Source organism: Ursus arctos, unplaced genomic scaffold, assembly GCF_023065955.2.
Source record: "Ursus arctos isolate Adak ecotype North America unplaced genomic scaffold, UrsArc2.0 scaffold_8, whole genome shotgun sequence".
NCBI lineage: Eukaryota > Metazoa > Chordata > Mammalia > Carnivora > Ursidae > Ursus > Ursus arctos.
The window spans coordinates 16,790,659-16,912,554 of record NW_026623100.1 but is presented as its reverse complement, the minus strand read 5'-3'; the positions used below and the strand labels follow the sequence as shown (position 1 = coordinate 16,912,554).

At 37.4% G+C, this 121,896-nt stretch overlaps 1 protein-coding gene across 6 annotated transcripts; it reads right to left on the bottom strand.

Annotated features, from left to right (window-relative positions):
* Window positions 1-6,549: 6,549 nt before the first annotated feature.
* FOXN2 (forkhead box N2) lies at window positions 6,550-69,142 on the bottom strand. Of its 6 annotated transcripts, XM_026486268.4 has the most exons (7): window positions 67,980-68,386; window positions 37,931-38,023; window positions 35,312-35,862; window positions 24,219-24,343; window positions 21,768-21,832; window positions 13,771-13,839; window positions 6,550-10,997 (listed from the first exon to the last, which is right to left on the bottom strand). In XM_026486268.4, the coding sequence occupies exons 3-7, from the start codon at window positions 35,846-35,848 to the stop codon at window positions 10,474-10,476; spliced, it is 1,320 nt and encodes a 439-aa protein (XP_026342053.1). In that variant the 5' UTR covers window positions 35,849-35,862; window positions 37,931-38,023; window positions 67,980-68,386; the 3' UTR covers window positions 6,550-10,473. The 6 variants fall into 6 exon arrangements, with proteins under 6 accessions (XP_026342053.1, XP_026342061.1, XP_026342044.1 ...); XM_026486276.4 differs by lacking the exons at window positions 37,931-38,023; window positions 67,980-68,386 and adding an exon at window positions 69,011-69,142; XM_026486259.4 differs by lacking the exons at window positions 37,931-38,023; window positions 67,980-68,386 and adding an exon at window positions 68,686-68,905.
* Between the last annotated feature and the right edge of the window lie 52,754 nt (window positions 69,143-121,896).

The following is a 121,896-nucleotide window of genomic DNA, read 5'->3' as shown; positions in this document are numbered from 1 at the left end:
CATGAGACTCCTGGGTCAGAGACAAAGGAATTGATGCTTACAGCACAGCAAGCAACATGAGCTTCACGGTCCCATTGGTTCTCCTTAAGCACGTGGGCTATACAGGCAGCCCAGGGGGATGCTACCTAAGAAACCCAAATATTTCATAAAGGGCGTAAGCAAATATGTCTGACCTTTGCCCCAAAGTGAGCCTTTTTCTTTATTATGCTGGACAGCAACCAAACCAGTTCTTTGCTCTGGAGGGAGACACTATCTGTTCATCCGTGGCTGTTCACCATGCAAACATCCTTAAAAATACAGTCTAGAAGAAAAGACTGTCAGTGTCCCTGTTTGTAAGACATGAAAAAATGTGAGACACCCTACTTCACCTCCATTAGGATTACTATCATCAAAAAGGAAAAAAGGAAAGAAAAGAACAAGTGTTAGAGAGGATATAGAAAAATTGGAACATTTGTGCATTGCTGGTGGGAATGCAAAATGTTCAGCCACCGTAGAAACAGTGTGATGGTTCCTCAAAATTAATTAAATAATTAATTAAAATTAAAAAATAAAAATTAAAGCTATAATTACCATCTGATCTAACAATTTTACTTCTAAGTATATACCCAAAAGAAGTGACGGCAGGGATTTAAACAGATAGTTGTACACCAATGTTCATAACAGTATCATTCCCGAGAGCCAAAAGGGCGAAAAAACCCAAATGTTCATCAACAGATGAATGAGTAAACAAAATACGGTGTGTAAACCACTGTATGTATATATACATATAAAAAATACATGTTATTCAAACTTAAAAAGAAATGGAATTCTGATACATGCTACCACATGGGAGAACCTTGAAAACATTATTCTAAGTTAAAATAAGCCAGATACAAGAAGCCAAGTATTGTATGATTCCGCTTTTAGGAGGCACCTAGAGTAGGCAAATTCATGGAGACCGATTTATGACTGTTGACGTTGACCAAGGTCACTGGGCTAAAGCAGTGTTTGTCAGGCTCCTCCACTGAAGAGTTACTCACCTCCTCCCCCACCCCCAGTCCATACCCGGACTCTTTGGAAAGAAGTCATTGTGTGTGGCCCCCACTTAGGAAGAGGAAAGTTAAGCTCCCCCTCCTTGAGGGTGGAGTATCTGCACCATTTATTGGGAATCCTTCTGTATGGGAGATTTGTCTCTTTTCCCTCATTTATTGATTTATTCAATCATTATTTGTAACAATGTGTACTCATGGATATTTAGTTTATATTTCGGGTTATAAGCCAATACTATTTTGTTTACTTTGTTGCTTAAATGATTCCAGCTTTGGCCATTGGGAGCTCTTGCAGTTGGCAGTCGGCTGGGGGTTTTTTGTTTTGTTTTTCTTTCACTTTGTTTTTAACTCATAGACTTTACTTTTTAGAGCGGTTTTAAGTTACAGAGAAATGGAGCAGAAAGTACAGAGTTCCGCTTTACCTGCTTCCAGCCCTGTTTTCCCTCCCCCAAGCTTCTCCTATTATGACCCTCTTAACATTAGTGTGGTACATTTATGACAATTGTCAATACTAATACGTTTTTATTAACTAAAATCTATAATTCACATTAGGGGGTCACTACTGATCTTGTACATTCATGGGGTTCAGCACGTGTAGAATGACACAGATCCACCATCACGGCAACATACAGAGTAGTTCCACTGCCCTAAACATCGTCTGTGCTCCGCCTATTCGTCTCTGCCTCCCTCCGAAATTGCGGCAACCACTGATCTTTTTACTGTCTCCATAATTTTGCTTTTTACAGGATGTCATAGAGTCGGAATCACGGTATGGAGCTTTTTCAGATCCATGCTACATGCATTTAATATTCTTCCATGCCTTTTTGTGGCTCGATAGCTCATTTCTTTTTCTTTTTTGTTTCTGGTTGTGTTAAGTACAACCAATTTTGCAACTAATCTCTAAAACTCTTCATCTTGCAAAACTCAAACTCCATGGTCATTAAAAAACAACTCCCCATTTCCCTCTTCCCACAGCCCCTGGCAACCACCCTTTTACTTTGTATCAATTAAACGACTCCAGGTACCTCACTGGAATCAGACAGTGTGTATCTTTTTGTGACTTGTTTATTTCACTTCACATAATACCCTCAAGGTTCTTCTGTGTTATAACATGTGTCAAAATTTCCTTCCTTTTTAAGGCTGAATAATATTTCATTTTATGTATAATACCACATTTTGGTTAGCCATTCATCTGTCAGTGGACACCTGAGTTGCTTCCCTGTTTGCTCTTGGGAATAATGCTATGATGAAGACGGGTGTACAAATACTTGTTTGAGACCTTGCTTTTACTTCTTTTGGGCATATGCCTAGAAGTATAATTGCTGGAGCATATACATTTTTAATTTCTTTAGGAACTCCCATATACTTTCCATAGGAGCTGCACTATTTCACATTTCCACCAACAGTGTACAAAGGTGCCAATTTTTCCACATCTTTGCCAACACTCATTACTTTGTCTTTAGTTTTTTAAATACTAACCATCCTAGTGAGTGTGATGTGGTATCTCATTCTGGATTTGATTTGCATTTTACCTAATAATTAGTGATGTTTAGTATCTTTTCATATTCTTGTTGTGCATTTGTATATCTTCCTTGGAGAAATGTTAATAGGTCATTTCTTTTTATGCCTGAATAATACTTCATCGTATGGGTATTACTATAGTTTATATAGATACATACTACAATTTGTTTATCCATTCACATATTGAAGGACATCTTGGTTGCTTCTAAGTTTTGATAATTATGAATAAAACTTTTTAAAAAAAGACTTATTTACTTATTTTAGAGAGAGAGAACACACGTGAGTTGGGGGAGGGGCAGAGGGAGAGACAGAGGGAGAGAAGCAGATTCCCTGACAAGAATGGATCCTGATGCGGGACTTGATCTCACAACCCTGAGATCATGACCTAAGCTGAAATCAAGAGTCAGATGCTTAATCAACTAAGCTACCCAGGCGCCCTGTGAATAAAGCTTCTATAAGAATTGTGTGCAAGGATCGCCCGCGTGGCTCACTTGGTTAAGCATCTGCCTTCAGCTCAGGTCATGGTCCCAGGGGCCTGGGATCGAGCCCATGTTGGGGTCCCAGCTCATCGGGGAGCCTGCTTCTCCCTCCTCCCCACTGCTTGTGTTCTCTCTCTCTCAAATAAAAATAAAATCTTAAAAAAAAAAAAAAAGAATTGTATGCAGGTTTTTGTGTGGACATATTTTCAACTCATTTGGGAAATGCCACGGAGTGTAATTGCCAGATGATACAGTAAGAATATGTTTAGTTTGTAGGAAACCACCGAGCTTTCTTCCAAAGTGGCAGTACCTTGCATTCCCAGAAGAAATGAATGAGTTCCTGTTGCTCCACATTCTTGTCAGCATTTGGTGTTGTCAGTGTTTTGCATTTTAGCCATTTGAATAGGTGTGTGGTGATATCTCAATGTCGTTTTAATTTCCCTAATGACATGATGTTGAACTATCGTTGCATATGTTTATTTGCCATCTGTGTATCTTCTTTGATGAAGTGTCTACATAGTTTGCTCATTTTAAAATTGTGTTGTTTTCTTATTGCTGATTTTTAAGAGCTTTTAATGCATTTTTGATACCAGTTCTTTATTATATATGTTTTGCAAATATTTTCTCCCAGGCTGTGGCTTGTCTTTCCATTTCCTTAACAGTAACTTTCACAGAATATAAATTTTTAATTTTAGTGAAGCCCAACTTACCAATTTTTTCTTTCATTGATTGTGCTTTTGCTATTGCATCTTGTTGTAAGGTTTTAATTACTAATAATTGTTAATTCAATTACAAATAGTTACAAGATTATTCAGATTTCTATTTCCTCTTGATTTAAGTTTGGTAATTTACATCTTTTAAAAAATTTGTTAATTTCATCCAGAGTGTTGAATTTATTGGCCTAAAGTTCTTAATAATGTTCTTTTGTTGTTCTTTTAATATCTATAGCATCTGTCCTTGTCTCATTTCATTTCTGATTTTGCTAATTTGGGTCCTCATTTTTTTCCCATTAATTAATCCGGCTAGAGGTATATCACTTTTACTGATCTTGTCAAAAAATGTTTCATATGGTTTTTTTTTCATATACTGTCCAGTTTTCTGGTTGTTACAGAGCAGCTTAAGTCTAGTCCTGTCCCTCAATTATGGCTACAGGTCAAAGTATCAGGGTGATTCTTAAACTGCCTACACCCTCAATGGTTTCCCTAAGGTTCTTAGAACAGAAGCCCAAATCTTTGACTCACATGGCTTTGCAAGAACTGGCACCAGCTCTTTTGCTTTGTGGCCACACTATTAGCCTTTTCCTTCACCCAAAATCTGCTGTTTGCTCCTATCCCAGAATCTCAGTGATTGCTGTTGCCCAGAAAAAAAAAGCTATGCTTTCAGTTCCAATACCTGTTTCTTTCAGATCTCAGTTTAAATCACATTCTTTATGGTAGCCCCCCTAAAGCCCTAGATTAAATGTTACGTTTTCATAGCTCCCTATCCTTTTTTTTCATGGCAATCAGCGCAATTTATAATTGCATTTACATTTTTTTGGAGAGGCATTGTCTATTTTTACTTCTTAGTGCATATTGTACATCCAACAGTTAAAGCTCAATGCTTGGGATTAGGCACTGAAATACCTGATTGAAAAAATGCTCGGTTCACCAACAGTGTGGAATTTTTCTCAATTCCTTTCCTGACATATAAGATTATCATAAAAATTTAGTTATACTGCAGAGTATTTTACACTGGCTGCAGTCTCCACTTAAGAATTCTCAACCATTGGGGTGCCTGTGTGGCTCAGTTGGTTAAGCGTTGGACTCTTGGTTTTGGCTCAGTTTTGGCTCAGGTCATAATCTCAGGGTTGTGGGATGGAGCCTCACATTGGGCTCTCTTCTCAGCGTGGTCTGCTTGAGATTCTCTCCCTCTGTCCCCCACTTCCCGCCCCCCCCCGCCCCACCGCTTGCTCTCTCTCAAATAAATAAATATAATCTAAAAAAACCCTTAAAACTTGAAAACAGAAAAAAAAAGAATTCTCAACCATTAGGGGCACCTGGGTGGCTCAGTTGGTTGAGACGACCAACTCTTGTTTTAGGCTCAGGTCCATGTTCTTGGGGGGACCAAGCCCTGCCTGGAGCCCTGCATGGAGCCCTGCATGGAGCCCCGTGCTCCTCCCCTCTTTAAAAGAAATACATAAAATCTTAACAACAACCACAACAAAAAACTCTTAAGCATTAGACAGCAATTTTGCTTCAGGTTCTAAAATCGCCCCTAAGTTAATATTCTTTATAATGTCTCCTTTTGTCCTATTGCTAGTCTCTGCTTTTATTAAGTTTTCCCCTCAAGATTGATTTATACATATTTACTTGAACCAAAATCTCAAAGTTGAGGAAAATCTATAACGTAAGTAAATCCACTTATACAAAAATTTTGTGTAAGAATCACGTTTAGTTAAAAAGGGATTGCTGTTTATCCACTAGATTATGAGGTAAATAAGGCTTCATAACTTGCCTTAAGTTCACTGAAAAATGACTCCTCCAAGAACATATTTGTAAACAAACTTTTGGAACACAAACTACCAAACACATGTGTAGCACATGGCTATTTCAATTTTCAGTTGACAGCTTCTAATAGTTCCTTATTTAAAATTTCATGAAACAGAATAATGCTGTTACTAAGGTTAATAATTGTTTTCATTCTTAAAGATTTTCAACAGTTTCACATCTAAGTTTTTGCACATTTTTGCGAGCTTTATTTCCAGTTAAAAAACATGTCCCAAAATTCTTGAGGGAAAGACTAAATGTGTTTTAACCCATATTTTAGTAAGGTATTTTTCTAAAAATAGTATGTATTTCTTCCCCCTTCAGAACTAGTATGAGCTAGATGAATGCGATTATGAGAATAAAACTCTTAAGGAATAAATACATGACTCCCAAATGGCTATTTTGATGATTTTGTGTATCAAAAAGATGCTTTGGAAGGGATAAGGCCTAGAGAGCATGGTCGTTTAAAATCAATACGGCTGTCTCATTTGACTCAGTTTAAATCAACAACTCTACATAGCTAATACCAATTAAATTACCAGCACAGAATTTCAAAGGGAAGTGGGGGGTTTACAATTAAGATGTTGGTTGTAGATTATTATTCATTTTATAGTGGATGCCCCAATTTTTAAACACATGGTATTACTGGGTATTGTTGAAGTAACACTACTATATTTAGATATAATCTTAATTTCATAATCTCCTCAGTTTTTCTTATATTTCAACATATCTCATATATACATATGCATAGGAAAAGAAGTTCAACTTCAGGAATAGAATAATTTAATTAACACTACTATTTTAGCTTTCAAAATGAATGGCCTGTAAAAACCAGGAAAAGCAATACTTAAAAAAAGACTTTCTGAAATTTCAACTTTCTCATTTGTAGAACTTCCAACTTTGTAACACCAAAATGGAAAGGGCGTGTGTATGTATAAGTATGAGACACTTACATCTACGCTATCCACCCAAAAGAACAGAGAAAGTACAACAATGTTATAAAACAAGGTTTATTCTGCAATATTTTATCATAATGAATTGCATCTCTTTGGTAAAAATAAACTTTATAAACATTTTAATAATCAGAGATTAGATACAAAAACTAAATATCTGTTAGGTTGCTTTTAATATGAGCAAAGACTGGCAACAGAGAAGTGGTTCACTTGTGACTGGTCATCTACTGGCAGTTGTAACTCAAACTCAGGGCAATTTTTATGCTACATTAGAAAAGAGGATAAGGAAACCAGTTTAATAACTCAAATTTCTTGAATCGGAAAGTATTCTTGCACTTTCATTTAAAAATAAATAATAGTTACAGTGAATTGGCAATTATACATTTTTATACACTATATGATGGCAACATAATACTTTAAAATTAAGCACTTAGTTTAATAAGAAATGTACAACAATTTTAAAAACAAGTTTTGACAATGGCACTGGCAGTTAGATGCAAACAAAATGTGCTTTAAGAAAAAATGGCAGGTATAACATTAAAATACTCTATTGTGTCTTTCAATAAATATTGAGTACATCATTAACATAGTGAATTAAACTTTGTTTAAATCAAAGCTTACACATTTCAAACTAACCAAAAAAACCCCACAAAACTGTAAAGTATATGTAAACCAGAAAGCCTCAAAGTTTAATTAAATGCTATGGTCTTCACGAATGGTTGTTAAGTTACTGTAATATTTAAGACAAAAGTCTTTACAGCTTTGTGAAGTATTCACATCTGTTGATTAAATTGCTAGGAAAGGCCTCCTGGTCTACGAAGACACACACATTCCCTCAAACTTTCTCTACCTTTGAATTCGTGCTTATATATATTTAACTGACCACCTAGTATGAACCCTTTACATAATGCCTCAGAAAGAAGCAAAAGAAAAAATATATATATTCTAAACCTTACTATATACAGGGGAATCTAAGTTAAGAGAAGTCATGCTGGCTATAGGGAGGAAAGGAAAGGCTCAAAGGTGGAAAAACGGAGGCAATCCACCAATAATTGGCTTTTCCATGAATACATGTTTTCTTTCTCTGAATTTGAAAGGTAAAATAAAATATTAATGAATTTAGTAACATATTGCACAAATAAATTTCAAAAATCTATACTCAAGAAACACTGATTCTATTTGGGATGTGAAAGATGAAGATTAATTGTGCTGACTCAAAACTTTCACTAGAAATCTATTATAAAACAGAATCGGCTGTAACAATTTATATTGATATAAGGCAAATTATGTTAGCTTAAATCACAGTTTTAAAATATGCTGGAACATATATAACCTCTCTGGGATTGCCAAACTGTTTCTATTACAGTATAATTTCTTATTAATATATTATTAGAAATACAATTTCCAGTCCATAGGACTTGAAATGACTTTCCTTAATTGGGTGGTTATTAGTCATGTTTTTATCTGAACACACCTGAGGAATGGGATCATATCTACAAAAGTAATAACGGGGGAATCATAATTAAAAAGGTACTTCCCCTTGAAAATAACTGCCTTGGTAAATCAGCAAATGGAAAGTGATGCACTGAATTCTGAATAAGAATTAAGTGTAAAATACCATGTGACTTCTTCCCATTAGCTTTTAGTATGACAGTGTTCATTGTCCTTGCTAGTGATGCATATAAACTTTTACATTTGTGGGAAGAGTACATGAAGAGGGAGAGAATAGTAAGTTTAAAGAATTATTGTTATTTATATTAAGCCAAAATAATTTTGAAGATCCCTCTTAAAGGGGGACAACTCTCCCCCTCCTTATCTTAGATCCTTGTCCTCTGCTTACGAAGAGTAATTATCTAAATGGACAGGAACCAGAGAGAACATCTGTGGTACAGAATTTCAGTAGAACAGAATAAATTGGAACCAGATCACTGAAACACACCATTACTAAGGTCTATCCAGAGGGCCACCACAAACAGCTTAAAGATATTGTTATTAAAATGAGTTTTATAATCTGTGTACTAGTTATACTGTGGTATAAGCATTTTTGTGTGTGTGTTATAGTCACCATCTACAGTAAAAGGTGTTAACTTGGATTAGCCATTCTCTATAGATGTGACATACGTGAAGGAAAAAAAAACCCCAAATACCTCATTCTGCATACTTAAGAACTATTTTTCATTATCAACAAATTTAAAAATTACTGTATTTCAAGAGCACCAATTCTATTAATGTGGCTATTCAAGTTCAATTACAATTACCATGGAAACAGGACAGATAATATTAATGTTATCCCTGGCTTAAAGTTTTGCCAACTGAAAAAGATGTTTTCATTATGCTTCTCATTCGACAGTTTTGCCCAAATAAAATTTACAACTTAAAATAAAAATATTTGTCTCTTAAAAAAAAAAAAATCCAAGAAAACGCTTTAGTCATAGAAATAGCTGAAAGTAACCAACCAAAATCACGAGCCTATGTATCTATGTGTGTGTGTATGTATGTATGAAATTATCAGAAAAATGAAAACAAGGTCATTGTTATAAAACAGAATGTACCATGAGATAAGATCAAACTTTTGGAAAGTTGCCTCCACCAATGTAAAAAAATATATATACTGAGTAATTTTAGTTTTATTAGTATCCTATGTTCTTTCTAAATAATAGTCGAACTATAAAAATGATATGGAAAAATGTCTCATAGAAGCAGATTTGTTCAAATACTTAAAATGCCTTAGTCAATGCACCTTTGGAACAGCGCTGTAGAATCCGAGCATAGAATGAATGGCACACACATATTATACTGTCTTTCCCAAAGGGTGTACTGTATAAGATTTAATTTTTTATGAATATTGAAACTCATGAAGGTACTTTGTCTCTACAGTTTTGTTAAATCCTTTTAAATTTAATTAGGACTACATACAAACTTAATTCATACAAACCTTGGACAGAAGTTTTTTCCTAAATGATCTATCTTTAAGAGGACATTAAGTAGTAACTATTTAAAATGTTTATATTAGGTTACACTCCATTCCTACCACAAAATTCCCAGAATGCAGTCCATTTAACAACAAATGAAAGATTCTCATATTGCAAAAAGTGTGTCAAAATGGGTGTTAACCAACCCCAAAACACACTTTATGGCTATATCCTCTCATTGGATTGTTTCTACTCAACAAAGCCAGCTAATGGCTAAAATTCAAACAATGGTTGCAAAGCACTCTGGGAACAAACGGAAGGCCCCAATAAAAGTTATGCAACATCTGGGAAGTAAAAAAAAAAAAAAAAAATTCAAAGATAATATTGTAATAGGACTTGGAGTGTTCTTAGATGAAATTTTACCACAAAACCGCCTTTTCTAAATTTCAGAACTCCTTGCTTGCTACTTTCTGCCTGTGTAAAGGAGCTTTCTAGACATCTAGGACCTTTTCCAATTTATATTCAACTTTGTCCATGCTTCAACAAAAATAATTAAAAATTAAGACAAAATAAAAAATCCAAATCTCGTTCTACTGGATTGCATGTGTCCCGAGGGAAGTATGTGAGAGAGACATCAGCAACATTTTTAGCTGGATCAGCAACTATAGTTAATCACAGACTGGAAAAAAAAATGAAAAAAGTTATAGAGTTGCCAATTCTTACACTTTAACATATTAACAGAATAAACGATTTTTCCCACAAGTTTTAAGACAGAGGCTGTAGATTTTCTTATATAAAAACTTTCAAATCTTAGAGACACCTGACACAAAAATTATGCTTTTAGGACTTGGCATCGTATCTATGGTTGGGCATGATCCTAACAGCAATTATTTAATAAAATTAAAACAAACAAATGTTTTGAAATAAACACGTAATTAGCACCCCTCCCCCACCCTAAAACAAAAGAAGTCCATTATGGCTTTGATATCCCTTGTAAAGAATTAAGTAGAAGAGTATTGCCACACTTTAAAGTAATTTCACACTAATAAGTATTTCTATTTTTTCCGCTGCTTTTGATTTTGTGTCTTTGCAGTACTTATTAGGGAACCCAGGCATGTACGGATTCCAGCAAGGTGGAGCAGAGATCCAGCTGCCTCTTTGAGCTCCTCATCAATTTCTTGACATAACTGTTTGCGCATCTTTTTGCCTGGCTGCCCCTTCTCAGAGGTATCCGCACAAGCCTGTGATGCATAGCCACTGTCTCCAAGAGGATCATCTTCATAATCAACATCTGTATCTTCTTCACTGTGAAATCCTTCACTGCCATCACTTCCCACGTGGCTACTCTTTGGGATAAATTCATATGCCTCATCCACAGAGGACAGAGAAGACACACTAGACCTGGACGCACAGCGCTGTGCTGCCATGCTACTCGCACTGTAATTGTGGTCTTCTTTTGGATCAATGCTCGTGGCCAAAGAATCACTCTCTTGCAATCGCACAGTACCGGGATGATTAAATGCATTGCTGTAACTCCTCTTTTTTTGCATTGCTGTTTTAAGAGGAAGAGGCTTCTCACCTGTGGAAAAGAAAACGTCCATCAATAGGTCAAATGCATTTGATTGCAAGACAGGCCATTTAAACAACTATATCACTACTGAGTAGCAAGTGCTTTAGGGTTAGTAATGTTCTGCAGGTTTTTGTTCACTTGTTTCTTCTTTCACTAAGACCGTATCATCCTGTAGGTATTAACTAGTAACATTTTCAAAATCACTTAATGATATGTCTTGACCTTTCCATGAAAAATATAATTATTTTGAGCTGTTTGTACAGAATGCATCAGTAAGAATGTGCCACTTTTGAGCTAACCATTTTCTTGCTGATACTTAGATTTTCCCAATTTTTCACTACTATGAATAATAGTGCAATGAAAATCCTTCTAGATGCCTCTTCTTACACATATGCAAATATTTTTTCTAGAATACCAAGCAACAGAATTTTTTTTTTTTTTAAAGAGTTTATTTATTTGACAGAGATAGAGACAGCCAGCGAGAGAGGGAACACAAGCAGGGGGAGTGTGAGAGGAAGAAGCAGGCTCCCAGCAGAGGAGCCCGATGTGGGACTCGAACCCGGAACGCCGGGATCACGCCCTGAGCCGAAGGCAGACGCTTTAACGACTGCGCTACCCAGGTGTCCCAAGCAACAGAATTATTAAGTAAAAGAATATATACATTTCAGATTATAACTGGTATTTTTTTTTAACTGAAGTATAGTTGACATACAATCTTATATTAGTTTTAGGAGTATATCATAGAGATTTGACAATTCTATACATTATGTAATGCTCACCTTAAGTGTAGTCACCATTTAAAGTTATTACAATAATATTGACTATATTCCCTATGCTGTACTTTTCATGCCCCTGTGATTTATTTATTTTATAACTGGAAATTTGTAACCTCTTAATTGCCTTCACTTATTTCACTCATCCCCCGACCCTCCTTCCCCCTAGCAACCACCAGTTTCTTCTCTGTATTTATAAGTCTGTTTCTGTTTTCTTTTCTTTTCTTTCTTTTTTTTTAAATGATTTTACTTATTTATTTGACAGAGAGACAGTGCACGCACAAACGGGGGAGGGGGGGTGTGCAGCAGCAGGCAGAGGGAGAAGCAGGTTCTCCGCTGAGCAAGGAGCCCAATATGGGGCTCAATCCTAGGACTCTAAGATCATGACCTGAGCCAAAGGCAGATGCTTAACCGACTGAGCAACTAGGCGCCTGTTTTTTGTTTTTAAGATTTTTATTTATTTATTTGAGAGAGAGAGAGAGAGAACAAGTGAGGGGAGGGGCAGAGGAAAAGGAAGAGGGACAAGCACATTCCGCACTGAGCATGGAGCGTCACACACAGGGCTCAATCTCAGGACCCTGAGATCATGACCTGAGCTGAAACCAAGAGTCAGGCACTTAAGGGACTGAGCCACCCAGGTGTCCATTTCTGTTGTTTGTTCATTTGTTTTTTTTCTTAGATTCCATATATGAGTGAAATCATATGGAATTGGTTTTTCTCTGGCTTATTTCACTTAGCATAAAACTCTCTAGGTCCACTTATGTTGTCAAGAATGGCAAGATTTCATCCCTTTTTTATGGTGGAGTAATATTCCATTGTGTATATATATCACATCTTTATCCACTCATCTACTGATGGACAAAGGTTGTTTGCTTCCATATTTTGGCTATGCAAATAATGCTGCAATAAACAGAGAGGTGCATGTATCTTTTCGAATTAAGTGTTTTTGTTTTCTTCAGGTAAATACCCACAGATGGAATTATAGGATGGTATGGTACTTCTATTTTTAGTTTCTTGAGGAACCTCCATACAGTTTTTCATAGTGGCCGCACCAATTTGCATTCCCACCAATAGTAGGTTCCCTTTTCTCTACATTCTCATCAACACTTGTTATTTCTTGTCTTTTTGATACTAGACATTCTGACTGGTATGAGATTTCACTGCGGTTTTGATTTGCATTTGTAGCTGGTATTTTCAAACTGTTCTCCAAAATGGTTCTCCAAAATTTACACCCTACAGTGTATGACAATAACCAGTTCCCACAATTAACACCTAATATTATTAATCATTTTAATTTTTCATAATCTCATAGACAAAAAAAGGTAGTACCTCAATATTGTTTCATTTTGCATTTCCCTGTCTTCTAGAGAAGTTGCATATCTTTTCAAATGTGTATTGTCCACTTTATTTCCTTCTCTGAGACCCACGTAATTCATATATTTTCTTGGTTTTTCTGAACATTTTTCTTATTTCTTACTTGTAGAGTCCTTTTATATACATATGATTAATATTAACCCTTTGTTTGTTATATACATAGCAAAAAGAATGTTCTCTCAATGTTTTCCTTGTGTGACTTTTCTTACAGATATCTTTTATTGTCAGAACTACAAAATTTTGATTAGATTTACCTATTTTTTTTAGTGGATTTTGTACTTTGTATATGAAGGGTTTTTCAATTCCAAGGTTATAAATATACTTTCCTATATTTTCTTATTTATGGCTTTCATTTTTACATTTAAATTTTCAACCTTAATTTCTACACATGCTATTTATTTCTTTGTTTCTTGGTCCATGTAAAAATATCTATCACAGTATTAACTTTAATCTCATAACTGCTCACATATACTAATGGAAATATAATAAAATAGAAACTAAGTAATTCAAATGCAAACACAATTTAGTTGGAAAAAACAATTTTGCCTATAAAATTTAAATATTTTGTATTCTAAATTACATTTGAAAAAGCACTCACAAAAATGTATTTTAGGAAGAATGGCATGATTGCTTACATTCTAAAATTCCTTGTTCTATAGAAGTATTTAAAAGCATCATTGCAGTGGCAGCATCAATATCAGATTCTGAAAAAGGAAAAGAATAACAATATTAATGTTCTTTATAAAAGAGAGGCATTATAAATATTTGCAAAGGTAACCAACATTAAGATTTGGTGTATATTCTTTTACTTAAATACATACACGCACACACACATTAAACAAAATGAGACACATATTATTCTGCAATCTGTTTTTGTTCACTTAAAATTATGAACAGTTTTGTGGATAGTATCAAATAAAGGAAAACTGAGAAGTACTGGAGATAATAAATTTCTTATGATTTTCTTAATAACATTTTCTTTTCTCTAGCTTACCTTACCATAAGAAGATAGTATGTTATTCATAATACATACAAAATATGTTTTCATCATCTGTATATGTCATCACTAAGGCTTCCAGTCAACAGACTACTAGTAGGTAAGCTTTTGGGGAATCAAGTTATACATGGATTTTCAACTGCATAGGGGAAGGAGGCAGGGGTCAGCATCCCTTACCTCCCCATTATTCAGGGGTCAACTGTAATTAACTAAAAATGTACACTAAGGCATTATTACTTTTTAGCATATTTACCTTTTTTTAAAAAAGATTTATTTATTTAAGAGAGAATGAGAGAAAGACAGAAAGAGAGAGGGAGGGAGGAAGGGAGAGAGCACAAGCAAGGGGAGGGCAGGAGGGAGAGAATATCTAAGCAGACTCCTACTGGTAAGGCTCGATCTCCACCACCCACGAGACCAGGACCTGAGCCAAAACTAAGAGTCGGACACCCAACTGATTGAGCCACGCAGGTGCTCCTACCCTTTTTAGCATTTAAAAAATATCTTTACCTGTGCATTATCTGCAGTTATAAAGTACATACTAGTTACAGGAGTTAAAAATATGCATTATTTGGTCAGTCTAGATTATGTGAATTTACAAATGTTAAATGAATAATTATTGCTGGCACGAAAGTATTAGTAATGTTTCTAATCATAATTGTATGTGAGCCCACAAGTACTACAGACTTCATAAGAGGTCAAACATAATTATGGATATTCCATAAGGAAAATGAGCTTTAAAAGGCTGGTAAAATCAGCAGGTTCTACTCCAGATAAAGTCATTATACTCTCATATCTACTTTTCTGCTGGCAGTTCCTCTCCATCTTGGTGATCTATTATTCTGAATAACTATAATTAAATAAAAGTAATACGGTATAATCTAATATGAAGGAAAAGTTAGAAAATATTTAGAAATTTTAGATTATATAGGATGTTTAAAATAAGATTCAGATATGAAACCTCCCATTTCTTTCTGAAAGCTAGAAAATTTTTATTGCCCCAATGTTTTCCATTTTATTTGTAATCCTAATCATAGTTATTTTAGATAATAAAGCCATAAAGATATTGACTTGTTTTCTCCCCAACTTGACTACAAACTCTGTGAAGACAGAAAAAGTTATTGTTGGGGTGCCTGGGTGGCACAGCGGTTAAGCGTCTGCTTTCGGCTCAGGGCATGATCCCGGCGTTGTGGGATCGAGCCCCACATCAGGCTCCTCTGCTGTGAGCCTGCTTCTTCCTCTCCCACTCCCCCTGCTTGTGTTCCCTCTCTCGCTGGCTGTCTCTATCTCTGTCAAATAAATAAATAAAATCTTTGAAAAAAAAAAGAAAGAAAAAGTTATTGTTATTAACTTTACCAAAAAGACTTAAGTAAATCAGAAGATGGCTGTTCCTAAGGAGCACATTAATACTACAACTCTTTCCCCTTTAATAAAGTGTGACCTCATGAAACAAGAGACTATTTGAATGCCTTCCCAATTAAGTCTTATCCCCTATGTTCTATAATGCCTGGAATAGTAGGTCCTCGATAAATGTGTATATAATGAAGTATATGACCTCCTTTCCTTAGATTAAGCTAATTATCACCAAATTACTAACTTTGGGTATCATTGGGCTTGGCATGTTCTGAGTGTTATTAACTCATCTAATCCTTGCAACTTTATGATGTGGGTACTATTAGTGTTTCCTCTTAAAAATGAAAAACACCAGACACAGACAGGTCTCTAGGAATGATGGAGGTGGGACTTGAACCTCTCAGTAGTCTACTTCCAGAACCTAGGCCTTCAATTTGTACTCTATCAATCAACAATCATTCATACTTACTAAGATGACTAGAGTAGGAAATTCTGCAGGATTTACAGAATATACTGGAAATTCTCTATTTTGTCATTCACTCAATAAAATGAGTAACCTGTCATGAGCCAGACATCATTCCAGGCTGTGGGAATATAGCAAAAAACAAAACAGGAAAACCCCTGACCTCTCAGAACACAAAGGAATAATTAAAACAGTATGTCACAAGGTGATAAACACAAGAGAGAGAAACTAAGTTGAAAGGGGGATAGAGAGTGTTGGGAAGGGTGACTGAACTTTAAATACAGAGGTTAGAGAAGGCTTCAAGAAAAGGCAAGGGTTGAGCAAAGATTCAGGGAGATGAGAAAAAGAAGCCATGTAGATATCTGAAGGAAAAGTATTTCAAGGCAGAAGGAACAATAAGTAACAAGAATATGAATCAGTGTTTCTCACATCATAGCCAAGAAAAGATCTCTCCAATTCTGGTCTTTTAGAATGAAACCTGACAATAGTTTGATAGAGTTCAGTATTCTAACATGTCTTTGAAGAAGAAAAGGTGCAGACTCTAGCCCATATTGTATCTCTGTGTGAACTGGAAAAAAGCAAGTCTGCCTCCAGGTGAATGCTTCCCTGTATGAAGGCACACAGCTTGAAGACTGGAGCGTGGGCTGAATTTCAGACCCCACTCATTGCCTCAGCCAAGTGGCCTTGTGCAGGGCACATCTTGCATGGCACTGTGCAAAAGCCCTGACAGAGAGTTTCCTGTTCCATGAAATAAATTTTCTTTTAATAAAAAAGGTCCACCTTGTTTCCAATTTCATTAAAAAAAGAAAAGGAGGTGATGGTGAGGGAGAATCTAACACCAAAAAGCATAATAATGAAACAATTTCAGAAAATTTACAATCTTATAAATGAAGTACCTATAAAATCTTATCCAAAAAATTAGTGTATCTCTAGCTTAACTTCCTATAGTAAACTTCCATTAGAAGGAGTCATATTTCTGAAAAACAATACCTAAAACTAAAGAAAATTGGTGAGGCTTATGCTGACAACCTAAGAGAGCTGCATGAACACCACTTCTTTTCTTAGTTTCCAAATATTTAAAATAACAAAATCAGATACTACTTCTGTAACAGTAGAACAGGAAAAGTGTACCTTAAACACATTTATTTCTTGTATAGATTTATTATAACCAAATTAATTTAAACTCTCCCACATGAACTTAACTTTATGAAACCGAAAACTTCCCTGCAAAAAGATTTTATCTGTATGCAATTTGTTTGGTTTAGAACATTCTAAGTATGCTTCCCATAATGCCTTGCCAATTAACTCTAGAAAAATGATTACCTGTAAGAAAAATGACCCCACACACTCAGTAATCAAGAATACCTGATTATCAATGATTTGTCCAAGGTACAGTCTTGAACTTCTTAGAACAAATACAACAAAAACTCTCTGTGTAGACTTTACAAACAATTTTTATTTAAAGTACCCAATCTGTTTTGGTATTAAAATTAAACTGAAGACTTACTTGTTTATTGTCACAACTGAAAACACTTCATGTTATTTTTTCACTGATAATACTTTAGCTATTTAAAATGTAGCTCTGTGTTTTTAAAAACATACTATTAGCTCAGTAACCTAGCATATCCAGTTCATAAAGAATAAAAATTTGGTTCTTTTAAAGTCTTTTGTATATATTTTCTCTAACACTATTTAAATTAAGCAAATAATTCACTTCTAGTTGAAAGTCATGTGTCATTAACAGTCATGAGAGCCTTCCAAATAGTGATTAAAAAAACCAACTTAGTTCAAAGTCATATTCTCTTTCTTCCTTCATAGTTCTGACTGGAGTTCAAGACATGCTACTAATTTAATAATTGATTCAAATAAATTTCTGCCATAAGTCTTAATTTGTATGTCCTGGTTTATATTTCCTTAACATCTTGATGCTGGGAAATTACTAACAATAATTGAGAAAAAATTCTAAGACACTAGGTTTCGCCATGTGAAACTAAGGGTTATGACACAAACTGACATGTTTCTATTATCTGATTCTCAATCCATTTGCTTAAAGAATGATATGAGACCCACAGAAGCAGAATTTAAATGGTTATAAGCTTAGTAATAACTACAAGGACTTACTACCTCTGTCAAACCTAACATACACATTTACAAAGCATGCAAACAGAGAAGCTGTCTCTTGTGATTCTTTAATATAGAGGAGAGCAATTTTGATAAACTGCCAATACTTTAAGCTGCTTGGACCACTGGTTTAGTTTCATTTCTATTAAGATACAAATTATACTAATTTAGAATCTTAAATTTGAACTTAGATTTGCACTTAGCCCCTAACATCATCATTAACCATCCATAGTTTGTACTTGCTTGTAGTATACTAGTGCTTCAGTATAAATACTATAACTTAGTAGCTAGAATGTGAGTTCCATTTTTGTCATCTTTCTTCACTGATGTATCCTTCTGCCTAGCACACAAGTGTAATCAATAAATATTTCTTAAGCAGATGAATTTATTCTAAATATACAGCAAACTAAAATACTGACAAGAAAGATTTTGTTTTGCTATCTCAGTATGAGATTCCTGTGCCTCCTGCCCTGTTATACAATACTGTAATATATATTGGCACATAAAATTAGTCATCATAAGGTGAGCAAGAGAGACAACTACACTTTAAACAAACTGCTGCACCTACTTTGGGTGATAGTGAATATTTCTGGAGTTTCTATGCCTAAATAAGTTCTCCTATTGATCTTATGTGTTTAAAGGTAGCTCTATTATAATGATTAGTAAAGATGATTCTGTGAAGTAACAGATGAATCTAATACTGGAGCTCAACGACACCTAAGTGACCTTTATAAAACACAAAACTGACAATGTTGCCTCATTCTTTAACGCCCTTCAGCAACTCCCCCAGTGCCTCACACCTAGTAGGACTATAGGTTCTGAAATCAGAGTTTCTGAGTTCCTTGTATGCCTTTTACTAGTGGTGTGGCCTTGAGAAAATTACTTAATCTCTCCAAACTTCAGTTTCCTTATTTGTAAAAGGAGGTAACAATACCTCAAAGAATTGTAAGGATTAAATGAGATAATGCACTCATAGCACCACAGTAAGGACTCAATGCTAACTAATGTTACAGTTACAGGAGGAGTTCAAACTCAGTACGCTAAGTAAGTTCTCCTTGATTTGGCTAATGCTCACTTAAACTTCTTCATTTGCCTTGTGCATGTTAAATGATCACATCTACAGCTACTGGACCAAGGCTGCCGAATCCTCTTCTATAATCCTAGGCTTCAGGCATACTCACTGGCCTGCAGGTCCTAGCAGATAACCTCCAGCAAGGTCAAGTATTTCCCCAACTTTTGAGGTCCAACTCAAGCACCACTTTCTTTTCTAAGGGGCCTTTCCTGATCTACCTCTAAGCTTACTTTGCCAGCTACTTCCTTTCCCCCCTATGTACTCTGCATAATCTTGTCAACTTTCTTCAATTAAACTGTATGGTTTTGAGAGCAGGTCTCTTTCATCTCTGCATATCCCAAAGCACCCATACATTGCTTGGTACTACGTAGGAATTCAACAATTACTTGTAGAATAAACAGTTGAAGGTTTAGTCCATTTAGTGTTGTGTTTTTTCAAACTTTTCCCTAGAAATAGTATCGAGAGAAGAAAAAGCAAATTTCCTCATGAGTCTATCAAGAGGCCATAAAGCAACCTGATTTAAATATAAATTTTCTTAATTTTTGTGTGGTTTTATGTTTTCCTCTTAAAACTCATGAGAACTGCATATTCTATTCCAGCACAGGCCTGCATTTGTTTTAACCGGGAACTCCAAGCCCCCTCACCACCAAGTTAATTACTACTAGGCCTAAGATTCACCAGTAGAGAGATGGAGGGAAGTAAGCTATTAGCAGCACTGGAGAGATAATGTACCATATGTCTAAGTCATTAGATGAAGGAGAAATGCTATGCTCTAGCTATGAAAAACTGCAGCTAAAACTAGCAAAAGAGGAGCACCTGGGTGGCTCAGTCGGTTTGCCTTCGGCTCAGATCATGACCCTGGAGCCCCAGCATTGAGCCCCGTGCTGGGCAGGAAGCCTGCTTCTCCCTCTCCCTCTGTCTCACCCCCCGCTCACTCGCTCACTCTCTCTCAAATAAATAAATAAAATCTTAAAAAAATATATATATATATATATAACAAGCAGGAGAAAATTGTGAGAATGTCTGCTCCCCAAAAGAAGCAGCAGAATTAGGATAGAATGGAATAAGAGCAAGAAGAGATTCTAAATAAACCCAGAATTCACAAAGAACATGTTCTCAAAATCTGTAAATGAACTGAGCTTGAAAGACTAAAGGTCAGAACTTATTGAGATAATAAAAATACGCAGTTTCCACAATTCCTAAATGTAAAGAGAAACCACATCTACCCATGCAGGAAGGAGAAAATGGATACTTGCATTATGTTAAGCCAGAACATTATCTGAACATACCCTCAATCCATTTAACTTCTTTGCAGAATTCTCTTCAGCTTTTTCACACCCTTTCCCTCCCTCATTTTTACAGACCATCATCACACTGCTTCCTAGGCTTGGCTTAGTGTAGTTCCAAAGAGCCAAAATGTTATCTGATACACAGAAAGACTTCTGGCCTAAGGATTTCTGCTTTTAAAGGTCATAGAAATGTCTCTAGGCCCGAAAGCAGCAATGCTAGAGAATCTTATGTTAATACATCACTAATTTATAATATTAACTATAAGTAGGGGGCAAAAACTACTAATTCAGAATTTTTATATACTTTGGAAAGTCATCTACAAAATTCTGGAAGTTAACTTGCTGCGTTCTTAAAGTTCTTTACACTTAACCTATAAAAGACATATTCTAAACTATATTCTAATCCAAACTTCTTCTGTAAAGGATCAATAAGTAAGTATTTTAGGTTTTGCCAGCGAGGAGGCAAAACCAAGGAAACAATAGAGAGATCTCTGTTGCAACTACTTAACTCTGCTCTTGTAGTGAATTTTCACATGCCTTGAAATATTATTTTTATCATTTTTCAACTATTTATAAACTCACAGGCCATATAAAAACAGGTGGCAGGCCAGATATGGCCCAAGGCCTAGTTGGCAACCTCTATTCTAGTCTAAGACAGACTTGAAAAGAAAGCTCTATACTGACAGTATTACTAAGAAATATTTTCCTATTTTCATGGAAAAATACACATAAAAGGAAATGAAAAAAAAGGGATATACAACAGTATACACAGTATAAGCCTAGCATTTGGAGAAAAAGTGTATGTGTGCGTGCACGTAGGCACATCTATTCATGTATAAGGTGTAAGAAGAACCAAAGTAATTAAAACAAAATGTTGACGATAATAGTAAGAGTAAATTTTAGTTTCTTTTTTTTCAATTTATTTAAATTCAAGTTGGTTAACATGGTGTATCATTAATTTTGGGTAGAACTTAGTGATTCATCACTTACATTTAACACCCAGTACTCATCACATCGGGTGTCTTCCTTAATACCCATCACTCCATTACCCCAACCCCCCATCTTGCCTCCCCTCTAGCAACCCTCAGTTTGTTCTCTATAGCTAAGAGTCTCTTAGGGTTTGTCTCTCTCTCTGTTTTTATCCTATTTTATTTTTCCTTCCCTTTCCCTATGTTCATCAGTTTTGTTTCTTAAAATTTAGTTTCTTTTTTATGTTTTTATTTTCCAAATCTTCTACAATGAACATATAATACTTTTATAATTAGACAAAAATTAAATAAACAAAAAACCTGATTTTTGACCTGAGCTGTTACGATTTAAAATAATGTTCTTATACATACCTTTGAGGGTTCGCACCTGGTTCTGCTTGAGTACAGAGCTTAAGAAGTGAGGTGATAAAGAGCCACTGAAAGATAGATAAGATAAATATGCTTATAAAAATCTTTTATTTTACTGTCTATAGAACTTAGTCACAAATACAACTATATTATACAATAAAAAACACAAACTATTTTTACCTTGTTTTCTTTGCTAATACTATTCAGTTTAGGAAGAGTCTGCCAAAGCAGAAAGAGCATTAGATCCAAGATAAAATCACAACTATTTGGACGTTCTTAGGCAAAATAATTAATTTCTTAGTTTCTTCATCTGTAAAATAGGAATAATTAAACCTCCCACATAGGGATGCTGTGATGAATAATAATAATGCATTTAAAATGCCTGTAACAATAGACAATACATAATAGTTACTATTTGGTTTTGTATTGGATGCTTAAGTTTGATATGATATTCATATAGGTGTTACCACAGAAATGAAAGCGTTTATCAAAACAAATGTGTGAAGAGAACTGTATGTAATGATGCAAAACAGATAAGTTCTTGATTTTATTAATAAAAATCAGTATCAAATTAAACTTGCTATAGTCATAAAGAGATTAGGAGTTTGGACTTTCCTTTTTTTTAAGATTTTATTTTTAAGCAATCTCTACACCTAGCACGGGGCTTGAATTCACAACCCCGAGATTAAGAGTCACATGCTCTTTTGACTGAACCAGCCAAATGCCCCAGTTCTGGCTTTTTTTTTTTAATTCTAAAAATTAAAACATTTTTAGGACACACTATTTCTCTTCTTGGAATTTGTGATAGCATAAAAAATCTGTTTTGCTAACTAAATTATAAATCTATTTCCCATTCATAGTTTTACATATACTGTATCATTCTCTTTCTGAACTTACCAATTATGACATGAAAGGGCTACAAAAAGGCCTATTAGATGGAACCATCATTTTGGCAAACAATGAAAAACAGAAAATGTTTCTAAAAAATATTAAGGTAATGTTTTAAAGTCAAAAATTATCTTTATACTGTCATTTATCTATCTGGTTTTAAACCACAAAATCATTTTTATTTAACATATGATAAAGCTAAAAGATAAAATCATGAAAATGCAACCTATCAAAAGCACAGTGAACTGCATATTTGATGGTATACAAGAGTTTGAATTCTCTCATTTAATCTTTAATTTAAAAAAAGCACAGCTAAATAAAACACATAAATGACCACAAGCAGAACTTACCATTAGTTTCTAAATTATTTTTTTTAAACTAGGATACCTCATAAGCACCACCGTTAACGGATAAAGAAGATACCAAGTCCCAGCAATGAGGATATAAACTCTGATAACTTTTCTAGGTTTCATTTCATAAAGATAAACCACTCAATCATTCTTGTGACAGTAATCCTTTCAATCTAACTAGTAAACAAGCTTAAAGTCTCAGTGAGTAGATATATATTACTAATTTCAACTTTAACCTTACTAACTTTTTATTGCATTTCAGCCACCACTCCAAAGTTATTTAGTAATAGTTTAAGAAATTAAACACTGTATGAAATATTGATAATTGTTGCAGCTGAAGAGTTCATTATAGTTTTCTCCCTCCTTTTGTGTATGTCTGAAATTCTCCATCTAGTATTTTATTTAAAAGCTTTTAATTTTTCCAAAAAACACATTAACCATTAAGGCCACCCTCAAAAGTATCTCAACAAAGTCTGGCATTTTCAATTCAAACGAATGTACATAATAGAATTCAAAAAAAAATTCCAAAGGCTTCTTTAGGAAACAGAAACAAAATCTGATTTGAAGTCTCATTTTCAGCTTTGACTTGAAATGGGAAAGCTGTAAGATCAATAGGAGTCACAGAGTTTGAAAACAAGAGCCAAGGAGATATATTACAATTAAATTTACCAGGAGAAACAAAACAAATAAAAAAGTCAAAGCATTATTTTACTTGTCAGACATTTTGAAATTTGAGACTGTTAAAATAATTTTCAAATACTAAATGTGCTGTGAAAGATAATCAAACTTAAAATAAAAAAGAAATAAATATATACATTAAAATGTTACAATGACAAACTTAATCATCTTATTTTAAAAAGTTTAAATATACTTTCAATTTCCCATGTCTTTAGTCCTCATTAGTATTGCAGGCAATTAAAATAATTTAAACCTTTTGTACCTGTAATTATTATTACATCTTTCTTTAGGGTTTACTTAATTTACTCAGGAGTAACTGTATTTTCCAGAATATGTTCTCACCTATCACATATCCTGTTTCCTAATAATACAAGTTAGACTATAAGTAAAAATACCTCAGGCTAATGTCTTATCCATAAATTATTCTCTATTAAATAAAGAAAAACAAACCCAAACCTTACAACTTTGTTAGGTTTTTCCATGTCATACAATGAAATCTTATAAGTCACCACTGACACTTATACGGAAGATCCTGTACCTTTGTGGAGATGCAGGAGGGGTGTAAAATGTTAATGCTGAGGAGAAAGGTTGCTTCTTCAGTGCCTGCATAAGGTTTGGTTTATATTCTGGATCAACACACCATAAGGAACCTTTTCCATTAACCTAAAATAAAATACACAAGAATTATTAACCTGCAACTTTAAGACATACACAATCAGTGCCTGAATAATTTTGCTAAATGTGTATGGGAAAAAAACCCTAGAGTACCTTTTCAGTACAATGCAAAGGTTGAATTAAGCTTGCTATAAATGCATTGTATGGTCAAAAGCCCTTGAGGCAGGTGCCTGGGTTCTTATCTCCAGCTCTGCCATTTACCTGTTGTGTGACCTTAGGAAAGTTAACCAATCTCTACCTCTTCAGGCCATTATTCCTTCATTTGGAAGGTAGGGATGATAACACTACCTATCTCACAGGGCTGTTATGTGTATTAAATTATGCATAACGTACTCTGCATGGTGCCTGGCACATAGGGCCACAGGACAAGCCAATCACTTCAAAGTCTGTGAGAATGGTACGACCCCAAGATGTACAGTGAACAGCATGGAGGGCTGTACAATTGGTCCTCCACATGGTAAGATGCAACAAATGTAAGCCATTGTTATTGTTATAGAAAAACCAGAAAGAAAAGGAAAAATTAAGCTTTCAATACAGCATCATTTCCCCCAAAGTGATAAGCAGTATGAGATCAGGTGATACAGCAAAAAATAATTTTTATTTTTTAATGGCATTAACAGTAATGCTTAAGTTCTCATTTAAAGTAAATTTAAATTAAAAAAGCAAACGATTTCAGGGGCTTCTGGGTGGCTCAGTCGGTTAGGCAACCAACTCTTGATTTCAGCTTGGGTGTGATCTCAGGGTTGTGAGATTGAGTTGGCGGCGGCGGGCTCCACGCTCAGTGCAAGTCTGCTTGAGACCTCTCCCTTTCCCTCTGCCCATCCCTGTGCTCAGGTACACACTCTCTCTCCAAATTGAATAAAGTCTTAAAAAAATGGTTTCATGAAAAGCACAGCAGAAGTCTCAAAGAGTGGAAATCAACAACTGAGGTATGGAAAAGACTGCTGTAAAAGATAACAAAGAGGAAGGAAGAGTCAGCCCTTCCCTCAAGATGATTAAGTTACAACATTTGAGGGACTTTTAGATAATATGGCAATGAGCATACTAACCCAGATTCCACTGAAATAATCAGCAGAATCTAAAAATTATGGAATTTTTATGATTACTAGAAACTAGAGAAACCATTAACAAAAGTGCCCGCTAAATTTCAAGTGGGAAGTGCCTGAAAGAAGGACTTGTGTGATCCATAGTTTCCTCAATATGAAGGAACAGCTTACAGGAAGGTAAGTGGACAAGACACATGAAAAACCTCACTAATATTATCTAACGTGCAGGGAAGAAGGCCAGGCTATAATTCCTTCAAATAGGTTTGATAAATGCTGCACATTTTGGGGTGCCTGGGTGGCTCAGTTGTTAAGCATCTGCCTTCGGCTCAGGTCATGATCCCAGGGTCCTGGGGTGGAACCCTGCAAGGGGCTCCCTGCTCAGCGGGAAGCCTGCTTCTCCCTCTCCCACTCCCCCTGATTGTTCCCTCTCTCGCTGTGTCTCTGTCAAATAAATAAAATCTTAAAAAAAAAAAAAGAAAAAAAAGAAAAAGAAAAATGCTGCACATTTTACTTCCGTCCTTCTTAGAAGATCACACTACATACCAGCAGGTTAAGGGATCTAAACAGTCTTGCTATCATTATACTTGTTTTATATGGTTTCCTAAAGTTATCTGACATAGAACCTCCTTCTCCTGGGTAATATTTGAGGAAGTCAGTGTTCTGTGGAACACTTATGAGAAAAACTGATGTAATTAATGAATTCTTGTAGAATATGCTTTCCAAAGATTAATGGAAAAAGCTACAAACATTGATTAGGCCATGAGGAAAAATAAATTCCCTTTTAAAGTTCACAACTTTAAGACTCCAGTGCAAAAAAAATAAATAAATAAAATAAAAATCCAACAACAACAAAAATTCTCTGACAACTTGGAAATTTATAATACTCTTAGATTAAAAAGATACCCAAGCTACAATTTTAGATTATCTAGTAAATAAAGGGTATAAACATAGCTATATGAAAACTAAGAGAATGTGGCCAAAGGCAAATTTATATCCACTTTCATTCATTCATTCATTTTTTTTTTTTTAAAGATTTTATTTATTCATTTGACACAGAGAGAGAGCCAGCGAGAGAGGGAACACAAGCAGGGGGAGTGGGAGAGGAAGAAGCAGGCTTCCAGCAGAGGAGCCTGATGTGGGGCTCGATCCCAGAACGCTGGGATCACGCCCTGAGCCAAAGGCAGATGCTTAACGACTGCGCCACCCAGGCGCCCCCACTTTCATTCATTTTTTAAAAGACTTATGTATTTATTTGAGAGAGAGCACACATGTGCATGAGGGTGAGGGGCAGAGGGAGAGAGAATTTCAAGCAGATTCTACACTGGGCATGGAGCCCTACTGGTGACTCGATCTTACCATCCTGAGACTTTGGCCTGAGCCAAAAGCAAGAGTCAGACACTTAACCAACTGAGCCAGGTGCCCCATCCACTTTCATTCGTAAACAACAATTGAAATATCTGAAATAAGCTTTTATCATATCTGGAGAAGGGTGGAGAGAAAATTAGATAATGTTATGTAATGTAAATATATTATATGAAAATTGATCATTGTTAAACTAGAAATCAGGAAAAGAATGGAATTGATAAATCAAGAGAGTATTCTAAAAAACCATCAATATGCTACACACCCTACTTGAGGTAGTCAAAGGAAATAATTGAAGGACTTTGGGAACTGTGATATCTATCACCTGCTAACTCTTCCTTCAGGATAAACCTGTTCTACTTCCTTAGCTGAACAACTTTAACTGCACATCCTGAACAGAAGCTGGACGACAAGTATACCTTACACATGGGCCACATCCATACACAGCCTACATACAGAACTCCACAGCCATGCAAGAAAATAAATAATAAATTTTTAAAAATTAAAAAATTAAAATTAAATTAAATCAATAAAATCTTCAAACAAAAAAAGATAAGGTAATTTATGTGTAAGTGACACAGAGCTGCAAAATAAATGAATACTTATTTCTGGGGGTTATTCTGAAATTGGCATAAAGTTAGAATTTATATGTTTTTAAGATTTTATTTATTTATTTGAGAGCAAGCGAGCGAGCAAGCGAACACAAGTGGGGAGAGAGACAGAGGAAGAGAGAAGCAGACTCTCTGCTGAATAGGCAGCCTGACTTGGGGCTTGATCCCAGGACTCTGGGATCATGACCTGAACTGAAGGCAGACGCTTAATCGACTGAGCCACCCAGGTGCCCTGTTTTTTTTTTTTTGTTTTTTTTTTAAGATTTATTTAGAGAAAAAGACCACAAGTGAGCAAGTGGGGGGAGGGGTAGAGAAAGAGACAGAATCCTGAAGCTGACACCCCACTGACTGCGGAGCCTGCTGGATGTGGGGCTTGTTCCCAGGACCCTGAGATCATGAACCTGAGCCAAAATCAAGAGTCAGCTGCTTAATCGACTGAGCCACCCAGGCACCCCACGTTTATATGGTTTAATAGCAGTATATTCTACTCCTTTACCTCTAAGAGGGAGTTCTGAAAAAAATCAACAAGAACAAAATCAATTAATTCTGAGTAAGACATAAAAGGTAATAAAGAACAAGGAATAAACTAAATTTAGAAGGAAAAACAGCTGCTTTAGAAAAAGTATGCTATCAGTGTAAGCAGTTTTTAACATCCTAGCAACCTAAATATATAGGAAAAGAAAAACCACAGCTGTCATATCATATAGAAAGAAACACACCATACTATTAGGTGAAACTTTCTTCTGGCCTTCAGCAGCAAAATAACACATGAACTATATACTAAGTAAGTATTTGAAATTTTGATTTGTTTTTCAAAGGAAGTCAAATTTTACAAATGTACTTTTGAATGAAATTACTTAAATTAGATATGTCTTCAGTCAGTTGGCCCAAGGGATAAATGTGTTTTTTAATGATAGGGAAATAAGACTTTAAAACATTAACACCCACAACATCCTGAAGTGGTTCAGTTTCATACAGAAAAGTTATGTATGAATTATTTTTCATATCCTGACCAAGACAATTATTTTAATGATTCTAGCCATGTTCTATCTTGGTATTCCTGAGATTACACTCCTAGAAACTGGTTCAATAGTCTACTTTTTAAATTCTATCATGAGAATTACAAATTGTTCTGACCATAGTAGAATTGCTATTTCCTTGAAATAGTAAATGGGAAGAACTGGTACTGAAAACCTGCCGTTCAGGGCAGTTAAGTATCTTGAGTAAGGTTTCCAAATAATAGTCTGGTTTATGTTACCATGGAAGCATTTCCTTTCACTGGGTCTGTTCACAAACTATCAGTAACAAGAGATAAAATTATGTATTTGCTAACATTATGTTTTAGAGTCTTCAGAATAGAGGAATTTATTTTAAACTAACTCTCACTTAAAAATCTTGCCCCTTCATTATTGTGCTTAGATGACAGAAGACAAATAATAGTTTTAGACGTTAAGTATTGTTTTAAACTAACTTTGCCTATACAAAATAAGTCTGTGCAATGGAAACAGGAAATGTGCATTCTCTCATTTACTATTTTGCCTTTTGGAACTATAAGGCTTCTGGACTTACATGGTAGAGAACCACTGAAGGTTTTGAAGAAATAAGGAATATACTAAGAAATTAACTTCAAAAAGATCTTAATGTTAGTTGTAGAGATAGTTTGGGAGAAAAAGCAATGTTCACTATTCCTGAAATGTTTTTACATACTTGCCCTGTACATTTTAATAGTTTTCCCCCGACTATCTTTTCTGTGGCTTTTAGAGTGACTGAATTAAAAGTAATTAACTAATCAAAAAGGGCATTCATAAGTCCTGTTTATAGCTTAAAACTTTTATGAACTTTTATAGTGGTTGGCATGACTTCTTTTCCTGGGATTCAGTTATTGAAGCAAGTCATCACTATGCAAATATACAGACTAAAACTGTACTAAACCAGGGAACATTTCTAATTTTGTGTTTCCCAGCTCAAGTCTCACAGTTATAGTGTCTTAGTTTGGCTTTAAAAAAATTAGAGAAGTAGATATAAGACCTGGATGTTTAAATATTTAAAACATGAAACCCAAACCAAAACAAAAAAAGACCACGTCTAACTTTTATAATTTTAAAATACTGAGGCAGATAAATACCTAGACCTGTCTATGGAGAGTATTAACTATGGTATGGATGATAGGGGGGAAAATCTCATCAGAAGCTATCCAGCTAACTGGGTATCATTACCACTTTGTAGTTTGGCCCAGACCTTGTCATCTTGACATTTTTTTTGAGATTATCATCTATAGATAAGACCTATTCATCAAAAAAGTGCTGGCAAGGTTGCCAAATTTAATTCCAACATTTTTTGGAACTAAGTACAACTTACTTGCCTTCTGCAGATTACAAGAGTACTGTTATTTCGAAACACTGATTCTAGAAGTATTTCATAAATTAAAAAAAAAAAATCCACAAGCAACACCAATCCTACCCGACTGTATCACTTTCTGTCCAAACTTCAGACATTTAAGCAGTGTGGCTATTGATTTTGTGAAGACCATCACCTGCCAGTTTCTTTCCTCCTACCCTGACCTGTGGTAATAGCTTACTAATTTTTATCCCAATACATTACAATTTCTATATTTATCCTCATATTTTTTATTATCTCACAAGATGATTTCTTTCTCTTTATCACACTCTCCCCATACTCTGGACTGTATGCTTTCTTGTTCGCTAGCTCTCACTTCCTTAACTTCTTTCTTTGAGCATTCAAAAATGCTCAAGTTAATTATATAAATAATGCACACATTTAAAGATTAAGGATAAAAACAAATCCCTTTTGATCACTACCACAAATCAAACTACACTGGACATATTCTGTAATTTTTATTACAAACAATACCACAGTGGATATACATCTCATTGTATGCAAGTATGAATGTTACTCTCAGGGAGAAACTGGAATCTAATCCACTAGAACAAAAGATATGCACATTTCTAATTTTAATAATTGTAGCCAAGTTGCCCTCAAAAATGGTCATACTAATTTACACTCTAATCTATTAGTGGTATGAAAATATCGGTATTATTTCCCCTATCCTTATCTAAATTGATATTATCATTTAAAATGTTTGCATTCTAATGGGGTACAACATACAAACATACTAGTTTGTATGTCCCTGATTACTAGTGAGGAGGAACATCTCTGCATGCTTATTGGCCATTTGTATCTCCTCCTCTGTTAACTGCCTGTTCATAATCTTACCCACTTTTTAAATTAGTTTTCATTTTCTTATTGAATTAGATGAATTCTTTACACACGGTGGTGTATTGCTCATTGTAAACATCTCCTATCAATTTCACATTTAATGACAGAATGTTGGTAGCTTGAAACTGGCCATGATGGAAATATTTATACTCTGAAAATTTACAAAAGCTATATTCCACCCCTACTCAATCCTTCCACATATACGAGCACACCATATTTTGAATCCCAATCTGTTTTGTCTCAATCACTTCTTCTTAACCAATCATTTTCAAGATTTCTGCAACATTTGATACTGTTGCTCATTCACACTTAAACTTACCCTCCTTTGCTTCCACTACAACATATTTTTCCTAGATTTTTCTACTGAAAATCAGTGCTGATGACTTCCAAACTTAGAGCTTTAATCCCACATTACCACTATTTCTGTACCATATTTCCAGGTACCTATTAGACAGTTCCCCTCTTATATCCCACCAGAAGTATAATCACAGTAGCTCTAAAAATAGAAAATAATTAAATGATACAATTCAAAATAAAATCCAACAAATACATGTTGGAAAGAACATATCCAACATTCCTAAAACTTTTAGTCATCTGAAAGGCAAGTTTGACTGAGGCTGGGGGAACCTGCTTCCAAGATGACTTATTCACACGACTGTTGGCAGAAGGCCACATTTCCTTGACACATAGGCCTCTTCATAAGGCTGCTTAAATGTCTTTATGATATGGCATCTGGCTTCCCCTATAGCTAGTTATCCAAAGCCCAAGATGGAAGCTATAGTGCCTTTTATGACCTAGCCTCAAAAGGCATGATCCATCATTTTCACAATATCTTCCTGGTTACATAGGTCAGCCCTATTCATTACTGAAGGGAACTCTACAAGGGCAAGAAAAGCGGAAGGTAGGGCTCATTTGGGGGCCTCCTGGAGGCTGTCTATGACAGAGATTGATCCTTTCAAATTACGGAGGCTTTTTTAATAGCCTAACACATACTTGGTCTTCATAAATACCCATGTGTAGTAGACAATGTGTTAAGATAGCAATATGTTACAAAAGATAACTAATACAACCTCCTTTTAAGTTAGCTGTAAGATGATGATAGATGATGATATATCCTAATGTCTTGCTACTCGTGGACTAATGGCACCAGGATCAATGGGGAGCCTGTTAGAAAAGAAAGCCTCAATCTCCACCCTAGATTTGCTGAATCAGAATCTGCATTTTAACAAGCTTTCCAGATATTAGTGTATACACTTAAGTTTGAACAGCACTATCCTAGAAAAATCCTTCAGTCACTTAAAAACATAATTACTTGCTCCTAATTTTTATTCAAAACAAGGGTTCTTGTTTTACTCAAAACAAGGAGAGTTCTGCTACCACTTGGGGGGTACAGGAAGCCATTAGAGGACATTGTTCCCAGTCTAACAAGAAAAAACCAAAATAATCCACAAAATCATAATTTTTTACAAGCTCATTCGAGAGCTAAGGCCACAAGACAACTGAAAGAACTGAATCCTAAAGTGTGACAGGGCCTTGTTAGGAGACATGGAACATACGAACTGTTTACCTTTGGGAGAGCATAGCAAAAGTGGCAGTCATAAAATAAGGTTAAAAAAAAAAAAGACTCAAATTTTAACAAATTCTTAAAAGCAGGGGTGCCTGGGTGGCTCAGTCAATTAAGTGTCTGCCTTCAGCTCAGGTCATGATTCCACAATCCTGGGATTGAGCCCTGAGTTAGGGTCCGGGATCCCTGCTGCTCCCTGCCCACTTCTCCCTCTCCTCCCTGCTCGTGCTCTCTCTTACTATCTCTGTCGCTGTCTCTCTCTCTCTCAAATAAATAAATAAAATCTTTGAACAACAACAACGACAACAAATTCTTAAAAGCCAAGGGTGAGCTAGCAAGATAATTTGGCGTTCTTGGCATTCCCAGACAGAAGGGTCTGCATCAACTAGCCAGCATTTTTCTACAGGCCCCCATCCACTGCTCCATAGGAAGACTTTAGACAGGGCAGGAGACCTAAGAGAGACACCCTTGTAAATGGTGATGGATATATAGAACATACTAAGGTTTAAGGCTGGAACAAGGATACCAGGAAAAGCTCATCCATATTCCAGGCTTTAAATGACCATGAGATGAGATCAGGTGTCACTGTGGGACAGGCACACAACCTGACTACATACTGGACAAAGCTCCACTATGAAGCAAAAACTGTCTGCCACTGAGAGAGTGGCAAAACACCCTCCTCACCCCAGTCCCAGGTAAAGGATGGCTACTGCTGGAGAAAAATACAACATTCAACAATCCTCATACATTACTGACACTAAGCAATGGCCATGTGTCATTAGGTAATGGGCAGGAAATCTGCTCATGCCCAGATGATACAAACCAGAGATCTATTGCCCCTGAGAAAAGAAATGGTAACTTACTTGTACCCAGGACCACCCATTGATACGAGGCAGAGTTTAACTACCTTGAAGGGAATAGCAGGGAACTGGCCTGAGCTCTGGAGCAGTGCTGTACAACAGGACTTTCTACAATGACAGAAATATCATATATTTGTACTGTTCAATATGCCAACCACTAACCACATATAGGTAACTGGCTACTGATGATTACAGTTCTAGACTCCACTCTGAGTAGATGGGAGAGACTGTCTGCTCCAAGGGAAGGCAAGGAAAGTCCTACTTTTGAGACAAAGGCATACAAAGCCTGCTTAATACTAAAACTAGAGCAGAAGAATCAAGAAACTCCTGCTCCCACCTCAAGAGCCTCATATCAAGTAACAAACAATTGCTATGGGAGGGGCAAGAGCACAGAGAGAAATATCTAACCCTCTTCCTGCCCCCAAATGTATCACAAGCTGAAAGACGAAGGTAGAGCAGAAATGCTAAGAAAAATCATCTGACACTCCAGGACTCACATTAAGCACAAAATATTAGCAGTCCATCTCTGAATGAATTTGAAGCCCATGGTACTCAGAAGGTAACTTTGACAACCACAAAACCTAAACCCATCCCAATTATTACCTAGATTGACCAATACCTGTTTCATGCTAACAACCTGACAAAAGTAGAGGCATGTTTATTTCTGGAAAGAAATATTATCTACGTCAGTCTCTACCATTCTTTTACAAACAATGTTTGATATTTAATCCAAAATTATGAGACACACACAAAAACAGGATATAAAATAGTCAACAAAACCAGACCCAGAGATGGACCACATACTGAAACTATTAGACAGACACCGTATCTATAATTAATATGTTTATGGATCTGGTGGAAAATTTTAGCAGAAAGATGGAGACTACTTTTAAAAAGGCAAAGGAAGGGCAATCCTCTTGGGTTTCCCCTCCCTCTTCAGGAGCTTTGTACTATCACTTTATTATTGCTCAGTAAACCTTGCTTTGGTGAAAAAAAAAAAAGGCAAATGAAAATGCTAGAAATGATAAATACACGTAAGTCCTTTATCAGGTTTATCGGCAGAATGAACACAACAGAGGGAAGACTAAACCTATAAAAGATCGAAAGAAATGATCCAAACTGAAACAAAGAGAGAAAAGAGTAGAAACTAGGGCAGAGCAACCAAGAGGTAAGACAATAGCAAATGGTCTGACGTATTTTTACTTCAAGTCCCAGGAGTAGGAAGTGAGCCACAGAAATATTTGAAGAGATAATGAGCAAAACTTGTCTAAATTTAATAAATGACAACAAACCACAAATCCAAGAACCTCTGAAAAACCAAAGCAGAATAAAAATAAAGAAAAACACACCTAGGTGCACCACAAACTGCTGAAAAGTAGTGATACAAGAGAAAAGTCATTGAAGTCAGACAGAAAAAAACCCAAACATTACAGAGGAACAAAGATATGAACGGCAGCAGACTTCTTATCAGAAACTACACAGGCCAGAACACAAGAGAGTAACATCTTTGAAATACTTCAAGAAAAAAAAAACTTCTTAACCTCCACAAAAGATTCTTACAAATTTATTGCTAGACTGGAACTATAAGAAATGCTAAATACACTTATCCAAGAAAAAGGAACTGATCCTGATAAGCATCAGGATTAGTCAACTTTTTCTGTGAAAAGCCAGATAAGTGGTGTAATAGTATAATGGTGATATTATTTGAAGGTAGACTGTGATAAATTAAAGACATATACTGAAAAGTGTACAGCAACCACGACTACCACCATCACCAGCCCTAAAAAAGAGAATAGCTGATAAACCAATAGTAGAGATAAAACTGAATCATAAAAAAGTACTCAATCCTTAAAAAGACAGGAAAAATGGGGGAAAAGAATAGAGCAAACAGAAATAGCATGATGATAGATTTATAGCCAACCATATCAATTACATTAATGTAAATGGTCTACATTCCAGTCATAAGACAGTCATACTGAATAAATAAGTAACACATATTGATACAGTGATGAAACACTACAGAAACTAAGAATAGAAAATTAGAACATTAGAAAACAAATTTATGTCCTACAGTAGACTGAAATTGTTAGATTTATATCAATATTTAAGAAATTCAAAAGCATCTCAATGAAAGCAAATGATGAATATAATTAAGCTTAAACTGAAGTAACTATGAGTTGACTATTTTTGTCTTCCTTTAGTTTCCCCATATTTTAAGGTCTCAATGTTAATTCTCTCCCACCTCCCCAAATACAGCAATGTTCATAAACACTGACCTTGCCATGGCTTCTTTCCACTTTCTGAAAACATTTATTCAGGGACAGATTATGTCGAACAGAATTCTTCCAGCCTGTTGGTGCAGTAGCAAAATATGGGAAGCGGTCCAAAATCCAGCTATAAATTTCTTTGACAGGCAAACATTTATTTGGAGAGTGTTCAATAGCCATGTAAATGAGAAGACTAAAAGAGTATGGGGGCTTTGCAGTTGCTGATTTTTTTTCTGGGTTCTGATAGCAAGATGGTCCTAAGGATGGCACATCATCTCCCTCTATGTCATACAATGGACTAACAATTGGAAGACCCTCACTTCCAAAGCTGAAGTTTGTTAGAAGATTAGTACTTTCATGAAGCCAGTTCAAGTTTGTGAGTTCATCATCTGCTGACTCACTGTCCACTAGAGTGGCCTTTGGCCTGGCAGCATCAACAGCTTCAGGCAAGCTTCCCATTTTGTAAATCTGGCTTAATCCTGCAACCTTTTCAGCTCCTGGAGTTTCAGCTCTCTTTTCTGGAGTCATTCCAATTACTGGACCCATTTACTCTTACAGTTCTGCAATAAAGAAAACAATTGTCAATCAATATAATACTTAAGATTCTTAAGCTCATGGAAAAAGAAAATACATATTTAAATATCACCAAATCAGAAATTTTGCAACTAATTATCCTACATAACATTTAAGCACAATATTTGTACAACAAAACATTAAAGCTTACAATATAAGGAAAAGAACTTATTTCATATTATTTGTATTATAATACATTATAATGCTGTAAATAAAATACAGCATTGTAACACCATATGTATGAGTGATATTAAGAAAAGTAAATAATGTATTTTGAATACTTACCAAAGACCCCAGCCTATAGTAACAGCCTAGTAAGTAATGGTTATTATTATTAAAAATGAGCAGAATTTCTTTGAATTATAAAACTTTATAATCCATGCATTTTGAGGATCTATGACCTTACTCAATATAGAAAATAACCAAATTTAAATTTAATAAATTTAATAAATTATAAATTTATTTAATAAATTATAATTAAATTCAATAAATTTAAATTCAAACAATTGTTTATTTAATAATTAAATTTAAATTCAGTATTAGGCCAAATTTAAAATATTGCTTAAACAATAATTCCAAACAAACCCTTTCCTCAAATCTGAAATATTTACTATAAAGAGATAAATGATTTCTAATATTTTTATAGATTATACTAAAAATAAACATTTCTTATTCACTAAATTTGTTATCAGCAAAATTATTATTTACTATAAATTTTTTTCTTTAGTACATTCAATATTTTAAGTGAATTCTATATCATCTCATCAAGTACTGACACTGAAAGACTGGCATTCTCTAAAATTTGAATTAGCACTGTATTTTCAAGAAGGAAAGAAAGCAATTTCTAAACTATCCTTTTTTACCTCTATTTTCTCAAATGTCTTTTGTTTTGCTTTTGAAACATACTTCAATGCAAAAAACATATCACAGGAAAATAATTGACCAAAGAGAAAAGTGATATAAGTAATGTACTATTAAATTAATTTTTAGTGGTTCTTAAAAGTACCTCATTTATAAATTCAGTGAAAAACTTTCTATGTCTTCCATTATCCTATTCAATCTACTTATGCTTATAGAACTGAAATAAGAGAAGTATCCCCACAGTTTTATTTTACTTAGAACAAGGCTGGCAGGTTACTCCAAGAACTATGAAAACCAGTCAATTTTACATGTAGAAGAATCTGTCTGGAATCTGGCAGCAATTAATAGATGTAGTCTCAAATTATCAACAGCATCAGCTAATATTTTGGGGGCCAGGTATTGTGCTAAATACCACAAACTATATCTCAATTAACCATCAATTAAATCCTATGAAGTAGGCACTATTATTAACCCAATTTTACAAATGAGGAAAATGACTCAGAGGTTAAGCATCCTGTTTTAGCTTATCTGGTTAGTAATGGGCAACAACAGAATTTAAACCTGGGCAGCTGACTTCAGAACCACAACTCTAACTAATACATTATCCTGGTAAGAATGAAAACTCATCACCAGTGAATACTAATGACCCAATCCTATTTATTTTAAGTCTTACTACTGTTCTCTCCATATCCAGTTCCTACCTCTCTTACTTACACCTGTAACTATAATTTGAAATGCCAAGACACTTTATAAAGGAAAAGATCAAACTGTAATAATTTGGTTTGTATTTCAGCAATTATGAAAACCACATATTCATAAACACATGCACATGTGTGCGTGCATATGTGCACATAGTGTATTTCAGAGATGACATTCTGTCCTGTGTAGCTGACCAAATTATTCACTTTACCAAAGTCTCTCTGCCCACAGAGAATTTAAAAAATGTGATCAATCAGAGTTCATTAAGAATATCTTGCTTCCTTTTAAAAAAAAAAAAACCCAAACACTCTTAGCAGTCAACGTTCAAAGAAGGCAATGACTGATTTCCAATGTTCTACTTTTGCCTTTCACCTCTATCTCCATTTATCTTCAATCACGTATAGAAATCAGAGTACCAAATATCAGTAGCTAACACTTACTGAGATTTTACTCTATTATAGATGCTATGCTATAGGCTTTAAAATCTCTACTTACTTTGCACTGCTACTTAGTTCTGTGTATGGTCCTTTCTTCGCAGCCATGAATTCCATAATGTGTAAGTTTTTTACTTTTGTATTCCTAATGAATCTTAACAAAATGTTGGGCATGAATAGGCATTCCAATTATAATCACTTCAAACTGAAATGAACTTACATCAACATATATGTCTACTCTGTACCAAGTGCTGTGTCACCTGCCTTTAAGAATTACTCTATTTTAAAAGAAAATCCTTAATGGTAGAAAACATCCTAACTGGTAACAATCAGAAAACTGAAGTTCACTTTATTAATAAGGAAATGAAAGTGAAGTAAGCCATTTGCCTAAAGTTCTAAAACCAATAAACAGTAGAGCCAAAATTATAAACCGGACTGAGTTTAATATTCAAGTTCTTTGTCCATTAGAGTACACTCAATCTCTTAAGTAACTTATATTTTTAGCAATACTAATTAAGACAGATACTGTTGACAGATATAAGAATAACATATATTCTCCTCAGAAATTAATTCAGATGGTTGCAAATATGTTATTCCTCTGAATTACAAGTTTAGAATAAAATCTCATTACTTTAAGATGTAAAACAATATTATGTCAGCATATATGCCAAAGATGACACAAAGTACACAGCCAAGCAAAGTTAAAAAACAAGTACTGACACTGAGAGGCTGACATTCTCTTAGGAAGGTTTGAACTATGACTGTATTTTCAAGGACAGAAGAAGAGCTGTTTCTACACTACCCTTTTAGAGTATACTTCTGGACACCATTCACTTAGAATACGAAGTCCACCACAATAAAGAGGTAAATCATCTTTTCTCACAAAAAAAATAAGTATATAAATAGCAAACATATATTAGAAAATACCCAACTTCACTGATATCAAAGAAACTCAAAGCAAAACACAAATGTGATATTAAATATGACAATGTATTTGGCACAGTGCCTGGTATGCAGTAAGCACAAATATTAGTAATAAAATTAATATCTACTTTTGTCCAAATTAACAGTGGTTTAAAAAAATATTATACTTAATACATGATTTTGGGCAAGGAACTAGTGCCATATTGGAATGCTAACTGGCAATATGTACCAAGAATCATTAAAAATGTTGTATTCTTTGACCCAATAATTCATAGATCAATGGAACGGAATTGAGAACCCAGAAATAAATCCACACACATATGGTCAATTAATCTACAACAAAGGAGGGGCGCCTGGGTGGCATAGCGGTTAAGCCTCTGCCTTCGGCTCAGGGCGTGATCCCGGCGTTATGGGATCGAGCCCCACATCAGGCTTCTCCACTATGAGCCTGCTTCTTCCTCTCCCACTCCCCCTGCTTGTGTTCCCTCTCTTAGGGCTGTCTCTATCTCTGTCAAATAAATAAATAAACTCTTAAAAAAAAAAAAATCTACAACAAAGGAGAAAAGAAAGCCTCTTTGATAAATGGTGCTGGGAAACTGGACAGCTACATTCATAAGAATGAAACTGGACCACTTTCTTAAACTATACACAAAAATAAGCTAAAAATAGATTAAAGAAAGCCTCTTCGATAAATGGTGCTGGGAAACTGGACAGCTACATTCATAAGAATGAAACTGGACCACTTTCTTAAACTATACACAAAAATAAGCTAAAAATAGATTAAAGACCTAAATGTAAAACCTGAAACCAGAAGATTCCTAAAAGAAAACAGTCAGTAATCCCTTAGGCATCAACTATATTTTTCTGGATCTGTCTTCTCAGGCAAGGGAAAAAAAAGCAAAAATAAACAACAGGGCTACATCAAACTAAAAAGTTTTTGCAGAGCAAAGGAAACCATAAACAAGATAAAAGGTTTTCTCCACTGAATGGGAGAAAATTTTTGCAAATAATATACACGTTAAGGGGTTAAATATTCAAAATATATAAGGAACTCATACACCACCACCAAAAAATCCCCAAATAATCCAATTAAAACTGGGCAGAGGACCTGAATAGACATTTTTCCAAAGACATACAGATGGACAACAGACACATGAAAAGATGCCCAACATCACTAACCATGAGGGAAACGCAAATCAGAACCAGAATGAGATATAACCTTATACCAGACAGAATGGCTAGTGTCAGAAAGATAAGAAATAACAAGTATTGGTGAGGACATGGAGAAAAGGGAACTCTCATGCACTACTGGTGAGATATAAATTGTTATAGCCACTGTGGAAAACAGTACTGAGGTTCCTTGAAAAATTAAAAATATTAGTACCATAGGATCCTGTAATTCCACTTCTGAGTATTTACTTGAAGAAAACAAAAACACTAATTCAAAAAGATACATGCACCCCTATGTTTACTGCAGCATTACCTACAATAGCCAAGATATAGAAGCAACTTAAGAGTCCACTGGTAGATGAATGGATAAATAAAATATGGTATAGATAAGTAATGGAATATTACTCAGCCATAAAAAGGAATGAAATCTTGCCACTTGTGACAACATGGATAGACTGAGAGGACATTATGCAAAGTGAAGAAGTCAGACACAGAAAGACAAAAACCATATGATTTCACTTACATATGGAATCTAAAAAACAAAACAAAACAAATAACATCAATAAAAGAGAAACAGACTCATAAATATGAAGAACTGGTTGTTACTAAAAGGAAGAGTATGGAGGGATGGGTGAAATGGTGAAAGGGATTAAGAAACACAAACTTCCAGTTATAAAATAAGTCACGGGGATGAAAAGTATAGAACAAGGAATATAGTCAATAATATTGTAATGTACTGGGGTGCCTGGGTAGCTCAGTCAGTTAAGGTCTGACGGTTGATTTCAGCTCAGGTCATGATCTTGGGGGGTCTGCACTCAGTGGGAAGTCCACTTGAGGATTCTCTCCCTCTCCCTCCCTTTAAAATAAATAAATCTTAAAAAAAATAATATTGTAATGTACTTATTGTGATGAGGACTTTGTAATGTATATGATTGTTGAATCACTATGTTGTATACCCAAAACTAGTTTAACATTCTATGTCAAATATATTTCACATTAAAAAAATCATATTCTTTGACCCAATAATTCCACTTATGAGTCACTTCAGTGAAATATTCCTACATAGGAAAAACAGATTCTTTCCTCCTCCTCTTTTTCACACACACACACACACACACACACACACACACTCATCCAAGAATTATTAAAGACAACAGAAAAGTATAAACAACTTACACATTTTATTATAGAGAACCAGCTAATTAAACTGAAGTGTATCTATTCAATCTAATATTTAGTCATTAGAAATGACCTTCTTGAAGACTATCAAGTAAACAAAAAAGCTTATTAAAAATTGGTGAAAAAGTAAAAATATATAAAACACTAAAAGTGGTTTATATTAGCAACTTGATAATTTTTTTGTTCACTTTACCAGTTTTCCTTTAATGTGTTCATTATTTTTATACTAAAAAATTAAAATACACTCACAGGGGAAAAGGGTTGTGCTAGATTATTTTTAGTTATAGTATTTCCACTTCACAAAGAATCAAATCACGAAAAGGTCATGGACTTACCAAAGTCCTCAAGTCAAAAACAGAAGCCACCTCAGAAAACAAAAAACAAAAGAAAAAAAAACCCAAACAGAAGACACCTCTTAAATTCATACAGCCTATTCTGCTACCAAGCTTTTCTGTAACACAAATTAGCTCACTGGTAAATCGGGGAAAGATTTTAGTACAATGTGAAAATCACATTGGTTTGTAAGTGATTTTTACCAGCCTATGTTTTTGCAATACTAAGTAATAACAGCTGAACCCAAAATAGGCTAACATAGTGGAAAGCTGCAAGCTGCTGAAAATACAGTATTGTACACAATTCTCATTCAACCCATGTTCTTCCTCTTGGCACAGCTTGGCCACATGCATTTTCTTGGAAGTGTTAATGAGCTCTTCTCTCCAAATCTTTATGCATTTTATCCTGGCCTCCATAACCCTGTAGCTTCAACCCTTCCTCGCATACCCTTCCATTAGGCTATTTTCATCTTTTTTTTTTTTAATTCTAAATTGTAGTATTTCTTTATTTGTAATAAATTAAATACATCTTTAAAAATATTCTAATATTCTTATTAAAATTTGTTTTTCTTAGTGTTCTGGTTACAAAGCTTCCTAGTTTTAGGTGAGTTGACCCGTCAGCTAACACAATATTTTAGTGTCTTCAGAAATACATAATATGTAATATTACAACAGAAAGACCTGTATTTCACACCAAAAATTTCTTAAAAATCTTTTACTTTTGTTTGGAAAATTCTAGTTTTATACCAAAAAATTCTAGTTTTATGAGAAACTGCTTCTTAAAATGAACTGAAACCACTTAGTAACAAGGTCATTAATAATGTGCATGGAAGTTTGCTTCATAAAGCAGAACAAGTAAAGAAATAAAAGGAAATGTGGGCTAGTGATGTAACATTTCCTTTTATTAATCTTTTAAAAAACAATACTTCAACAAACCACACATAATTGTTACACAAAATAAATGTCACTCAAAGTAAGCATTAGGGTCAAGAGACTATGATGTGGGGTTTGAAAACTGTACTCTAATTTCTTAGGAGGGTAACTAGAATAACCCAAGTAATGAATACATCCACTAATAAACCAATTCCTAAAACCAAGACAATGCTACAAAAAAAGGAGGTAAATGTACAAGACAATTTTGCAAAGTACACATTTGTGTTAAGACCCCAGGTCTTCTACATTTCAGGAAAAAAATGAATTTCTTTAGACCAGAATAATTTAGAAGTGGAGAGTTCAAACAAGCCCAGTATAATGGACTCTGCAACCCCTGCCTATAGCTTCACTGTCTAAGGCCATGGCAGTATCTTGAGAAGAGGGCTCAGGATTAAAATGGATCATTTTTTTACATCCGTGCAGCCCATGCATCTCTCAAAGATATCTAATAGAGATATTGCTTTTGCAATGTTTCCATACTATGTTCAATATTACAGTGATATTCAACTCTAGGACAAGAAAAATAAAATTCTATATGGGAATTCTTGGATCATTTCCCAAAAAGTTAGAGGAGAGCACTTTTGCTGAGGTCCGTATTAACGATGGTCTGAGAGGAAATGCTTGACAGAGCTCAGAGAAGGGAAACTAAGGTACAGAATTTTCAATATTACCCTGGTATTAGAGGTATTATAAGAACTATTATTGATAGCTCTTTTCCCCAAAATAACTAAGAAACCTCCTAAACACAAAATGTTGGTTATTACCACACAGATTTTTTTATTTATTTATGTTTTTAATTGACTGTCAAAGACTAGGCAAACAAAAACATTTTTTCTTTATAATTTTACCATGTTAGGATCCCTAAACATTATTTTAGCCCTGTTTTTTAAACATCATATAAAATTGAATTGTACTAAAACTTGCTTACCCCAACCAAATTCATTAATATTATTGCAGCAGTAATTCACTTTTACAGATGACTCGTATTCTACTTTATGAATATACCAAAATTTATTATACTCTTGAGGACAATTATTTATTTATGTTTGAGGCTATTACAAGTAGCATTGTTATGGGTATCTTTGTTCATATCTCCTGGAATACAACTGTCAAGAACTTTATTAGGGTGTACACAACTAAAGGCAAAATATATTGGGCAGAATTATTGGGTCACAGAGTATTCTTCTCTTCCACTTTAACTAACTGGTCATGACAAATTGCTACCAGGAATATATGTGTATTGTTCACTCCACATACTCATCAAAAAAATTTTTTTGCCAACCTGATGACTATGAAATTTCATCTCCTTGTGTTTTAATTTGCATTTCCCAGATTAGTAATGGGGAGGGGGTTGAATACGCGGGTATTCCCCGCTTTTCGAAGTTCTTATTACATACACTACTTTGCTTCTACAAAAGACCTACATTAGTACCTGTTGAAGAGGATTTTTGCACAAAGGAAAAGGCACAAAGTGAAAATAGCATTCGGGGTCTGTTTTGAAGCATGCATTATAGAGACTGTGTGACCCTTGAGAAGGTAGAGGGCACTGCCAAGCTCCTTCCCCAGGGGATTTATACTCAGCTTCTCAGCATCAAGCTGCCATAGCTTTGCACTGGACCTGTGGGCTTCTGGGCTTTATCTTGATTTATTTTGTGCATCCCTTGGTAAGATGTGTCCTAAGGTATCAGAAAAGCCTAGGAGAGGTTACTTTTTGGCTTTGGGAATGTTCATATAAATTTCCATATAAATTAATGGTAATTGGTTCTCCACTTTACACTGGGCTTCCCAAGGTTTTGTAGGAACAACTTTTGGATAGCAGGAGAAACCTGTATACAAGAAATATCTTCTACTAATTGTCTATTTAAGTCATTGGTATTGTTTGTATATTAATCCTTATATGTGATGCAAATATCTTGCACTAGTAGATGGGTTTGTCTTTTTAGCCTTTTTTTTTTTTTTTAAGATTTTATTTATTTGACAGAGAGAGAGACAACCAGTGAGAGAGGGAACACAAGCAGGGGGAGTGGGAGAGGAAGCAGCAGGCTCCCCGCAGAGCAGGGAGCCCAATGCGGGGCTCAATCCCAGGACCCTGGGATCACACCCTGAGCCGAAGGCAGACACTTAATGACTGAGCCACCCAGGCGCTCCCTTTTTAGCTTATTAGTTGCCTATGAATGAAAAAGTTCTTAACTTTAATATGATGGAATTTATTAACCCTTTCCTTTAAAGTTACTGTAGTTTGTTTCTCATTTAAGAATTTCTTCTCAGAGCACCTGGGGGGCTCAGTTGGCTAAGCATCCCACTCGACTTCAGCTCAGGTCATGATCTTGGGGTCCTGGGATCGAGTTCTGCGTGGGGCTCCTCAATCAGAGGGGAGTGTGCTCGGGGATTCTCTCTCTCTCCCTTGCACCTTCCCCAGCTCCTGCTATCTGCCTCGATGTCTCTCTAAAATAAAATAAGTCTTAAAAAAAAAATGCATCCTTTCTGTTGTGGGAACCAATCTGCTATTGGCCGTTGGCATCCCTGAACATTCTTGCTGGATATGCCAAGAATGAAAAGCCTTTACTTGGGCCATTTCTCAGGGTTGTGTTTGCTGCAAGCAAACTTGAGGGATGACCTAACATCTCCTCCCAAAGAGCAGTTCGAGCTCCATTAACATTTCTTCTTTCATTCATGAGTTATTTAGAAGAATGCTTCTTAATTGCCATGTGATTACTTTTCTAACTAATTTCTAACTTAAATGGTCCATAGGATACTAATCCTTTGAAATGTGTTAAAACTTGTTTGGTCCCAGTATGTGGTTGACTTTCATGATTCAGCTGATGTTTCCAGTGATTGGATGAAATAGACCTCCACTGAATTAAGCTTGTTAATTACACTGTTTAAATTTTCTATATTTGTATCAATGGGGGGGGGGACTGTTTTCTTTATTACATAGTAAGGAAGATACATTACAATCTCCCATTATGCTGGTGAAAATAGTCAATTTTTCCTAGTAGTTCTGTTAATTTTTGCTTTTTTTGTGGTTATGGTTATTAGTTGCATACAAATTTAAAGCTTCTATTATTCCTGGTAAAAATGAAACATTTACCATTATGTATCAATTCTTTTTCTCTAGTAATTCTACTAGTTTTAACACCTATTTTAAATGATATGCCAGCTTTCTTTCCACTAATATTTGCCTGGTATATTTTTTTCCATCATTTTACTTTCAATATTTTTTGCTTTCGTTTCCTTCTAGTCTCTGCTTTAAACCCCATAGAGCTGAACATTTTAAATATCAGGCATACGTATACTTAGTTCTAACACCTTGTTTGGTGTTCTACTCCATATTTCTTTCTTTCTTTTTTCTTTTTTTTTTTTTTGCCTTCTTTGGATTTTTCTTTTTCCTGGTTCCATTTTTTATCATTTATTAGTTTGGAAGTTACATATTTATTTCTATTACTAAAGTGTTACCTTAAAATTTTTATCACCCATCCTTTTTTTTTTTTTTTTTTTAAAGATTTTATTTTTTCATTTCACAGACAGCCAGCGAGAGAGGGAACACAAGCAGGGGGAGTGGGAGAGGAAGAAGCAGGCTTCCAGCCCAGCAGGGAGCCAGATGCAGGGCTCTATCCCAGGACCCTGGGATCATGCCCCAAGCTGAAGGCCAACGCTTAACGACTGAGCCACCCAGGCGCCCCTTTATCATGGATTCTTATCAAAATCCAAAGTTACCTTTAATCTGAGTAATAAAAAGATCTTTTGAATACTAGCTCCAATCACCTCCTGGTTTATAAAATAACAGATATTTGGTAAATAACTATAATAACTGGTACTTTAGTTCTAGCTTTTATTATTCACAGCTAATAATATTAAATAAGTAATATTACTTATAGCTAATTTTTATTAATTAACCCATATACTTAACCACTCTCTTTGATTACTCTCCTTCTTCAATCTCATACTTGCTATGACCATTTTCCTTCTACGTAAAGCATGGTCTGCTTTTGAACTTTCAGATTTTATTCACCTGAGCATATCTTTATTTTACTCATTGTTTAGGAAAGACATTTTTGCTAGCTATAGAATTCTAGGTTGAACTAGAATATGTCATAGTTGTTAGATTTATTTCCACTGAGTATATCATTTCATGGTCTTCTACTTCCATTGTTGTTATTGAAACCTGATATTCTTCTAAAGGTGCTCAGTTTTCTCTTAAAATTTTCCCCTTTATTAATCTCTTTTATAGTTTCCATTTTCTTGTCTCTCTGTGTTGCATTTTTGGATTTCTTCAGATATCTATCTTTCATTGTACCAATTTTCACTGGATATATCAATGAATATATTAAATGTACAAATTTCGTATTTTATATCTGATAATTCCAAGATGTGAACTATTGGCAAGTCTGATTCTGCTGATTCTCTTATATTATGCCTTGTTTCCTCAGACTGTAAATTTTTATTATAAGCTACTCATTTTTTCTTTTCTTTCCTTCTTCTTCTTTTTTTTTTTTTTTAAGATTTTTATATATTTGAGAGAGACAGCAAGAGCAAGGGGAGGAGCAGAGGGAGAAGCAGAATCCCTGCAGAGCAGAAAGCCTGATGTGGGACTCAGTTCCAGGACTGTGGGATCATGACCTGAGCCAAAGGCAGACACTTAACCAACTGAGCTACCCAGGTGCCCCTAAGCTACTCATTTTCATTAGAACTTTCCTAAAAGCAACTCTTTGATGATGATGATTTGTGTTGCTTCTGTCAAGTTCCCAGGAGTAGTAACAATGAAGGATCATTTTAAATTGTAAGCTTGAGGTTTAGTGTGAATTCAGGCAAACCTGTGTAAGGGCTAGTTTGTGGTTAATAAATTTTCAGTAGTGATTTTATTTTTCCTGTTAGCAGCAATATTCTTATAAGATAACTTTCTTTGTCCTCTCTAAGGACATGAAGGGAAAGAATATCTAGATCACTCTTATGTCTAGAAGTTTTAGCCCTTTGGGGCTCCACAGTAATGAGGAAGATTATGTCCTGCTAGGTGTTTTACCTTGGCTGGGTCTGGGCTTTGCTTCCTGATCCTGAGCCCCACAAGGCTAAGAAAACAGAAACTCACTTGATTTGGTAAATACCCTCAAGGCAATAGCCAGCTTAGTACTCAGCTTACTGCACTGAGTTCTCTCTGGGTTTCCAATTAGTGTTCGGTCTAAATATTCTTTACTTCTGTGCCAGAGCACTGATGCATTTTTATCGAGTATTTTAGGCTGTTTTCAGCAGAAAGGTTGGTCCAAGTATTTAGTTTGCCATGCCGCTGGAAACTGATGTTTATATTAGTTCCTGATGGCACTATCACTAACCTACATTATCCTGTATCTTACAGCACTGTTTCTTCCTTCGGCCTCAACACACTTGAGGAATTTGACTCACTCCTCTCTCAGTAAGAGTTGCTCATTATGACAGTGATTCCCAACTGGAAGTGGGTAGAGGACATTTCCCTGGAGTGGAAGGTAGTTATCAAAAATCGTGCACATTTAAAAAAAAATACCTGGTTCTTTTCATCCCTTTGAAAAATCATATTCATTAAAGACAGGAAAGCTACTTTAATCCCTTAACTATGATTCAGGCTTGTCATTATAAACAGACTTGCAAAGAATATTTATAGGGCTATTCAAATATATAGGCCTATTTGCCACTTTATTAGTGTTTCTCCAATCAGGATGTCCCAGGGATATACTCTGGGGGCCAAGAGTTTTGCAAATTTTTATTCTGTGCTTTTATTTCAGTAACAGTATAAAAACGTATTTTACTATTTTCAAAGAGAAAAATGAAAGACTTATAAAAAAATACTTCAGGAACTAAAGTCAGTGATTCTTAAAATGAGACTTATAATTTTTTTCTTTAAAAGGGATCTATGTATCATGATCTCAGGGTCCTGGGTTGGAGCCCCACGTTGGGCTCTCTGCTCAGCAGTGAGTCTACTCCCTGTCATCTGTGATCTCTCTCACTCTCTTTCTCTCTCAAATAAATAAACCTTTAAAAATAAATAAAAGCAATCCATGTATTATTCAAGTTGAGAAATATTGCTCCACACTAAAAGGCTTCACCTTGCTATGCTTGAGTTACTGGATTAATCTTCTTAGTTCATTATATCCTAGCTTTCATTTGTACTGCACTCACAGTACCTGATTACACAGGTGTGTGATCCCTTATCTAAAATCCTTGAGGGCAGATATATTTGAGAATTCGGAATATTTGAGAGTTTAGAAAGAAACTACAGGGGCGCCTGGGTGGCACAGCGGTTAAGCGTCTGCCTTCGGCTCAGGGCGTGATCCCGGAGTTCTGGGATCGAGCCCCACGTCAGGCTCTTCCGCTATGAGCCTGCTTCTTCCTCTCCCACTCCCCCTGCTTGTGTTCCCTCTCTCGCTGGCTGTCTCTCTGTCAAATAAATAAATAAAATCTTTAAAAAAAAAAAAAAAAAGAAAGAAACTACAATGCAAATATGATATGTTGTATGATGTGTCAGTGAGGTTTGAGGCAGCACCCCACAATAAACATGTTAATATTTCTGCAGCAAAATGCAGATTCACACTAAGAAGAGAGTAAATAAAGACCATCAATAGTCTTATATCAGTTCAGATCATGTTTTGCTACTAAATATGCTAAGAGAAAACTTTGGTTTTCAGAGCATTTTGGATTTCTAAATCATTAACATGGTATTATACTACCATTATCTGCTATAGACTAGAAAGCCAAAAAATTTTTATTAGAATTTCACAGAAGATCACAGTAAGATCAGTAAGTAAAAAGAACCCACCTTAGGGTACATAAATTTAATACATAAACTTAAAATTTTTTTCCCCCAGCTATTTCAGAGTCCCCTTTTACCTACTTGCGGTTTAATAGTTGAGGATACAGAATAAGTAACTTCTTGATAAACAGGAAATATATATTATGAATTCTAAAATGCCAGAAGTACCTAAATGTATATAGAAACCTAAAATACATTTCAAAGCTAATGTACTCGCTATAGTGGATTATGATTACAACATCTCTACATCTTGCTATGTGGAGAAAGAGAAGTGTAACATATATACCATTCAGAATAACCTCTCTGGTTCCTTTTCAAAGAAGCTTCAAAAAAAAAAAACAACCCAAAAAACCCCCCACAAACCAACAACAACAACAACAACACCCTTTTCCTCCTACCACACACATGGCTCTATTGCCATAATTGTATACTATTTTAGCATAGAATCTAACAACTATGGCACAACTGTAAAACGAAAAGCTTCTTCCTTGAGAAAGTAATTAATACACATAATACTAAGAGATACTTAGCAGAAACTTGAGGGAACAGTGCATCTGAAGTTAAAATTGTGAAGGATAAGCAATTTCATATTAGAAAAAAAAGTAAAATCTAAGTCACTATTCTTTTTTTTTTTTTTTAAGATTTTATTTATTTATTCGACAGAGATAGAGACAGCCAGCGAGAGAGGGAACACAAGCATGGGGAGTGGGAGAGGAAGAAGCAGGCTCATAGCGGAAGAGCCTGATGTGGGGCTCGATCCCATAACACCAGGATCACGCCCTGAGCCGAAGGCAGACGCTTAACCGCTGTGCCACCCAGGCGCCCCTAAATCACTATTCTTGATACTATAATCTGGTGGCAGTAAAGCAAAGAGCTAAGAGCATAAGTTGTGAAGAGATATTGCCTGGGTTCAAATCCCAGCTCTGACACTCAATAGGCTATAAGACCTAATTTAGAATTGTAATAGTACTGACTTTCATGACTGTTAATACAAATTAACATGAGAATATAAAGCACTTAGAAAAGTGGTAGAGAGTAAGTACACAATGAATACTAGCTAAAGAGATGGTAATTATTATTAATTTTTTTAAATCATTAGTTTCCTAAGGTAGATTTATAAATGGTACATCTTTCAAATACAAAAATTAGGGTACAAAATCAGTAACAATACTTTATGTTTTGAAGTTTGGAAATTAAAAAAAAATCCTAACATTAAGGATGGGTCTCCCTTATGACCAATGACACTGGCAAGGCAGCCATCTGAAATTAGGACTTCTCAGAAAAGTGGTGCAATAACAATTTCATCATTTTCTTTATGATGCGACTTTCACTTCCTTACCGTATTTGTCTCCATGCACTTTATATGTTATGTTACACCAGTATTTTACCAATCATGCTACGTGACAGAACTCTTCTTCAAATCTTTCTAGTTCAAATAGCTAAAAGAAACCAAACCATATAAACTTTGAGAACTTTTTTTAGTATTTTGTTATTAATGGCCTCCAAAAACTCTTAAGTTCCTTTACTAACAGCTCTGCCTGATGCTAACATTCTCATATACACACACAAAAATAATTTATAAAAAATAAAGAAAATACAAAATACACTACCTCTGAAGTAAAAAAAAAATGTTGAGTTTTCACTAGTAATGACATTCTCAATAAGAAAAAGAAAAAATATAGTGACAAATATAATGCTATAACCAAAACAGAACAGGAATATAAATATCTACATATATAGTATATTCATTTGTATCCAACTAATTCAGAATCTACTATACTGTTACAGAATTCTTATTAAGTTAGAATATTCAAGACAATAATCTCTTCTTTGAAGATATTACTTATAGTTTTATGATTTTAGCATATCTATAGTACTGTAAAAATATGGGTTCATAAAAAATGGGTTCATGAATATAAAATTTACTTAAAACCCCCCAAATCTCAGTCCAGCAATTCTCATGAATTGCTTAAATGATTTTAGCATATCTATAGTACTTTAAAAATATGGGTTCATAAAAAATGGGTTCATGAATATAAAATTTACTTAAAACCCCCCAAATCTCAGTCCAGCAATTCTCATGAATATGAGACTTCTTTATTGTATACTTTAGTAAGTAATATAGATCCTTAGCAAATAAGGAATAATTGCAATTAACTCAGTTTTATTAATGATGTGTTTAATACTTCTAAAAAGTGCTTTTCAATATTACTGAATCTCCTGATGTTACATTTTCAATTTTAATTAAGTTTTTATCTTACCTATATTACAGTTCTTCAAACCCTAAATCTAAGATACTATTTGCAAAATGATTTTTTAATAGTTAAAAATTTATTTTTAATCCATTATGTTACCTAGGAATTCTCATTAAGAAATTTTTTAAAAGCACCAAAAAATACTCAGATCAAAATAAAATAGGGGCGCCTGGGTGGCACAGTCGTTAAGCATCTGCCTTCGGCTCAGGGTGTGATCCCAGCGTTCTGGGATCGAGCCCCACATCAGGCTCTTCCGCTGGGAGCCTGCTTCTTCCTCTCCCACTCCCCCTGCTTGTGTTCCCTCTCTCGCTGGCTGTCTCTGTCAAATAAATAAATAAATAAATAAATAAATAAATAAATAAATAAATAAAATATGACAGTGAATCCCTAATATCCCAAAGTAAATTTATTCCATTTTTAAACTTGTACTCCCAGCTAATTTTTCTTTTCCTAGTGTATTTCCTATATTTATTCAACAGAGTAAGATTATAATAAGCTCAACATTAAATATTTTAGCAATTTACAAATACTAATTATTTTCTAAATCTAAGAGTTCCGGGGCGCCTGGGTGGCTCAGTCGTTAGGCGCCTGCCTTCAGCTTTGGGCGTGATCCCAGCATTCTGGGATCGAGCCCCACATCAGGCTCCTATGCTGGGAGCCTGCTTCTTCCTCTCCCACCCCCCTTGCTTGTATTCCCTCTCTTGCTGGCTGTCTTTCTCTCTGTCAAATAAATAAATAAAATCTTTTAAAAAAAATAAATCTTAAGAGTTCCTCATTAAAAAAAGAAAGAAAGAAAGAAAGAAAGAAAGAAAGAAAGAAAGAAAGAAAGAAAGAAAAAGAAAGAAAGAAAACCCAAAAAGGGTAATGAGGAAAATCAATTTTGCTGTTAAAAGCTTTTACTACACTAGAGTGAAAAGGAACCATGCCATCTGTTATGTTTTACTAGAACTGGGAAGAAGATGAAACCAACACTTGAGCAATTGTACAGAGAAATCCTGAAGAAGACTTGCTGTCAGTCCTATGCTCAAAGCAAGGGATGATTAACCTTGAACAATATGGCAGCATCTGACCTACAGATTAAGTTATTTCTCACTCTTTTCACTCTTGTAGTCTAGCTTTCTACTTAATATCAGTCTTATTATAAATACTTTAAACATGTAAATTCATGAAGCATGTAAGAAACGAATATTATTTTTTGGCTATATTTAATTAAATGCATTTAAATTTTCTAATGCTATCTTTTTACGTGGACTTAAGACATTTGGAAACTTTATTTTTATTGACTTTCCTTCTTCCCTATCAATAACTTAATATCATGAGTAAATCAAACAATCCTGCAAATGTAAAAGAGCAACCAAAGAGTAGGCCATCTTAGATTTGTAGCTCTCCCATCCAATCACTTTAAAGTAACCAATATAAAAAACTATTTGACTTGGGCTAAAACAACCCCTAGCAAAGGGAAAGAGTCTTTCACTTAGTTCAGGTCACTAAACAATGTTTGCCATAGAAAAAACAAATCTACTACAGAGACATAGCATAGTATAGAATTCCAAAATGTTTGTGATTTTATTAGCACAGCCTGGCAATCATCTCAATTCTTTACCATAATTTAAGCTTTCTCTGATGAAGATAAATACATAAAAGAAATTTCCACTCAATTTCCCTCTCCTCCATTCTCTTTGGGAGTGAACTATTTTCATTGATTAACTATAATAAAATACCTTTTCTCAACCCTGGAAGCCACAGCATTATATTTCCAGGACTTTTTCAATAGTATTAAGAAGCTTATTATAATAAGCTCAATATAAAATATTTTAGCAGTTTACAGATAACTAATTATTTTTTAAATCCTAAGAGTTGCTTCATTTAAAAAAAAAAAGAAAACGATTTTATTCCTGTTACTTTACCACACTGAGAACAAAAACAAAGTGTACATTTATTGAGCACATACTATTTGCAAGGCACTGTGTAACAAACCTAACACATACTAGATGATACTCCATTAACTCAAAGTATAACCCTCACGTAAGAAAAAATTTAGACATATAAAAGGGAGGAACTCAATCTTTCCTACTGAATAACAATAAAATCATTCTGATTAAGATTCTCTATTATAAATACTGTCCATCCCATAAAATCCAATACTGAGATTAGAGGGTAGATTCAAATACCAAATATACTGCAAAAAGACGTGTGTTTGATTATAATGCTACATGATGTCATGTATCCAGGACAACTGAAGCATTATGGTCTCTTAGGGATAAAACTGCCTCTTGGTCATAGATTTAGGTGACACAGCATGTGATCCATTGTCTCCACACAAAAAATGTGTGCAGCTGCATTTTCCAGTCAAGAAAGGGCAGGAAGGGGGGGGGGGGATGCAGAATACAAAAGGGTCAAAGACTTGTCTCATAGGGAAACTGTTTTACGAATAGGGGTAAAAAAAGAAATAAAATTGAGTGAAGGAAAAGACCTTTCTCCAACTCATGCTAAAAGCATAAAACACTAAAATCTGGGGGAACAAATTCTGTTCTAACCTTCCACTGAATCCATTTTTCTCCTCTCCTAACTTGCCTAGGTATACAGTGTAAACCATGATTTAAATGCCATTTCTATCTAAATAGTTTTGTGCTACTTGTACACATTACATAGACTTCCCCTACACATTGTTGCAGCATTTGTCTCTTTAAAAAAGTGTCTCAGTTGTTCATCAGTTTCTTGGGGAAGTTAAAATGAAGCAATAGCTTTATAAGTAAAAAAAATGAAACACATTTGCTTCTAACCAGTAAACAAACTTGGTATTTTCTGTATAAACACCAAATAAATACGTTTCCTAAAATGAATGCTAGCAAATAACCCTGCCTTTCATACACAGAAATACTGATCTAAAAAAACAGTACCACAAAAGATCTAAATGCAGTGAGAATTGTTTTCTCTGATAAGGAAAATGGCTAGTTCTAATAAATGTTTAAAAAAGGCTGATGACAAAATAACTTGAAAACTTCTATTACCATCTAAAACATAGCACTCATTTACTTTACCTGTTACTAAAAATGATAGGGGAATAAAGCACTATTAGCTCTTAGAGTAAATCTAGCTTAGAAAACTCATCTTTTCTCAACTTTTGGGGCTGCAATCAATGTGGTGTACAAAGGAAAATATGTTAAAGGCTGGAAAACACTGACAACACAGAAATTAAAAAAAATAAAAATAATCACTAATGGAGGGAAATACCTATGCCATCTAGAATTAGAAGTAATATCACCATGCTACAAACCATACAGCGACCAGTTAACCAACCAGCACTTTGGTTCTTTGACAGTCCTATACCAACTACACTCGAAAAGTAATGTTGAAAAGAACAAAGTTATAGAAACCTGAAAGTCAACAGATTAATGTCCTAAAGTACATGGGTAAACTTGGTTGGCATTTGAATACAAATAGGAAGTACTCTTTGTCATCAAAATTTATGTAGAAATTATTTTTAATGCTTTGAAATAAGCCATAATCAGTCAGCCATGCAGTAAATCTCCTACAGCCAATTAAATTGTTCCACTGAAAATAAGCATCTTTTAAAAGAACATTCAAGATCAGAAATACATTTAATAAAGGCAGAAAATGATATCTTACTAATAGCCTTCTATATTAAATTAGGAAAGCAAAAGTGAAACTTAGGACTCTATACCAGTTGATTTAATATATAGATTTTATATGTAATTCTAAAAACAACACAAAAGTATGATTAAGTACATTTTAAATAAGACTCAACTAACCGTCTACATGTAATTACATGTAATTACATGTAATTACAGAAGTAAAACACATTTATGCTAAAAATTATTAAAGATATTTATGTTATTAAATAAACTATCTCCAGGGCATTGTAGAAAGTAACACTTAACCTAATAAACTAAGTTTCTAAATAAACTTACTCAGAATATAACCTAAACTCTAAATAGCCAAATCAACTGTAGCTATATGTAGCTAAGAGGTCTAGTTGTCACTACCAGTAGATAGGATCAGCCACGGAAAGGATGTTAGTTCCATTTAATACAGAGAATACTGACAGCAAAATGGCTGCTTTCCTTGACTTGGAGGTAGATCAATGTTCGTGGTAGTGGTGATGGTGGGTATATATGTGTATTTGTGTGTTTTGTTTTGACCTGTTGAATGTGGCCTGTGAGATATTCAAATAGAGTGGACATTTGGGATATATGTGATCTAAAGTTCAGAAGACAGGTGTGATCTGGGGATAGATTTTGGAGAAATAGTTAAATATGAAACCTGTCCACTTTTCTCCATTTTCAGTTACAACAATAGCCCAGATCAATACCATTTCTCATCTAGACCACTATAATAGTAGTCTACATGAATGGTACCCCTTGTAATTGTGTTCTGCACAAACGTACACAGAGGCTCTGACAATACCTTTTTAATTAGTCTCCCTGCATCTCTGCCTGATCCTCTCTTAATTTGTTCCCTACAATATTATCTTATAAAATGCAAATCTGACAATGTCTCTTTCTTCCTTAATCCATCAAGGGGACCCTTAGGTCCAAACGCACAATCCTTTACATGGTACATGAGACCTGGCACGACTTGGCCCCTGTCTGTCTTCTCTGGCCACATCTTTTGCCACTCTTTCCCTCGTTCTCCCCTCTTTAGATATCTGAGTAGGCCATGCTTTCTCCTCCCCCAGGGCCTTTACAAATGTTACTTCCTTTGCCTGACACACTCTTCATCTCACCTAGCCCTGGCTGCTATTTATCATTCACATTGAAGCTTTAAAATCTTAAGGGAAATCTTCTCTACATCCCAGACTAGACAGGACCCTATATTCTGTGCTTCCATAATATCCTATACTTTTGATAACATTTATCATACCTGAGATGGCTTAAGATGTATCTTTCCTAACTGACTGAAAGCTGCACAATGGTAGAGCTGGTTGTCTGCTTTGTTTACTCCTCAAATATTTGTTGTCTGTCAGATCTTGGTTCTAGCTCTGCTACCACATAACTTGGACATCTATAAAATGAGATGGTTGGATTTTCATTCTATACTAATCTAAATGCCATCAAAAACTGAAATTCAAATATTACCAGCTTTCCTGTAGATACACACATGGTAGAACCTATTTATCCTACTCATATGTATATTTCCTATGTGTGCGTATAAATCATGTACACATGATTTATGTAAATGAGGGAGCTAGTACTTTCTTACATTAAAAAAATCGACTGAATGCTTACTGATACCAGGAATTGTTTTAAGTGCCTTACTAGTATTAACTCTTTTAATCTTCACAACAACTCTATCAGGCAGTTGCTATTATTAGTGTCCATTTTATATATGGAAACAGATACAGAGAGATTAAATGGTATGTTCATTATCACAAACTCTAAAGTAGCAAATGGGATCCAAGCTCAGGGAGTATCGCTCCAGAGCTCACACTCTTCACTACTACACTAGCTTTCACCCTGCTTAGATTGCTCCATAAGTACAAAAGACTGAAAAAGAGTACATGCTATCATAAATATATCTGACTCAATATCTATATCCTCAAGCTAATCCTCCTCTACTTGAAGTTAGTTCAAACTAGACTAATTCTGTCCAAATACTTCTTGTGCATTTCTCTATTTATACTCTTGCTCCTGCTATTCTAACATCTGGATTGTCTACCTTCCCTACCACCATACAGCCAAAACCCTAATAACAACTCCTCCATGCAATTACCATCTGAACTTCTTTTAGACATGTTTATCTCTCCTATGTTCCAATTGCATTTATATGTCCTTTTTTTTACTGTGGTTATTTGTGTCAAAAGCTCAAAGCAAACAACAGAAATGAAACCACTTTATAAACATTAAAGTTCTATACCTTAAAAAAAGACTCATTCATTCCAGAATGAAGAAACAAACAAAAAACTAGAAAACAATGGACACAACAACCCTAAGAAGAGTACTTAGGCAAATAACCTGGTTCTTACTTGATGCCAACTAGATTAGACATGCAAAACCCAAATTATAGCATATTGTTAATTTTTTTCAACTAAACAAAGGAGATTTTTTTGCCCAAAGAACAAAAATCTGAAAAGTAAAATGATATTCATTAAAAAATATTTACTGAGCAATTAACATTCAAGTACAGAATACTATGCTAGATATTATTTCTTCCATTCTGCTTTGTGAGCCTTTCACCTGTTAAATTTTAGTTCTCTACTTAAGCAGTATTTGGAAAATAGTATCAGAAAACTTTTTAAGCATTAATTATTTTAATTCCATCTGAACAATATGCTATTTGGAAGTAGTAATTAAAGGAAGTCTACAGTTACTATTGGTATGAAGCACTACTAATGGAAAAGTTCACAAAAACAAAGAGAAAATGAGTTTATTAAAGGTAATGATACACCATTAGTAAACCTCCATTATAACTAAAAAATTCAACTTACCTAATCCCACTCTTTGGGGAAAGCTGGTTTCTACTTTCTGTGTTCCCACACTACTCTTGAATCTGTCTAGAAGGGTATGTATCACACTGCAATTATTTACTTACATGCATCTATTTCCTAACATACAGTAAGCATTTGCTGTTTGTTAAATAAGTATCTTTACCTTGAACAAATTATTTAAATCTTTTTGTTTTTCTAAACATCAAGAGACCATCCCATTAAGCTTTCTGATTATTTCATATTTCTGAACTACTATCTTATATAAAGGAAAATCAACAAGTTCTCAAAACTAACCAATTCTTTCTCCATAATTTAAGAATAGCCGGAGGTGTAAATAATGTAGGTTAGCTTTTAAATATTGGAAAGAGCTAAAGCATTAAATGTCAAAGCCCTAACACTTGTATTTGCAACTGAAAGATAATCCCATGACCCTTTCAAAATATCCCAAAGGATCTTTAATAGACTTTTAAATGCTCTCTCGACTAAGAAGAAATAATCAGAGCAGAACAACAGGTTCAGAGAGCTGTGACATATAAAATCAATGGACAGCATTAAGTGGCAATAATTTTAGAAGAAATAAGGTTTTTTGCCGAGATTTTAGGGGGAGAAAAGAGATATAACCACTCCCCAAATTAAAATTATTGGGAAGAGGATTATGGAAAATGGCAGCTGTGGTGGCAGCAAATTTTTGATTCCTTGTGAATCTTTACATAAAACAGCGCAATTAGAGAGCAAACCCAAAAACCCATGAGTAACTTTTACAACAAAACTATTTGACAGTCTCACCACAAACCCCATAATACAAAGGACTGAAAACCACCAACAGCCCCAACCTCTTTTCCCCCACTCCTCCCCCAACTTGTTTTCTATTGGTGTCTAAGTGAGAGAAAGCAGGGGGAAGTAATGAGGTGTATGAAGAACTTGAGAACAGAAGTACAAAATAGCCAAAAGGTATTCAGCGGAAAGCAGTGAGACACAATTTGTGAGAAGCTAAAATTACTCCTGTAGTTAAGTGCGAGCAGTTCACAATAAGGCCTACAGGCCTGGAGCAGTCTGGTCCTCTTAGGTCACTTGAAACTGGCATTTGAGGCTGTCTTCTAAGACAGAGTCTACACTTAAGAGGAAATGCTGGGAATGAAAATAAAATTGAGCAGGTTATGGGCAAACAAGATACAGGAAAGAGAAGGTCCAAACAGAAGTGTCAGAGTAGAACAGAGCCAGGAAATCTCAGAAAGCCATCTACCATTTTTTTAATAATACACAAAAACAACAAAAGAGAAATCTGTGAAGTTAGAAGAGCTATCTGAACTAAGCCTCCTTAAAGTTCAAGAAAGCTATTTTCATATAAAGAAACAAGTCAAAGTACTGAGGCTGAATATCATACAAAGTTACAATAAGAAAAAAGAAACCGGATGATAGTCAAACTCACAGAAGCAAGGGAGAGGGGGAAATGGGAGTTGTTCAATGGGTATAAAGTTTCCATTATGCAAGATGAGTAAGTTCTAGAGATCTGCTATACAACATAGTGTCTACAGGTAACAATATTGTATTGTACACTTAAACATTTTTTAACAGGGTAGGTCTCATAAGTGTACTTACTGCTCCCCAAACACAGCAATAAATTTTTAAAAAGGGGAGGGGTGGGATACAATAACATCTTACAGACAATTAAAGCATGCCAGAAAGGGATGCTCACAGGAGAGATAAAAATGAGCTTCTACTTCAAAATGAACTTAAAAAAATTATACAAGACATGAAAGAAAAACAGGTATCAAAATAAAAACTCAGAAATAAAGTGACAAAGAAAGAATCTGAAATTAAATGGAAAAAATAATTTCAGAAATGAAGACTCAAGAAACAAAAAAAATAAACATATGAGATAAAGCCTTAAGAAAAACAGAGGGTGAAAAGAAAACAATCAAAAAGAAATGAAGTGGAAGGAATGGTGCAAGCTTAATTCTAGTGTCTGGGGATATGTACTTGGTAATAAAACAAAAAAGAAAATTCAGTGATTTTCAAAAAAGTCAGGAACAGCAGTTATTTTTTGAAGGAAGGGAGTTATATTTGAGAAAGAGGCAGATATGGAAGGGCTTCTAAGGTGTCTGGCAAAATTCTATCCCTTACCCTGGAAGATGGTTGCATGGGTGTTGGTCTTGCGATAATTCACCAAGCTACACATTTGTTTTCTACAACTACATTTTATTTTACAGCAAAAAGGATAAAAAAGGAATTTAGGAAAATCAAAAACTACAGATAAATTAATTTAAAACTACTTCTAGGTATCAATAGAAAATAGTTATAAAAAATTTTTGGAATAATCTTCAAACCAACTTCATAAAACGACGTGGCAAACCAAGAGACAAATTTTCTCACAGTGTTTTGTCCTTATGTTTGGCAAACAGGATGATGAATTAAAAGTCTACTATCTTAATATATAGTACCTACCTGTTCTGTTTCTCACATGTAACACATACTTTAAAAAGTATCTGACATTGACTGATTTTTAGAATAAACTGCAACTAATACTTAAAATGCATAAACGATTTTTTAGGAAATACTCTAAAACTGCCAAGAAAACTCATCTTTGTGACAAATATGGTGGTCTGCAAAATAAATACAATTAAATTCAACACTTACCCAGAATATATTATGTATGAGTTATTTACACTTCAGTTGAAGAGATAAGTAACACCTATAATAGAAAGCTATACAGAGTACTTGCTTTGAGAAAGGTACAAGGTACTGCAGGTTCCAAAGAAAAAAAGGGCATTTTACCTGCCCTATTGCATAAAGATTCTAACCAGACCCTTCTCGTATTCTGCCATCTATCCTCTCCAGTAATGGCAGAATGATCTTTCAAACACCAAAATCCCCTTTTAAAAACTCTTCACAAAGTACAGTACACAGGCAATTCAAATGCCTTACAAGGACAAGGTGGGCCACAAATGAGTGAAGCTTGTCTAGTGCAAGACAATAGAGAGTGATGGAAACTGTCAAAAGGACAGCTCCTTATAAGCTTTAGTCAATTACCGCCATGTAGGAACATGAAACCAATGTTGCTACAAAGTTCAATTTTCCAGGGATGACAGAACTCTAGTTATTTCACATGAAATGTACCAATATTTAAATGTTGGGAAATAACGCAAAATTTGGGGGAAAAAATACAACCCAAACAAAAAACAGCTGTAGGGAAAATTTGCAAACTCTGCCTTCAGAAATGGGTCTGACATTAATATTCCAACAACTTGCCCCGAGTGTCCTCAAAACCGCAAAAACGATTGTCTTCCTAATTCAAAGAAAAAGTGAACAACTTTCTCTCTTACAAAGTTTCTCTTAAAACGTTAGCACTTGCTACCATTAGTCTGTTAGCTATAGCTAACAGATGACATAACACAAGAAAAAGTAAAAGAGGAACATTTATTTGATAGTCACCTCAAAACTGTTTAACCAGTTTTTGGTTGTGATTGTTTTTATCAACAGTTATGTTCATGGGCACCATTTTACACCGCGTACACGTTATACGGTCAATTTTTCTATTGTTAAAACTCTTTCTAGATTACATGATACAATCAAATACATACACGTATTTGTTCTTTAATAAAAGCACCCCATGAGACTCCAGAACACCGTGGGCCTAATAAAATCTAAAATCTTTGGTACAGTAGCCCATTAGCTCCGGGAAAAATCTGGCTCCTATTTGCCACTATTTCATACCACTTCAAGTTTCCTGAATGTACTATGCTCTTTTACTCCTTTAGGCTTGTAGATGTACTTAAGGCTCTCTACCGCATTTGTTAGAACTGCTTAAAGTCACCTCTCCAGCCCTTCTTGAATTATTTGCTTTTTCCATCATGCTTCCTTAGCATTCTATATAGAACCCTATTATGGAACTTACTTGCTATTTATGACATTTTTATAGAGATCCATGACATACATATATAGCTAAAACAAAATGACACTACACTTTTACACTTACCACATACAATACACTGAAATTTTCTATTCGGTTTTTTTAAGAAATGCTGATTACAGTTTACTACATTGGGTCTACCATCCACTTAAGAAATACTGCACTAGACTATAAATCCTTGCAGGAAGAACTCAATATATTCATTTTTATGCTCTAGTACAGATCATTTAGTAAGCAAATGTTTAAATAAATGAATAAATATAGCAGCATCCTGTACTAGAAAAGTCAAAGAGCAAGGCTTTGAGATCAAGCAGACCCATCAACCAACAAGCTTATACAACTCTGAGAAATGACTTAACCTCCTTGAATCCCAAAGAGTTAACACCACTTACTTAACTCATTATAACAATAAAGTAGTAGCAATGCTAGAAAAGGTATTCTATAAATTAGGCATCAAATGAGTGAAAATGGCCTGGAATTATTAGTTTCCTCTCCCTACCCTGTATTTTTCCCTACTCCTTCCTGGAGACAGATCAAGACGTGTCTCATCCTGGCAAATACCCCCTTTTTAAAGATTTCAGGTCACAGTACATAGAATATGCATTTTCCCCCAAAGATTTATTTATCTTAGAGAGAGAAAGAAGGGGGAGAGAGGCAGAGGAAGAGAATCTTGAAGCAGATGCCCCATGGAGCACGGAGCCCATGTGGCTGGATCTCAGGACCCATGAGATCATGACCTAAGCCAAAATCATGAGCCCAAAGCTCAACCAACTGAGCCACACAGGCACCCCAGAATATGCATTTTTAAAGTCTGACAGACTTGGATTCAAATACACAGTACTGCATTTATATAACTTCTCATTATCTTTTTCTTTATCAATAAGCAAAAAATACTTCCTGTAGGGTTGTTATGAGGAATTAATACATACCCTACATATTATATAATACGTGCCTAGTATAATTCCATGTCAGACTATAATAGGTGCTCACTAAAAGGTACTGATTGCTGCTATGATTATCAATAAAAGTTGTTCAATAACCATACTAAAGGTAGCATTCAACTAAACTTTTAAGGATGGAGGAGCTGGACAAAGGCAAGGGGCAAACAAAAGGAACAGGAAAACCTTAATTTACAAGAAATCACTTCTTTTTCTGTATTTCCTCTTTTAAGATAAACAAACCACAAGGATATAAGTTTACCAATTTTCTCAATTCTCTACCTCCAAGGTTATGAATAAAACTCAAAAGTACTATATTAGTTCTGTGTCAAAATTCTAACTTAAAATATTAAATTATGCTCAGTGGGCTGTACAATATAGTGTGAAAGGTACAATGTATTAATTAAAAACATTTTAGAAAGAATTTCAGTAAGAGTTCAAAGTAAGAGCACTTTCTAGTTAACCCAGTTAAATAGAAAAAAATTAACTGAAATCCTAATTCAACAGGCCTTTAATCAAATTTTATTGTACAATAAAACCAGCACTGTTTTATTGATAATATTCTCAAAAACATTCCCAATGTTAGAATGGCATTACTCTTCTATTAAGTATAGAGTGACTTCCCTCCAAAAAAGTTTATCATCACTTCTAAAACTTCAACTGTTATTTTCTTCAACTTCATTTTCTTTTCAATAATAATCACAGCCTCTCATAAGAGTGCAGGGTCTGTTCTTTTCCCAGTGTGTTTTCCCCAACACACCTTTCAAACCACTTGTAAGTGGCAAAAACACCAAATACCTACAAAAATACAATCAAGAAGCCAAGAATTTTCTTATACAACCTGCAAACTTTATAGGTTATGAGGATAATTAATGGTAATTAAACTATCCTACTCCTGTATTTAACAGGAATATATCTATTTGGGGAGAATCAAAGTAATTTTCCATTTTCTGTGTTGGTACAAAAAGGCAGTTATTTTTATGGTATATATATTTAACCTTTATGATAATAAGCATATCTTCTAAGTGACTAAGTGACTCTTTACCTTAGTAAAGAGATTTATTTTAGCCTTTTAGGCCTTATAGTAATACTATGTTTATAACTGACAGTGAAATCATCATCTATGTAAATGAGGGGATAAATTCTATTTTATGTTTTATATCAGGCAGACTCCAGAAAAGTAGAAATGACATCTCTTGCTCACCACTATATTCTTAGCACTGAAATACAGCAGATACCTAAAAAATATCTATCCAAGTTTAATGTTTATTTATGGAAAAGAAAATTAGGTTGGGGGAAATAAAATAAATATATGAATCAAAATTAGGTTAAGGCCTTAGGCATGGGATATGCTTAGCAACTTGCTTCTAAAAGAGTGAAATATGGAAGGGTGGGGGGAAACATCCCTAAAACCCATGACCCCAGTCTAATCATGAGGAAAATATTAGATAAATCTCAATTGAGGGACATTCTCTAATATTTCTGACTAGTACTCCCCAAAACTGTCAGTCATAAAAACAAGAAAAATCTGAGAATTTGGAATTCTGGAACAGAAAAAGGACAGTAGGGAAAAACTAGTGAAATCTGAATAAAGTGTGTAGTTTAGTTATTAGAAATGTAGCAATTTTGTTTCCTTAGTTATGACAAATGTACCATAGTAATATAAAAAGCTAACAACGAAAATGAAATGAAAACTGAGTAATGTATACTCATACGTACTATCTTGCAACTTTACTGTAAATGTGAAACTAATCTAAAAAGGTTTATTTAAATAAAAACAGAGTAAGGGAAATAAGGAATGAATCAAAATCCCTTGGAAGCAAGTGATGATAAACATTCTTTTGGTCCTTCTCTGTTTGGTGGTAAGACAAAGACAGCATTCTCCGAGTGGAAATAAAGTTATTAATAAAACACTACTGTAGGCACTGTATAAGTGTATAGTATTAATTATGAAGTTACATATGACCAAAGCAAATGCCCTCTGAATTTGTTTCCCAAAGTATCATTCTTAGTCCTCAACATTTCATTTCACTCTATGACAAAAATTCATAACATTAGCTGTCACTTCTGTATTGAATGGACTATTCCATATCTCTAATCTTTAGTCACTTAAAGGTTATATTCCTCTTGCTATCTCCCACTCACCTTACACTCAACTAACTAAACTTACCATCTTCTTGATAATGCTCCTCTTCCAAACCTCCCTCTCAAAGTTATAAATTTCTTCTCAATAGATCTTTTTCCCATGCCTCTCCATCCCCACAGTTAATAAAAGTATACACTGCTATCAAATGAACCTTCCTCAAATAAGGATTTTATCATATTCCCAGGCTCAAATGCCATCTTTTTTGGGGTACTAAACCATATTTAAATTCAGAAGTGATACTTTCAAGGCCATCCGTAATTGCTTATGCTTTTGTACCCTTCACTCATAAAGATCCTTCCATTCATCTCTCTACCTCATACCATAAGTCCTGCCTTTCCTTTATTCAGAAAATAATTCAATACTCACTAAGCATATCACATATACACAAGAAAATAAGATTCTTCTGGGTGGTCAAAGACTTTATAATTTCCTTGGGGTAATAAAACCTAAAAAGATGATTAACAAAGAACATAGCAATATTTGTCTCATTCAAAGGTGTATTTTCAGTGCCTGCCACATGGGAAGTGCTCAGAAAGAATTTATTAAGTGAAAACAAGGCAGTACAGAATGCTACAGCCAAAAGAATTACATGCTATTTGAGAAGGTAAAGAATTTTCAGTTCGAGAGGTGAAGGCAGGTCTATATCTCTGTAGTTCTAAGGCTCTCAGGGCAGCCAAGACTCAAGCTCGAGTATTTCTTCAGTGGTTAGGAGGATGTGTGCAGGTGCGCGGAACCTTCTTACCAGCAAAGGTAAGAAGTAAAATTGTTATACAACACTGAAGTAGTAAATAAAGAACAGTTCCTGAAGGTTAGTGGAAGAAAAGATGGGAGAAGACAGGGATGAAAGTTTGTAAAGTCCTGAGAAGAAATTTGGTATTCATGCTTGACATAAAGGGTGATACAGTTCATGCTTGACATAAGAATGATACAATTTTCAGGAAGATTAATCTAAGGGGAGTAACATGGTTAGACTTTAGAAAGCAAGAGCCTTATTTCTTGAAGAAGTCTCCCATCTAAATCAAAACCCTTTAGGTTCCTTCACCTTTTAAGTCTTACAGTACTTGCCTGCATTATATAATTTAACTCCTAACTATATCCTCTCACAATATAAATTCTTATTTTCATGGGTGTTAATCTAGTTAATCTAGTCTCTTCAACCAAAGAATATGATGTGATCATCATAGACCTGTTTCTTCCTAAGAAATCAGCAAAGCACTGGGCCCTTGAAACTTTATTTCTGGGAGACTTTTTGCATTTGTGCAAAACCCAGTTACCAAAAAGACAACAATCTAAATGCAAAACACAACACATACTGTGAGTAGCTAAGCTACTGTAAGAACAATAGTAAGTCCCTTTGGATGGCACTTTTTAAAGTTTCATTCGATAGTGGGATCCCATAACTAATAATGCTGTTATCATTCAGCATATGTTTTCAGTGCTTCCTGCTTTATATAAGTATTTCATCATCTCATTTACTTTTCTTTCTCAACTAAGCATTGCTCTCAGTGGTCAGCACATATATTCATTTCTCAATCACATTATCTTTTCTGCACTGAAGCCTCTCCAATCTTTTTATCTATTAACTTCATTGAGAACCATTGTTATGGCATAATTAAATTCTAATAAATGGTGCTGCTGTAACTTCTCTACATAATTCTTTAACACATTCTAAATGTTTCCTGTGGTTTAGCACCCTTCAAGTAAAACTGATTCAAATAAAAACATTTGTTACAGAAATAATGCAAATCCACCAAAGCATTTACAAAATGAAACATCATCATGCATTAGTACCCAGGGGTTACATCTAAATTCTAAAACTTGCCAAACTCTCCAAAAGTTTGGATTTTTTTTTTATCTTCAACCCTTTGACCCTTTACTTTCATATATTCTCAAAGTTAAATTTCATTCTTTAAAATAAAATCTGTTCATGTTAACATTCACATCAACCATTAAAACTTTCCCAAAAAGAGCTTCAGAAAGTGCACATACACAAATCAAACGGGTATTTACTTCATTCCTAAACAAGTATTTTCACTCATAAAATATTTTTTCAGGTCAGAATTTATATGTAAGAAGAAAAAAATAAGACAACAGAAGATAAAGAGATAAAGATAAAACTCAAAAAGAAATACTCCAGAACATGATTATTTCTTATTGCATTAGAATCTCTCACTGATGCTTTTGAAATACAAACGACTTTTTTTCCAGAGTTGGGGAACTCCATAATGTACTACTCTATTCTCCCACCACTCCTTAATGGTACCTAACACTGCTGAGATTTTAGAGATGAATCATCAAAACAGCAGAGGAAGGCAAAAACGGCAATATATACCTTACAAGGACTACAAGGTAACAGAGATTAAGTCTTACAATTCGGATGGAGAGAGAGACATGGACAGTTCAGCTTTTTCCACTTCCTCATCTCAGAAAACACCAAAATAAATGTGGATGTGAGGCTACAGCACGTTTACAAAGCCCCTGGTACCAGTGAAGCCTCAGACCTAGTGGCGCTAGGGCACTCTATTACACTCAGCCGGCCACGTGGCTGTCACAATCAGAAGGAAGACAAGAGAAACAGCACAAACTAAGCTGGAAACAAATAACCTCCCTCCTCCCTCCACCTCGGAGTTGGGGTAGAAGAAAGACTGTGCCGTTTCTTCGCACGCTAAGACTTTTTTTCCTCCTGTAAGGTGAAAACGAAGTACTGGAGCTGCTTTAAAGAGCCTCTAAAGCTGAAATCGGGTCCAAGAAGATCCCGAGAGTGCACCCCACTGAATTCGCTACGCTCATTCCCGCGAGCTAAGGTGGGAACAGAGGCATTTTGCAGAGGAGTAAAAGAGGTGGAGTTGAGTAAGTGGAGGTCGGTGGGCTACGCACAGGGGCCGCTTTTCCGACTCCCACCGTCCTCCCGGGTTTCAGACTCGCTGCTGCTGCGGTGGGGCGAACCCAGCAGGCGGAGGGCCTCGAATACGCCCCCACGACCTCTCACCCTCCCAGAGACAAGACAGAAAGGCAGAAGTAACCACGGGCCCGAGAGAGGCGGCGAACAGGAAGTGTCCATATTGCAGCGCAGAAAAACCCTAACTCGCACCCCTACCAAGACAGCCACCCGGCGAGGCCCCCAGGGCGCTGGAGGAGGGGCCAGAGGGTGCCGGGGTCGGCCACCCCCACATCCAGGAGCCGCCCCTGTGCCCCCAACGCCCGGCAGCCGCGGGGCTTGAAGTTCACTCCAGGCAGCGTCCGGCGCCTCCCTGGGCACTAGTTGGCGGGGCCCAGCCAGGCCGCCTGGGGCCGGACCAGGACTCCACGCCCCGCACGTCTCGCTCCACTTCGAGGCGGGGGAGGGGGTGCTGCACACACTCCCGAGGGGCTTGGGGCACTTCCTCTAACAGCAGATTCGCACTGAGTTGAGCTCTAAGCGTCCTCGGGGCCACCTCCGAGCCTTGTCGGAGAGCCGGCACCCCTCCCCGCGGATTCCGCCGCGCGGCACCCACTCCGGAGTAGTCATTACCTCTCACAGAAAACTCCTAACTCCTCACGGGGCCGCGCTCCCCTTAGTTCGACACCCCCCGGGAGCCCACACAGGACCCAAGCCCGCGCAGGGGAGACCCCCGTGCTGGCGCCAATTCCTCACAGGACAAAAATGTCCGGGCGCGTCACGGGACAGCCGCCTCCGCGCCCCACGCCGGCCGCCGGCCGCACGCGCTGCCTCCGCGCCCGGGAGCTGTGCCGCGGGCTGGGGCGGGGAGCGCGGCCGCCCGGCAGCGCCGGCCCAGGAAGGCGCCACTCTGCACGGGACTCACCGTCTGCTCGGCCGCCGCAGCGGGGAGGCGAGGGACGGGCAGGGGAAGACACAATATGGCAGAGCACCGCAGCTGCTCCCGGCGGCTTCCAGCAGCCGCCTCCGGGAAGACGCGGCGAAGAGCAGGCAGCGGCAGCTGCGGTGGCGGCCGCGGCAGCACCACATCCCCCTCCTGCCCGCTTCCTCCCCCTCCCTGCACCCTCCCCCGCTGCCATGGCAACGCGGCGCCAAGGAGATTAGCCCCGCCCCTCCCTCTGGTCTCCGCCTCTCGCGACCCCTCGGGAGGGGGCTCGGTCCGCCCCTCGGTGTCCCCTCCCACCTCCTACCTAAGGGCCGGCCCGGGACCTTCTCGCAAGCTGTTCTGAACTGCTGGTGGGAAGGAAGGGAGATGCAGTGTCCGGAAGGGCGGGGTTCGCACGGAAGGCAGGGCGGAGACGTTGTGGGCCAGTGCCGGTTTCGGGCTGAGGAGGGGCTGGGAAGGCGGGAAAAATGGAAAGGCCTCGCCTGTCCGGGAAGGACCTATAGGAGTGCGGCGGGGCGCGGCGCGGCCCCTGAGTGGCCGAGATGGCGCGGGGGCGGGGCTAGGGTGGCCTCCCCGGCGGGTCGGCCCGCGAAGCCTGGTGCTGGGACTGCACCGAAGACCCCCAACAGCCCGAGCTTCCGTGGGTTTCCCCAAGAGCTTTCCGCCATTGGCCAGGCTTTGAAAGCGCTGTAGGAACGGTAAAGCATTAATGTGAACTAAAAGTAGTGTTACACTCGCTTGACTGAAATTTTAAGTGAAAACTGAGCTCAGCGTGTTTGTGGTGAAAAAAAAAGTACTTTGGAATCAGATTCAAAATTTAATAAGCATAGCATTTATTGAGCCCTCAGTAAGTGGTAGGGACTGAGCTAAATTCTTTACCTGCGTTGTAATAACCATAATGCTAAGAGAAGCGTTGCCAGATAAAACACAGGAGTGTCCAATTAAATCAGAATTTTGGTTAAATGCAGAATCATTGCTTTAATAGGAGAATGTTCCATTTGGGGATACACTTCCTGGTTTGTTTTGGTTTTTGCTAAATCTGCAAACTCTATCCTAACTCTTACAAATTCCCACTTTACAGATAAGGAATCCATGACTTAGAAAAATAACCTGACAAATATAAGGTAAGTGGCAGAACTTAGGCTCCATTTTACCAAAATTATGATCCTGATCACTAAATTTCTGAATATTTATATCCACATCTTCAAAAACTAGAGTAGCCATACCTATCTCACAAATGTGCTGAATGGATTGAAAGAAAAGGTAAAGAGACCTGCATAGTGACTGATGGATAGGAACTTTACATTCTTCCGGAACAATGAATGTTAACTGAATATTCACTGTGTGCCAGGCTGTGAGTATAAAGTGAGCTGATTATGAAACAAGCTGCCTACTGACAATAAAACAAGTCAGGCTGTGAGGGTGACAGAGACACACAAGAATTATAGGCATCAGAATGTACAAAAACAAAAATGGAAGTGTCCTGCCCTCATTCCACAGAGGAGAATGCTGTGTCTATATGATTGTCCAAAATCACCTGCCAGTTCCATTTGTTTCTCATTACACTGTCTTGAAAGGCCTCATAACTGCATTTAGAGTAAGAGGCCACAAAGCAAATATATAATAAGCTTCAATTAAAGCAAAAGTTGCTTCATTTTCTCCCTTCAGAGCAATCACTGTTGCCCCCTCAAGTGGACAAACTGAAGGAAGTTCCTAGAGGAAGAATGTAGTAGAAAGGGAGCAGAGTAAAGAAGGGAAGATTAAGAGGAGGTGGCTTCTGGAGAGCCATAGGCTCCTCATAGCTTAGTCTTGTTTTACCTCTGCTGGCCATGGTGATCACTAATAAAATATAGGTCTTCATCTCCTTACAGATTATTGTAATAGCATCTTATTTGGTATATTGAACTTTAGTTTCTGTTTTTCCTTCTGATCAATTTTAAACTCAGGTGACCAAACAGTCCTGCTCAACTCTAGAAGAATCACAGAATTTGAGATCTGGAATTAATATATACTTTAAAGACATGTCATCTAGGAGCCCAGTTTATCATAGATGCAAAAACAAATCCAGAACAGTTATATAACTTGTTCAAGGTCAAATAATGAATGTACTGCATTGGCATCCACTAAGAAATCTCTGCTGGTCCTTTCTACTGACTGATTCAGTAAAGAGGCTAGGAACATTTAAATAATCTCTGTGGATAAGGCTCAGGTCCCTTAGGAAATCTGTTATACTTAGTTTAGAGTCCAGGGACACTTGTATACTTAAAGGCTAAAGGACTTTGAACACCTATCAAGGAAAAGCTCTGATTAAAACTAATGATGATTTAGAGTGAGTAGCTTTTCCTAGGAGTTTACAAGAGTAAGAAGGCTATGAAACCACAGTTTAACTCTTTATGAAAAAGAGGATCCTGGCATTTACGATCTCTCGTGAAGTTTGTATTCTTCATTCTCCAAAATACTTTAAAAGAACATATTCAGTAATAAACTTTCCTAGAAGACAAATGCATTAGAAAAATATATTGTGTGAAATACCCTCATATTTAGGCTGAAAAGTGATAGGAGCTCAAATATAGATATTTACATTTTAAATGTCTTTATCATTGTATTACATATATTTAACAAAGACTCTTCGATCATGACTTGGTGATTCTAAAAATAACCAGTTTACCAATAAGGAATGTAGGCTTCAAGCCCCTTGAGGTCAATGACCATATCTTTTTCATTTTTATAGTCTAATTTCTTGGAACAGTTTTTGGGACAGAGGTGATGGTCAATAATATTTGTTGATAGAAGAAGTAAGTTTTCTCAAATTCCAAGATACCAGGACTAGGATACAACAGTCCTAGGTACTGGTCTGCCCGTTGGGCTAAAAAAATGGAATTGTGAATGAAAGTCTAATTTTTTTTTCCTTTGAGGATCTTTTTCAATGTACTTCCTAAGAGCAACTACCTGTATTCGATAGTACCTACATTTCTTTTTTTTTTAATTTTATTTATTGATTGATTTTTTAAAGATTTTATTTATCTGAGAGAGCGGGTGAGCAAGAGAGAGCACAAACCAGGGAGGGGGGTGGAGAGGCAGAGGGAGAGGGAGAAGCAGACTACCTGCTGAGCAGGGATACCCAACCCCGGGTTCTATCCCAGGACTCTGGGATCATGACCTGAACTGAAGACAGACACTTTACTAACTGAACCACCCAGGTGCCCCAGTACCTATATTTCTATAGGCCCTGTTATTGGCAGTAATTTGGACCAATTCTCCTACTAAGGACACTAGAAAAAATTAAATATAAAAATATAAAAAAATATCAGCTTGAAGGTATTAGAGAGCTAACAAGATAGAAATTATAGTCCATTACCTGGGGGTTGATGGAAGCCCAGGGAATCCACTTATCCATTCCATAGAAAGTTGCCGAGAGTATGAACAGGAATGGGGGATAGCGATTTGAGTTCAAGATGTGCAAAGGGGGAAGGAGGATGACTCTGTTGAAGCCCCCTTGCTTTGTACAAGGAATACAATACAGTACAATACAAATGGTTATATCCTAGAAGTAAAGGGGAGACATCTCCATTTCAAATCATCTCAACCCTGAGATTGGATTAGGGTAATTCCTTTAAGCTAATGCCACCAAGCTCTTGGCAGAAGCAAACCAAAATTTTCTCTGGAGTAAAGTAATACCATTCTAGGCCTCAAATTATTTGTACCGCTTTGCAAAAACTGTCTAGCACACAATGAAAAATAATCAGTCACACAAAGAAACAAACAAAAAACCAACAGAAACAACAAGGAACAAAAACAGAGCAAAAGGAATTCAGATGGTGAAATTATCACGCACAGATTTTAAAATAACAATGCTTTCTATGTATAAGTAAATAAACCTAAGATTAAAAATTTAGATAGATAATTAGAAACTTGAAAAAAAAATAAAATGAAAATTTTAGAACCAAAAAATTCACTAACTGAAAATAAGAACTCAGTGTTGGGTATAACAGCATATGAAACACAGATAAAGATAGAATTTGTGAACTAGAAGATAAATGAGAAGAAACTATGCAGAATGAGACATAAGAAAAAGGATGGAAAATACAGAACACAGGGAAAGCACATAGAAGACATAGTGATAAAGTTTGATATGCATGTAGTTGGAATTCTGGAAGGAAAGGAAAAATAGTATTGGACAGAAATAATATTTGAATTAATGAATCCCCAGCAGGATATATATATATATATATTTTTTTTTTCTAATCCGTACAGTTGACACGTAGCTACATCATGAAAAAAATGCTAAAATCCAAAGGCAAAGAGAAAAATCTTAAGAAGAACTAGAGAAAATAAGAGTTGATCTTTAAAGAAACAATAGACTTGGAACTGACTTTTTAATAGAATAGTCTGAAGCCAGAAAATGACGGCACAAAAACTTTAAAAGACTGAAAGCAAATATTTTAAGAGTGAAAGTGAAATTAAGAAATCTTCAAACAAACTAAATAGAGTGTTTGTCACCAGCAGATTCACATGCATTCTTTAGGCAGAGGAAAATGATCCTGGTTATAATAATGTCAGAGATACATGAGGAAATTAAGATCAATTAAAATGATAAATATGTGGGGGGCACCTGGGTGGCACAGCGGTTGGGCGTCTGCCTTCGGCTCAGGGCGTGATCCCGGCGTTATGGGATCGAGCCCCACATCAGGCTCCTCCGCTATGAGCCTGCTTCTTCCTCTCCCACTCCCCCTGCTTGTGTTCCCTCTCTCGCTGGCTGTCTCTATCTCTGTCAAATAAATAAATAAAATCTTTAAAAAAAAAAAAAGATAAATATGTGGGTAAATCTAAATGAATTTTGGTTGTGACTATATTATCCAATAATAGTAATGTCTTTCATATTTAAAAATATATAACAATGGTATATAAGTTAGGAGAGGGTGAATGGAATCAAGTTCTAAAATCTGTTCATTGTCTAAGAGGATGGAAAAAAGTTACAATTAATAGTAGACTCTGTTAAGTCAAGAATGCATCTTGTAATCTCTAGAATAATCACTGAGAGAATAGTAAAAGACTGTTTTTTTCCTAGAGAGAGAGAGCACGAGCAGGGGAAGGGACAGAGAGAGAGGGAAAGAATCTCACACAGACTCTGCACTGAGCGCAGAGTCAGACACAGGGCTCAGTCTCACAACCCTGAGATCATGACCTGAGCCGAAACCAAGGGTCCAATGCTTAATCCACTGAGTCACCCACGTGCCCCAAGACTATGGTTATTAGTCAAGGTTCTGCAGAGGAACAGAACCAACAGGATGTATACACACACACACACACACACACAAAGGAAGAGACTGTTTTTTAAGGAATTGGCTCAACTGGTTGTGGAGGCTTGGTAAGTTCAAAATCTGCAGGATAGGCTGGCAGGCTGACCTAGGGAAGAGTTGCAGTTCAAGATCAAAGGCATTCTGCTGGTAGAATTCTTTCTTGTTCGGGAAAGGTCAATCATTGTTCTAGTAAGGCCTTCGACTGATTGAATGAGGCCCACTCACATTATGGAGGGTAGTCTTCTCTACACTAAGTCCCCCAATTAAACTGTAGATTTCATCCAAGAGCAGCTTCACAGAAACATCTAGAATAATGTTTGAACAAGTATCTGGACACTGTGGTATAGCCAAATTGACACATAAAATTAACCATCATATTATGCAGTTTCCAATCAAAAAGGGGGAGAAAGGGAATGGAGTAATCGAAAGTAATCAATCTAGAGGTGCCTGGGTGGCCCAGTTAGTTAGGTATCCAACTTGATTTTGGCTCAAGTCATGATCTCAGGTTCCTATGATCAAGCCCTGCCTCAGTTTTCGTGCTCAATGGGGAGTCTGCTTGAGATTCTCTCTGCCCTTCTTACCCCTTGAGCTCTCTTTTTCTCTCTCAAACAAACAAATAAAAAAATAAAATATTTTTAAAAAGAAATCAATCTTAATGAAAGATAGGAAAAATATGAGGACATACAACAGGTAAGACAAATAGAAAGTACTTAATAAGATGATAGATTTAAACCCAAATACATCACTAATTACCTTAAGTGATTACAGATCCTAATTTAATGAAAAAGATTGTTTTGGTTATCTATTGCTATTTAACAATCTACCCTCAAATTTAGTAACTTCAAATAACAACCATTTTATTATATTTCATGATTCTGTGGGTCAGGGATTTGGATAGGACACAAAGGGAATGGTTCATCTCATCTCTGGGTGATGTCTGCTAGGGCTGAAACATCCCAGATAGCTGCTTTACTCTCCTGTCTGGCACCTCAGCTAGGATAGCCCCAATGGCTGGAGGTTAGCTGGACCAGCTTCACTGAGATTATATGTACGGGGCCTTGGTTCTCACTGTTGATTGAGTTCTTTGGTTTTTGTGTAAGTAGTTCATGACTTCTTCCTCTCCATTTGGCCTCTCCACGTAGTCTCTCCAGGGGAATAGGCAGACTTCTTACAAACAAGCTCAAGGCTTCCAAAAGGATTAGGCTTGAAAGTAGCATATGGTCACTTCTGCCACGTTCTACTGGATAAAGCAAATTACAGGCCATCCCAGAGTCAAGGGGAGGGAACTGTGGAAGGGTGTAAATATTAGTGGGTATGATAAATCTGGGCCCACCAATTCATGTTAACCAGCGAGTGTAGATTGTCATACTGAACAAAAAAATCAAAACCCAACTGTATGCTGTTTAGAAGGGATATATCTAGAACATTAAAATGCAGGAAGGTTGAAAGAAAAGAGATGGAAAAAACTAAACCATGAAATATTTGAAAAGAAAGCTCAAATAACTATATTAATATCAAAGTAAGTAAACTCTAACACAAAAAGCACTACTAGAGACAAAGGGAAATTCTTCATAATGATAAAGATTTAGTTTGCCAGGAAGATTAAAAAAATCTAAATTGTATTCCATTAATAACATAACCTCATAGCACATAAAGCAAAAATTACAGAAGTATAAGGAGGAATAAAAAGATAACAATTTTAGTGCAAGATATTAACATATTCCGCTACTGATAAAATAGGTAGACAAAATATTCGGTGAGAATGTAGGTTTGAACAACAATTAGCAAAGTTGACTATAAAGGCATATTGAGTACTTTTCTATAGTCCTTACATATGAATAAATTTTTCAATTTGTATTATTTCTGTTTTGGCTCATGAAGCTGGAAGGGAAAACTGAGGATCCGGAGCCCTCAGGGTGGTTAGAACCTATCCTTCTATATTTATCACTGGATAACTTTACCTCTGTTAAGTTCTTACTATGTACCAGGCCCTGTACATGGCAGAGATAAAAGTTGTAGTTACAACTACAGACAAGCAAATCAGAAAATACAATGTGGCATTGTAACTGCAATGATAAAGCTTTACATAAGAGCAGTGGGAACCAAGTCCTAATTCAGCCACAGGAGATAAAGTCTGAGCAAAGTTTGCAGAAAGAAAAGAATATGGAGGAGAAGTGGCAATGTGGGGGTGGGGAATGGAACCACACCTAGCAAAGCATGACTGTTCAAGTCAGAGAACTGTCAGTCATTTGGAATGTCTGGAGTATAAAAGGTTGCTCGAGTTAGGGGTTATCTGGTTGCAAGAAACAGAAACTCATGCCAGCTGGCTAAAGTAAAGGAGGAACGAATGTAAAAATAGGCAGGGATTATGTGAGACAAAACTGTGGGAAGCACAGCCAACATATAAGAACCCTCCTTCCCCCTTTCTCTCTCTCATCTTCTGGTCTCTAATCTGACCTTTTCTTTGTACGTCTGCTTCATTTCCTCTGCAGACAGGCTTCTCTGCTTACTTGTCCACTTGCATGCTACTATGGCTGTCCCAAATAGCGGCCCCTGCTCTCCATCTCTGGCCTCCACCCAGTTTGCCCAACTTTCCTGCTTAGCAACCCACAGTTATTACTTAACCCTGTTTCCCAGTCCCAGTTCCAAATTCCCAGGAGCTGTACAATCTGACTGGTCCAGTTTCAACATGCATGTAGATCAGGGGTCAGCAAACTTATGGCCTTGTGGGGTGGAAGGGAAGTTGGCAAATCTGGCCTGCCTTCTGCTTTTGTAAATAAAGTTTTAATGGAACACAGCCACACACATTCATTTACGTGTTGTCTTTGGCTGCTTTGACGTCACAAGAAAGAGTTGAAGAGTTGCAACAGAGAACCTATGGACCACAGAGCTGAAAATATTTACTATCTAGACCTTTACAGAAAAAGATTGCTGACCCCTGCATTGGATAGTTGGATGTGGAGACATAGGGCTGTGTAGGGGCTCAGGGAGAGACAGCTCCAGGAATTGAAGCTTTGAGAAATGGATAACCCCTTCCCCCTCTTTGCAGAAAAATGATAATGGGGGGGGGGGGAAGGCAGCTGAGGAAGAATTTTGAGAAAGGAAATGTTTGAAGGCTCTAACACAGGAAAGAAAATAATCAGTCTCAAGTATGTGCTAAATTTTTCACACAAAGAGTGGAAGAGTGCAAGACAGTTACTCCTTAATCTGGAGAAGTTCATTAAGATGCTAAATTTAGAAGAAAGTGTCACCATAACTACCTTTAAATTACTCACTTGTGGCAAATTTCCCAGACCCTCCATAGATAGCTCTTGCTGAGATGAACTGGCTGAGGCACCATATTCACGGTATGTCGAAAGATTTTTAAATGCATGTCCAAAAGGTTCAGTATTTACCTTCCAAAAGAGGAAGAGAAGAGAGGCATTGAGAGAATGAGACAGTTGGAAAGACAAAGGCCGACAAAGACTTGGGGAGTAGGAAGAGACAAAGTCTAGAATTTACCATTTTGGTAAACTAAGATCATTCCGAGGAAAATACGCAGTCTTTTCGGTTGAGTAGAAAAATGGTTAGAGTGTTTAAAGCTCTAGAGATCATTCTAGTCCTTGCTATATTCAAAGTATAGTCCGAGCACACTCAGCAGCATCGGCATCACCAGGAGTTTATTAGAAATGCAGAATCCCAGGCCCTACCCCAGACTCACTAAATAAGAATCTGCATTTTTAAAACTCCTGCAGGCGATTCATGTACACACTAAAGCATAAGGAGCACTTAATTAGGATAGCAGTTTTCAGATTATTCAAAGTAGAACAATGAGGTTTTGCTTTCTTTGAATGAAACCTTACATGGAACCCAACTGTATGAAACAGATCAGAGTGGACCTGCTTTGGTTCAAAATGGGCTGATACTGAAAGGCAGAGAAAGGCTGGGAAAGCCCAGGCATTTTCATCCAGTGTTCCTCCAGGAACACAGTTCGAAAACCACTGATCTAATGGCTTGAGCAGAACTATTATCAGAATCTTTAGGGCCAGCCTCTGTCAAATTCCTAGGCACTCTCTCTCTTTTTTTAAAGATTTATTTATTTATTTATTGAGAGAGAGAAATGGAGTGTGCAGGGTTGGGGGGGTGTAGGGGAGGGGCAGAAGGAAAGAGAATCTCAAAAATCTCAGGCAGACTCCACACTGAGCGCAGACTTCATTGCCAGGCTCCATCTCATGACCCTGAGATCATGACCTGAGCTGGAGGCAAGAGTCAGAAGCAAGTGACTGAGCCACCCAGGTGCCCCTCCCAGGCTCTCTTTTCTACCTCATTGAGAACTTCTACAATGAATCCCTAATAGTGATAGGGTATATCCTGCCTTGAGAGAGTTGAATTTTTTTTAAAGATTTTATTTATTTATTAGAGAGTGAGAGAGAATGTAAGCAGGGGGAGCAGCAGGCAGAGGGAGAAGCAGGCTCCCCACTGAGCAAGGAGCCCGATGCAGGGATCCCAGGACCCTGGGATCATGACCTGAGCCAAAGGCAGACGCCCAACCGACTGAACCACCCAAAAATCCCAAGAGTTGAAATTTTTAAAGACCTGGAAATCACCGATCTAGGTCCCTTCTCTCAAAGATGGGGAAACTAAGGCTTAGAATGTAACCAATAAAACTCAATTAAAACATAGGCACCTTTAAAACTATACTGATCAATCACAAAAGAGGCTGCTATAGATTGAATATTGCCCCTCCCCCATTCATATGTGATTAGGTCATGTGACGGGAGCTATACGGACTGGGATGCGTGCCTTCATGAAAGAGACCCCGTGGAACTCCCATGCCCCTTCCATCATGGTATGTTACAGTGAGAAGATGACTGGCCGTGAACTGGGAATTGAATTCTCACCAGACACCAAATGGTGGGACTTCCCAGAGTCTAGAATTGTGAGAAGTAGATATTTGTTGTTTATAAGCCACCCAGTCTTCTGTATTGTGTTATAGCAGCCCGAATAGACTAAAACAGAGGGAAACCTAAGCTTCAGTAATTCTTGGGGACAAAAAAAGTGCTAAAATTCCATATCTCTTCCCTGGTCCCTCCCTTCTTAGCAGTCAGGTGGGGAGACAATTTGTACAGTTTTTAAAAGCTGTAGGCTTAGACTCAGGTTAGAATCCTGGCTCTGCTACTTACTAGCCCTGGCAAAATATTTCAACATTTCTTAACCTCTTTGTATCTAAAATGAAGAGAGCAATTCCAGCCTTCGAGGGGTGCTACGAGGCTAATGTATGTGAAACAAGGAGCACATGACCTGGTGAAGAGTAAGTGTTCAGTAAATGTCAGTTGCCCTTGTTATTTTTTAAATGAACGACAACTAAAAGTCAACCTATTTCAATTTTAGGAATTGCTCAAAAGGGTTGCATAAGAGAAGCTAGAGAAGTCAGTTTCCTTTTCCACTGCTAGAAGAATAAAACAAATTATATCTATAGCAGTTGGCTATCTAGTAAATAAAATTTACTCAGAATTAAATACTGCAGTTGTAAAACTGACTTTTGATAAATGAGGTAATTGTTTAGGGAAGGCAGTATTAAAGAGATTCCAAATTATATTGTAGCAAATACAAATTTTTGTTCCCAGTAGTGTTGCATTTAGAGTTAGGCATTTTTAGTAACAGTGGTCAATTGCTTCACTCTGTCTCTTTGATTGTGCAAGCCCCAAACCTTGAAGTCACCTTTGGCTCCTCTCTTTCTCTTTAAAATATGTCTAGAATCTGACCCCTTCTCCCCACCTCTACTGCCACCACCCTGCTCAAAGCCACAGTCCTCTCTCACCTGAATGACTTTAATGCTTACTAAGTCCCTGCTTCTCCTCTTGCGCCTAGGCAGTATTTCATTACCACAGCAGCAGGAGTGAGCCTCTTAAAATCTGTCAGTTCGTGTAATGCCTCAACTCAAAACTACTCCGTGGCTTCCTCATTTCACTCAGAATAATGCCAAAGTCCTTATAATAGCCCACCACGTTTTACATGATCTAACCCTACCACCACCACCATTGGCCTTCGTGCTCTTTCTTGACAGTGCCAGGCACACCCAGCCCTGTGACCTTTGCTTTCTGCCTGGAATGTTCTTCTTCCAGATATCTGCTTAGCTAACTCTCTCACTTCCTTTAAATCTGTGGTTAAATTTTACTTTCACAATGAGGCTTGCCTTGACCTCCCTATTTAATACTGCAAATTGTCCCCAACCATGTCCCAAGAATTTTAATCCCCTTTTCCTACTGTACCTTATCTTTCCCGTAGCAATCATCATCTTCCCACACACTAGATAGCTTATTTATTATGTTTTCATTAAGTCTGGCTCCCTGACTAAAATGTAAGCTTCGCAAAGACAAGTCTTCCTTCTGTCCTCTGATATATTATAATTATCTAGAACACTGCTTGGAGTATAGCATACAGTCAAAAAATATTTGTTGAATTAACTTATTAGTTTTGTGATTATTAGTTTTGTGTGTTTGTTGCACTGTCTTATTTGGACAAAGAATAAACAAATGGACAATAATTTAACAAAGCCAATGATTACATCAGTTGGGGGTTTTCCATTTTCTTTCGGCTTCTCTTTGTTTTCAATTTCTTCTTCACGCTATGCTGAAACCCCCAAATGTCCTGAATACAACTCTACTTTAAGCTGATGTGCACATTTCCTCACCTAGGAATCAGTGCTGCCCATGTTGCCCTTTCCACCCTCCTTCTAGTCCTCAGCCGTACCCAATCTGTTCATAGAGCACAAATTCTATGTCAAAATAGCCATTATTTTTGGGACTGCCTGGTCTTACATATTGGCTAAGAGGCCCCCATTCTCAGGCCAATAGTTCAGGTTGGGACTGATGCCGTAAAGAAGGGAGAAACTGGTAGTGGTGCACAGATGAAGATTTGGAAGTTGGCTCATCTAGGGGAAAATGATGAATTTGTGCTATTCCTACCCCCATGGGACAAGAAAAAGAAGACAAATCGGAGGATGGCATTAATAAAGTTGTGTGCTCTTCACTGTGGTTTATGAAATCCTCCCTTGGCTCCTTTACAAAATATTTAGCAGGATCTATATCGCCTATAAATATTTGATGGATGGATTTTCTTTTGAAGGGATCTGAATATGTTCTGGTTCCTGCTTCAGCGTTGACATGGGGCAAAAGTGGAGGCTTTCCATGGCAGGGCTATACAAGAAACATTTTAGGTGTGGAGATTGCAGTCTTCTGGCGTTGCCCGTCTGCCATGGGATAGGGTGATGGGCCATGCAAAGGAAAGTTGACTTCCTGCCCCTGCCAGGGCACAGCATGTAGGCCCACAGATGGGGAGAGGTGACGCTGGCAGCTGGGGGATGGTGAGTGCACACAGTCATGGGATGGAGCCCTGAGGTGCCTATGAGGAGCTGCCCTTATCTTGAAGGTATCCCTGTGCAAGACATTAAGTAATGAATTAAAAACACCAAGAGGAGTTGAGAGAGAGGAGAAGAAGAAGGAAAAATATTTTATAGTTTAGTATCTTTAGCATTGCAGTGCATTGGCACTTCTTCTGCTTTTTGAGCAAGGTGCCATATTTTCATATTTCACTGGGCCCTACAAGTAATGTGGTCAGTCCTATCTGTAGGCATTCTACTTCTTTTTCCTTTCCAAGTAACAGACTGTAACATCTGAGTGGTGATGTGTCTTCCATTAGTGAAAATAAGCCAATTTTTACAACATATAGTATTATTAATCTTCAATTACCTTTGATGGGTTTAGCAAAGGGGAAACAATTTTTTCCTATACCCATAAGAATCACTCTATCATTAAATTCACTTTATTTTATGATTTAAAATGAATAAGCAGGGAAGAAAATTTAGTACTTGTCAGTAAAATTCCATTTTAAATTGCAGTAATTTCTTTTCTGAATGTTCTTGATATCCAGCAATCATGATATAAAATGTTGCTTATGTATAGATATTATATTACATAGGAGAATATATTTTCAGTTCCGTGGCAGTCAAGTCTTCTAAGAATAAAATAAGCATTAAAAATAATTGAAACTTTGAAATATGCATTTCTTACTGATATGATTGCTGTCTCTTCTCCTGTTAGGGAAGTGGTATTGCTTGATAGAAAGAACCCAGAATTCTGAATTAGAAGAATAAAATAGGCAAATTATTTAATCTTTCTAGCTCCCAATTTTATCTTTGTTAAATAAAGACCTTCAATGAAGTAGAAAATCTCTCAGTTTTCTTCCAGCCCTGGAGCTTAATGACATTTGAATCATGCTTTAAACACATACATACATACTCTATTTTTTTTTAATGAAAACTACTATTAAACTATCTTTAATAACTATGGGTCTTGGAACATGTTTGTATGAAAGTAATAGAAACCTACTGAATTTGCTCAAGTAAAAATTCTTTTTTCCTTTTTAAAAAAGATTTTATTTATTTATTTGAGAAAGAGGGCATGGGGAGCGGCAGAAGGAGAAGGAGAAGTAGACTCCCCACTGAGCAGGGAGCACGATGAGGGGCTCTATCCCAGGACTCCGGAATCATGGGCAGATGCTTAACTGACTGAGCCAGCCAGGCACCCCTAATATGTTATTTTAAAAGGAGTTGCATTATAAAAATACTTTCACAGTCCACAAAAGATCAGAGAACGACTAAGCCATGGGAAAGACAGGAATCAATACATTTCAAGACTCTCAGTATCAAGATTTTAAAGATCTTTGCTCTAGTGCTCTACCATTAATGTGCCTCAGCTACCAAAGTACTGAGATAGAAGACCTAATTTGCTGAAATGGCTTGTTTCTTCTTGGTCAGAGGTCTACCTTTGATCCAATCAACTGTGGCTTGGGAGAATACATATGTGATAAAAACAGGGAGGCCAGACTACTCAGTAAGGATTTGTTCAAAGTTTACACACTGTACAAGTAATAGCTAGATACAATGTACAATTCAGCTAATGATGATGCCACTTTGAACAAGTCTGAACTACCATTGGACTTATTTTCTCATAAGCAGATACTGCATTTCATATTCTTTTGGAAAATATCTTCAGAACTTTAAGAGAAAAAAATGCCAACCTTAATTCAGTTAATCTAGCAAATGAATTTTCCCCTTCTATTTACTTCAGTGTCTGTGTTGCCACTTGATAGAGGAATGTATTGAACCTCACTCATTGCTGCTCTGTACTGGGCTTCTACTCTAGCCAGGTCCATAGAATCCTTTCCCAAACCAATTAAGAAGCTCAAATGCCAGGGCACCTGGGTGGTTTAGTCAGTTAAATATTTGTCTTTGGCTCAGATCTTGACCCCAGGGTCCTGGGATTGAGTCCCACATGGGGGGGGGGGGGTCCCTGTTCAGACTCCCTGCTTCTCCCTCTCCCTCTGCTGCTCCCCCTGTTTGTGCTTTCTCACTCTCTTTCTGTCAAATAAATAAAATCTTTGAATAAAAAAAAAAGAAGCTCAAATGCCACATGTTCATAACAAACATGATAGAACGAATGTGTTCTTTTTATATTTATCACATTATTTTAAAAATAAATTGTGTATCAAAGATGCAAATCATTGATTCCATCCATCCTCCCCTCTAAAAGATTCTGACTTGCCTCCATCACAACAGAGCCCTTCTGGCCTATTTGTACTATGTGACCTCACCCCTCCCCCAGACTGAGGCAAGTAAGCCATAGGTAGACACTTAGCTTGCCCAAGATGATGCACCCCATTGCACGGCTAAATCAATCAAATTTTCCTTTTTGAACATTTGAAAGAGGAGACACAGAAACCGAGGGAGTGGGCAGCTACATCACTTTTATAGGGGGAGTTGGAGAGAGTGACTGCCCTGTTCTCACCCTTGCTTTTCCTTGTATTCTGTAAGATTATTAATTCTTATAGTATAAATCAAGAGTATGATAAACACATGGACTAATTTGAGTAGGTTGCTTGAAATAAACTTGCTCTAAGGCAAATAGAAAAGAATTTAAATACCATTAAGTATTTTTTTTCCTTTTTTCCCTTAAAAAAAAAAATCAACAACACTGTTATTTCCTAAAACTTAGTAGTTCTCAAACTGAAGCATGCATCAGAATCAGCTGGAGGCTTGTAAAGTGCAGATTGCTTGGTCCCATCCCAGACTTTCTGATTCAGTATGTCCAGGATGGAATGAGGGCATTTTATTTCACATTTCTAACAAGTTCCCTGGTGATACTGATCTTGCCAGTCCAATGATCACTCCTTGAGAAACAATGCCCTAGAAATAATGATCTAAAATGACCATGTAAAAAGATAAAAAATAAAAATAAAATAATCGTATCTAACATGACTTTCTTTCAAACCCCAAATTAAGATTCTTTAGAAGAGTAGAGTGTCTAAGAGTTCATGCCCTGGTTGAATCCAGATAACCTAGATGCAGATCCTAGCTCAGCCACTTACAAAGTAGGTGAGCTTGGGCAAGATACTTAACATTTCTGTGCCTCATAATCTGTTGAGTAGAGAATGTAATAGACAATACCAACAAGCAGCCTAGCACTATGTAATTGCAGATATTCATATAGACTCCAACATATGAATGGTATCCCCTAGAATTGTGCGAAGGGACCGTCCTGTTATGGGTACCTCCCTGAGGGAGTTGCGACAGTCAAGATCATTATAAGGATTAAATAAAATGTAATGCATATAAAGGGTTTAGAATAATACCTGACATGTTAAGGGCTCATTAGATGCTAACAATTAGAAATTGGTCCATATCTTAGCTATGCAAAGAAAATCTTGAAAACATAGTCATGGTGACTGTATTCTTAGTTAAGAATTAAAGGGATGCAGGTGCCACTGTGCAGGCATAGTAGATTAAAAATGTTTCTTTCTAAGAGATATGTGCTTTGGAGAGCAAGAAAGTAGAAAAAGAAAATATGACCTTAATTCTCCCAGGGCACAAAACTACCCTTTACCCCATATACATATCTAGTATAAAATTAAGCAGATAACCACTGCTGTTCCCAAATAGTCTTTTAATATCCTGAAATATTAATACTTTGACTATCAAGAAGTAGTTAGTGCTCTGTATAGTTTGGAACCTAATGATTTTTTAAATTAAGCCAATTTACTTCTCCAACATACTGTGTCCTGATTTAAAATATTATTGTAGGGCATAGGTGGTAGATTGCACAATTTTATTTCACAAGAGAAGAGAGTACTTTAAGCTGGGAAACAGTTAAAAAACGAAAGTGGTAATTGAAACTATAGGAATAGTACAAGCCAAGTGAGCTTGGTGCCATAAAAAAAGTCCTTTGAGACATGTATGTGGATGTTCATAGCAATATTACATAAGAGCCCAAACCCAGAAACAATCCAAATGTCCTTCAGCTAGTAAATGAATAAATAAAATATGATTTATTAGTTATCTATTGCTATGCCCAAATCACCCCCAAAATGTACTGGCTAAAAACAACAAATGTTTATTTTCTCACTGTTCCTGTGGGTCAGGAATCTGGACCTTGCTTAGTTGGGTAACTCTAATTTAGTCTCTCTCAAGATTACAGTCAAAGTGCTGCTCAGGTTTGCAGTCTCATCTGAAGTCTGGACAGCAAGGAGGAGGTATCTACTTCCATGCTCACTCCTGTGGTGTTCACAGGCCTCAGGTTCTCATTAGTTCTAGCCAGAAACATCGGTTCCTTTGCCATGGGGGATCTCTCCATAAGGCTGCTTACAACATGGCAGCTCAGAGCAAGGGATTCATGAGAGAGAGAGAGAGAGAGAGTAAGAGCCCCCAAGAGGGAAGCTATAGTCTTTTTATAACCTAATCTCAAGAATGAAATCCCACCACATTCTATTCATTAGGAGCAAGTTGCTAGGTCCAGCCCACTCTCAATGGGAAGGAACCACACAAGGTCATAAATACCACAAGGCGGGGGTCATCTAAGGTCATCGTAGAAGTTGCCCATCAGTGTGGTATATCCATACAACAGTACTATTCAGCAAAAAAAAAAAAAAAAAAAACCAGGAACTACCGAGATATGCTGCAAATGGGTGAACCTCAAAAACATTAGGCTAAGTCAAAGAAATCAGACTTAAAAGACCAGATACAGTACTGTATAATTCTAATATTTGACATTCTGAAAAGGCCAAACTATCAAGACAGAAAGAAAATCAGTTGTTACTTAGGGCTGGGGGTTTGAGTGGGGAAAGCAGAATTTGGGGGGGAGGGATGATGGACATGTTCTAAACTGGATTATAGTGATAACTGCACATCTCTATATATTTACCAGACATCATTAAATTATACACTTACAAGAAAGATGGCATGAGATACAAAACAACTGGCCTGTTCTTTTCAAAAAGTCTCAGTATCATGAAAGGCAGAAGAATTATGTCAGAATAAAAGAAATGAAAAAGACATGACACCATCTGCAATGCATGATCCTGGATTGGATCCTGAATGTTGGAGGGAGAGAATGGTAGGATGCCATAAGGATATTATTGAAAAATTGGAGAAGTTACATATGGACTGTAGATTAGATAATACTGTTGTACAATGTTAAATTTGCCAAATAATTGTCCTGTAGGTATGTAGGAGAATGCCCTTGTTCTTCTTTTTTTTTTTTTTTTTAAAGATTTTATTTATTTGACAGAGATAGAGACAGCCAGCGAGAGAGGGAACACAAGCAGGGGGAGTGGGAGAGGAAGAAGCAGGCTCATAGCGGAGGAGCCTGATGTGGGGCTCGATCCCATAATGCCGGGATCACGCCCTGAGCCGAAGGCAGACGCTTAACCGCTGTGCCACCCAGGCGCCCCTGTTCTTCTTAAATACATGCTCTTTGATGGTAAAGTTGCATGTTTTCTGCAACTACCTCTGAACTAGTTCAGGAAAAAAAAAATTATATGTGTATAGAGAATGTGGAGGAGTGATAGAGTAAATGTAGTTCATTGCTAACAACTGGTGAATCTGGGTGAAAGGTGTCTAGGAATTCTTTGTATTGTTCTTGCAACTCTTAAGTTTAAGATAATTTCAAAATAAAAAGCATAAAAAAGTGAAACAAATCTTTGAATGAATTCTCTCTCTTAGCTTCCAGTTAAGATCAAACACAGCTATCAGCACAAATAGAAAAACCAACTACAGAAAAAAGGAAACAAATAATTTTTGACCTAATACTTGTTAGGTACTGTTTTTCTTTGTTTGAACTAATTCATGTAACACCCTTACAGCACTAGTTCTTGGCTTCATCTGCCCATTACAACCACTTAGGGTGTTTTAAAATTCCCTATGCCCTTGCAACAGCTACACAGATAAATTTAGAAGCTCTGGGAGTGGGACCCAGTCAGCAGTGTTTCGGAAGTTCTCCAGATGATTCAGCTGTGTAGCCAAGGTTGGGACCACTGCCTTGGACCTAAAGCTTTATTATGTTCCTTTTATAATTGTCATAGTTGAGGCCCAGGGAGATTCGATAACTTGCCCGTGGCTACACAGCTTGTGGAAGTGGCAGGGGGTAGAGCTGGACATGGACACACAGAAAACAGTGTGTGGGGGTGTCTGTGTGACCCCATTTTCAGGCTCTCTCCACCACACTTCCTAGCCATCTGGGGTCTTCCCTGGGCTTTCCCCAGCCTGTCCTGCGGGCAAGGAGCTGAGCTGGCTGCTGCAAAATGCAGTCAAACTTGCTTTGGATTTAAGGAACTTATAAAATGAACAGGAACATGTAGAAAATAATGACTATTTGTAGAAAAACTCTATAAAGCACATAGCTGTTTTGTGACCGGATGAAATCCAGTGATGGGTGGTTCAATCAAGAAAGTCTTCTTTGCTAAGTGGTCAGAAGAGAGAAATTGACATCTCTAAACATTCTTTCTCATGAAACCCTTTATCTCCTTTCAGCGTTTTTTTCTCGACTATTTTCCTCCTTGGCTTCTCCTGAAATTTCTTTTGATTAGACAAAACAGACCTAATTTTTTTTTAAATTGTAAAACAAGGAATTTTGAAAAGACTTCACTCCAAATTTAGAATAATTAAATATGTTTCCTTGAAGCCATGTTTCCCATTAACTTGCAGATCGTTAGGAAGAATTATGTCTCATTTTAGTTTAGTCCTGTCTATTAATTTTTCATATTGCTGAACAGATAACGTTCATGTTATAAACCTTAATTGTTGCTGCTCCTAGGTTTTCCAAACATTTAGAAATAAGCCTTTTCAAGTGCTATTTAAGCTGAAGAAGGAGAAATTTGACCCACAGTTTATCACTTAGCTCATTAGCATACTAATATGACTATAATTTGCATTTGACTAGGGGGTTGTGCTTTCACCCCTGTAATCTTGTTGGTGGAATATCACAGTTTTGGGTTGATTTTTAAGACAAATTGTATATCTACACTGGGGAAATAAGGTGGTGTTAATACAAAAAGCTTGGAAGTGAATTAATTGCTTTGAAACAATCCCATGTTGGTTTAGCCCCTTAGGTGGTGTTATTTGCACAGCTCTTGCAAATGCTAATGATCAATTCACATTGGCATTTAAACAAAATCAACCCTAAGACATTTCTCACACTTCCTAATGAATGATTCCTTTTTTCTTAGTTTCGAGTTACCTAGATCCTGTGGTGATCTAGAGTAGCTCGATTTTGATAAGAGAAAGTGTGGCTGAGACTTTCTTTTCTTTTTTTTTTTAAAGATTTTATTTATTTATTCGACAGAGATAGAGACAGCCAGCGAGAGAGGGAACACAAGCAGGGGGAGTGGGAGAGGAAGAAGCAGGCTCATAGCGGAAGAGCCTGATGTGGGGCTCGATCCCATAACGCCAGGATCACGCCCTGAGCCGAAGGCAGACGCTTAACCGCTGTGCCACCCAGGCGCCCCATGGCTGAGACTTTCTAATAGCTTTTTCAGATAACTAGTTCAGAATGACCCCGCTCTTTTCTAGCCACTGATGCAAAACTTTTACCTTGATGTGGATACCCACGGGAAGGAAATTAATATGGGGCTGTATTGATGGCAATCTTGCTGGTAATTGAGATTTTATTATTAAAAACTGTAATTAAATATTTTAAGTAATAACGTTATTCTAAAATATTCTGAAAATATTTTAGAAGGTCTGCAGTAAAAAGCATGCTCACTATATAGAGAGGCAGGGTATTTCTGATACAATAACACCACTGTTTTCTGCATGTGCTATAGACTGAATGCATTCCCCCAAAATTCATATGCTGAAACCTAATCCCCAATGGGATGGTATTTTGGAGGTGGAGCCTCTGGGAGGAGATTGGATCATGAGGGCCCATGGGATTAATGACTTTGTGAAAGAAACTTCAGGGGCGCCCGGTTTCAGCACAGGTCGAGGGCTCGGGGTTGTGGGGATCAAGCCCTCTTTGGGCTTTGCACTGGGCACAGAGTGTGCTTGTCCCTCTCCTTCTGCTTCTTCCCACCATGCATGCTCTCTCTCTCTCAAATAAATAAATAAATAAATAAAATCTTTTTTTAAAAATTAAACAGAGTACATTATAGAGACATGCTATATTGCAAGGGTGTAGAACAGTAACTGGGCATATATTAAAATTTCAATAAATATTTACTGAATGAATGGATGGATAGATGGTTGGGTGAATAAATGAGACCTTAGCAGTATAAACCAGCAGGGAGGGAAAGAAAGCTAGGATTGGTACAGGCAGGCTAGTGCCTGAGGCAGATGATCCAATGGTACAATGTACAGTGACCATATTCCTCTTTCTAAAGAGTCGAACTCAGGTATAATCAGATTCATTTGGGCAGAGGCAGAAATGTTAACCTGATCACTATTCTCCACCCTCAGCTAATGCATTCCTTCCTTCTCTGTCCCACCTATGTGTGTTGTTAAGATTCCATCATTCCTAGCACCTCAGCCTGCCTGGCACCATCTAAAGGACCAGGAGAAATATCTATATACACCTACAGCACCCATGATCTAAATAGCTAGCCTGAGTAACCTGGGTTGTGTCTCAGTGTGGAAGAGATAAAAGCTGGTTACGTGGACCAGGATTGTCTTAGTTCAGGCTGCTATAACAAAGTACCATAGACCACAGAAATTTATTTCTCACAGTTCTGGAGACAGGAACTCCAAGATCAGGGTTTCAGCATGGTTAGGTTCTGGTGAGAGCCCACTTTGGGTTGCAGACTGCTGACTTCTTATTGTGTCCTCACAGCACAAAAAGAGGGTGAAAGATCTCTCTGGAGTCCCTTTTATAGGGGCACTAAACCCATTCATAAGGGCTCTACCCTTATGACCTAATTATTTCCCAAGGGCCCCACCTCCTAATACCATCACACTAAGGGTTAAAATTTCAACATGTGAATTTTGGGGGGATACATACATTCAGTTCATCATAAGTATCAAACCCTAAAAACATCATCTCAAACATTTCAGAAAGCTAGGGCCGAGGCACCATAGGCCAATTACATAGATACAGTAATACATTCATTTGCTTTATATGAGTCCGTATTTGTATTTATACCAAAGTTCTTATACACCCAAGCAGAATTATATACTATTTGGTAAAATTCTGCTTATTAAACTGGCTAACAAGGTAATTCTTTGGGCCTAGACGATTTGAGTAAGATACAACAAGAATTTGCACAGAAAATAGCAGTAATCTTCTAAATACAGCCAAGTCAATTGTATCTGTTGTGCACTAAGAGAAAGACTCCTGGGCTTTAGTAGATAGCCCACTATGTAATCATCCTGGCTGAATAGCCTCAGATACTTTGTTTTGAAGGGAGTGCAGAAATCCTGCAGGTTTAATTGCCAATAAATCAGCATGACCTCCACTCCCTGGCAGTCCTTTTTTACAATGATCTTTTCAACCAGAAAATGAAGAGATGGATTTTACAGTGTGCGCGTACTGCCTAGGGTGAGATAACAGAATTACACTTGCCGTGTTCTCCATTACAGCCCATGCTAGATAATGAAGGACTCTATTAATGACATGTTCTGTTTGCTTTTAGGTTATTTTTGTCTCGTATTATAGTTATTTCTTTTTGTTATTATGGAGAGCTGTCTTTCCTTTTTTTTAAAAAAAAATCCTTCTATCATTTGTTAATCCAATATTTTATCATCACCAGAGATTTTATCCCCTAGTTAATTCACAAGAATTTGCATTAAAATATTCTGACTCACTCAAAGAGCTATTCACAAACTGATTGAATTGGATGTTACTCTTAGCTGATTTTCAGATTTGTCTTAAAAAGTAGCTACTTTAAATTAATATTTCTTTCATGACTATAACTAATGCAGAAATTTTAACACTCATCCATATGCAGATATAATATGACCTGCTGTTTGTACTTCTGAACTGTTTGAATGTTCAAGTTGAATCTAAGTGAGCAATATTTTGTGGTATATATTTATATATTTAGATTATATTTTATGAACACTATAAGAAAAATCACAAAATTTAAAACTACTAAATGATAGGTTCCACGTCCTACTTAATTCTGAAGTGCTCCTGCTATCTGTTCTGATTTTAGGGTGATGCTTTTCTTACCTGAAAACAAGGCACTGGTCCAGATGATTTCTTGAAGCTCTATCTAGCTTTAAGCTCTCTGATGCAAACTGCCTGGTCAGGAGGCCATCTTCCTGTGGGCTGTGTGCTGGGCAATACTGTTGTGCAGACAATATACATAAAAAAAAGTTTTAGGTTTGAGAAGATTCTGGGATAATGGACGCACAGACATAGTTTTTTAATCTCTCCAAATCCCTGCATAACAAAATATAGAGCCCCTAGATAGCAAGACCAAAATCATTTATGATAAAATTAGGTGACAGGGTATCCCTAGAAAACCCACAATACAAACGAATGAAAATAAGCCACCAAAATCCACAAGTCCTGCCATTTCTATGGTAGAAAGCACGGGAAAGCAAAACGGCCTCTAAGTGAACCTGAAAACAGAGGAGAGAAAAATGACCAACAGATGTCTACTGGAAAGTACAAAAGACCAATTTGACAATAGCAGCTGAAATTAGGAGGTAGTTCCCCCACTCTAGTGGCAGATGAATGCAAGAGGTCTCCAGTAGGATGGAAGGCACTAGAACAGTTTGGTCCCAATGAACTCATGTAGCTGGCCACCAAGCACTGGCTTCCAGAATAGAAACTGACCCAGACTCCTGAGAGCAGAATCAAAATTGATCAGGATAAAGACAATAGAAACAAAGGAAAGAGAAGAGCCACAGCCAGGAAATCTCAGAAAGTAGAGTTAAATTTTTAAACACTTTATCGAAATAAAAGAGAGAGCTCTGTGAAGTTAGCCAAGCTACGCTGAACCATGCCACCTTCTAAATATTCAGAAAAACTTTTTCACATAAAAATGGGCAGCATATCAGTTACTGTATGAAAAGAAAGAGAATAAGGAGCACAATGACATCTGACAGTGAAAGCACATCAGAAATGTGTTCACGGCATACATCAGGATTATAACCTTTAATTTCAAAATAATCTAAAAGGTATTAAGAAAAATAATCTAAAAGATATCAAGACTTGAAAAGAAAAACCATAAATCAGATTTTGTTGTAAACTCAGAAATGAGATGATAGAACTCAGAGAATTAAAATAAAAGAAAAATCACTTCAGAAATGAAGTCTTAAAAAGAACACAAAAGAACATAAAAATAATATCCTTTTTTTTCTTAAGTAAGCTCTACACCCAATGTGCACCTTGAACTCATGATCCTGAGATCAAGAGTCACATGTTCTACCAACTGAGCCAGCTAGTGCCCCTACAAATAATATGTTAAAAGAATAAGAATTTTAAGACTGAAAAAGAAGTTAACAAAGATAGACACAACTGAAGAGAAAGTGATGAATTAAAGGCAAAGAATATCTAACATATAGATAATAGGAAGTCCTCAAAAAAGAGAAATCAAATTGAGGGAACAAAACATACACTAAAAAACATTAATTCAAGAAAACTGAAACAAAAAGAAAAAAGAATTTAAATTACATATAGAAAGAGTACACCCTGTGTCTGAGAATATGCACCCAGAACAACCAACATCAAGATATAATTTAGTAAAATTATTAGACTTTATTTTTTTTTAGATTTTATTTATCTTAGAGAGAGAAAGAAAGAGAGTGGGGGGAGGGGCAAAGGGAGAGGGAGAGGGAGAGAGAAAATCCCAAGCAGACTCCCTGCTGAGGCTGGAGCCTGATACAGGGCTCAATCTCATGACCCCAAAATGATGACCTAAGCCAAATCAAGAGTTGGACACTTAACCGACTCAGCCACCCAGGCTCCCCAAATTATTGGACTTTAAAGAAAAAGGGATTAAAAAAGCATCTAGGCAAAAGGAATGTGTGGTTTATATGACAACCACAATTATATTGTCATCAGTCTTGTCAACACTTTAATGCCAGACATAAATGGAGTAACATATTTAAGCACTCAAAGAAATCAAATGTGAACCAAGGGTGTATTTAGCAAAACTATCAGGTGTCAAAAGCACAAACAAATGTTTATCAACATGCAAGAACTCAGGGAATAGTGCTCTCATTTTTCTCTGAGGAGTCTACTAGAGACCAGGCTTTAGATAACCAAAATGACTAGAGAGACATTGACATAAGGCCTGCTCATGAGCATTAAACAAATAATTACGTGTAGGACTCAGACTAAATAAGGGCTAAAAGGTAGACTATGGTATGTAGTGGCTCTCTGACAACAGAGATACCGTACGGCTCTTAAAACTGAGAGAAAAAACAAACTGGGAGGAGAATGGGAGAGGAATATGTGAAAAAATTGTATCTGTTCTCAGTAACTATTTTTCTGCACCTGTGATGTATGTAACATGGGATAAAGTAAATGGCAATTCTGGGATATTCAAACTGTCTATTACCCTCTGCCCTTGAAAACCCAGATTTTCCATAGTGGAAGACTAAATGCAGGAGGGCTTAAACACAAAGCATGTAGTTGTGAATCTTTACTTGGAAATATCAATATTAACTCAGAGGTGTTTTGTTTTTAAAATGTATGTTTCTGTGTGTCTGTGTGTTGTTTAATATAAAAAGGTTTTTACGAGGAGTTTTTCTTTTTTCTTTTTCTAAAGATTTTATTTATTTATTTGAGAGAGAGAGAGTGCGCGCGCGGGTGCGCACGCGTCGCCCGCGCACGCGTCGCCCGCGCATGAGCAAAGGGAGAGGGGCAGAAGTAGACTCCCGGCTGAGCAGGGAGCCCGACGTGGGACTCGATCCCAGGACCCTGAGATCATGAGCTGAGCCAAAGGCAGATGTGTAACTGACTGAGCCACCCAGGTGCCCTGAGGAGGTTTTCATTTTAAATTTTCATATATCTGTCCGCTGAAGAAACCTAGAAACAATGACCAGTCCTGTGGCCGTGAGCCTCATTAGCAGCCAGATTGAGGTCTTGAAATCCTATGATGCCATTTCTCTCTAAAAGAAATCTGAATCTCTTGAGGAAATGGCTGATTTCAGGTTTTGGGCAGTATATTTGTTTGCTAGGGCTTCTGTAGCAAAGTACCACAAACTGGGTAGTGTAAACAGTAGAAATTTATTGTCTCACAGTTCTGGAGACTAGAAATCCAAAATCAAGGTATTGGCAGGATTGGTTCCTTCTGAGGGTCATGAGGGAAGGCTCTATTCCAGGCCTCTCTTCTTAGCTTCTAGATAGCCACCTTTTCCTTATGTTTCTTCACAATATCTTCTTTCTATATGTATCTTTTATTGCCTTTTCTTTATAAAGACATCACTGAGATTAGGGACACTATAATTATCTCAGTTTAATTAATTACCTCTATAAAGACCCTGTCTCCTAATAAGGTCACATTCTGAGATGCATTTTGGGGATATAATTCAACCCATAACAGGTAGTAAATATATAAAATGAACTTTAAACACCTTGTTATACTAAATAGTGAGGAAGTTTATTAAGATTACCAGGGTCAGGCACCTGGGTGGCTCAGTCAGTTACATATATATATATATATATATATATATATATATATATATATATATATATATAAAATAAATTGGTCTCCTTTAAAGGATGCCAGGGAACTAATTCATTATCATGAGAACTGATGATATAAAAGAATCAACTATTTATTTTACCTTTTCTATATGAACAGTGCCATTGTGTTACTAAATAGTAAACAAGGGGAAGCATCTTTTTATAAAAGTATTCCAACTAATAATTGAAAAAGAAATGGTGGGGGTGCCTGGCTGGCACAGTTGGTAGAGCATGTGACTTGCTCTCAGGGTCATGAGGTTAAGCCCCACACTGGGTATGGAGACTTCTTAAAAAAAAAAAAAAAAAAAAAAAGAGGGGCGTCTGGGTGGCTGTCAGTTAAGGATCCGACTCCTGGTTTTGGCTCAGGTCATGATCTTGGAATGGTGGGATTGAGCCTCCTGTTGGGCTCCATGCTCAGCTCAGAGTCTGCTGGAGTTTCCCTCTCCTTCTCCCAACCCCTCTGCTCCTCCTCCTCCTCTCTCTCTCTCTCAAAATAAATAAATATTATTTTTTTAAAGAAAGAAAAGAAATTAGATAGAATTAGAGTAGCACCATTTTTCAATCCTTAGCAAATTAATGGATATGGGCACTGAGCATCAGCAATCTGCTAACATCACAAAGGGGGAGACAACCTAACATGTGCTTCCAGTGAAAGAAAACCATCTTTCCATTCAGGCTACTACAACAAAATGCCACAGACTGGGCGGCTTAAAACAGCAAAAATGTATTACTCACAGGTATGGAGGCTAGAAGTCTGAGATCAGGGTGCCAGCATAGTCGGGTGAGGGCCCACTTCTGGGCAGCAGGTTTATCATCATTGTATCTTCATATGGTGGAAAGGTCTAAGGAGCTCTGTGGGATCTCCTTTATAAGAATACAAATCCCATTTACGAGGGCTCCTCTCTCATGACCTAATAATTTCCCAGAGTCCTCACCTATTTGTACCATCACCTTTGGGGGTTAGGACTTCAAAATATGAATTTAGAGGGGACACAAACATTCAGCCCGTACCACATAGTCTTCCCAAAGGAACCAACACGAACCTGATCATACCTCTGGGTCCAGCTGCCAATATGCAGGAAATAAAGAGGACAGAGAAGCTTGTTGAACTCCCTATGGGTGCATAGTCAACAACATTTGGAGTGTAACTAAAGAAATAAAAAAATAAATAGAATAAAAATAAGGTTTTATGTCCAAATCCTAAAAAAAAAAAAAAATTAGAGCATAGGAGAGTATATGGGTCAAGTGGGTCTGGGTTCTTCAACAGATAAGATGTGAAGAAAAGAATTGAAGGAGGAACATATAAATTAAGAGACTTACAGTAGACAACACTAAACGGTAGCTTCAGATTGCACACTTGGATGTCTTATTATATTTGGGTAATATAAACATAAAGTAAGGATTGCTTTAATCCTCAAAATAGCGGTTACTTTTGTCAAGATAGGAGGTTATCGTTGGAATGGGTATATGCAGGGGCTCCTGGATAGGGGCTGGGGCTGGCAGAGTTCTGTTTCCTGGCCTGGGTAGTGGTTATAAAGGTGTTTGCCTTATAATGACTCATTAAGCTATATGTTTTGTGTGTTTTTCTGTACCTGTTTTGTTTCTCAGTAAAAGAAGTTTGTCTTCTTTGTGTTTTGGTTTTGTTTGTTTTGTGCAAAACAAAGAGCTTTAGAAGAGATTCATGCCATATGCTGCTTTCATTCCAGGATACTTGTCAGTGTCTTCCAAAAGTCCTACTGTGACCCCATTTCCCGTTAAATTCAGCAAAGCTTATTCTTGGGGTAATAGGCAAACTCATTTCTGTCTACAACCTGACTGAAGGGCAGGGTAGGAAGAAAGCAATCGAGAGATCAGCAAAGTAGAAAAGAAAAATGTTTTGCCATCCAAGCATATTCCTGCAAAAAATAATATTCGGCAAAACTGGGAAAGCACAGGTATAGATACAGAAGCATTTCGTACAGCAGTATCATAAAAGCTTTCTGAGAAACGACAGAATCCCTCGCTGTCTGTTGAGGTTTATAGCTTCACTTCTTTCAAATTAGACAAAGTGGCTTTCATCCATTTGATCCACTGATCTTTTCTTAAGCTGCAAAGGGCTACCTGGAGATCAGTTTGCAACCCAAATCAATCTTTAAGTTATCAGCAAGATCTCTCTGAAAGCTAACTTTCCTGAAGTATTCATTAAAGCAAAGAACTGGAGTCTACTGTATAAGCAATAACACATGCCCTGCGATGAGTGAAGAGAGGCCCGTGGGATCTGGATCAGATAGTCGCAAGTATTTATTGAGCATGATTTTGCTATATAAGTCTCAATTTCAAATATGGGGTTGGAGCCCCAAATATATGGTCACCATACCTATTTTATAAAATCATTCATTCTCTTTCTCCTTCCACTGTTAATGAAAACACTTCTGCACTTGCGGGTAGATCTGACAGATGGATTTAACTTTTTCTTAAATTTTTAAATTATTAGAATGGGCCCGAGAGGTTCTGAGGATATGCCCAGAACCCCCGAGGTGCCACTTGGAGAAGGGGGTTGGTAAGCAGGCAGTTATTTAAATCCTGTCCATTATTTAAGGCCCAGCTCCGCATCATCTCTCTGCTCTCGAAGACCCATGAAAGCCTTTTAGACTGAACTGCATAACCTAGCTTTTATTATTGCCGCTATTGTGTACTGTTCTCCAACTACTTTATGATTATTAGCTTTGTGTCCTTATCTGGTTAGAAAGCTTCCTGAAGGCAGCAGTTATGTCTTAGACTTTCTTGCATTCTTCATTGCATATAGAAAACAGTACTGGGGCACCTGGGTGGCTTCTCCGTTCAACATCTGCCTTCGGCTCAGGTCATGATCCCAGGGTCCTGGGATTGAGCCCTGTGTTAGACTTCCTTGCCCCTCTGCCTGCTTGTAAAAGTCTTGAAAAAAAAAAATTAAATAAAAAGAGAACACTCAGTACTCACTGGTCTCATTGATTGATCCTTTTATCCATCCATGTATTCAATCAACAGTATTTACTGAAGACCAACCATATGCTGGGGTTATATAGCTATGAGCTCTTGTTAAACTTACATTTTAATAGTTGGAATGAGGGAAAAACCCCAGGATACATCTTTTCCCCCCAAACTATGTACTCTAAAATCATGAACTTTCCCACTATAGCAGGCACTAAACCACCCTTTGTCCAAAAAGAATTCCCAGCCCATTCTGCCGCTCAGTACCAGGCAAATTAAAAGAAAAGAAAAAACAAAACAGGTTCAGCAGGTATGAATTCTTACGGATTGCTCTCCTTTCAGGGAGGTGCGTTCTTAAAAAAGTCAGGTAGAACCTTTCAAAATTCTGGGATGGGAGGGGATTCACACAGTTTGACTCCTTCGCTTCTCCCCAGTTCTTTCTCTCAGACATACACTGTTATATATGCGTATGTACGTATATGTCTATATGTAGACATATACATGTGTGTATATGCATCTCTCTCTCTCTTCTAGGGAGATTGTTATTTTTAAATCAGTAGTCACCTTAGTGCTCTTTGCCCTCTAGAGAGATTTCTCAAAGGTAGGGTGGTGCCAAAGCTGTAAACCTCTGCCTTTATGATTCTCTTTTTGATGTTGGAGCTCTCTCACCACCTGCTCTTTTGGTCTAAGCAATTCCCAAGCTTCCACAAGCCTGGGAATTTGGCTGTGTCTTAACCATGGTTATTTATTTCATCAATAGTGTCGAAGTGGCAAATTTTGTAATACTGTGACAACATTGATTCTCAAGGGAAGTGTTTTCCTGATTTTGTTTATTTTAACAATATAATATTTGACAGACAAGAAAACTAAATACATTTGCCTCAGACAAACTGCCCCAGGTTTATAATACATATAGTATAAAAATGATAAAACTCTGTTCTTAAAAAATTATAGTGCAAATTGGTGCAATGCTGCAGATAATATTAAAAATCAATTAGGGGCGCCTGGCTGGCTCAGTCGGTGGAGTGTGTCACTCTTGATCTCAGGGTTGTGGGTTTGAGGTTCACAATGGGTATAGAGATTACTTAAAAATAGAATCTTTAAAAAAATTAATTAATTGATAGATACATAGCTATAGGTACCTTCTGAGTGAGGAAAAAAGTGAAAAAGTCACAGGGTCTGCCCTCAATAAACATAAAATCACTCTCGGAGGGGTGCCTGAGTGGCTCAGTTGGTTAAGCATCTGCTTTCAGCTCAGGTCATGATCCCAGTTCAGCTGAAGTCATGAGGCCAGGGTCCTGGGATTGAGACCCATGTTACGCTCCCTTCTCAGCAAAGCGCCTGCCTCTCCCTCTCCCTCTCCCACTCCCCCTGCTTGTGCTCTCTGACTCTCGCTCTCTCTCAAATAAATAAATAAAATCTTAAAAAAAAGGAATCACCCTTGTATCCCAGTGCTGCCACCAGGCCTTCAACATATAGTAAGCACAGTAATACTTGTTGAATGAATTAATTAATTTAAATTCTTTTACCCACCACTCCCAGACCCCTAATATCTAAAGAGTGGATTATCTATGAAGATAAGGAAACTCGCTATTAACATAAATAATAGGATTATTAAAAATCATGCATCATTTAAAAATAATATTGCTATGGTCAAAATTTAGTGCTGAAAGCGAAGGCTTATAAATTATTGTTCACCCAATTTTTGTACATCATTTGAGTAATCCGATTATAGACAGATGGGAAGATAAAAGTTTCCCAGAAAGGAATAAGGAGTCTTTTTCTTGTGGAAATGCGCAAACATTCTAAGTACTTCCGAAATTTGCTCTAGGTGATCCATTCTTAATACCCAAAGAATTGCTGTCAGAGATTGTGTTGCTCCGAGGTGGGGCTGAGTGTCTTTGAGGTAATACGAATTCATGGGTTTTCATGTGGGGTGATTGTTTTTATTTGTCCAAGTAGAAAGGGCACGTGGGAAGCAGATGGCTGTTAATTTGGCACAGAATGGCTCCAGATGATTGTACTGTTCCCAAGTTGAGCTCTGAGGAAGCTCAAACTAAGTTGGCTATGGACAGACAATCAGTGAAACTTGTGGGGAACTGCGGAGAGCGTTTCCTACCTGTACTCTGACCTGAACTTTATGCTGCAAGATCTCCTTGTCTAGATTTGTTTACCTCACAGGAGACTTTTGAAGTGATACATAGTCCTCCAGGACTAAAGGATTCTAGTCAAACAAATACAGTCCGTGTCTCTTTTCCATACCGGAAATGACAGAGAAAATGTTGAAATTCCTTAGGTTTCCTCTTTATTTGTACAAATGGAACAACAATAAAGCAGTGGCCCTATAGAGCCTTAGGTTAAGTTAAACAGCTGGTCTTACCAAAGCAGTTTCTCTGAGAGTGGATCATTTGGGTGGGAGGGCTGGGGACTAGGGCATGCGTTAGACAACCAGTTGAGTATTTCTACCCCTTGAAGATATGATAGCTTACAACCCTCAAAGGAAGTATAGGACAATTAGTTCTGTGCTAATATGTTACCACTGACCTGTGAATTCAAGCTATCATTTTCTCATACAATATATTTGAAACAGCTAGCTGGCCTATTTCCACAATCCACAAAGCTATGGAGTTCTTTCTAAGTTGTCTAACAAGTGAGTGGAGCTCAAAGTTTGAGGACAGGAAGAATTTGAAACCTGACCAAGTCTCCAGATGGGATACATACTACACATCGACTGCTGAGATATATCGGAAATCAGTAAAAAACAAAAAACAAAAACAGAAACAAAAACAAACCAAAAACAGTGTGAATCAAAAGTGTGTAACTTAAGAAATAAGTCTGTATGTATACTTAAATAATAGATCTCTACGTACCCCTACTTCTTGACCTATGTTGAGTCACATCTTCATTCATTTATTTAACAAATATTTATGAAGTTCCTACTATGTGCCAGGGCCTGATAGGCACTAGGAACATGACAGTGATTGAAATGGATAAAAATTATGAAGTTTACACCCCAGTGTATTTAAAAATAATGATTCGGTGTATGAGCCACGTTCACCAAATTAATTTCAAGATTGCTTTAACTGACCCATTTTATTTTAGTCTGTCTCTGACCACTCTTGGCTCTTAAATGTTTTCTACTTTCTTTTCTGAAGAATACTTTAGTTTGGCCCATTGATGGACAAAATTTTACTTTGTTCTCCATATTCTTCACTTTGTTCTTAGTATTCCAAAACTTGTCTTTCCCTTCAGTTGTGTCTCTCCTGAGAAAAAAAATGACCTAGTGATAATCTTCCTGGCTTGCAGCTCCCTACCACATTTCTGTACAGTCCTTATCAGAAATGGCCTGGGTCATGAACAGATACCAGACAATAGACCTGTGCTTTGTTATAAACTGCAGAGTGTATGGTTGTGCATCATAAGGAGTATTTCTGAGCATAGCTTCTTCTGGGCTTCTGCTTGAGCATAGCTTCTTTCAGTGGAAGCTGAAAATGAACATGGGTAGTACCAAAGCAAAAGTAAGAAGCAGTTGAAGATGACTTCTACCACCCTAATCTCTTGTTTTCTTTCCCGCTTTCCACTTACTAAGCATTTTCTTCCTTTTTACATACTACTTTAGTCATTTTAGAGGCCAATAAAAGGGGATGTCTCTCCCCTGACCTATCCCTCCTGCTCTCATGGAAGGGAGCCTTGGCTGCAGCAGCTAGGGTCCTGATCACCAAGAACTACTAGGAGTGGAAGGAAGTGCCTTAGGATTTCCTTCTCTGCCCCCTTAACTTTAAGTCTTCATTCACTATGCTATGCCCTAAGCCTCCCAGGTTCCAGAATGTAGAGCAACTACCCACAGGCCTGTGTTTCTGTATGACAGTGGTAACTAGCATTGGTTGAATGCATACTATGAGCTAGACTCACACCAAGTACTTTACATACATTATCATGCTCAATCCTCCCAACCTGATGAGATAGGCATTCTTATTACCACATAGTAAGCTCTGAATGGATATTTCTTTGTGCTGGGCAGGAATACAGCACAGTTTTGGTTCTGGGGGCTGAGGTTCAAGAGAGAGAATGCATTTTATATTGGTTGTGTATTGCTATGTACCCCCAAAGGTTACCCCAAATTTAGCAGCTGAAAACAACAAACTGTTACTATCTCATAGTTTCTGAAGGTCAGGAACCTGGGAGCAACTTAGCTGTATGGTTCTGGGTCAAGGTCTCATGAGGTTGCAGTCTAGTGTCAGCCAGGATGTAGTCATCTGAAAGCTTGACCTGGACTATTGGATCTGCTTCCAAGATGGCTGACGTATGTGGTTCTTGCCAGAAGCCTCAGTTCCTTACTGACTGTTGGCAGAAGACCTCAGTTCCTTGCATCATCAATCTCCTCACATGGCTGCCTCAAGCCATGGTAGCTGGTATACTCCAGAAGGACTAATCCAAGAGAGAGCAAGTCAAAAGCCACAGTGTCTTTTATAACCTAGCCTCAGAAGTGACATTCTATCACTTCTACCATGTTCTATCCACCACACAGAGCAACTCTGATATAATGTGGGAGAGAACTCCAGTAGGGCATGCCTTCCTGGAGGTGTGGATCATTGGAAGACCATCTCAGGGTCCATTTGGGGATTATTAAAACCAATTGGGAATCATTATATCATTTGTTATTTTAGCAGAAATTAGGTTGGTACCACTGTTACCCTGGCCATGTCAAGATTTTTTGATTCTCGTTTTATGGGTGTGGGGAACTTAGACATTTGCTCAAGGTAATACTACTAGTAGTAGAGGAGAGAAGGATTCTGAGGCATGCTGTCAGATGACAGAGGTCATTCTCCCAACTAGACCTGTATAGAGCCCTACCCTCAAAGGGCAGACTATACTCTCATAGTTCCTTCTGGCCACCAGTCCAAACCCAAGGAATAAAGGGAGGGGGAACCAAGGCTGGAAATGGGGTACAGCCTGAGTGCTGCTGAAGATTCTGGTGAGGATGTATATGGCAGGGCATCCTAGAAAACTGGAAGATAAATATATGGTTAGATCAGAAGAACACTCAGGACCAGAGATAGAATGAGACAGTTAAAGAAAGGGATCTCCTGCTTCCAATGGGCTGATTGAGGGTCTTCATTTCCTAATAAGTGTGAAAAGGCATAAGAAATCTGGTATTGCTACAAAGTACCGCAAGGATGCTTTTCATTATGCTGGATAATTAACCCAATAAAAGGAAAAGATACAGACACTTGCCTTGGCAAGGTAAAAGGAACACAAATTACAGTCATTAAGGTGAACTGTTTGCTGTTTGTGTCTGGCTAATATAATCATATCCAGGAATAAATGCAAGGAAATCATGCTCCGAAGTACAGGTAGGAGACTCTGAGAAATTCTTTTACTGGATATTTCTCTTGGGATGGCGCTGCCCTACCCTCTCCTTCCAAAAACTATATAGAAAGTACCTATTCCTCTTGAAAAATGATGTTTGCCCTAGAGATCCCGTGGGTGCTGACCCAGCAAGGTACAGTCATACAAGAATTCTGTTAGAGATATGCCAAGTTAAGGAGCTCATGTGTGTCTTCCTCTTTTGCAAAGCTTCCTCGATTTTACCATGGTGGTCCAGGTACTGCCTGTAGCTCTTTTGCCCAAATGGGAGTTTGGATTAAGTGTGAAGAAGGAAGGAGGACAGACACTGGGGGAGGAAGGTTATACTGCCCTAGGGGTTGTTGGGGAACTCTTCCCAGTTAGATTCTCAGTGACCCGGCTCCTTAACCTCTTTCCTCCTTCCTACAGGTCTAAAAAATTCAGCTTTCCTTCTTTTTCTTTCTGACCTATTAGTACCTACTATACTTCTTGGTTCTCATTTTCCTCCAAGAGTGGTTATGGAGTGGGATGTATCTCCCCTCTTGCTGTGCACCAAAACAAGTACATAGGCCCTTTCAATTTTAAGGGCTTTTGGGGGGGCATCATGGGGAAACAGAAGGCGCTAAAAAAATAACAACATGAAGAAGTTATGAAATCTCCAAAAACCTTACACAGCATTTAACTTTATCCTTATCGGGTACCCAGAAGTGTAGATGGCTCCTTTTCTGACTCTGAGGGTGGAGCTGTCATCAGAGCTCCTCCTTTCTGCACCTCTTCCCTCCCTTATCTTGTTCCCACAGACCCCTTCCTCCTGCCCTGGTGGCCACTTTTTCAAGATGTCTAAGTACAGTTTGTGTGTAGACACGTAGACAATTGAGTACTCCCAAACCCAAAGAATCATTTACTGTTAGAGTTCCTCTAAGGCATCTCCCTCAATGCCTCTCTCAGGAGCTAAGAGCATAAAAACTGCAGCTGAGGAGAAGGGGACATCGGGAGTGGCAAAGCTATAGACTTTGGGAAGACACCAAAGATACAGCATACTTACTTTGCCATTTTGCTGAGGGCCCTTGGTAGCTGGTCTGAGTGCTTCTGTCCATGATCTTTAGGTGAAGCATTTAATAGACTTCTCTAAATGGATGCTCTCTGTAAATGTGAATCTGGACACTGCAGATGTTAGAGTATGAATCAGAGGAACCCAACCTGGCATAACCAGGAAGCCAGTGCTCTGTGGGACAGACCAGTTACCCACCACAACGTGATAATATCACACACAAGGACAAAACTTGATAGCCTTTTGCTAAATGGCATAAAAAATACTAGTCATTTTTGGGGACACCTAGGTGGTTCAGTTGGTTAAGCATCTGCCTTCACTTCAGGTCCTGATCCTGGGGTCCTGGGATAGAGCCCCAAGTTGGGCTGCCTGCTCAGCGGGGAATCTGCTTCTCACTCTCTCTCTGCCTCTCTCCCTGTTTGCGTGCTCTCTCTCTCTCTCTCTCTCTCAAATAAATAAATAAATCTTAAAAATAAAATACTAGTCATTTCTTATAGTGGAAGGGAGAGTATGTCCAAAGTCAACTTTTAAAAATGTCTCCAGCTCTTGGTGTGCTTAATGCATTCAACAACAAGAGGTTCAACAAAGGTTAGAAATTGGAAGCTGAATATTGATGTTATATCCAAGGATTCAGAAATAGTTAGGTAACTCACTTAGGTATAGCTTGTTAGTAGTTAAGTCTTTAGTGATATGAAATACACTTTATGTGACAAACCCCTTGAAGGTCACTCATATAGCTTAATTTTTCATTTATATTTAAATAACATGGTCCTAGTGCTGACTGCCTCTTGGCATCATCAATGATAACTGAGACTAGTCTCCTTAGTACCCTTGATTTCTTGCCCTCTCCATGGGGGCAATTATATTCTACATCCAGCCTCAGGAGAGGAAACAAAGGCAGGTTCAGGAACCAAAAGTATTCATGATAATAGATAAACTAATTGGAAGCATTATACATAAGTAATTATGTATCCTTAAAATTATTTAATACAGGGCATATTTTTATGAGATAAGATTTCTATATGGTATGTATGCTTAAATTAAAAATTGATCTTAAATTTGAAAAATAAAAAATTCTACATTGGAGAAGGGAGCTGATGACACAATGGTTTGGAGAAGTTAAAAAAAAAAAGAAAAACAGGTCAAAAAAAGAAAACATAGGGGTTCCTGGCTGGCTTAGTTGGTAGAGGGTGCAACTCTTGATCTTGGGGTTGTGGGTATGAGCCCCATTTTGGGTGTAGAGATTACTTAAAAATAAGATCTTGAGAAGAAAAAAAGAAAAGAAAAGAAAGGGAAAGGAAGGGAAGGGAAGGAAAAGAAAAGGAAAAAAAGAAAACCCACTGGAGAATTTTGAGAAACTCCAGATGGATTTGAACTTGTTGATGGAAGCAGGGAGCGATATGACAGATTAGGTCTGACTTGAGTATCCATAATTTTCAAAAGGAATTTTGAAGTTCTCAGATAAGCTAAATTTGCTGAAAGAAGGAAAAACCTCTAGAATTTATGATTCTCTGCCCATGAGTTTTGAAGAACTATTTACAAGTGTGGAAGAGACCTAAGGGTAAAATGGAGGCAATGAACTTGTTGCCCTGTCCAAGACAGCTGGACCTTCTGTTCTTATCCAGCCACATGGAAATGGTTATGGTTCCCTGAATACTCCATATTATGGCCCACCCCCAACCCAATCCCTATTTCACTATCAGCCCTGTTGGTTTCTCATAGCATTGTATGAATTAACACATACAGTTAACACAGTTTGTAATTAATCTATTTGTATGAAAATTTGTGGTAGTTAACACAGTTTGTAATTAATCTATTTGTATGAAAATTTGGTTGTCTCACTTCATCATACTGCAAATTTCAAGAACAGAGACTATGACTTTCATTTTGAGTTGTATCTCCAATGCCTACAAAGTACTAGGTATCTAGTAGTAATCAGTAAATATTTTTGAACAAGTGAGCCTTGGCACATGTTTTTTGTTTTGTTTTGTTTTGATTTTTTCTTTTCTCTACTTGGAATGTCTTCCCAGTTCCTTTTTGGCTGACGATCTCATATTTATGTTTTCCAAAATCCAGCTTATATCACCACTCCAAAATACTGCTCCTTTAGAGGAAATATAGCCTCCTCTTTCTGTACATCTTCTAGACATCTGGAGTGCTGTACTCACAATACTATCCTGCAATTGTTTGTTTACATGGCTGTCTTGATGATTAGACTGTGAGCTCCTTAAGTCCAGTGACTGGGTCTTATTTTTCTTTTTATTCCCAGTACCCAATGGCATCAGTAGATGTTCATAGATATTTGGGAATTGAAGTAATAAGTGAAGCTTATGTTTTCTGGCTACCTGAACAAAGGAGAAGTCCTTTTAAAGAGAGTGGTGAGCAATTTGTCCACAGTTCAGTGAAGGTGTAGGACACCAATGGTGCCCGCAGGCAACATAGGTGTTGTTCCCCTTACTTTATTATTTTTAAAGGATTTTATTTATTTATTTGTGAGAGAGAGAGAGAGAGCATAAGCAGTGGGGGGAGGGGCAGAGGGAGAAGGAGAAACAGACTCGCCGCCGAGCAGGGAACCTGAAGCGGGACCCCGTCCCAGGACACTGGGATCATGACCTGAGCTGAAGGCAGACACTTAACTGACTGAGCCACCCAGCAGTCCCTGTTTCCCCTTACTTTAGAAATTTGCTGCTTTTCTCCCTCCCTCTTGTGGCCCAAATGGAGCTTCCCAGGCCACTGTCTATGATACAAGTCAAGACAGTCAAAGGATCTCTCTGGCGGGGCAGGGTGGGGGGTGCCTGAGTGGCTCAGTCAGTTAGCTTCTGACTCTTGAGTTCAGCTCAGGTCATGATCTCAGTGTCCTGGGATCAAGGCCTATGTCAGCCTCCCCACTCAGTGCAGAGTCTGCTTGGAATTCTCTCTCTCACTCTCCTTTTGCCCCTCCCCTTACTCTCACACACTCTCTCTCTAAAATAAATTTTAAAAATCCTTAAAAAAAAAAAAAAAAGAATCTGTCTAGGTTTCTTTCTTCCAGTAGCTGAATAGTAAGTAGCAGTTCTTCCCTCTCTGTTGCTACTAATGTCAAAGTATGAACACAAGTTATGCCCCACTACTTGAAGAATATAGCCATCTCTAGAGAGTCCTGAGAGGATCAAGTGTCTAGTTCTGGTAAGATCCAGCCACCCCTGCCCTTTCAGTGGTTTGGTTTTAAAGCAAGTATATTCCCTTTCGGACTAAACCAGTAAAATTATAAGACTTACTAGCAGGGAGAGCTCAGCTCCCTACCACTGTTGGTCTCCTTTCCCCGTTCTTCCCCCAGCCTCTCCTCTAAAAACTTCTTGAACAAATAATAACGAATATTTATGAGATAATAGAAAATACATATATCGGTCACTGCCCCCAGTTCCCAGCACAGAGTTCCTAAAACCCTTGTAATTTCCTAAGCGATAACAGTATTAGGAACACCCTTTGTTCTAATATTTGATCTTTGACCCCTGTTCTTGACAAAGAATTCCTAAATCCCTTGGAATTTCCTGGGTGACAACAGTAACTCTCGGTTGGCTCCTGGATGGGGGCTGGCCACCAAAAAGACCAAGCCATGATTAGAAGCTTGGAATCTTCAGCCCCACCTCCCATTCTCCAGAGAAGGGAGAGGGCCTGGAAAGAAGTTAATAATTGATCATGCCTATCCGATGAAGCCTCTGTAAAAATCCCCAAAGTACGGGGTTCTGAAAGCTTCCAGGTCAGTGAACACATCCATGTATTAGGAGGGTGACACACCCCGATCCCACAGGGACAGTAGCTCCTGCTCTGAGGACCCTCCTAGACCTTGCCCTATGTATCTTGTCATCTGGCTATTCATCTGTATCCTTTATTATATCTTTTAATAATCAGGTAAACCTAAGTAAGTGTTATTTCTGAGTTCTGTGAACTGCTCTAGCAAATAGTTGAATTCAATGGGAGGAGGCCGTGCGGTTCTCGAATTTGTAGCCAAGTCAGACAGAAGTTGTGGGCAACCTGGGGACCTACTTGTGATTGGCATCTGAAGGGGGGGGGTCAGTCTTGTGGGACTGATCCCTCCATCTGTGGGATCTAAGGCTATCTCCAGGTAGATAGTGTCAGAATGGAGTTATATTGTAGGGCACCCAGACGGTGTCACAGAATTGCATGATGAAGGAAAACACACCCTGCAGATCTGGCATCAGAAGTGCTATGAGTATGGGGGTGCTGAGCTGGCTCAGTTAGTAGAGTGTGTGACTCTTGATCTTAGGGTTGTAGGTTTGAGCTCCATATTGGGTGTAGAGATTACTTAAAAATAAGATCTTAAAAAAAAAAACAGAAGTGTTGTGAGTGTGGTAGTAGTGTGAGAGTAAAGGAGAAACAAAGGAAGAAAGACTGGGTTTTTTCTTAATACAATATCCATTTGGAAGACTTCTAGTTTTCAGATGACTAAATAAAGATGGTTCTGCGTCCCCCCCACACTCCCTTTTCTCTTAAAAATTGCCTTTAAACAATAAGAAAAATAAAAATAAGAAACACAGAGTTTATCTTTAATAAAACTAAGAGACAATTGTCTCTGAACCACAGAGGAAGAAGGTCAAAGTGAAGTCCTGGTGCGGGGCCTTGTTGATCAGGAGCTGATTCATTTCACCCAACTGCACAAAGTCTCGGGAATTGATGGCACCATATACCTGGAAGACAGAGGTGATGCTAGAGAGTGGAATGTGGACTGTTTAAGAGTGTGTAAGGAACAGCTAGATCTGTAGGTTCCCATGCACTCTACAAAGGGGCTAACTTTCCCCCACTGTCAGAGATGAGAGTAGAGTTTCTGGAGAAGCCAAACTAGAAAGTCTCAGGAAATTGGCCACAGAGGGCAGCTGGCAGTGAGGTGCTAGAATCTGAAAAGAGGGAAGTGAGGACTTCAGTGCCAAGTTCTAATGGCACTTTCCCCCTCTTCCTCCCCTGGGAGAAACTCAACACTGTTAGAAAACAGACCTACCTATATTAAAATTTAGGGACACCAAATGAGAAGGTTGGCTAGCCACCTGCATGTATTACATTTCACTAGAAGATAAACCCACCCTCAAATGAACAGCTTCCAAACAGCTCTTAAGTATCTCATTTTAAGTTATAAATAGATAGACAAAGATCACTGGATATCCAAGGAAAACCTCCAAATGGAAGTTAGAAACTAGAACAATAACAAAAGCAACAACTCAGAGGGAGATAAACCTTTCAGAGAGAGAGAGAAAAAAAATCATTCCACAGGATTGGGAAGGAAGACTAACACCACTATTAAAAGTCTGAGTAAAAGTTATGGGGCGCCTTGCTGGCTCAGTAGGTGGAGCAATGTGACTCTTGATCTTGGGTTTGTGAGTTCAAGCCCCATGTTGGATTATAGAGATTACTTAAAAATAAAAATCTTAAAAAAAAAAAAAAGCCAGAGTAAAAGTTATTTTCAACCTAGAATTCTATACCCGCCCACCCAAACAAATCACTGATTATGTGAGGATAGGATATACACATTTTCATACATGCAAAATTCAAAAAGATGTTCCTTTCACATATCCTTTCTCAAGAAATCACTAGATGATATGTTCTACCAAATGAAGAAATAAACCTCAAGAAAGAACACAGTGGATCCAGGGAAGAGGGAATCCAACACAGGAGTAAGGGAAAGGGCCTCTCCAGGATGATGGCAACATGAAGTCCCAGAAGACCTCAGATAGAGTAGGTGATATGGGAGGCCCAGAAGTCACCATGTAAAGTAAGCGGGATGGAGAGCTCCAGGAAGGGTGCTGTCAGGGGAGAACAAAACGGAACTACTAGATTATCTAACTGCTTTTGTCATATGAGAATGTTTAGTAAGAAGCATTTTCTAGAACTGTCGGTGGGTATGGAAACACAATTTGTTCAATGAAATCTGAGAAAAAGACAGAACAGAGGCAGTTATCAACTTCAGGACAAACTAAAAGACATCCAAGAAAGAAAATGCAATCACCATTCTTGACTCATCGGCAAACAGTACTTACAGTCCTATTAATTAACACTGAATATGGATTTAGCCAAAAAATATGATACAACTATGTTGGGGGATGGGGGAAGGGGCAGAGGAAGAATGCTAATTGCCTTGCCTGCAGTGAAAGAAAATCAATAGATAATATTTAACACGATGACTAGAGAAGATCACATGCCGAGAAACGGAGGCAAATAGAAACCAACTATAAAAGCTGGAAATGATTGTGTCTGTAAAATAGGATGGTGAGGGTGGGACAGAGGTGTGTGAAAATACTCTCGGTTTTTTGTTACAGGATTTTGGGCACTACCTGACCTTTTAAATTATGTACATATATTGCTTTGATAAGTAAAAATTAGTTTTAAAATGTCAAGGGGCACCAAATTATTACACACATCAGTTGCCCGCATGTGGCATTACGGCTCTGCTCTAATGCTTGAAGGGTTGAAGATGTGATCAGCGAGCAGGTCAGAGGATGGGTCATGAAGGGCCTTGTGTGCCAACCCAAAGAGCTTGAATTTTATTGTACAGGGAATGGAGAGACTTCAGGGATCTTGAACAATGGAATAATAGGATCAGACACGCTTTCTGAGCATTAGTTTCCTAGACCAGGTTGGCCTGGAAGGGACTATAATGCCACTTTTTCCCCATCAACATTTTATTATGAAAAATTTCAAATGTTTTAGTTACTAGCTTTAAATTTCTATTTATTTATTTTACTATTTTTATTCTACATTATTAAATAATTATAAATTATTTAAATTTACTATGAAAAATTTCCAGAAAAATTGGCTTCTGCAGCGAACATCCATATGACTACCCAGATTCTACAATTAACATTTTACCATATTTGCCTTCTCACATAATGATCCATCTATCTATCGCTCTGTCCACCCATCAATCCATCTGATATTTTTGATACATTGAGAGACATCAATATATTTCATCTCTTAACACTTCAGCATGTATATCATTTATGAGAGTTCTTTTTACAGGAGGGGAAAGCATAGACTGTGGAATCAGACAGATCTGTTTCAATCTCAGATTATAATCTTGCTGTTAGATTTTTCAACATAACAGCAGATTTGGGGGGTCTTCATTTTAAAGAAAGAGTAGAATTATTAAGTGTTTATTCCTTGATTTTCACTAGCACAAAATTGTATCTACGTTGGTATAATCTACTTTTTTAAATGTTCTTCAGTAACTTAAACATCTATTTTTCTAGTTAAATAATTGCCCCTGTGGTAATTACCAGCTTCCAATACTAGTTCTAGACTATTAGTCTTATATGTCAACCTCAGAGATCCTAGCATCCTGATCATTTTCTCTACCAAAAGGAGAAGGAGTGCAGTCCTCTCAGTGAGACTCACTCCCACTGTCCAACATACTGTCAGAGAGAATCTGCCTCATTTTCCTGTGAAATAAGCCTTAGACCTTGGAAGATGATGGCTTTGACTCAGAATAGGAAATGAGCTCTTAGATGCCTTTGGGAACACTAATTGCAATGGGTTAATAATTTATCTCTAACAGTTTTCAGCAAATATTCATTGAGGGAAATCTTATCAAAATACTACATACTCTTGCATCTGGTTAATCCTGTCTACCACATGTTTAATAAATGGATCCAGCTTTAGTTACTTCAGGAAATGGAAGCTTATTTATTCAACCACTATCTCTTGATTCTAGGATGCAGAGATGCAGGGATCTTGTCCTTAAGGTATACTCTGTCTAGTGTGGAATAATACAGGCAAGAAAACTAAAAAAATATACAGCAGAGAGTGACAAATAGCATAACAGATGCTTAAGATGTAATAGGGTCAAGGCATAGAAGTGGGACCAACCTTTGTGGAGAGGAGGTTGCGGTCAGGGATCAAGGAAGCCTTTCGGAGGACGGCATACTTGTGTTGTAAAGGAAGAACCTTGAAAAACCTCACCTGAAAAAACTTGCATTTTCAAACTGTTTTATGTAATGGAAATGTCTTTTTATAATTTCTGTTCATTTATTCAACATTTACTGGGGACTGCTCTGTGCCAGGCACTGGCCACGGTTCTGAGAATACAGCCCTGAACTGGGCAGATCTTTGCTCACAGTCTAGAGTTGAGACAGACATTGAGGAAGTAAGTGTAAGTGTGAAGAACATTGTGATAGAGAAAGCAGAGTCTGTAGCCCAGGGGGGTGGCATGAGCTCATAGCTGAGCACGTCAATGTTTGCCTGGTCAGTGTGAGTTCTGTCTTCTCTTTGAAAGTGCGGTCATCCTCACAGTTATTCTGAATCTTCTACAGGGCCTGCTCCAGGGACAGAGGATGTAGTTAGCAGCTCAGAACCCACTGCCTGTTTGGGTCTTTTATGCTCAGGAAGGCACTTCTGGATATTCACCATTCTGAAAATAATCTGTAGTTTTGTAGAGTGCCAGAGAGAGAGTTCTGATTACATTCTTCCGAAAAGTTTTTACTGAGTGTTTATTAAAGTCTTGCCTGGTTAAGAAGGACATGAGACTATAGGTTCTGAAATACTTAATTTCACATCACAAAAGTTCTGTGCTTGAAACTCTAACTCTAGCCAGCAATCTCATCAAATGCTCATCATTGATCACTACAGAACAGTTATTCACTGTAATTTTTATGGAAGGTGGGTAAGAGGTGCCATCACCAGCTGTCAAGGATGGTATATTATAGAAGCTCTTGAACTTACCAATTCCCATCTTATAAATCAGACAGATCTAACCAAAGCCCACACCAGAGCAAAAGCCAGTTTACTCTGCACATCAACAGATGGCATCAGTAGGAGCTAATGTACTATGAGCCTTTCCTGTTACACTCGTACACTTAAGTGCTTGCAAAATTCACTGAAAACAAAGTTGGCTTTCCAAAATTCCAGAAACAAAGATGTAGCATCAGAGCTGGGAGGGCTCTTAGTCTAGGTTTTGCCAACCAGTAGATTTTAAAGCTTTATCTGGTAACTGTAACCAAGATATTAACCAAGATGAACCTCCTATATTCTTGTCAATGTGTCTGATTTTCCTGGAATCCCATCAAGGAATATAGCTGTGTTAGTAGCCCCATGGCCATATTCCAACTTTACTTCTCCCTACATTCTTTCAGTGGTTCCAGTGTCAGCACCCAACCCAAACCTGCTCTTCATACAAGCTTTCCATCCTAGTCAATGGCAGCTCGATGCTTCTAGTAGTTCAGGCCAACAATTTGGATGTCATTCATGACAATTTTACTTTCTTCCACACCTGATATCCAGTCTTTCAGACAATCTTGTTGATTCCACCTTCAACATGTATCTAGAATATGACTTCAGCTGCTGCCATCCCAGTCCAAGCCACCATCAGTGTCTCCTGAATTATTGCAGTAGTCTCCTACTTGGAGATAGCTTTTCTACCTTTGCCCCTTCCAGTCTTCTCAACAGAGCAGACAAAATTATTCCTTTAAAACCTCAGTCAAGTCATGTCATCCCTCTAATCAAAGCCCTCTAGTGGCTTCCATCTCACACAGTGTACATGCCAACGTCCCCACCATAGCCTCAAATGACCTGCATGATGGGAGCTCTTCCCCTCCCTCCTTCTGCTCCGACCACATTGTCCTCCTAATGCATGTGGCACTTTCCCACCTCGAGAACTTGGCACTGGCTCTTCTCTTGGCCTCTACTTCTTCCGGCAGGGATCCTTCCCTCTCTGTCTTCAGTCCTTTGCTCAAATGCTGCTATGTCATTGAAGCCTTCCCTAGCCACCATATAAAAATTAGTGACATCCTTTCCCTCATCCCAAGACTTTCTTTTTCCCCTACTCTGTTGTTCTCCAGAGCATTTACCACAATCCGGTAGACTATGCTTTGCTTGTCTATGTATTTATTGACTATCTCCACCTAAGCTTCATGACAGAGGGACTTTATCTTGTTCACCTCCATATTTCTAGCACATAGAACTCTGCCCATTACCTAGTATTTAATAAGCATTTGTTAGACAAATAATATATAAATTGTAGTTTTATTTCTATAAATGTTATTACTACTATTGGTACGAACTCACATTTTTCCTTTGTTAGCAGGCTAACTTCTATTCACCCTCCAAGACTCTACTTAGGAATTCCAAATTCCAAAAAGGTTTCCCTTCATCTCCGAGACTGTGTTAGAAGTCTCTTCTGGGAGCTCCCATAGCAACCTGAGCATGTCTCCATCAGAGCCCTCGTCATCGACAATGTCTGTTTACCTAAGGCACTTCCATACCACTGGCCTGTGAGTGGGGCATGGTATCTTTCTTCTGAGCTTCCCAGGGCTTCACACAATGTTTGGCATGTGTTAAGCCTATAGCTGTTCGAAGGAAGGAAGGAGAGAGGGATCAAGGAAAAAAGAAAAGAAGGAAGGAATAAAAGGAAGAATGGATGGAAAATAGACTGTAATTTTCATTTCTAATTTTAAAAAAAGAAACTTGGGGCACCTGGGTGGCTCAGTCAGTTAAGCATCAGCCTTCGGCTCGGGTCATGATCTCGGGGTCCTGGGATCAAGCCCCACATTGGGCTGTCTGCTCAGTGGAGAGTCTGTTTCTCCTTCTTCCTTTGCCCCTTTCCTGCTGCTCATGCTTTCTCTCTCTCCCACTTGCTCTCTCTCTCTCAAAAAAATAAACCTTAAAAATAAATTAAAAATAAATTTAAATAAATAAATAAATGAAACTTTTACAAATTCAGTTAACACACTTCAGGAATAATGCAGACCTCCTTTTCAAAAAAAAAAAAATTATGCTAAAGTACATGGAACAAAAACCTTACCATCTTAACAGTTCAGTGGCATTAGTGCATTCACATTTTTTTGTTTTTAGTACATTCACATTTTTGTGCGATCATTACCACCATCCATCTCCAGAACACTTTCATCCTGTTCAATTGAATTTCTGTATCTGCTAGACGCTAACTCTCCATTTCCCCCTCCCCCGAGCCCTTGACAACCGCCATCCGACTTTCTGTCTCTAAGACTGTGACTACTCTAGGGACCTCATATAAGTGGAATCACACAATATTTGTTCTTTTATGACTGGCTTATCTCACTTAGCATAATGTCCTCACAATGTCCACGCTGCAGCTTGTGTCAGAACTGAATTCCTTTTTAAGGCGGAATATGTTCTGTTGAATGTATATACCATATTTGTTTATCCATTCATCTGTCCATGGGCATTTGGGTTGTTTCCACCTTTTGGCTACTGTGAGTAATATTGCTGTGAGCATGGGTGTCTGAAAGGTCTTGCTTTCACTTCTCCTGCGTATATACCCAGAAGTGGAATTGCTGAATCATATGGTAATTCTATTTTTAAATTTTGGGGGAACTGCCATCCATTTTCAATAGCAGCTGTACCTGTTTACATTCCCACAACGAGCACAAGAGTTCTAATTTCTCCATATCCTCACTAACATTTTTTCTTTTCTTTCCTTCTCTTCTTTTTTCTTCCTGTCTTTCTTTCTTTTTAATAAGAGCCATCCTAATGGGTGAGGTGCTGCAGAGTTCTTAAAATCTAAGTACATCTACAAATACATTTAAGCTCCCAGTAGTGGGTCTTTAGCCTGAAAGTCAGCCAGCCAGTGGTACTGAGGTGAACTTCTGGAATTTGTTCAGCTGCATAGACACTTACTCCTCTCTCCCTATCTGCTTACTTCTAGCAGAGCCCCACCAGCCACTTATGAGTGGCTTCAGTGGTATAAATTCTCATGATTCCTGGTGCCCAGCTGCTCAGCAGCATTCAATATATACTTTGAACCTTACTTTCCTCTCTTCACGAAAGGCAATCAAGGAGAAACTATACATGGTTTACTTGCAGGAAAGAGAAAGCATAAAGGTAATAAGCAGCCTGGGTGAGTTATAAAGTAAGAGAGTGAGGGCAGATTCTATAGACCCCTGTGTGCCAGCAGCAAAGCGAAGTGAAGGAACATCTGGAAAACTCCTCCCAGCCACATCCCATATCACACCATCAGGCCATCACCCCTGGAGTCCAGCTCTGTTCTTAGGAAGCTTTGTTTAATGCCAAACATCATTTCTCCCTTATTGTAGACAATTCTAAAATATTTCCCAAAACTTGTGTTGAGGGAGCTATGATCCAAACATTTTAATTTCATGATTTTTTTAAAGATTTTATTTATTTGAGAGAGAGAGAGAAAGAGAGGACAAGCAGGGGAGCAGCAAGCAGAGGGAGAGGGAGAAGCACGCTTCCCCCGAGCGGGGAGCCCGATGCCATGCTGGACTCGATCCCAGGAACCCGGGATCATGACCAGAGCTGAAGGCAGACGCTTAAGCATCTGAGCCACCCCAGGCCCCTAATTTCACAATTAACTGTTACTCTGGGCAAGTCAGTAAACCTCACTACACCTGTTTTCTCAGCTATGAAATGAAATTACTGGACAAGAAGTCTTTAAGGACCTTATCAGCTCAAAATAATTTTAATTCTAAAACTTCTGATGATCCAAAAAACATTTCCTTTTATTTCAGAAGTGTTTCGTATATATCAAAGCAGTTCTGTCTTATTCTGCCCTTAGTGGTGACCTCATTTATATTGAGTAACTTTGAAAACTCAGAATCAGATGCTTGTTGCTATTTATTCTCTGCCAGAATATTGTAAATATGTGTGTCTGCATTTGCAGAGAGCTGTAACTTCTCAGTCATTTGCCCTCTTATCTGCCACAACCTCCAAATGTTTCTTTTCTAAAAGCACACACAAAAATGTCACTGGATTAGATGTAATTATAAAATGCTACCTAGAAGCAAACATTATATCAAGTGTGTGCTCAGTAGTACTCAAAAGCTGCAGTTGCTCATGTATCACTCCCTTTTACTCACTCATTGTCAAATTCACTTTGCAAACAATGTAAAAAGAGACAAAATTCAGAAATGTCATCATCTCCCACAGTATCACCATGATTGAAAGGGATTGAGCCTGTTATTGTTATGGGCCAGATGTTTTTATGGGTTTCCCAGCCTGTTGAGAACCATTTCAGGATGTTGAGTCAAGGAATGTGAAATCTGGAATCACCCAGTTGTTTCTGACACACCTTTCAGTTGATGTCATCAGGCATTTCTTAGAGTGAGCTACTGCCCACCTGTTGGTCATGTTCATTTTCATCAATTTTTTAAAAATAGTTCATTGAAAATAACTCTTTATACCTGTTCATTCACTCATTCTGTATTCTGGATAAACTTTTTTTTTTTTTTTTTAAGATTTTTATTTATTTATTTGACAGAAAGAGACAGCAAGAGAGGGAACACAAGCAGGGGGAGTGGGAGAGGGAGAAGCAGGCTTCTCGCTGAGCAGGGAGCCCGATGCGGGGCTCCTGGGATCATGACCTGAGCCGAAGGCAGATGCTTAACGACTGACCCACCCAAGCACCCCTCTGGATAAACTTTTAAAAAAAGGTTAAGGGGCACCTGGGTGGCTCAGTCAGTTAAGCACCTGACCTTTGGTTTTGGCTCAGGTCATGATTTCATGGGTCATGAGATTGAGCCCTGCATTGGACCAGGGGATGGAGGGGTGTTTCTGTGCTCAGTGGGGAGTCTGCTTGAAAGATTCTCTGCCTCTGTCCCTCCCCCTACTTGCTCTCTCGGGCTTTCTCTCTCTCCAATAAATAAATAAATCTTACAAAAAAAAAAAAAAAGGTTAAACATGCTGCCCCTGAGTTGTTTCGTATGCTCTGATTTATCAGTAGTTGTTACCACATGCAAAAGAGAATCTCATAGATAATTCTTAGTCTTTAAACCCCTTTAACACTCACTTTGGCAGCATACAGTGTACAGGATAGATACAAATCAAGTAACTTACTTTAACAATTCTAAAATAAGGTTTGCAGTTTCTCTATGTTAAAAGTCCATGCTATCAATTATATCATTTGAATTTCAGTTGCAGGAAACAAATCACCACCTATTTTAAGCAGAAGAGCATTTAATTCAGAGTTAGGGAATTATTAGGGAGGCCGATAGGAGTGGGATTAGCTGGGTCTTTCTTTCTTTCTTTCTTTCTTTCTTTCTTTCTTTCTTTCTTTCTTTCTTTCTTTCTTTCTTCCCTTCCTTCCTTCCCTCCCTCCCTCCCTCCCTCCCTCCCTCCCTCCCTCCCTCCCTCCCTCCCTTTCTTTCTTTCTTTCTTTCTTTCTTTCTTTCTTTCTTTCTTTCTTTCTTTCCTTTTTAAAGATTTTATTTATTTGTCAGAGAGAGAGGGAGAGAGTGAGCACAAGCAGGGGGAGCAGCAGGCAGAGGGAAAAGCAGGCTCCCCGCTGAGCAAGGAGCCCAAAGATGGGGGACTCAATGCCAGGACCCTGGGGATCATGACCTGGGCTGAAGGCAGACACTTAAGCGACTGAGCCACCCAGGCGTCCCAAGCTGGGTTCTTTCTAATGACCCCCAGAACATCACCACTGATCTGTCCTGCCAGAGGAGGGCCAGTCAGGAAGGTGGGGTATGGGAGCTTGCTCTGGAAGGTTTGAGATTCACCACTGAGGGCATCTGGGTGGCTCAGTAGGTTAAGCAGCTGGCTCTTGATTTCAGCTCAGGACAGGATCTCAGGGTCCTGGGATCAAGCCTGAGTTGGGCTCTATGCTCAGCGGAGTATCTGCTTCAGGATTCTCTCTCTCCCTCTACCCCTGCCTCTATTCTCTCTCTCCCTACTCTGTCTCTCTCAAAATAAATAAATCTTAAAAAAAAAAAAAAAAGAGCTCACCACTGACTGTGATCCAGGCAGGGGTCAGGAAGCTGCACCTCCAACTGACTTTTGACATTTATGAAGCTAGTCCCTGGACACCACGATGCTGTTGCAGAAAAGCCCAATAATTCCATGACCATAACTGTCAGCAGCAACACCTAAGGACTCAAGAAGGTGGTGCTGACCCCTTCTGCTTTCCAAATCTTGCATAATTCACTGAGTTGGTATGATCTGTTTCACACCCAGAACCAGCTGCAAGGGAGTGTGAGAAGTGTTAGTTTTTTTTTTTAACACAGATAACCATTAATTGTTATTGTCATAAGTATTACAAAGGAAAAACACAGAGTATAATAACAACACATAGCAGCATGGTCTGACTTCGTTTGCAAGGGTCAGAGACATTTTTTCCCCTGTATTTTTATAACAAATTACACAGTCTCTTCTACACATTGTCTTTTTCATTTAATAGAATATCTTGGATATTACTATGTATCAACACATAATGAGCTTTTACACTCTTCTTTGTTTTATGACTGCAAAGCCTTCTGCAGTATAAATGTACATAATTCATCTTACCATTTCCCTTTCTGTGGACATTTGGGCAGTATCCAGTCCTTTGCTATCACAAATAACGCTGTGGTGAATGGCCTTGTATTTATGTGATTTCCCATGTGTACAAGAGTATCCATAGGATGAATTCCTAAAAGTAAAACTGCTCAGTCAGTGGGCGTATTGTTTGTAATTTTGTTGTTCTTGTTGTTGTTATTTGTAATTTTTAAAAGAAAAAAAAATATTTTATTTTATCCATTAGTTCATTTTCTGAATAGCTGATACACACACAAGGTAAAAAGATAAATAAAAAAGAACAAAAAGCTAGATAGTGGAAAGCAGATTTCCTTCGTAATTCATCCAGAAATATTCTATGTATATATAAGCACATAGACACATGCATATCCATATATACCCACATACAACATATGAACATACAAATTAATATGCAGAATTTCTCTTCTTTGGGCTGATATTTTTTTCTGCATATAGGCCGGGGGGGACAGAGGAGTTTTGCTAAGACATAGAGACCCCAGGCTTCAGTGTAGCTTTGGGTTGGAAACAAGCCTTCCATACTGTCTCATCATTTCCTCTTTCGTGTCTGTGCATGGACTTTCCCTGTGCCCGTGCGCTCACTCTGCAGGCAAAGATGGCTTTGAATGTGGGCCCTCCACAGTCCATAGCCTCAGGTTTCTAACAAGATCTTCTGTGCTTTGTGCAGAGTGGTCATCGTGGGGTCCATCTTCTCCATAATCTGACAAATTCCCTCTACCCCTCTTCTGGTTGAATCTTCTGTTTCGTGTGGCCCATATATTTTTTTTTTTTGCTTTCCTCCCTTCATTAGATAGAGCATGTTTTGCAACAATATTCTGGAAAAGGGTCCGTGGAGGGTAAATTTTTTGAGATCTTGCATGTCTGAAGGTGTTTTTATTCTACCTTCCCACTTGATTAATACAGTGACTGGATATGGAATTCTGGATGGGGAATATTCTTCCTTCAGCTTTGAAGGCTTTGCTCCATTGACTTCCAGTTTCAAGTGCTTGCTGTCGAGAAATCCGAAGTTCTTCCATGTGACGGAAGGATTTCCTCTTTGTTCCCAGTGAATTTTCATGATGACCTGCCTCTGCGCGAGTCTCATTTTCATCAATTCTCTTGGGCATCCAGTGGGCCCTTTCTTTCTGGAAACTCTGAGTATTCTCTCGCATTATTCATGGCTGCTTTCTTCTCCTCTGTTATTTAGATGTTGGATCTCCTCATTGGGCTCCACTTATCATTTCTCTCCTATTTTCCTTCTTGTGGTCTTTTTGCTGTTTTCTGGGAAATTTCTCCAAGTTCATCTTCCAAAATTTCTTTTGCGTTTTTTTTTTCATTGCTGTTATCATGTTTTCAATTTTAAAGAGCTCTTTTGTTGTTGTTCTTTGAATTTTTTCATAGCATTCATTGTGCAGATTCTTCTCATTTCCTTAAGGATATTGAGACAGTACTTTTAAAATATGTTTTGTTTTTCCTAAAGGGGCTCTTTCTTCTAAGTTGCTTTTTCTCTATTTCTTTGCTTTGGTCTTTATCTCCACGTTAGAGTCTTTCCTTAGATGTCTGGTAATTACTTGTCTGTTCATGATTTAAAGTGAGGGACTAGGGAGTGCCTGGCTGGCTCATTTGGTGGAACATGCAACTCTTGATCTTAGGGTTGTGAGTTCAAGCCTCATGTCTGATGTAGAGCTTACTTAAAAAAAATTTTTTTTTAATGGGGCACCTGGGTGGCTCAGTCAGTTAAGTGTCGGCCTTTGGCTCAGGTCATGATTCTGGAGTCCCTGCATTAAGCCTGCACTGGATTCCCTGCTCAGTGGGGGTCTGCTTCTCCCTCTCCCCCCATAGATAAATAAAATCTTAAAAATTTTAAAAATAAATTTAAAAATAAATAAAATAAAATGAAGAACTAATTTTCTGGAGTATTGGAATTGTTCCATGTGGTGTTAGGGGTGTGACATACACAGATGTATGCATTTCAATACCGTATATAAATTATACCCCCCAAAATACCTATTAGAAATAACTAAAAACAAGTGAGAAGTGAAACACTAGAAGCTCTGAGCAAATGGGTGGGAATTACCAAGCTTCAGTTCTACCTTTGGGACATCTGGGTGGACAGTTTGTTGGTATAGGACCCAGCCCTCAGTGGGGCCTAGCATTCCTGCCCTGACACTCTTACCTCCATAAGGGATAAACCCCTAGCCTTTGCCAGCAGTGTGGAATGCGGAAGGAGTTCTAAGATCTAACTTAACTTCTTCTCAAACATCTTTTACCCAATCCTCCTTATTTCAGCATGATGTCCCCTCACTTTGACTCCAGTATTACTAATGCAATG

Coding starts and splice junctions, on each gene's coding strand:
- FOXN2 (XM_026486276.4), bottom strand. CDS start 35,848: ATGGGTCCAGTAATTGGAATGACTCCAGAAAAGAGAGCTGAAACTCCA. Junction 24,344..35,311: donor TGGAAAGAAGCCATGGCAAG/GTCAGTGTTTAT, acceptor ATTTTATTTTAG/GTTAATGGAAAAGGTTCCTT. Junction 10,998..13,770: donor AGAACAAGGAATTTTAGAAT/GTAAGCAATCAT, acceptor TCTTTTCCACAG/GTGAGAAGCCTCTTCCTCTT.